At 49.4% G+C, this 123,835-nt stretch overlaps 3 protein-coding genes, 3 long non-coding RNA genes and 1 other non-coding gene across 11 annotated transcripts in view; 3 read left to right on the top strand and 4 right to left on the bottom strand.

Annotated features, from left to right (window-relative positions):
• Window positions 1–10,847: 10,847 nt before the first annotated feature.
• On the bottom strand, window positions 10,848–12,017 carry LOC140688021 (uncharacterized). The gene is made up of 3 exons (XR_012062679.1): window positions 11,921–12,017; window positions 11,646–11,800; window positions 10,848–11,130 (listed from the first exon to the last, which is right to left on the bottom strand). It is a non-coding gene; the product is annotated as an uncharacterized lncRNA (long non-coding RNA).
• A 10,230-nt stretch (window positions 12,018–22,247) lies between these two features.
• On the top strand, window positions 22,248–57,976 carry KIAA1614 (KIAA1614 ortholog). Of its 3 annotated transcripts, XM_072946005.1 has the most exons (12): window positions 22,368–22,436; window positions 23,083–23,194; window positions 24,163–24,373; window positions 24,919–25,112; window positions 25,800–25,863; window positions 35,019–35,162; window positions 42,932–44,454; window positions 46,258–46,414; window positions 48,085–48,343; window positions 51,275–51,402; window positions 52,096–52,280; window positions 56,796–57,976. In XM_072946005.1, the coding sequence occupies exons 4-12, from the start codon at window positions 25,034–25,036 to the stop codon at window positions 56,987–56,989; spliced, it is 2,733 nt and encodes a 910-aa protein (XP_072802106.1). In that variant the 5' UTR covers window positions 22,368–22,436; window positions 23,083–23,194; window positions 24,163–24,373; window positions 24,919–25,033; the 3' UTR covers window positions 56,990–57,976. The 3 variants fall into 3 exon arrangements, with proteins under 3 accessions (XP_072802104.1, XP_072802105.1, XP_072802106.1); XM_072946004.1 differs by having other exon boundaries at window positions 22,365–22,436; window positions 24,163–25,112; XM_072946003.1 differs by lacking the exon at window positions 23,083–23,194 and having other exon boundaries at window positions 22,248–22,436; window positions 24,163–25,112.
• Window positions 57,977–60,216: 2,240 nt separating this feature from the next.
• LOC140688020 (uncharacterized) lies at window positions 60,217–79,453 on the top strand. The gene is made up of 4 exons (XR_012062678.1): window positions 60,217–60,322; window positions 76,875–76,987; window positions 78,444–78,581; window positions 79,033–79,453. It is a non-coding gene; the product is annotated as an uncharacterized lncRNA (long non-coding RNA).
• Window positions 70,492–109,213, bottom strand: STX6 (syntaxin 6). Of its 2 annotated transcripts, none has more exons than XM_015245673.3 (8): window positions 108,902–109,213; window positions 94,174–94,343; window positions 92,362–92,456; window positions 84,316–84,378; window positions 81,340–81,465; window positions 80,027–80,133; window positions 76,079–76,173; window positions 70,492–75,633 (listed from the first exon to the last, which is right to left on the bottom strand). In XM_015245673.3, exons 1-8 carry the CDS (start codon window positions 108,934–108,936, stop codon window positions 75,596–75,598), a joined length of 729 nt encoding a protein of 242 aa, XP_015101159.2. In that variant the 5' UTR covers window positions 108,937–109,213; the 3' UTR covers window positions 70,492–75,595. The 2 variants fall into 2 exon arrangements, with proteins under 2 accessions (XP_015101159.2, XP_031544681.2); XM_031688821.2 differs by having other exon boundaries at window positions 70,492–72,043; window positions 108,902–109,211.
• TRNAA-GGC (transfer RNA alanine (anticodon GGC)) lies at window positions 77,868–77,940 on the bottom strand. Its single transcript has one exon. It is a non-coding gene; the product is annotated as a tRNA-Ala (tRNA).
• Window positions 97,469–99,835, bottom strand: LOC140687936 (uncharacterized). Its single transcript, XR_012062561.1, has 2 exons — window positions 99,099–99,835; window positions 97,469–98,398 (listed from the first exon to the last, which is right to left on the bottom strand). It is a non-coding gene; the product is annotated as an uncharacterized lncRNA (long non-coding RNA).
• A 9,071-nt stretch (window positions 109,214–118,284) lies between the features above and the next one.
• Window positions 118,285–123,835, top strand: part of LOC102541650 (major histocompatibility complex class I-related gene protein) — a 21,756-nt gene continuing 16,205 nt past the window's right edge. The window contains exon 1 of one of the 2 annotated variants that reach the window (XM_015245700.3): window positions 118,285–118,465. In XM_015245700.3, coding sequence (XP_015101186.2) covers window positions 118,381–118,465 — 85 coding nt within the window. In that variant the 5' untranslated portion in view covers window positions 118,285–118,380. The remainder of the gene's footprint in view (window positions 118,466–123,835) is intronic. The other variant, XM_072946001.1, reaches the window with a different exon arrangement.

The following is a 123,835-nucleotide window of genomic DNA, read 5'->3' as shown; positions in this document are numbered from 1 at the left end:
AGCAGTTTGTCCTTTCCTAACAGGTGAACTAAGGCAAGTGGAGAGTAGACTAAAGTAGCCCTTCACTGAGACACACAGGCATCAGATGAGCAGACACTGAGTCGAAGAAAAATGAAATAATGGTGGGGACAGCAGAGAAGAGCAAGAGCACGTTGGGTCGTGGCAGCAGAAGCAGGGCAGTGGGGAAGGAATGTGAGCTCCAGGACGGAGGTGGTGATGGCTGGCTGGCTCTCCTGTCAGTGGCTGTACTGCTGCCAGAGACCTGCCTTTACCTTCCTACCATGTTTCTCCACTGCTTTGCATTATTCAGAATGCAAAGTTCTTTGAGTTCTTTTCACTCAAGTGCAGGTTTCTAAGCAATGACTAGAAAAATTGTTTAGTTGAAGGAAGATAATTTAGAAAATAACTATCCATGGTATTATTTTATTCAAAAACTTAGGATTCTCTCAAGTGATTGCACTTTATTTGGTAAACAAACTTCAGATTATTGTTTTCTGAAATCGTTTGCATGAAATTTGTCTAGCTCTCCCAAAAAAAAACAAGTACTTCTTTCTATACAACATATTGTAATTTTTAAAATTAAGATAGCTTCTCAATTGAAAAAAATTATGTTGAATCTATGGCTTTCTCAACTATAAAATCACCATACTTTTGTCAAATCTTAAATTTTTTTTTTAAAGCCAATAACAGATGAGATCTATAGTCACTAGATTTGGACAGTGAAAGTTCTAATAGAACACCAGGAGAAGGTAACGAAAAATAAATTTATCAGCTTAATTCATTTTCATTTATGATGCATCTACATTTTATTTCTTGCTTTTGATGATTAGCCGAAGCAAGGAAAGGTAAAGATTTTGTAAGTTAAACACACATACGTTTCTTCATTTCAGGTATCAATCTTGAGAGTAAATCTTAAAAGCTAACTTTCTGCATTGTGTTTTCAGTCTGTACAATGTCAGAGCACAGTGGTAATGTGGGAAAGAACTGATTATATTAGAGCATAAGAAATTTGTGCTAGTCAGCACTACAAACTAGTAATTTAACCAGCATTAAGCCGCACTCACCAAATATGAAAAAGTAAAAGCAGATTTTGTTAGATTTGGAAGAGCTTAATTTAAGCAGCATGGGAAGTTTGCCTGGGAATGGAGAGGAGCCTGCTAATCGGTATGGCTCGGGATGCCTTTCTTGTATGAACTGGTGAAACTCTGATAATCACTGAGCTGCCCCTTACAAACAACCTTCCGGAATGTGTTTGGATACTTGCTGTGGAAGAGGGAGTCAGAGGGACAAGATGAGAGCTTCCCCTGAAGTGAAGCATATCATACTGATTTTCATCTAAAGTATGTTTCCTTATAGCAGACCTTTGGTTTATTTTATTATTAAATCGAAGCCACCTTCAGTTTTTTTTTTTTTTTATGGTGCCATCAACCTAAGGACAATCAAATAACCAATTGTTTGCCTTGGATTCTGTGTGTCTGCTAATGACAGTCTCATCTTGTGTACCTTCAGACCCGTTACTTGACTGAACTTCCACCATATTACCTTAGTTCTTCCTGTGCCCTTTCCTCTGTACCACCGCAAATCAGAGGAAGGACTTACTACCAGAAAGATGCGGACTTCTAAGAAGGAGCAAGGATTCCATCTCACTATCGCTTTATCATTCTCTGAAGCCCCTACCCACACTTCCCCCGTTGTCCTAGCAACACCAGCATGGTGGGGATAGTGAGAAAGAGCGTGGGGAATCCCGAAAGAGTCACTGATCATCACATTGATATTCTTTTGAACTGTGAAGTGAAACTGTGAGCCAGTCACATTTGCAAAGACAGCAGAACTCTTCAGCTCTGCCACGTTGTGAAGATTCATTTCTTGCTGTTTTTCCGGATTAGCACAGATGCTTGTATCCGTGAAGAGTATTTAGAAGGGCAATAGGGTGTAAAATGTACGTGTCTTTTTGAACCCTCTCCCTCTACTCATGTTTCCTTCACCCCCCACCACACTGTGTTGGTCAAATGATAAGATTCTCTGAAACCCTGAGCTATAGTTGTCAAAAGTAACTATGGAATGTGATAGTCCCTGTGGGTGCTTCTTTCCCTCCTCCTCACTTGCTTTCTTTCTTACTCTCTCCACTCTGGTAAATGGAAAAGGTGACGTCAGAGAATTGACGCTTGCTTGGACTCATGTTGTATCTGTGACTATTATGCTATTAGCTGTCTCCTCTTTCCTTCTTATATGGGTAGAATTCTTACGAAGTGTGGATTTCCCTTCTTGATAAGTAGGTTAAATGCACAATGTGGTACTGTTTTATAGTTTCTAGATGGTTGTATAAAGCAAAAAGTTAATGTGGTTATGTGTTTTTAAAAGAAAATAAGTGATTGGTTACAAAACTCTGTCTTTTTTTTTCATTATTACAAGCTCTCTGTTTTCCAACGGTTTGCTGACTCCTTTGTCGCTGGCAAATGGTTTCTGTGACTGTGTGTTTTTTTCTCTGGGTTTCTTGGATCCTGAACATGATTCCTCTTAGGACTAGCTTGTATAAGGGTTTAGAGCAAACAGACCTCAAGGGTGAGCATTTTTTAAACTCTTATTAAATTAAAAAATAATCTTAAATGGCCTCTTTTCTTTAGGTAATGCATGAAGTGTGTCTCTAAAGCAATGAGGTTGATGCAACAGGTTTTTTGTGTTTTTTTTTTAAACTTACACAAAGAATCTCAAATAGTAGGTGAAATGATCTGTTCAGCTGAGACAAAGCAGGACACCTGTTACGACTGCATACCCACACCCTGTGTGGGAACAGAGAAATTTCTGTGCAGTTCCTGGAGTGGTTACTACTCCTTCTATCCGTCCAGGAAAAATTATAAAATTAAGTGACCCTGGGATGCAGAGACTCAAATAGAAAGAGAAAAGATATTTTATTGATTAAAGCTTAAAAGCCTTTTCATTTTATTTTAACATCACAAGTGCTGTTCTTACCGTATTTCTGTCTGGGCTAAACCAGAACATGACAACGTGCAGTTCCCAGGTTAAAGTCAAGATACGCTATGAATATACATGAATCTTGGATACTCAACACCCCTTTCTATAATCTCGTGATAATATACATGCTCAACATTTGCATGCCTATATGCATATAAATATACTATAGTTTTACATTTTCCAAACGTCTAGCATCTCAGGTACGTGGGTTAGCAAGTCATCTCAGTCTGCAGATGAAGAGACACAGAGCTGGAGCGGCTGGGTGTGCGATCCCAGGTGACTGGAGGCCAGTCTCATCCGTCTTAGGCTCAGCCAGAATCCTTGGACTCTGCTTAGTGACCTTCATATGGACAATTTTGATTAGATTTTTTCTTAGTTTATGAGAATAACTATGATTAATTGTGTACTTTATGATTCACTTCTTTTTCTACTTTCTCACCTTTTCTGTAAAGGAATTGAGGAATTTTTCAATTTTTAAAAAACCAATTTAGTGAGTTTCCTGAGTTCCTATCATGTGCTAGGTGTTACTTTAATACGTAGTTTCAGTTGAAGTTGGTTTCACTATCAGAGTTTTATAGAGACAAGCAGGGAAAGATGATCAAATTATTTCCAAACTACTTTCTGAAACCACTGCCAAAAAAGCTAGACTGTGTCAGCACCCAGGATAAGCTAAATTTTCCATCTCAAGTTATTCTTCTTCACCCCTTCCCAGACAGACATCAAAGTCTATTCTGTGTTTTCAGTTCATCCTTTTTAAGTCATCCTTCTGACTAGATGAGCCAATAAAATTCAAAATTTTAGTTAATCAGGGCTCCTGTAGCCCAGTTCAAAGACTGTTCTGTCAACTGTTGAATGTAGACATTTTTCCTACAATTCCATAGATTGTTTAGAAAACTTTAACCCCCTCCCTGGCAGCCTTCGTCAAAGGACTCGCTGGATGGGGTGTACGCCCGGCTGCCAGCTGTTGTCAGCGTCTCAGGATAGACGCAGGTTCCTCTGTGGCAGCGCCCCAGTCTTGAGCAACTGGAACTCAGGCAATAATACAGTTCAGGGGAGAGGAGTTTAACAAGTTTAACTTTGAGAGCCGGTCAGTAGATGAGCTCCTGAGGAGGTGACTGGCTTTTTCATCAGTGCCACAGGGGCTGAGCCTCTCTCGAGAGCTTGCTTACTGGCAGGCTGGTCAGTGTCCTCACTGTGATCCTGTGTTGAATCAAGCTGGGTGAAAACTTGATTCCGATGCTCCGTTGCCGACAATTAGCAGATGCTTCTTCATCCTGTGGGGTTTCTGTTCTGCCCCACAGAGAGCAGACCGGGTCCCTCAGGGGCAGAGTGGGCCCTGCTGACCCACGCTGCCCCCCGCAGGCAAGGCCCGTCTCACGTCAGCGTACGTCATCTGGTGTTAGCACCACTTACAGAGGAGAAATCCGCAGTGTTCAGCGACTGGGTGTGGACACCAGTAATTACTGAACCTGGGATTACAACTCAGATCTGACTGGCTCGATAGCCCACGTTCTCTCTCTTCCTTAAAGGAAAAGGAAAGAAATGCGGGAGGTGGGTGGCATGGAGAGAATGTGCAGCTTGGCGGCCAAAAGCAAGTGGCTTGTACATTACTGCTTCTTTCAAAGGCTGTGTCTGGTCAGATCAGAATAGAACCATTTTAAAGAAAATCAAAGAACACTCCCTCCCTCCCCCCCTCCACACACACACGCACACACACACGTGTTCCACTGAGAATTTGTCCTCTGCCCCTCCAGGGAAGAGAGCTCTTGGGAATTTTTTAAAACTAAATACTAAAGACAAATTAACTCCCTCATCGATTGCTTTGCACAGGAGTCCTCTCCCTTGAGCCAGCCGTCTTCCTTCCCTCCCTTCCCTTCCCACCAACTGTTTCCTCGGGGGTGAACTGGGATGGAATACTGGAGAAGACGCATTTGCGATGTATCGGGCATTGGAGATGTGGAGAAGAGACCAGAGCTACAGAGCAGTGAGATTGGGTGGCTGTTGCTAAGTGCCATTGATGTCTGCAGAAGGGTCATGAACAGCTGAGGACAAGTGCTGGACAATTGAAAGTCAGATGTAGAGCCAGAGGGCCTCTTTGTTTGTATACAAAGACGCTCTCATCTCCTACTGTGGGAGGGAAGAGAAAGTGAGGACCAGGCCCAGGACTTAATAGAGTAGCAGACCTTCAAAGGCAGTTAAACACTCAGCCGAGGCAAGTCTGTTAGGCTCGGTCAGGGCCCCTGCTGGGAAAACCTGGCATAGCAGGTGCATCTGGCTAGACCCGTCCCAGAGTTTGACTCCTCAGACCCCTTAGAACAATCTGAGTCTACAGACATACCTCCTGGTAATCCTCACTAAGCAGTTCCACGGTGGGAGATGTTGAAGAGGCCTCTCCTGTGCAAGACAACACGTATACCCCTCAGGGTCCTCCATGACTCAGCCTGGGGTGCGCTGGGCCTTTCGAGGGGAGACAGGAACTACACGCTAAAGGAGCCATAAGATAGAGTCAGTGTGTTCTGACAGGAGCTGGAGGAGATCCTGAGGGTGCTTGAAGAAAGGAGCCAGAATAGAAGACTGAATAGAGAAGAACTTTTGACTGGGAGGTGTTCTCCAAGATACAGAATTTAACTCCCTAGCAAGAAGCTCAGGAACCAGTGCAAACTTGCTACTGGCATGGCTGGTAGGATCATGGGAGAATAGCTCATGCTGAGCAAAGTTAAAATCCTAGAATTGCCAGGGCAGACAGTGAAGGCAGGGGCTAAAAAGCTCAGGGAAGTGGGGGTACTGCATGCACTACGGCTGGAAGGCCAAGAGGACATACTGTGGACAAGGTCATAAGGAAGGCACTGGTCAGAGGTACACCAGCATCACTGAAAGTTCAGAGGTGATGCTCTTCTGTGAAGACACCATTACAGAGCTGCGTGGGCTGACAGCAGTGGGGACGACAAGACCCCACAACAGGAGAGGCCAGGTGACAGCACAAACCCGTGCAAAGCCAGAAGGTCGTGTGCACTGTAACGGCTGGCAGGGTCAGGCGGAGTGGCAGCCAAGAGGGGCAGAGCCACAGAGAGTCACGAGAATGGTACTAGGACACTGTCCCTAGGGACAAAATAGACAGGCAGTCACGCAGCTTCTACTGCTCAGCTCATACCAGCAGGGAAACAAAGGCGGACGCCCGGGAGGCGAAGGGCAATTTCCCGGGGAGAAGTCACACTCTCCTGCCCAATTTTTGAACCTGAGCCAGTTTTTAAACCTCAAACTACTGACAGAAGAGGCTGGGTCCGTTGGAGGAAAAACACTGCGATCTCGTGGCAAGGGTCACAGTAATGATTCCCCTGGATCTCTGCCCCAAGCACCTGGGGCCGTTTACTCAGGAACCTGTGCAGTAGGGAAAAGGGAACCCCCAGACATTGTGAAGACTGAGGGACGTAGGACCTGAGTTGTCACTGAGGCCCAAAGACCTGATTCATCATGGCCCCTATGACAGAGTGGGTCCTATGGGGGTCACATAATAGACGTCTTCCTGACCAATGTCCAGTTTACAGAGATCCACAGCATCTCTCAAATTAACCCTCCCCCACGGCATAAATAAATAAATGTAAATGCGTGTAGTGGGGAGAGAGGAACAAAGATTACCACCGCATTCTAGCCCTCTCCACCCCCTCTCCAACCTTTTCATCCTTGTTCTTCTTACCAGGCTGGTCCCTGGAGAAGCTGGATGGATTAGGAAGGGTCACTGTGGACCATCATCAGCTCAGTCAAGTACAATTACAGCTGCGGGCACAGTGCCAAATATGGCATCTTCATTAGACCAACTCAGTACCACCTCAGACACATGGTACACAGCCACGGATTTGGTGAAGGCATCCTGTTCTCTTCCACCCAAAACAGAGGATCAGAAACAAGTCACGTTTCTAAGGAAATGACAACATACATGAGCAGTTTTGCTCTAAGGCTATATTAAGTCCAAAGAGATCTGGGCCAACTGGACATCCACAGAACGTCACCTTGATCCATTACCTCAATGACATTATATTGACTGGGTCAGATGAGAAAGAGGAGGCTAGCACAATGGAGACATTCGCATTCCAGAGGGTTGACGCTAAACCCTGAGCAGGTTCAGGAGTCTGCCACATGTGTAACGCTTTCAGAAGTCCAGTAATCGGGTCCAGTAACGAGGACATCTTCTCCAAAGTAAAAGACAAATTATCGCATCTTGTACTTCCCACCAGGAAGAAGGAAGCAAGCCTGGTAAGCCCCTTCAGGTCCTTCACTCAGCATGTTCTACACCCAGCGATGCCGCTCAGACTCAGGTACCAGGTGCTGTGAGAGAAAGGGCCCTGCGGCCAGTGCGGGATGCCACGCAAGCAGTCCTGCTCCTTGGGCCAGATGATGGGGCAGACCCGAGGGGCTTGGAGAGATCTGTGATGGGGAAAGAGACGACACACCATCTGTGGCAAGGTCCAGTGAGAGAGTCAGAAGGCAAACCCCCAAGCTCTGGGTCAAGACCATGCCACCTGCAGTGAAGAATTATATGCCTTTGAAAAACAAGTTCTAACCTGCTAGTGGGCCCTGGTAGAGAAAGAATGTCTAACCAGGAGTCCCCAAACCCGTCAGATTCTGGCTCCTATCAGACCTAGTGAGTAGATTGGCCCAGCAACAATCCACTGTCAGGTGGAAGTGCTGCCTCCAGGATTGAGCACAGGGGGGACCGAGGACACAAGCAGGCTGGTGGGCAGGTCATCAGGAACCCCCTGTCATCCACCATGATTGCCCGAGCGCTCCTCCCTTAGGGCACCCCTATGGCTGGCTATCCTAGAAGACCGACTGACAGAGGAGGGAAGAGGCTGAGCTTGTTTCACGGGCGGGTTGGCTCCATCTGTGGGTGCAGGCTGCAACTGGACAGCCGCTGCACTGCCGCCCCACACAGGAGTGGCCTTGAAAGATAGCAAGAAGGGAGCATCCTCCCCATGGTCAGAGCTTGAGTAGTGTGCTGGCCAGCCACTTGGCATAGAAGAGAGAAGTCACCCACGGTTAGAGTACATAGTGGCGAGTGGCCTGACTGGCTAATCAGGGAAGACAGGAAGCTTAGGGATAAGGAGTCTAGGGCAGAGGTATGTGGATGGGCTCATCGAAGAGGGCGTGAAGTGGTGAAGTCTCAATACCACATGTTAATATTCCCCTAGAGAGCGTCCACCACTGATGAAGAACTGGACAGCCAAGCAGACGGATGACTCAGCCTACTGGCCCCGCCAGACTCTGTCCTCAGCCGCTCCAGTGTTGGCATGATGTAGACATGAACAAAGCGGCTATTATTTAACTACTAGCATGGACTCTCTCTTACCAAAGATGATTTGATTTCTGCTGCCACCAAGGTCCTCCTGCCTGCAACTGAGACCAACACTGAGTCCCCAGTATGGCACCATGTTGGCTGGTCATTTTCAAGAGGCAAGTTGGTAGCAAGTTGGCTAGATTATGTCCTTTCCATACTAGAAGGTCCAGAAGTTTGTTCTGTGCTCTCAGAGGAACAGATACATATTCAGGTTATGGACTTGCCTTTCCACCACAGGGTCTCAACCAGCACCATCATCTGAAGTCTTATCAAGTATCTGATCACTGGCATGGGATTCCTTATCACATCACCTCGGGCCAGAGGACTAACTTGACAGCGTGGGAGGCATGCGAGTGAGCTCATAGCCAGGGAATTCACCACGTAGAAGCTGCCAGCCTGAAAGAGCACTGGACTGGCTACTGAAGACGTGGCTAAGGGAACCCATCAGAGGCAGAACTCTGTGAGCAGGGCTGTCATCCTCCAGAATTCCACACGTGCACTGAGCCAAAGACCTGTGTACGGATGGTACCATGCCCCACGGGAAGCATGCGGGGTCTGAGTGCTGAGGTGTGGGAACAGGAATAGCCCCTCTTAGCCTCACCCTTATTAACCCAATCTCTATCTTCTGTCCCCTAACTCAGCTCTGCAGGCCTGGAAGTCCTGGTCCCACTGAATTATGAGTGAGGGCACCTCAGGCTCCCTCTGCCCAGGCACCAGCAGGCAAGAAGAGGAGTCACTGTTTGGCGGAGGAACTGGCCCTGATCCGCAGGACGAGGAAGGGCTTTGGCTACACAATAGGGGCAGGGAGGAACATGTTTGGTGCCCGGTGTAGAAAAAATGTTTGGGTTTCAGTGAACACGATGTGTCATTTATAGCCAACCCTTCAGGATTATCAGTCTAGTCCTGTTTCATCTTCAAGCTATTTTGCAACTCTTTGTAAGTTGTAGGTAATGATAGCTAAGTTCTGTCTTGTCTGGTAGTGATTTTAATTGACTTTCTTCCAACTGTGGAAAAATATTTTGCCTCTACCTGCAATTAATCCCAACATCTCTTTATGTCATATGTGTTTGTGTTTTTTGACTTCCCTGAACTTTTGTATACATACACATATCTCATTCATCTTTATGTCTGTTTGAATCATGATTTTTTTGGTCTTTTTTCTGAAAAGAAAGTTATTTTTTTAACAGAGGTGACCCGAGCACCCTTGACACTCCCTTGCCCAATTCTGAGTGTAAGTGGAGAGATACAGGAACCTCAGCCCCAGGACATGGTGACCAGGGCTCAGGGCCCATGGGGGTAGGGTCTGGGTCATGTCATCAGACTGGCCTCTGAAGCCAGGAGAGCTGATAACTGACAATGAGAGGCATCTAGAATGAACGAGTATCAGTTGTGACCCGGAGACCAACCACATCAGTGGGGACTGGCTCGTCCTGCTAACCTCCCTCTTCTGAGTTTCCCCTGGGAAGAAAGGCTACAATCCTGGAGGAAGTGCTGTCTTAACGTGCATGGGAAAGGGAGCCACAGGGCACACAGGGTGGACTCTGGTGCACACAGAGTGCGCCGCCCAGATCTCTGTCCAAGGAAGGACTTGCTTCACAGGTTTGGGGGCACAGGTGTGGGGCACAGGTGCCCCCTCCTGGGACAATCCACAACCAGTGACTAGACAAATCCACATGGGGTGACTGTACTTTATACTGGGCGTATAAAGGTGCAGCCACCTGGTCCCAACACATGAGCGCTCAGAGGGGCAATATTCACTGCAGGGTCCTGTGCCGCGTTGGCCAGTGGTTTACCAGCCCTTCTCTGCAGCCCGGCATCTCCCCGTAACTTCACAGGTGTAGGTCTCTGACAAACATGTGTCCCCCAAACTCCCTCTCAGTGCCTTCTGGAGAACCCACCCTGTGGTGCTAGTCCCATCGCTTCTAATCCATCGTCCCTCTGCAATCAGAACTTTGTTTTGTTTTGTTTTTTAACACACATCCAACCATGTCATTTCATCAGTGATTGCTCAGACCATGACATCTGTTCCCCTAGGTATTGCCTGGAGATATGAGAAGCCAAAAATGTTACTCTCTTCTGTAATTTGAAATGTTACCTACAATCGTCCTACAATATGTATGTTCAACATATATCTGACTCCGTCTGCTAGTCCACCCTCACCTCTAACATCCTTGGAATGGAAGCTCCAGGAAGGCATGGCTCTCTGCCCCCGTGCGTGAGGTTGATCCTCCAGAGACTGTCCCTGCCCGCCCTTCACCTGCCCAGAAGGACCAGCGAGCCCTGGACTTCACTCACTCCTTCAGGAAAACTCACGCGACCTCATTCTCCTACCCCGCCAGTGACCCCTTTAGAGCACCCCTTGTCTCTGCTGAGTCTTCTCATCTGCTCATCTCTACCCACCGCCCCAATTTTCCCCCCTTCTAGGCTGTTCTCAAGGGCATGGATGCTGTTTTTCTATCCTCGGTGTCTAACCATAATGCCTGGTTTACACTAAGAAATGTTAGCTGAATAAATGTGACCAAAGATAATTTTTTTGTGTATGAATGTTAATAGCAGCTTTAATTACAATTGCAAAAAACTGGAAACAATCACATGTCCATCGGAAGGTGACAGATAAACAAATTAGCTAAATTGCCTTCGCCTGCTAGGACTACCGCCACAAAACCCCACACACTGGGAAGCGTAAATAACAGAAAGGTATTTCTCATTGTTCTGGCGGCTGGGAGTACAGATCAAAGTGCCGGTAGACTTGGTTTCTCTAGAAGCTTCTGTGCTTGGCTTGCAGATGGCTGCCTGCTCACTGTGTCCACACGTGGCCCCCTTCTCTGTGGACACAACAAAAGATAATTTTTAAAACAAGGCACAGTGATGCCTTTCACAGAATTATAAAATGAACACATGTCAGAGGCTTTATTAAGGTCATTAATTAATAAGAGAACCAGTACAAAGTCACAACTTGTTCAAAAGAGAATCTAAAATGCAGACAAGGATACAGACATCTGGAATGCTGAGAAAAATTTACAAATAAATGCAAAATCAGCAAAACCGGCTGATATTCATGGCTCATTTCCAGAAATATAATTGGCATTTCTATGGACAAAAATCATTTGCGTTACTCTCAGTTTTTCTACAACTTACAGACTTGTAAAATAGCTCAGATAACCTGACAGGATGCACTAGACAGTAGACCCAATAATGTTTTGGGTCCATTTCAAAGTCCTTCACGTTTTCCCCTACACTTTAGTTAGTGGCTAACTCCACCCCAAATTACGTATTTATCTATTAGGTCATTTGACATAACTAAGCACACACACATGGACACCCACACACACACACACACCCCAAAATGTGTCGTTCTCAACACCCTAGAGAAAAATCTTTTCCAGCTTTGGCCCATTAGCTACAGCCAGCAGCCTGGTTCAGGTCCTGGGGCAGATGGAATCCACTCCATTCTCCACTTGTTTCTCCTAAATCTTCACGGAAATGGCCCAACTCCTAGTAAAAGATATTACTAGCAATATCAACATTAGCAAGAGAAGGGGTTTTTGTCTTAGGTGCTCCACCTCGAAGAACTTTGGAAAGCTAGGCAGCTTTTTGGTGATGATGGGGGCCTACCTGCTGTGGTTTCCACCGCCGCCCTCCGGGGGGCAGAGGTGAGCCCCAGGGCCCAGCGCCCAAGGCTGCAGCAAAGAGGGAACCAGATGCTGCTGGAGAGATGCTGGTGGAGAGGCCCAAGGGGGAGAGAGGGGAGCAGGAGACCAGAGGGGTGATGCTGGGTGAGTGGCTTCTGGGAGGGGAAAGTAAACAGCCACGAACCCTGCAGAGAACCTTTCCACACGTGGCTGCTTATGAAGGGGTGATGTGGGGCCCAGTGGGGCTGGACTTTGCACATATAAAAATCACAGCTTTCAAGTGCTTGCAAACCCTCAGACACTGGCACTCCCAGAATGCTTTCTAAGAAGTTATAGAGAATCTACTGTGGCCTGACCCCGGAGCCGACTGGCCACGTGGGGACTCTGAAGGTCCTGCTCTCCTCAGCTCAGTGAAGGTAGCATTTCACTCCCCACCTCAGCCCACTGAGAGCCCCCCTCAGCAAGCTCTGGAAAGGACCAGTGTCACAGCCGCTTCACACACAAAACACACCTCTGCACACAACCCCAGATGGCCCCCAGGGCTCCCTGGGGCGGCATCTTCCCTTTGAACTCCCCCAGGCCCCAGCCACCCCTTCACTCTCCACCACAGCTCTTTTAAACTGGTTTTGGATCCAACCCCTTGAGTCAGTAGCTCCTTACGCTTTGTTACCACCTGATCCTTTTATTACTTCTCTGGACCTCAAGTGCGTAAAGATTTTGTCCCACAAGCCAACCATATTATCGCATAATAATCCTTGTCTCCATGACAACCAGCATCCTCACACTGAGCTGACATAATACCAGTCAAAAGCAAAGACACTGCTCATGGTAAATGAATAATCTCCGTTAGGCTTCTGTAACTGTGGGCTGTAGCTTGTGCTCCCCACCCCATTAGGTGTCTGGGGAGCCCAGGTTGGGAAATTCTGTTCTGAGGACCAAGGTTGAGTGAGTGCAACCAAGTCTCCCTGACTCGCCCTTTTCTCAGAGAGGTAAACTGAGGTTCTTGGTCTTAAGGTGAATTGACTGAATCAGATTGGAAATTGAGAATTTTTTTTAAGTCTCCCTTTTTTGGTCTCTAACTCCTAATAGCATTAGACTTTGTGAAAAAAATAAGATAAAGCGGGGATGGGCTGCCACCTGTCTCCCGAGGGAGCCTTTCCTGCTTGCAGCCTGGCCCTTCCTATGAGATCCTGGAATTCGCTGGACAGCAGCTGCCTGCTCCTCCCCCGTGCGTGGGGAGGCCTAGACCGTCCCAGCGAGACCTGAGGTCACCTGGTCCCGGCTGCCCCAGGTGTGTTCCCTAGGATGTTAATTGCTACTGGGGTGGCATGGGGTGGGGTGGGTTCTATGGTCAGTTACTTCTGAGAAAGGCAGGGTTAAGCACAGGTAAACCGGTGTAGTTTTGTTTTCACTTAAGGACTTCCTTGAGCCTTTGAAATGCCTTTGGGCCTAAGGACCTGCCTGGGGGATGAGAGAGCAGGTATAAGCGCCCAAATTTATTGGGCTTGAAGTCTCTTTTTCATAGGGGACCTGCTAATACCTCATGGGGCCCTGTTAGTCAGGTCCGCCACCTCCAGATGAGGAAACCAAGCTCCACGCTTGGTCCCACAAGCAGACGTGGCCCAGCCAGAGCAGACCCCTGGTTGCCCGAGTCTAATCCTGGACTTTTCAAATTTGGGTCTTTCCCTCCACACCTCACCCACCAAGTACTTTCATTTAACCCAGGAAAAAAAGTTCCGATGGACTCCAGAAGCCGAGGAATTTGCTCAGAAAGAGGTTGCTTCTGAGGCTCCTTTGTGTCCTCAGAAAACCCTCCCAGGCAGGTGGAGGTGAGAGGAACCCCTACAGGACGAGGGGCTGGAAAGGGCTCCGCTCTGCGGCACAGAAGCCCCGAGGGCAGCTCCCACACGGGCAGAAGAAGGCGCACCAGGGCCGTGCAGACCGGACTCCGCTGATGTGCCCTGCAAGCCCGCGTCACGTGGCCTGGGCCAGCCGGAGGCCATCCGGCTGAGCAGCTGTGGGGCTTCCAGGGGTCTGGCTCCGCCTTGGTGGGACGATGTCTCCAGGAGGGAGAGAGGACCCGGCTGCTCTTCAGAGCTGATGAACACCATCCCCAGCCAGAAGTGGGGGGTCGGCAGGGCTGCATGCTGACCGCCCCACTCGCTCGAGGCAGTGTCCAAGGCACATGGGTACTGGGCTCCCTCCCGGGAGCAGCCGCAGGCGCCCAGTCCAGAGAAAGCATGCCAGAAAGATGGGAAAACGAAGCACTGCGGCTTTCCAGTGCAACAGTGCTGCCTTCCATGCAGCGAGGATGTGCTGTCCCCTCTGCCCAACCAGCTTCTGGGGCTCTGGGGAGTCCCCTCCCACCCAGTTTCGATGCCCACTGGCGGAAGGAGATCTTCCTCCCTCCCCACCTGCCCCAAGGGTGTGGGAGGGGACACAGTGCGTAGCTGTCCTCTGTGCCCCAGGTGACCACTCTTTTTGAATATTAGTCGGGGGCTCTGGTCTGAGGGGGAAGCATTCTTGGGGGCCCCCCTTCTGAGAGCAGTGGTCAGGTGGGGCCATGTGTGGGACTGCCTCTGGAAGGCTAGTGCCTGCTATCATGTAGCCAGAAATGTGGTTTCCAGGCCTGGAGTGGGGCTGGGGACTGGGGCACTCACCAGTTTTGTAGCTGGCCAAATTCCCAGGCCTTGGGTCTGAGCTGCTTCCTCTGTGAAATCTGACTTGGGATGGTTGTTGGGAGGCGATTTTAAAATATGAAGTGCTGCTCTAATGCACACGCTGGTACCTGCCTCGCACAACAGGAAGACAGAGGCAGATGGCAGCATTTTAACTCCTGTCCCTAAGGACATAGTGGCGGGGGGCACACTGGATGGGGAGGGATGTCCCCAACCCAAGACCCCGGCGCTTCAGTCCTGAGTGAAAACCTTCTCAGAGAGTTTCTTTAACAAGTAAAACCCGTTTCCACTGCCCTCATCACCCTCATCTCACTGGACCAAGCTCATACCCAGACCTGAGCTGGACCCTTGACCAAATTAGTCCACAGGCAACCTGTGACCTCGGGTCGTCTGTAATGCCAGGAGCCAGAGGCGTGGGGGGAGAGGGGTACCTGCGCTTAGGCTCCTGCGGTTGTTGCATGGAAGGAAGGAGACATCTGGTCCAGAAATATTTCAGGTCCCACTGACAGAGAAGGGAAGACGAGACAGGACTAGATGGGCCGCATGAACAAAATTGCCTCTCTTAATCGAGACTGGTTGGTCACTCACCACCCTTGACAAAATCCCTGTCTAGTCAGACACCCTTTGGAGGCAGGGGACCAGCTTTGAACCTGGGGACCTTGGGGATTCACCAGCCGGGGAATCTTGGGCAAGTAGTTAGTCTCTCTGAGCCTCAGTTTATTCATCTATAAAATGGGGGTGACAAAATCAACTCTTAGGGTTGGCTTGTGGATTAGACTAAGCAACATATGGAAAGTCAGCCTGATTCTAGAATTCAGGACTTAATCACTGCAAAGAGCTTACAGACTTGTGGAAGAGATGAGAATAAACCCACCCAGAAGCACTGCAGACAGTGAGTGGTGTTGGGACACAAGGCGTTGACCATGAGAGACCCCAGGTGGGGAAGGAGGGACCTTCCAGGTAAGGAGTACACGGGATGGGAATTCCATGGTGATGTGAATGGGGTGTGGGGTGCATACAGGATGTGGGAGAAGAGACCAGAGAGGATGGAGAAGGTGGGTAAGGAGGTTTTAGAGCTGGGAGCCCAAGGCCTGGACCACATTTCACTGGTCACGAGGCGATCAGCTGAGAAAACACGATCAGATTTGAGTTTTAGAAAGATCAGCAGGCAGCTTTAAGGAGGAGGGACTGGAGCAGGGAGGCCAGGCAGAAGGCAGGTTCAGTTCTGTGGGGGATCCTGGCGTTCCTGACCGAGGTAGAGTTAGTGGAGAGGGGAGACAGGCCTGGCTCCAAGAGATGGGAAGCGTGTATCTGTCAGATTGCTGGCTTGGGTAACTGATGATACCATTTGCCAGGAAAGGGCTCAAAAATGGGGAAGACGATCTGTTCGGTAGTCCTAACATCTCAAATTTGAAGTGTCTGAGCAGGTGGAGATGTCCTCCACCCAGTACACGGCACACAGGAGGAACTTTGTAAATACCCGTGAGTAAATACAGCTCGAGCTCAGCAGAGAGGGCAGCCTGGAGGTGTCGAGTGGGCGTCGTCGGCATATAGGGTGGATGGCATGTCCCTCGGGGAGTCTGCGCATGTGAGAGTGGAGGACAGAGCCCCTGGCAGAGGGGCAGGCAGAGGAGCTGAGAAGGAGCAGTTAGAGACCAGCGGGTAGAACCAGGAAAGACAGAGGTCGCGGCAACTGAAGGAAGAGGCAGATCCAAGAGGGGCTGAGAGACAAAGAGCAAGAGGCCTGCAGTGCCCCAAATCCTGCAGCCCCCAGCCCGGCCCCTGGGGGCAGGGAGCAACCACTGCACAGCTGCAAAGGCCATGGCTTTTTTTAAAATAATTTTTTAAATAGAAGTATAGTTGATCCAAGGGTTATAGCTCTTTATATAAAAGACTCATTCAGAACCAGAATGAGCAACATTGCCCCTTTTAAACATTGTTTCTTATTAATAAACCTCCACAGAATTAGCATTAATTTTTAACGACATGGCTGCACGTGTAGGCCCTGGAGTTTCCAGGCACAGTGTGGAATTTTGTCGAATATCTTTTTAACTTTCATTGAAATAATGATAGTTTTTACTGAACTATTGGTGTGAGGATGATACTAATTTTTTTATAGTCTCTCATATGTCTGAATTGAACTATTAACACAGTACGAAGCACTTTCTGTCTCTTCTCAAGATCAACAGCTGTCACAAACATGACTTCAGCTGTCAGCCGTCCTCCGGGATCTCTCTCCCTGAATCTGCTCTCTTTCTGTTAATGAGAAAACTGACTTGGCCAAGATGACAGCGGTTACTGACGGACAGAGTGAAGCTGGGTGCCCTCTCCCCACGTTGGTGAGGGCCTCCCGCAGAGCAGGCGTGGTGGAGTCGGAGGGACAGTATTAAAATTTTTTCCTAATCCCAGTCGTTTCCCTGTGATTAGGATTATGAAATGAAAAGCCACAGTTGGACTCAGGCAGAGTCGGGGTGGGTCCAGGGTGTGTGCGCATCAAAGGCAGTGAAGTCTGAAGTCCGAACCTCCAGGGCAGGTCCCGTGCCCTCCCAGCAGGCTCCCTGGCCGCCCGCCTGGGGGAGCGGGACAAGCAGACCCTGACCAGGTGGGAACCACGCCTTTGCTCTTCCAGGTCTTACTCGATCCAGGCATGCGTGGCGAAGGAGAGCGTGGCATCGTGTGTTCACATGTGCGCCCGGGTGGTGGAGTGGCAGAGAGGCAGGCCTAGAGGACCGGGTAACTGCTCTCTGGAGGTGCCCAGTTGTCATGTTGCCTGATTCTGTGTATCTGGTGTCTTCTCTCTCATTTTCTCGTCTCCCCTTCCTGCTCTGTTTCTTCTTCTGAGAGCTATTTTATCTCCAAGTTTCCAGGTTCACTCAGAATTGAAGTGTAAGGCCCGTACCTCTGTGATCAATGGCTGTTTGTAGGGAAAAAAGAGGCAGGGCAGGTGTGAGGAGGCCCGAGCATCAGGTGTAAATGGGAGCCAGCCAGGAAGCCTGGGTGCTGGTCCTGGCCCTGCCGGTGACCGGCTTTCTCACAGGCCCTGGGGCAAGATGGGCCAGGCTGAGTGAATGGACCAAATCCTCTGGAAATGACCTTTGCAAGCAGGGGGCTCCCTCTTCTCCTCTTCTGCATCCTTAACAGGTAGGGATTTTTTTTTTCTTTCATTTAACCTCGTGGCATTTAATTTAGTCAATACCTCTGATGTGGCGGGCACGTGTTAGGGCCAGGAACACGGATATGGATCTGGAAGCACTCTGCAAAGTGTCAGATGTGGACAGCTGAGTGTGATAAGTGCTCTGGCGGAAGTGAGGCAGGCGCAGAGAGCTCTAACCCAGGTTAGCAGGGCTGGAGAGCAGACTGGGGAAGGCGTCCCTGCAGAGGCAACATTTGATCTGAGCATGGAAGGTCGAGGAGGAGACAGTCAAATTGGGCTGGGCTGGGTACATGTGTGGAGCAAAGCAGCGGTTTCAGGCTGAAGGGAAGACTGGCGAAGGCTGGGAGACATGAACCAGTGTGGCCATTCTCGGGAGCTAGACGTAATTCAATCTGGCGGGCACGCAGGATGGCTGTAGGGTGGTGAGAGCTGAGGCCCAAGGAGGAGTTTGAGTTTTAACATGAGGACGTGTGCTTCTTGAAACTGACTGGGCCTCAAAATCACCAGGGAAGTTTATTAGGAGACAGACTCTTGGGCCTACCTCCAACTAAGGAATCAGAGTCCCCACAGCCGAGACTTCAGAACCAGCCTTTTCAGCAGAGTCCCAGGGGAGTCGACACAGGCCCTGGTCAGCCCGGCCCCTGGGAAGTCGTGGGGGACCAGTCCCGACACTCTCAGGCCTCTGCTAGGAGGCAATGATGAGGACCTGAGGGAAGGCCCCAGGGCAGTGAACGGCGCCCCCAGGAGTGGTGCCAGGGTCAGTTACCGAGTGCTTCTTGGACCATGTGCCCCGTGACCAGGACAGGAGCGACCGGGAAATTCTGGCTTCCAGCTGGACAGGCCCCTTCAGGCAGCACAGTGGAGGGATGGCAGAGGCGTCCCTCCCACCCATCCCCACCCCCTCACCTGCTCTAACAGAGTGACCTCAAAGGACTATCTTGCCCCTTCCCTCCATCCTAAGTGAAACCCTATTCCACATCCCACAAGGCTGTTTCTTCAAGCTGAACGCTCAGAGCACGCTGGGGGGAGGCGAGAGGAGGGGGGAGGCTTCCTGGGATGCGGGGCTTCCCGGGGGTTCAGATGAGTAAGGGGACGACAAGATTGCTGTCTACTACATCTGTGTTCCTTCTAGATTTCTTTCGGAAAGACAGTAATAAAAGAGTCCAATACTTAAGCAAATAAGGCAGTTCCCAGCCCAGAAACATGCCAGACTCACGGGCTGAGGCCCAGGGCAGACCACCCCCTAGGGACCCCCACCTCACAGGTCGGAGTCCAGGCTCCTCGCCCCGGGTCTGAGGTCCTCAACCAGCCTTTCCCAGATTAATTTTTACACTTAACATTTAAACCAGGCAGTTTAACAACCCAATGCCTGTGTTTATGGTAATCTCTCCTTCTGAAATGCCTTCCCCCACCCCGTGCCCTCTGTCTGGCTAGTTTCTGCTCATTCTGCAAGAGGCAGCTCTCTGTGACACCCCCTCCCACACAACACACATCTCAATGGAGCTGTTCCTGTGAACCACCACACCTCCACGCTATGCTCACCTCGATGGGACCCTATACAGCAAGTTTATGCACCCGCCCCTCCCCCAAGCCACAACTTGACCCGAAATTCCTTAAGGGCAGGGTCTGTGGTCCTACATTTTGTTTCCCCATTGCCTGTCTCATCACAGGAGCTCAAGAGCTATTTGCTGAACCAAACAGGACCCAGGTGAATGAGACGTGCCCTCAGACATGCGAATGCCGTGATAATGTAACAGCATTCTAAGGATTTGCTTCTTGGTGTTTTTAGGACAGGTGCCTTTGAAAGCCTCTAAGTAGACAGCACATCCCACTCCCCCCATATTAAGTGCAAAATGACAAATTTATGAGTAAATTGAAGGTGATTATTTGTATCTTAAAAGATTGGGGACAGGTTTCCTTTAAATATTAAGCCTTTGTTAGAACTTTCAGAAACTCGCCTTACAGATCATTAACTTCTGGGGGAGGGGTGAGAGCAGGAGGCATGGAGCTGGACCTTTAAGAGTCTGAGCTCCAAAGTGGTGCCTCTGAAAGAAGGAAGCAAGGGAGAAGATCTTGGACTGAGGCAGAGTTGGGTTCAGACTCTGGCTATAGGAGCTGTGTGACCTGGGGCAAGTCCCTTAACCTCTCTGTACCCCGATTTCCGTATCTCTGAAGTGGGAATACACTATGCCTACTTTGCAGGGTTGTCGTAAAAATGGAAAAGATCCTATGTGGAATGCCTTGCCTCATAGGAGGTTCCGAATAACAGTAACAGTATCGCTGCTGGTGGGGTTGACATTGCATGCGGAGCAGAGGATGGAGTCTTTTCAGGTTTAGAGGATTTTACCTGGGGGAGGGGGGAGGGCAGACTAGGAAGGCAGAAAGGATCCAGAAAGGGAAGGCCAGCGGGGAGAGAATAGCTCAAGTGATTAAGTGCATGCTTAGCATGCACAAGGTCCTGGGTTCAATCCCCAGTACCTCCTCTAGAATTAAATAAGTGATTAAATCTAATTACCCCCCCCCCCTCAAAAAAAGTAATAAATTACCAAAAAAAAAAAAAAAAGCAGTCAGAAAGGAAGGGCCAGACCACCGTGGCAGATTTAGACTACCACAGCACTTCACAATTTGATTTCTTAAATGAAATCTTCCCATGTTGAACATGCAGAGTGCTGGCAACATAGCTGTGCTGTGTGGTTAATGGGAGAGTCTTGGACTTACTGGCTCTTTGACCTTGTGGAGGTTACCTTGCTCAGTTTCCTCATCTGGTGAAAGGAGACAGTGAACAGTACCCATCTCTCAAGGCTGCAGTATGAGATAAGGAATGGAAGGTGCTTAGCCTGATGCCTTGTGCACAGGATTCCCTCCGGAAATGGTACCCATTACCATATTATGAAGCTATCAGTACTAATAAGCTCAGAGTGGTATGTGCCCTGTTGGAGGAACCCCTTGCTCTTGGGAATATGGAGGGGGCGGGGGATGAACTGCAAGAGAATTACCCACAACTCTGGAGACCACCTGTCGCCAGAGCTGTGTGACCTTGGGCCTGTCCTGTAACACAGAAGGTTTGCCCTAGATAACCTCCCAGGTTCCTAAATTGGCCCAAGTCTAGTCCACCCACAGCTCCCCAGACAGCAGCTCTCAGGCCTGTGTGCTTTTCCCCAGATGCCGCCTTCCCTGCTCCTGCACGGTAACCCCACTCACTCAAGGGCAGGCCTCCCCACCACGGCTCAGGGCTGCGGCTCCACCCACACTCAGCACACAGTGGGTCCTTACTGTGCCTGTCGTCTAGATGGTGACTGCAGTGTATCAGTACAAACAGGAGAGCAGCCCCGCTTAAAAGTGAAGCCTGTTGGCAGAAGGAAAGATGAGCGAGCACTTTCCCTTTCTAGAGATTTCCGGAATTTCCTGAGTCTTGACTCTTATTGTTTCCCGTCTGTTGTGGAACACGGGTTTGGAAATGATTGAGGCTCCGTCCCCTCCCTCTGGGTGGAAAGAGGACGAAAGCTCCGCTGGTTGGAGCCACAGCTGCAGGTAAAGTCCGTTGCTGTTACTCCCTCCCAGGTCTGGAAAAAGTGACCAGGTGGCTTCAGGAGTCCCCAGGACCCCGAAAATCGATCCCTATCCAAGGGGACCGTCGATGCAGGCACCTGGTTCTCCCCTTAGCAGGGCAGGATGAGGGAACCCGCGTCCACTCTGCGTCCCCCTCACGTCGCCGCTGGAAAGCGGGCACAAATGACCTTGACCTCTAAGAAGCTGGCGCCCTAGGCCGCTGGGGAGGGCGACTCCTCCGGAAAAGTTGTCTAAACAATGGGCATTCCTCAGCCTCCACCCCGCCAGCCGCCAGCCGCCAGCCGAGCCTCCTCCCCACGCCCGGGTGTAGGGTTACACGCCTTCTCGGGAGCCTCGGGAAGAACGTGGTGTTTCCGCAGCTTCTGCCCGCATGGACCCGCGTCCCGCGCCCGAGCGCTCCCCGAGGCCTCGGCTGCGGGCGCTCGGCGGGCGGGCCGGGCGAGCCGGGCCGCCAGGGGTCAGGCCGGGCGGCCCGGAAGGCGCCCCCGCCCCGCCCGAGGCCCCAGACTCGCAGCCGCGCTGGCTGCTTGGACGTCTGGGGCGCCTCGCTCGCCGCCGCCGCCGCCGCGGGCGGGAAAGGCAGCTCGGCCGGGCGCGGCGGCGCGGAGGGCGGCGGGGCTGCAAGGCGGCGGGGCGGGGCGGGGGCGAGGGCCGCCCCTCCAGCCCCTTCCGCCGCCCCTCCTCTCCGCCCTCCCGCTCCCCCGTCCCGTCCCGGCCGGGAAGGCGCCGGGCTTGGCCTCGCTGCCCTTGGTGGCCGAGCCATGAGCTAGCCGCCCATGCCGCTTCCTGCCCTCCCGCGCCCGCCGCGCCGACCCCGCTTCCCCTCCCCGCACCCGGAGGGAGGCCGCGGCCCGCGGGGCGGCCGCTCGGGCCCGACCCCACCCGGACCCTGGGGCGGCCCGCAGAGCTGGGAGACGAGCCGGGCGCGCCCCGAGGGCCGAGGCCTGCGGGCCGCACTCCCCGAGCCCCGGCCGGAGCCTGTGCGCCCCGGTCCTCGAAGCGAGCCTGGGAGGGAGAAGGGGCGAGAGGAGGGCCTGGCCTCCCCCCGGGATGCAGGGGATGGAGGCGGCAGCCCGACCTGCCGGCGGCAGCCTTCAGTGAGTACGGAGGAGGCGGCGGGAGCGGGGAGGAAGGGTCGCGGGGGAGGCCCAGCCTTCACGTCCATCTGCATTTCAGCCTTTCCCACTTGGAGCAAGAACAGCACTTGGGCCATAAACTCCGGCGGCTCCAAGCCGCACCAGTCGGTACCCCGCGGTCCCCAGTGGGAAAGCTCTCATCCTTCCCCGGCTCCGGAGATGGATTGGCTCTGGAATGCTGTTCCACAGCTTACCCGAAAGAAAGTTCTTTTCCTGTAACTGAAATTGCTCCCCTTACCTTCGAATCCCCTGCTTTCTGGACCGAACCTTAGAAGAGAGGAATGGGTGGCTGGGCTGCGAAGATCAAGTGGGTAAATTATAGGTTAACTGGTAGAGTAAATGATCTCGTCTTTCCAAAGACAATTCTTAAACTTCACAGGCTGAAAACTGATGTAGCTTTTCATACTATGTGTGTGTTTCGCTTTATGAAATGTAAGCATTCCTGAAACATGTATAAATTGAATTGTAATAAATGATTAGAGGGATTTCGCATATAAGAGAATCCTGTGGTGACTGTTTAGTCAATATATGAAGTGAATAATTATCTCCTAGTTTGTAATTTATGTAAATATAGATTTTTATTTTTTTATGTTTCATTTGAATGGAGGTACTGGGGATTGAACCCAGAACTTGGTGCATGCTAAGCCGGTACTCTACCATGGAGCCATACCCTGGATGGAGTCTACGTGCAGTTTACTTCAAGTGGGACATATCTAGATGTATGTTGTTGAAGGAGCGTGCTCAGAGAGCAGGGGAAATATTAAGACATTGTGGCATGTAGGTGTGTACGGAACATCTTGGGGAATAAAATCCCGTGCTCACTTCTATTCCTTGTGAAGACACTGACATCAGCCATGCCACCAAGGAGCTGTGTGGTTTGGGCAATCACTTAACTTGTCTAGACCAATATTCTCATAAGAATAAGTGGTGAATGAGTGAACGGTCACTGAGCACTTTGGAAGAGCCCGGGCCTTGGGAGGAGAAGCTTTGCATTCCAAACTGGGCCTCCCTTAGCACCTGTGTCACCTAGTGTCTCTGTGCCTCAGTCTCTCTGTGAAAATGAGGATAATAATCCTGTTCTGGCAGGGCTGCGTGAGGATTATCTGGGAGAGGGTGTTTGAGAGCAGAGGCTGATAGGCATTGGTGACAGATCCCGGCCGCCCTGTGGGCACAGCCCCACACTGCCGTCCTGTGGCTTGTGCACAGCAGCTCCTTCCACCAGAGGGTCAGATCCTGGGTAGTACCTTCCTGAAGTCCATCTTCTGCCTTGGAAAGGGAAGAGCTTGTTGGCTATTAGCAGTTGTTGGCATCCTCCCCAGACACCACCTGACAGCAAAATGAGCCAGGGACTAGGAAACCTGGCCCCCATTTTCAGTCTGGTCCACACTGGACAGAAAATTAGTTGTTGCTGGAAGCTTCATTGTGCCCCACCTGTAAAATGGGGGTAGGAAAATGAGACCACTATTCGAATTTGGAAGAAAAACTCAGTAACACCTTATTTGTACCATCCAATGATTTGTACTCTTTGTTTGAGGTGCTTTCACAGTATCCAGGGGGCATCACCTGCTCTGACCCCAAGTTATTTACCTCAGGACAGGGCTCACTACCAAGGCACTTTGGGACCCAGGAGGTGGTTGGGGCTGGCCAGGTGCTGAATCTAAGGAGCTCTGTCTGTTTTCTCCTCCAGAGGGCCCCAAACAGGGAGCAGAACAGCCAGTTCCATGGAGGGGATGTCAGCTGTGGAGAGAAGTGGCCCTGAGCCACAGCCGGAGAATGGACACCTCCCAAGACACTGGCTCTGTCCTCAAGAAGACAGAACGCCCAGCCTAATGGCCCCCCAGCCTCCCGGGGCATGGGGTATACAGCTCCACAGCAGCCCCTCGGTGCTGGAGTCCAAGGTGAGAGCCTTGAAGGAGAAGATGACAGCAGGCAAACAGGGGGCAAGCCCCTGCCTCACTTCCCACGAGCGGCCAAACCTCAAGAAACCCAAATGCAGACGCGTCAAGGTGGGGGGAACCAGGGCTCCATCGGAGGGCCCTGGCCTGCCCAGTGCTGTGGTGGTCCTCCATGCTCAGAACCCCGGTGCCAGGCAGCTGGGCAGCAGCGTCACCGAGGAGGAGTCCTCCAGAAATGGGGGCCCTGGGCCTCCCAAGCCGCCTGCTCCTGGGCCTGAGTGCTGGAACAAGAGGAGGCCTTGGACTCCAGAAGCGGTTCTGACATGGCCTGACCACGACAGGGCTCTGCAGCCAGGGCCTGGCTCTTCGCAAGAGAGCCCCACCCATAGAGTCACTTCAGGCCGGCCTGGGGGCTCTGGGCCTTGTGGCAAAACCACCCATGTGCCCAGCCGGAGGAAAGGAAGGTCATACCCGCTGCAGGATGGTCTAGTCACGAGGGGAGACCTGGATAGCTTGTCTCTGACCTCCGAGGAGGACTGTGTCCCCAGGCCAGCCTTGCTGGGGGAGCTCTGGAGGGCTGGAGACCTGGGAGCCCCGGGCACTGAGGGCAGCACCTTGTCCCTGTCTGACCGAGTGGAGAGGAATCGCCTTCTGCTGCAGGAGATGCTGAGTGTTGGGGGGCAGGGCCCCCCCAAGGTGGGGATCCCAGCCTGGACTTCATCCTGGGACAGAGCTGTGCCAGGTAAGGCCCACGCTGTGGGTCTGGGTGGTGGGGGCAGCAGGAGGGGATCCAGGAGAAGGGAAGGGGGAAGGAGGGGGCAGGAAAGGGGAGCACAGCTGCCTGTCACCAAGTTCATCAGGATGTCCTCTTATTCTTGGCTTTTACCACCTCACGGCCAGCCCCGTCTGCTGAAGGCCCCTGTGATCCCAGGCCAGTGGGAGGCCATTCTCTGTCCTTGGGGTGGAGGCTACCACAATGTCTTTCCTGTGGCTTACAGTTCTTTCTAGAGTGGTTTTTTGCACCTCCCTCAGATGACACACTCACATCCCCTAGCGGACCTCATTGTCCTCTTGGTAGGAGCTGCTCTCCACAAAGGTCCAGCGGCTGGTAGTGGGCGGAGCTTGGGTGGTAGCATGACTGCAAGTGTCCAGGCCTCAGAGACGGCTCTTTCCCTTCCTTCCTCCCCGTCCCCAGAGCCCACTCCTCACCTGGGACCTGAGAGGACCCACGTGGGCCCCTCAGCCGTGACAATGCCCACCAGCAATCACCACACTTGTCCTGAGGCTGAGAGACACATAAGCAGGGCTCGGAATTATCTGGGAAGTAAATGTCTTCTGGAGAGCTCTTTCTCTTTGATGTTCATTAAGTGGCAGCTGAGAGCCCAGTTTCTGGCTCTCCCCTGATCTTTGCTTCTGTTCTGGGTCCCAGAGCGACCAGCAGGGGATGTTGACTGGGACTCCGGGATCTCCCTGCAGGACTCGGACCAGAGCAGGTAAGGGCTCTGCACACATTTTCTCTCCCTTCCTCCTGGCCATCATGCCTGTCCTTTCATTTATGCAGCATCAGGAGTGTAGGAGACCTGGAGGGGCAGGGCTTCAGACCACCTGCCTCATCCCGGAGACCTCCTAGAAGGCGCCAGTCACCCCTGTGGCCCAGGCCGTGCCCCTGCTACTTGAGCAAAACTAAGGGGAACGGGGCTCGGTGCAAAGAGCGTTGCAAACCACCTGCTCTGCGACTTGGGACTCACCTCCCTGCCCTGGCCTCTGTCTCTTTATCTTTAAAGCAGGCTAGATTGTGCCTGTGTGATGTACTTCCCAGGGCTGTTGTGAGGCTGAACACAAGATACTGGATGCGACAGTCCTTAGGGGAAGGATGCGAATACAAGGCTTTGACTTCACCGGTTCCATTCCCAGTCAAGGGGCTGTGCTGCGTGGTGTAAAGGACTTCACCTCCTCCAGCCTCCCAGACTTTGCTCTAGTCCCTCCACCAATGTCTTGGGGAAGCTGGGCACCTGGGGGGGTGGGGGCAGGGCAGTGTCCTGACCTGGCTGGAGAAGAGTAACCCTGCGGGCCGGGGGAGGCACCATCAGTGGGCCTAAGCTGGTGGCTGCGCAGGGCTCAGCCTCACCCTCAGTCTTTGCTGAGCTCCTGGTGCAGGAAGCTGAGAGGGTCCCAGAGCTGGGAGTGGCCCCGTTTCCCCAGCTGGGCAGTGATGTCACCCTCCTGAGGGTCTGGTGTTTCTCCTGGAGGCGGAGATCAACAAGGTCACTTCCCCATTATCAGGCCACTCCCTGCATAAACTCCACTTCAGAGCTCGGGGACAGGGCCCCCCAGTCCTGCTTTCACAAAATGAGGGCTGCCCAGGTTAGGGCAGTTCAGCCTCTGCTGGGCTCCCGGCCTTCTCAGTGGCCTTGGCCACGGGCCTGGTGGAGAGGGGGCTGCCTGGCTCCTTCGTCCCTCATTATTTATGATTTAGAATTACAACTGCCCTCTTCTGCTAGGGGTCTTTTCCCACCTCCATCACCACCATGTTCAGCCTCTCTTGACATCCTTACCTCGCCCGGCCATGGCGTGGAGGAGTGTGACTGTGGTCCTGCCCTGTCCCCTTGTCCTTCCCTGGGGAGCCGCAGAGAAGACAGCCTGGCAGATGTACCTTTGTGTCCAGCGGAGGCAGGGCCCTGTCCGCCTGCAGCCGCTCCTCGCCCCCACCCCCACCCTTGCTTCCCCGGGTGGGAGGGAGGCTCAGCTGCAGGATGTGCCGTGGGGGGTTTTGTCCAGAGGTCACTGTTGCAAGGAGAAGCCGAAGCCCCCGCCTCGCCTGTTGGATAACAAGCAATAAAAACATCCACCTTGAAGGAAAGGACCCTCAACCGTGGGGCCGGGAGAGGCTTCCCCCAGCCCTGCGGGGAGATGGCGTTTGTGGAGAATCCTCAGAGTAGGGATTTCTGGACTGTTGTTTCACCTGCGAGGCGATCTGCAGCAGTTTAGGGTCAGGTAGGGTGTGCGTGTGCGTGCACATGTGTGTCGTGTGATGATCTCACGTGTGTGCGTGTGGAATGAAGTGGAGGGGGGCGCTCAGTAAGCGTTAGGACTCTGCTCAGCATATATCCAGGCATAGAACTGGCACAGGGAAAACTGTCTTCTGGCTTGTTTGGAAGGTCATTCAGAGCGCCCCACGGTCCTTTACTGGCGATCTACACTCAGGCCCCGGCTGAGTAGACACCCAGGCTGAAGGGTCAGAGAGCATGTCTAGCTCAAGGATGGGAGGAAGAGCAGCCATATCTCAAGGCCCCTGGGACAGGGCTCCTCATTTGGTCCTGAGTCTCCCTGGCAGATTGTGGTCCCTAAGACACTGCAGGGTTCCGTCTCTCCCCTCAGCAGGATGAATTTATTGATGCCTCTTCTGTATAGGTGAACTTCCCAAGAGACCTTTGAAATATGCACACTTCCCTCGGCTCTACATCCCTGGCCACGTGGGACCAGAGTCCTGGGCTCAGGGTCTGTACTGAGGGGCTGGGGCCCTGGGCAGCAGAGTGCTCTGAGACTGAGGCCACCATCACAATGGCCGTCCTGAAGGGGGCCAGGACATCAGTCAGGACGTGCTCTGGCAGTGACCCCTTCAGATCTTCTCAGCGTTTGAGGCCTAAAAGGTCCAGTTTCCCACTCAGTCAAGTTTAGCATCAGTGGCAGTTCAGTGTTGCAGCCAAATAGCCATTTAGACCAAGTTGACCCAATATGTATTTAATTACGTCCACAATTGTTACCGCGCTGCATGGTGATAAGACAAGAAGCCATGAAATGACAGTGACCACAGAGCCCAAGACCGTCAGTGTCTGACTGGGGGGCTGACCCCACTTGTGGCAGGGTGGTCACAGGCGAGCCCCCCGAGATCCTAAGGGAACACCCAAAATGCCCCAGGACCCTCAATGCGAAGAGTCAAATGCGGAGGAGACCTCCCTCCCCCACCCCAGGGCAGCCCCTCTACTGAGGGGCAAGAGGGGGCTCAGCCTCAGAGGACCGCGACACCCCGGCGGCCAGCCCCTCCCTCCGGAAGGCGGCGCCGGCTCTGGTTCCCAGCCCTTGCGCCGTGCCACACCCTCGCTTTATCCACTTCCATTGTTCTCTCACTGAGAGACCCCTCGGGGGAGAGCCTAAGCGCCTTGCCCGGCCGGCCGGCCACACAGCTGCTAAGTGTGGGAGCCAGGGTTCGCACCCCGAGCTGTTCGGCCCCACGCGCTCTAACCAGTAGGCAGCGGGCTGCCCTCTTTGTACCCTGCAGGCCCTGCCGTGGGTCAGGCTTCCCCAGCCGGGCGCTCCCAGGTATAGACAAAGAGGGTGGATGGCTTGGGGATGAGCTTGTTTCCCTCCTAAGTCACTGTTGACATGATTCGGGAAATGGGGTTTTGATCTGGGGGGGAGAGGCTGAGGTGAGCACTTCATAAGGGACCAACCGGGGTCATTGCCGTCAGTGTCCTTGCGCACGGCCATGTCTGGGCGCTGGGCTCATCAGAGATGGGGGAGGGGAGGCCGCTTTGCTCAGGGCCAGCTCTGGCCTCGTCCGTTCTTAGCAGCCCCGTGGCGTCCCGTCCCCACTCTCTGTAAAGTGGCCAGCTGGGCCTCTTCCCTGTCTTGGGGCCCTGAGAGGGCATAGCAGGATTACAGATTGCCTTTGGATTGCAAATTAACCCCGCTCGTGCAAAAAGTATGTGAAACCAGAGGAGCAGCAGCAGTCAGTGCAGTGCTCACCCCAGGCCCTGCACCGAAAGGAAGTCGGCCTGTGAAAGGCACTCAGCACCGGGCGGCTGCACACGCCGGGGTGGCCCCGTGAGAGGCCCGCTCTGCTTCAGACCAGGGCCTTCTGTGTTCGTGCTCAGATCCTGACGCGTGTCTGCAGGGGCTTTGACCAGTGCTCTGCTGTGGGGTGAAGGAGGAGAGGGGGTCTGGGCTATAATGATGAGGGACGCTCAGAGGGTTTCCAGGCTGTTGATGTCCCCCCATCCCTGTGGTGGAATCGTGCCCGTTTCTAGATACAGAGACGGACACTCAGAGCTGGGAGCCCAGTTTCCGGTGTGCACACTTTGTCACGAGAAGAGAAGGAACGGGGTGCCAGACCGCCGCAAGTCAGACTTCGGCGGGTCCCAATGTCCAGGCCCCTGTTCGGATGGCTTGGGATCAAAACTCCCTGTAGACTACAGCTTAAAGGAGCGGCAGATGGAGCCCTCAGGAATTTCAGAGGCCTGGCCTGTGGCTCAAGTTGTCAGGACCACAGCCGTGGGAAAATCTTGGGTTTTTAAAACTTACTATATTAACGAGCATTTTTGGAGCCTTTCCTGTGCCCTCCCTCCGTGCGTAATTTCAGACGGAATTCCCATTTAGTTCTCACTGCCCGCTCTGCCTGCCCCAGCTTCGGCCGCAGCTGCTGCCGGGGCATCTCCTTCTGGAGCTCCTCAGTTGCAGGGGCCGTGCTGTTCTCGTGTCTGGGACCTGGTGCCTGCCAAGTATTGGCACAGAACAGTCACTCAGAAAGTGTTTGGCAGAGGCACGCATGCACAAGTGTGAGTGAGGGCTCTCCAAGGGCTGGACAGCCCTGTGGGCTCGGTCAGAATGGATGCAGATGGAGAGGACATTCCAGATGGGTAAGACCTGCAGGAACGCATGGGAGAGGAGTGAGGCGGATTGTGTGGAAGACACCATCAGGATACAGGGCGTGGAGGTGGGCTGCGGCTGTTTGTGGAGAGCCTTGGAATTTAGATTTTAAGTAGGGCAGGAGAAAATGGAGAGACAGTTACCGTCTCCTTCATGGCGCACCCACGCCCTTCCTGGTAGTCTGACCTCAGCTCCGGGCCGTGCTGGGACGTTGCTGTGCCCTGTGGCCTGGTGCACATGCAGCCTGGTGAGGGGTCTGGAGATCATTCTGGTTCTCTGGTCAGGTTCTGGATCTTCTGGGTCCTAGTCTCAGGGGGCCATGAGAAGCCCTGGGGGTGAGCAGGGGAGGAGAGACTCTCCTGAACCGCCCCCGGGACTCACAGGGCTGTGGGTGTACCTGCCAGCACCCCCAGCGAGGGGGTAATGGAGCTCCTGCCCGTCCTGCGCACCCCGTCCTTCCCCATCCTGCCCACAAACTCAGGTGTACAGACACAAAGGAAAACTAGAGGCATCCCCTTACCACTCCCAAACCTGCCCAGACTAGAACTAAAAAGAAAAACATTCAATGTAACCACCTGCCAGTGTTTTCAGCTACGCACCGTGCCCCCCAGGTACCTAGTGCCCTAAGTCCTGGGGACAAGGAAGGATGCCCTGCCTCACAGCTAGCGCCGCCTGCAACCTTCATGCACGCCACCGTCACACTCACATACCCCCCCACACATGAAAATCTCTATGCCGTCCCAATCTTTATGAATAAAGAGGCTCGAGAAATTTAATTTCCCCAAAACCATTCATCGGTGAGGAGCTGGGCTGGAAGTCGGGTAGAGGAAGCCCCCCTCCGTGGCCTCCAGAGTTGAACTGGCCACTGGCCCCCTGCGTGGGGGTCTCTTGGTCACCTGCCTCCTCGCACGGAGGCCACGCACTGCCGACCAGCAGGACAGCCCACAGGGAGTCGGCTAGCCTTCTTCAAGAAGGCAAGGACAGAGCCACTCCGCTCTCCTGGAAGAAGCTCTGCGTGCCTCCACCCAGATGCCTTTAAAGGTGTCCAGTGAGGCGTACCACGCACGGCCGTTCTTAAGGAGGCTCTCTTCCTTCTCTGTTGAGAGAAGTGCCTATTTATTGTCTGGGCAGCAGCTTCTCTCTGTTACCAAACAGCCTCCTCCAGCTTCCCGCTCTGTGGAAATTGCCTTCTCCGTGGAGCCCTGTCAAGGGCTGTGAAGGCCCAGAATAAAACCCACTGAGCCCTCTTCAGCATCAGGATGGTTTGTTACTTCCAAACACGCCTTCCCGGCAGATGACAAGGGGAGCTCTATCTCTTTGGCAGGTGATTTGAGTTCATGTTCAAGGATTGCATCCCTTGCTCTCAGTAAGGGGCCGAGAGTAACTTAACAAAATAATGGTGCTTATTATAAAAGCAATAATAATAAATGCTAACATCAAGTGAACCTCACCAGATGCCCGGCTCTGTGCTCAGCTCTTGTTAGGGCATCAGTCTCACCTGATGACTGAGCCCTGATTTAGGAGAGGACGAGGCTGAGCCTTTACCCCTAAGTGACCTGCCGGGGTGACAGAGCCAGTAAGTGGCAGCCCAGAATTAGAACCCGGGCAGGCTGCCCCAGAACCATGCTTCTAACCACGGCTCCAGGCTCTGCCCTGTCGGTGTCTGCCAAGTATTGGCAGCAATACTTGGCACCAGAAGACGGCACCAGTGGTAGTGAGCCCAGACAGGGCCCCCGCCTTCCTGGGGGGCACAGGGTCCAGAATCAGTTCCGAGCCCACCTTTCCTCTTGCCTTCACACAGGAAACTGCACACAGTGTGACAGCAGGAGCGCTCTATCCTTGGTCATCCGAAAGCTTTCTAATATATAAAAGTGGCATAAATACTAGGCAGAAAGGCCCCTTTATGTCCTGAACACTACATATTTCCCCTCTACCTGCTGCATCCTGTAATCTGGGAAATGTCAGGTCTCTTTACGTTCCGAATTAATTTCCCTAATTCATGTTCCTGGGATGAAAGGGTTAAAGCCAGACTTGCTGGAGCTTATTATTTTAATCCAGGATTATGATGGCTGCAGAAAGAGGCTGCTCTGTCTTCCTGACCTCCCTGGCTGTGCCTGGCTGGGAGGGGAGCCTGCCTCTCTACCCGGACACTGACTTAGATGGAGCGACTGGAGTGTGTGTGTGTGGAGGGGAGCGGGAAGCAGCGTGCTGCCCTTTGTACTGGGAAGAAGCTTAGGATGCTGAGGGTTGGAGGGCTAGCAGTGGAAGGACCCGAATTCTCACTGGAACTCCCGCTGTCGCTCTTCATAGGCACTGCTGCTTTGTTAGGGCCAAACATCTGTGGTGCAAACCCCCGAGGAGAGGAACTCAAGGGCCCCCACCCCACTTTGGGGTCCTCCAGACTACCTGGCCACAGACCCAGGCTTACAGGGCAGCAGCCTGAGTCCTCTCCCTGATGTGACTCCTGCTGTTTACAGAAGGGGAGACTGAGGCACTCAGCCACTTTATCTCTGTGCCCCAGCCGCTGAGCTCATGAGCCTCAGATGTGCAAGCTTTCAAGACAGTGGCAAAAGCTGTCTGCACTCAGATGGAATTGCCTTTACGGAGCCACACACAGGGGCTACCCCAACACTTCCAGGCAATTTCCAGAGAAACTGTAGGAGCTGGGACTGTGGGTTATGGTTTATGATGGGAAGGGGTTGGCTCCAGGGCTCTGGTCAGGTTAGACTGGAAAGTCTCCCTCAGGTGAAGTCTGCCTTAGACGGACCAGTACGATGCAGTGATCGGGAAGCAGTTGGACTGGGACAGGATCATAGCACTGCACTGCTTGCCCTCTGCCACTTGGGAGCAAGGCCCCCCTCCCGCCAAGGGCTGTCAGGGCCTGCCCTCTCCAGGGTGCGCTGGACCGAGAGCTGCCTGCCCCGCGGACCTTCCTGCCATCTGTGGAGGTGGCTGCCGCTCCCCCGCTGCTCAGTTTGTTACTGCATGGATGCCTCCAGGCGTCTGAAAACCCTGCTTTTTTAATCAGTATAGAAACCAGCCTTGTCTGCCAGGAACCAAAGCAGGGCAGCTGATGAAAAAAAAAAAAATTAACAGCTCCAAGTAGAGGGAGCAGAAAGGAAACAGCAAAGCTGGAAAATGGCTTAAAAACCTGGGGGGAAGGCCGATCCTCGCAGCATCTGGCCAGCTGCCTGGGGCCCTCCTGCCTGCCCACCAGGTCTTGTGACAAATGCCCTCCGACAGCCGGGGAACCACAGCTGTCACTGGAAGGCTCCGAGTGAGCGGGCTGGCAGCCAGAGGCCCGCGGCTGCAGGGGCGTCTCCAGGCTGGTAACCTCATTATCTCTGCTGGCAGAGCCGGAGCCCCAGGGAGCCCAGCTGCTCTCCACAGTGCCGGCAGGAGCTGCCTGCCGGAGGAGCTGTGCAGAGGGAGGCCTCTTCTCTTGCAGGGCAGCGGCCTGGAGACCCACTTCCATATCACTCCCGTAAGCCATCCTGGTTCCAGAACTGAGCCTGAGCCCTGCCAGGGTTCATAGGCACAGATGGTGCCTTTATTCTGGCAGGATTTTTTTCCCTTGGACCTCAAAGCAGGATTAGGTACAAATAATGAGAAAAAGGAAAAAAAAAAAAAAAAGGAAGGAAAGAAAAAAAAATCAGACTACCCAGAGCTTGTCCAAGGATGTCCCAAGGAGACCTCAAGTTTGTACCATTTTCCATTCACATCTGTTATCTGTCACCTAGGAAACTACTTGGTACCGTCCCCCTGGCAAGACAAGGCCCCTTTCTCGGGGTGATACAAGGGGTGTTTAAGGCGTGGGGCTGGGCTGGCTGCAGTCTGAGGATACAGGCCAGGCTAAGCCTCTTCCTGCCTGAGTTCTCCTTCTGTGGCTCCTCCCTCGTGAGGACAGCCCAGCACACGTGGCAGTGAGGACACGGGCAGCCGTGGGGGATGCGGAAGTCACATCAAAGAGTGTGTCTGACTCCAGCCACAAACTGCTCTGGGACCAGGGGCGGGGAGAGGACAGCGGACGTGGGAAGAATGCTGGAGTCAGTGGAGCTGGTTGTCATCTGCTCTCACTTGATGCTCGACCTTGAGCAATGTGCCAAATGTTTCTTTCTGCTCCAGAACACCCTCATCTGTCAAGTGGAGAGATCACCTGCCCTCGGCCAGCCTGGCTGGGGAGCAGAAGCTCCGGGAGAGAAAGTAACGCTGTAACCTGGCGCTGGCTGTGTGTCACTGTCCAGAAGACAGCTTTGAAAAAGGGCTGCTGTCATTTTCTGCAGCTCTGGACTGGCTGGGGAGGCAGCACATCTGGGAGGTGGTGAGGGCTGCTAGAGGACCCTTATTATTATGAAAATTGAGCCATTTGCTGACTTGGTGTGGGTCCAGTTTAATTTCTCCCAGCCCTGAACTGACGCCTGCCAGGTTGGGATTGGGACTGAGGCAAGAAAACACCAGGACTTAGAAAAATGTCGCTCCCCGCACAGAGCAGAACTGTGATGGGCAGAGCCCTGATTCCTCGTGTGTGCAGTGGGAGCTCAGGGTGGTGCTGTGTGAGCTTGAGTGGGTGTGTGTGGGTGCAGAGAGAGACAGAAGGAGAGAGGGAGGTGACGCGTGTAAAGACCATCTGGCTGGGCACAGGCCCAGCCCAGCCACCCCGGGCCCTTCTCTCCCCCTCCTCCCGGATAACTCCCCTGTCTGCCCAGGGAAGGAACAATAGAATAATCTGGAGACTCCCGTACCCTCTTCTAGATCCTCTGGGGTCTCTGCCTCCAGCCTCTGAGCAGATGTCCAAGGTGGGCCAGCTCCCCGGCCCCATCCAGAGTCACGCAGGATCAGGCCCCAGGCTGGGTGTCCCCTGCATGGGAGCTGGACAAGGAGCGCTGCACAGGCAGGGCCGTTTCTGGCACTGCCATGCTCGACAGTGTTAAAGCCCTCCTAATCCGTGTTATTTTCTCCTAATCCCGCCCCTGCCCACGCTGGCCTGTGTGCCGCCCTGCAGGACCTTTGGTCCCAAGCTGGAGCCCGGGCTGAGCCCCAGGCACGAGGAAGCCAAACATCTGCTGCAGCGAGCCCGCATGAAGGCCAGGACCCGGCCCCTCCGCGCCAGCCACGACGTCGTGCCCGCCCTTGCCCAGGGCAGCCGGTGAGTGGGGCTCAGGCCAGGCCGGCCTGGGAGGGCTGTGGCCCGAGAAGAGATGGGATCTGGCCCAAGTGCCGCTGCGCAGGCCTCCCTTCCATCCGTGCGTGAGTTTTTCCCACGTCAGGCACTTGCGGGCCGTCAGCACACCTTCGCTGAGGCCTGCTGCTGTTATGTGATGGAACACAGTCCCAGCTTCCTGCAGGGACAGAGGTCACAGGCTCCAGGCAGAAAGACAGGCAGACGGGTCAGCACAGTTCTGTGGGCTGTGGTGTGGGAGAGGAAAGATGTGTGTGCAGGGCAGGAACCCTGCAACTGCACCTCGAAAGGACAGGGGAGGCTTGAGAGGAGGTGGTTTCTAAGTTGGGGCTTGAAGGAGACGTAGACAGTCACTGGGCAGGTGAGGGAGGCAGGGGTGGGCATCCCAGGGTACAGCGTGAGCAGAAGCGCTGTGCTAAGGAGTTCGGCCTGGCAGGAGCCTGGGACTTGCTGCGGTGCGAGGCCTGCGGAACCGTCTGGATGCCGCCGTAATAGCTAAGAGCCACCAAAGGATTTTAAGCATGAGCACATTTGCATTTCAGTAAAGCCTTTCTGGCTGCAGAGATGTGTTGGATCTGGGGGTCTGGAGGCAGTGAGGGGGCTGCACCACGGTCCTGGTGAGCCGTGAGAGGGAGGAGGGAGTGGAGACAAGATGTGGCCAAGCGCCAGGGCCAGCAGGCTTAATGAGGCAGCAGAGAAGTGGATGAGACTCTGGAACCAGACCCCTGAGTTCTGGCTCTGCCACTTACTAGCTGTGTGCTCATGGGGAAGTCTCTGTGCCTCAGTTTCCCCACCTGCAACATGGGAATTGTACTAGTGTCTGGCTTGCAGGGTTGTTGTGAAGGTTACATGAGTCAATGTCTGTGAAGTGTTTAGAACAGCACCTGGCATGAAGTGAGTACCGTGTGGTACCTCTTACTATTAATCGTTTAATCAACCGGATGTGGGAAGCATGAGAGGGGAGGCATCCAAGATGAAGCCCAGGGTTCTGACTTGGTGTCTGGAGGCTTGGTGGGGCCTTAGCGGAGGGGTGAAGCCGAGATGTGGGGCCAGGCTTTGGAGGGGTTGCCCACGGTCATCCACTGGAGTTGCTAATCAGGAGTTGGATGCAGGATCTGTAGAGGAGAAGAAAGGTCAGAACTGCAGGTTTGGGCCTTACCCTGATGTCGCGATGCTGGAGCCAGGAGTGAGGGTGAGCTCACCAAGGGTGAAGAGATGGGACAAGAACAAGTTCAAGGATGTTCAGACCAGCACTCCACGTACGTGGCTGCTCCTTGGGTGACATCCCACCCCCCTCATTGTACCTGTTCCACATACGGTGCACCTCAAGGAATTACACGTGGAGTTTGCCAATGCACCTGGGCTTGCAATGAGGCCACCAGCCTGTGCCAGACCACCCCAGGCCCCAGCACGACCGTCTGTGGCTGACAAGGCCTGTGGCTTCTTTGGCACAGCGGGCGTGCTGGGTCTGCCAGTTTCCATCACCACGTGGCACTAGGGGAGCGAGGATTCTCAGCAGAACTGGACCACTTGCTCTTTAACGGGGAAGCTGGGCCCTCTTGTTAAAGGCTGAGGACCTTCATGGTACCTCTGAGATGGACTCCAGCATGAGCAGGGGGCTGCAGCTTGCCTCTGTGTTCAGTGTCGTTGTGGCCCTTAGGAGAGGGGCTCAGGAGGCCCCAAATCCTGGCCCTAGGTACCAATCAGGCTACCCTTTTATTTCCACATTTGTACCTAGTCTCTCTCTGGCTGGACGGCACTAGTTAGAAATAGGCATGGCTCCTTTGAAGGATGCTAACTATTCTCCTCCACGTGTATGTGGGCTGGGGCCCAAAGCCTCAGACAGCCATGGAGCCCTCCTGCTCCACTTTCTAGAGGTACTTAGGTTGAGTTGGATCGCCTCAAAACAGGCAAGACTATCTGTGAAACGACTTGATGGTGAAAATATACTTCGGATACTTCCTCTTCCCAAAATCGCATCAGCAGCTCACAACCCCAGTCACTAACCGTAAAGTAGGTTCCCTTTTGCCAGGCTGCTCCCTGGCCGGCTGTAGAAATGCAAGGTGACCCACTTTAGCAGCTGCTGTGTCCAGAAAAGAATGACTTTGACTTGGCAGCACTGGTGAATCCTCAGAGGGTATAGCTGAAAAACCAACGCCAGATGGCTTGCTGCAGATGCTTCTAAAGGTTACGCTTGTCAGATCACCCTGGAGAGCCATGCTGAGCTAACGTGGAGATGCCACACAGGCCCTGGGCCTCATTAGATGCCGGAGCCCCTCCTCCAGCCCCGCGGCCCGGAGGCATCGCTCCCTCCAAAGAGCAGCTTGGTGAGAGATGACAGGAGAGTGGGGGCAGGCAGCGCCGTCTCCAGAAGGCCTTCTTTACCTCCGCTCTAGCTAGAGCTGGCTGGGGCGACCCCGGACAGACAAGCCTCCCGGAGGGGAAGAGGTAGAAGGCAGCAGCTGCATTTCTGGAAGCAGATCAGTGTAGGAACCGAGCAGCTCTTGCCGTTTGGGGGACAGGAACACCGAAGCACACCCAATCCCAGCAAGAGGCAGGCCCTGGAGGGTGCCACTGTGAGTGCTACTGTCCTGTGTCAGACAGTGGCCGCGTGAGACCATATAGAGCTTATGTGACAGGGCGGCATTGGTGTAGAAGGGGGCCTTCCCGTGGGGGCCGCTCGACTCCAGAGTCTGAGCAGACAGCAGCCTCCCCCAGGGGCGTGGTCACCGAGGCATCTGCTGAAGTGCCTTCATCACTCAGCCCTGGTCTCCGGGATCCTCGCTGTACCTTTGTGCCCTGGTCCCGGTACCACTGGTGGAAGCCTCTGGGATTCAGTCCCTGAGTGGAAGGTACCTTATGTGATTAAGCTCTCCTGCATTTCTCCATTTCTTCTTTTAGAACAAAAATAACATTCCTACCTTTAGCATGAATTCCAGGACGGCTCAGTTCACCATCTTGAATGTAAAAGTTAAGGTCACTGATGTGGCTTATGGGACCTGGACTTGCTTATGAGATTAGGAATGTACTGCCTGTAAAACTGGGCGTTTTCTCTCCTCCCCAGAAAGGACACCCACATATGGTCAGTAGAGCGGGGCATTGCCCTCTGGGGCCTGCTCCGGGATGGCGATGGCTGTGTCTAAGCCAGGTAGGGACTCTCGGTGGGCCTTTCCTGCACCAGGTGGGCCTGGCTGGCCAGGGCATCCTGCCTGTGCAGCAGGGGCAGAGCTTCTGCTCAGGGGGCTCTTCTCGTTTCCAGGGAGTGACGTGATGCTTTCCTCTGCCTCGGGCCTCCCTTTCCTGGGCAGGACTGCTCTGGAGAGCTGAGCCAGAAACCCCACGTGGATGGGGTGGCCACCAGGGTGATGGTTCCACAGCCCCTTCCCCGATCCTGACAGGCTGAAGAGATGCGGGTCCAGATGGGGTCCTCAGGGACAGAGGCTTAGGTCACTAACAGAGAACTGTCACCAGCAGGCGGATCAGAGGGACCTCCCTAGCCATGCTGACAAGCAGAGAGACTGCACCCCCCTCACCAGGGGTGACCCTACTCAGGGAGCTTTATGTCTCAGCTACAGGCCCCTCTCCTGATGCAGGCCCACATTATGACTTTCGGGGGCCCTATGCACGCTTGTCTTTGTGGGCTCCTTCCTCCATAAACAAAGTTTAAAATTATATTTTATGATCATACTGACTTAAAGGTGAATATATTAATATTGTATCTGACAATGTTCTCTGTGGCTTAGAAGTTTGTTTGTTTGTTTGTTTGTTTGTTTGTTTATTTATTTATTTATTTTATTTTGACTTTAAAAGAAACTAAAACATTTTCATGGGCTCCTGGAGGAATCATGGCCCCTAAGCACTGTGGCTGACCTTGTCTGAATGTGGGTTCCAGAAGACAGGATGACTGGCAGCTCTCCAGTATTCCTCAAAACAGCCCTTTTGAGCACAGGATCTGCTCAGGTCTCAGAGCAGGCAGATCCACTTACTTCCAGTAGTTCTTTAAAAAAAAAAATCCTCCTGGAGCAGTGCTGATTGGAGGAAAATACTGGAGTCAGGAGTGGTGGCAGGTGTGCAGGCCCCCCCACCGCATCCCAGGGCAGTGTAAAGGCCCAGTGTCAGGCCCCAGGGAGGCCCCCAGAGCTTGCACTGTGGCACTTTTAAGCTGCCTGACTTAGGGAGCACTCACCCCTCTCCTTGGTGTGGATCGAGGACTAGGGTATGATGCAGTATGACCCAGCAGGACCGTGGCTCTAGCTTTATTCTGCCAGCTCAGCAGTCACGGTTGGGTGAACACCAGCCCCTCTCCTGGTGTGACCAGAGACCAGGGATCCAAGATCTGAGGTTGTAGTGATGAGACATGGCACAGGTGAGCGAGTGCCCTAAGCTCTCAGCCATAGCTGGTTCCCAGGGAGCTTTGCAGGGAATCAGTCTTGGACAGTTTAACTCTGACCTCTCAGCCCACCCCGTGACCCTAGAGGGCAGCCTCTAGACGTCATACTCCACATCATCCGGGATCCAGACCACTCCAACCCATCAGGGCGATGAGACTAGTCAGTGGCTTTGTCGTCCAGGCAGCCAGGCAGAGGATGACACCCTCAGGGCACAGGTGTACACATGTCCACCTGAGTCAGACAAAGGCCATATATCCATACAGAAAGACAGCCTGGAAGGACACACTGTGAGGTCCTGTCAATGCCATGTATAGTTATAGAAATCAACCAGTTCAGTGGCCACTCTCCCCACTGGTTGGCATGTTTTATTGTTTTTAAATTTTTTTAATTGAAGTACCATCAGTTACAATGTGTCAATTTCTGGTGTACAGCACAATGTCCCAGTCATTCATATACATACACATACTCGTTTTCGTATTTTTTTCATTAAAGTTTATTACAAGATATTGAACATAGTTCCCTATGCTATTCAGAAGAAACTTTTTAAAAATCTACTTATATATATAGTGGCTAACATTTGTAAATCTCAAACTCCCAAATTTATCCTTTCCCACCTCCTTTCCCTGGTAACCATAAGATTGTTTACTATGTCTGCAAGTCTATTTCTGTTTTGTAGATGAGTTCATAATGTCCCTTTTTTTTTAGATTCCACATATGAGTGATATCATGGCATGTTTTAACAATAATTGTTTTAAGTTTTTTTTTAATTGAAGTACAGTCAGTTACAATGTGTCAATTTCTGGTGTGCAGCACAATGTCCCAGTCATGCATATACATACTTATATGTATACTTTTTTCCATTACTTTTTTCCATTAAAGATATTGAACATAGTTCCCTGTGCTATACAAAAGAAACTTTTTAAATCTATTTTTATATATAGTGGCTAACATTTGTAAATCTCAAACTCCCAAATTTATCCCTTCCCAACAATAATTGTTAAGCAGTGATGGTTTCTTCCTGCTGTTATCTGAACTCCTTTTCTTTTAATTGCATACCATATCTGTCCTTCTGTTGGGTAGCTATAAATTTGGTGAAGAAGAAAATCATGTTAAGGCAGCCTTTTTGAAAGCATTGGCATCCTTCTTCCAGAATCATTGAAGCATCCAATTAGAGGAAAGATTAGTAAATCAACCAGTCACTCACATGCATTTCATTATAATAAATTGTTGGAGTGTCAAGACAAGCTTGAGCAAATTGTGCTTGGAACAGAGTATAGTCAGGGACGCCTTTGTAGGCGCTTTGAGGACTAAAAACAGTAGCATAAAACATGAAGTGTGCCGACATAGATAACTGTCTACGTGGGGACTGTCTTGGTAATTGGAAAGAAGTAGCAGGTCTCTAAAATCCAGGCCTGTCTCCAGACAGGACTTGACCATTGGCGTGGCCCGTATCTAGTTCTATTTTCATAACTCATTCTGAGAGAGAAAAAATTCCTGCAACTTGCCTTTCCCAGCCATTCAGGGGCCAGTCAACCCAGGAACTGGTCTTGCATGGCCTCTCCTTTGTTAGAAACATGATCATGGCAGTCCCTTCCAGCCTTGACATCTTCTGTGTCTGATGACAAATGAGTGGCACGGGTGTTCAGAGGGGGAGACATCATCATGATGTATTAGTCAGGGTTCTCCAGAGAAAGAGCCAACATGATATGTGTTCATATAGAGAGAGAAAAATTTATTTTAAGGAATTGGCTCACAGTATCATGGAGGCTTGTTAAGTCCAAAGTCTGCAGGGTAGCCTGGCAGGCTTGAGACCCAGGGAAGAGTTGCAGCTCAAATCCAAAGGCAGTCAGCTGGCAGAGTTCCTTCTTGCTCAGGGGAGATCAGTCTTTTTTCTATTAAGACCTACAACTGATTGGATGCGGCCCACCACACCATGGAGGGCGATCAGCTTTATATGAAGCCCACTGATTTAAATGTTAGTCTTATCCCAAAAAAATCATCACAAAAACATCAAGAATAATGTTTGATCTAGTACCTGGGCGCCATGGCTCAGCCAAGTTGGTACATAAAATTAACCATCACACATGCTATCGATACACAGGTAAGGGCTAATGACTAGGATTCAAAGGCAGGCATGTTAAGAAGAAAGATTCTGGAAATGAAGGCAGGAGGGCCACATGAGGTGGATGGGGTGGGAAGCCTGGAAGTCTTACAAGTGGATAGTGGGAGGCAGAGCTGGAGAAGAATGCAGAGAGGAATGTGGAAGGCCTGTATTTTTACCGCAAAGACTGTGAACTTCATGCTGTGCCCCCTTGAGGGATGGTGTGATGACACTATCCTCCAGGAGGACCAATTGATAAGAGGCCACCGCAGGGGAGCAGTGTGAGTGATAAAGAAGTGATAACTGAGAGAAATGACGTGAATCCCAGCCACTTAGCTGTAGATTGGTGGGGTAGCACTGCAGGGAAAGGAAGGGAGGAATATGGTCCTTACTTAGGTGGCCTTGGATAGGAAACGGCCTGTGTGCCTGGGTCGATTTGCGTAGTGGTTTGGGCTACCTTGCTCCAGGGGCCCCGGTGTGAGATTTATGCAGGTGTTTTCTTGAGCCGAGCAGGACTTGACCACCAGCCACAGTGTCTCCCAGAGCAGAGGCTGATGATGACGTGAAGACTCTTCCTGGCACAGTAATTGTCACAGTTTTCAGGACCACAGCGTGTGTGAGGGGCTGGGGCGGGGGGGAGCAGGCAGGTACAGGAACGGGTGTTGGAACAGACAAGACGGAGAGTCCAAGGAGAAACCCCCGTGTCACTCTGTCTAAATTTTGTCCAAGCAAGAAGAGAGCAGGAATGCCTAGAAACCCTGACTGCAGGTCCCCCACAATCTCCATAGAGACTTAAAACACGCTCTTCCCGTTAAACCTTTATAACAAATACAGTTTTGCACAATTGATCACAATTCAGCAGATGCCCATGATGGCCAGGCTCACTTCTCCTAAACACACACACACACAGACAAGGACTTTGGTATCATCCTCTGTGTAATCCCAAGTTTAATGATGTTTCATCCAAACTCAGGGTGAACAGAGGGAAAGCTAAAAGTAAAGAAGGTCGTATTCATCTTGTTTGGCACTGTGTTCAGGATCAGCACAGGCTTGTAAGCGACTCTGCTTTGCTGCCTGACTCCCGAGGAACCTGATTTGGGGCACCTTTGGGTTGTAGTTCCACAGAGCACCGTGGGAAACAGCACCCCAGGGTGGAGGGGTAGGGCTGGTACGTGCCCGGGAGGAGTCTGTCCCTTCCTCCTCTCCTGCTGCCCGTGACCATTCTCCTCCTGCCTCCCCATCAGAGATGGGCGGAAAAGCACAGCTCTGGACCCGAGGATGACCTTGGCCTGCAAAGACAACCTCCAGAACGGGAACACGAGTGACTCTTCCAGCGGGGAGTCCAGCAGCGGGCAGTGGCCGAAGCGGGGCGCGTCCCCATCCCACGTCCGCTTTGAGGATGAGTCCGCGCGCGACGCCGAGTCCCGCTACCTGGAGCGGCTGCAGCAGCGCCAGCGCCAGGTGCTGAGCTCCGCGCTGCAGCCGGCGGACCAGGGCCCGCTGCGCTCCAAGCCCGACCTCGCCGACTACATCCACGGGGGCTGCCGGCACCGGGGTGCGGGCGCGGGGACTCTCCACCCGCCGCTGGGCGGACTGGAGCCCGGGGGCCTCCCCGCGCCGCCGCCCGCTCGGGTCAGCGAGAGGAGGTGCCGCGCCTGCGGCCACCGCATCACCCCCGACCCGCGAGTCCGCCGGGAGTGCGAAGCTGCCTGCAGCACGGAGGGGGCGTTGGCGCAGCCCCGCAGCTCTCGGGGCCTGAGCGCCCCGATCCGGCTCCTCCTCGGCGAACCCCGGCTCCGCACCGAGTCGATCCGGGAGACACACATCGGCGAGCAGGAGCGCCCCGAGGAGGTGGACTCCGCCCTGGACAGCACGGACACCTCGGACAGCTGCAGGACGGACAGTGAGGAGGCCGGGAGCGCCCAGCCCAGCAGGGCCCGCGGCAACAGCCCGCGTCCGCGGGGCTGCAGGCCCCGAGGAGGCCACAGGTTGTTCCACAAGGCTGACACGGAGCCGCCCCGGAGCCCTCAGGCCCCACACTACCTGCCTGGTCTGGAGCCCGTGGAGGTGTCAGATGAGGTGGCAGGAGGCACGGGACACACGCTTGAGGGGACTGTGCTCCCCAGGGAAGATGAGTTCTCAAAGCCTTCTGTCCAGGACTCCAAGAGGGCTTCCCCGGGGCCCCAGGGGCAGCCTGGGCCAGGGCTGGAGGATCACTGGGCTCACCCCCTGGATTCCCTCGCTCTGCACAGGAGAGCCCGTGCCATCGCCTCTGCGAGGAAACTGGGGTCCTCGGGGTCCGGCAGACACACTTCGGCTACAGAAATTCAGGAGTCTCTGGGAACTGTCTCCCCACAACAGAGCCACGAAGAGCCCTCTGCCTCCCACCAGGCCCAGCAGCCAGCTGCGTCCCTCTCCCCTGAAGGCTGGGTGCCAACCCCTCCCGCCTCAGAGAAAACCACCTCACCTGTGTCTCACAGGAAGGCAGCCTTGGCTGGACTCCGCAGGCCGGGTGACCAGGGAGAGCCTATGGACATCCCTCTGCCTCCTTCAAGAAGTGTAGCTCCCAGGACCTGTGAGGTCACCACCCCACAGCCCCAGCCCCGCAGCCCCCACATCAGGCACCCACTGCGGGCCCTGTCCACCAACAACTGCAATAACAGTGCACCCCAGGGGCTGCCAGAGCCCTGGGGAGGAGCCAGCCCTGCGGAGGGGAAGGGCGCCTGCAGCCAGGAGCCCGCAGCACCCCTGGAGGACTGCAGAGATGGTAAGGGATTACCCCAGGGCTCGGGCGGTCCTAGAACAGAGCCCCAGGCTGGGTCTGTGGTCCGCTGGGCACTCTGTCTTCACTTACCGTTCATCTTGATAGACGACATAGCCACACACCGCTCCTCACAGCCCTGAGAGCAGCAGCAGGTGTTGAGGAAACTGGGGGCTGGGGGTCTGTGGGCTGGTACAGGATTCAACACCAGCCTGGAGGTGGATTAGCCAACTTCCCCTCCAGTGGAGGCAGAGCAGTTGGGGAGGCAGTGGTGATGCCCTCTGACTGCTGGGAACCCTGAGGTGTTCTGTGGCTGCTGTTACTCCTGACAGAGCGGGAAGAGGCAGCAGCTCCAGGATGTGCTGTTTGCTTAGAGCAGCAAATGCCAAATGATCCCATGGCTGAGGTCCTCCTCCTTCAGCATCTTCATTTCATTCATTCACTCGTCCATTCATTCATGCAGTATTGACTGAGCACCCCTCGCATGCCAGGCACCATCCCAGGCCCTGTGGGGGACGCAGAAGTGAATTAATTCAGCGGGAATCCTGCCCTTGAGACCTTCTGTGGCCAGGTAGACGTGCTCTCCAGAGGGCACAGTGACCAGTGGGCGGAGCTCCTACAGGAGTGCTGGGGTGGTTCTCTGGCATCTCCGCCCTCCCAGACCCCCGACCCTGCTGGGCAGGCTGCTGAAGGAAGGAGGGTATCACCTCTGCCCTTGGAAGGGGTCCTCATATCATGGGCAGATCCTGGGCGTCAGCAGCCTTAGGCTCTGATCCCCGTGTGGTGCTCTGAGGTGAGCAACTCAACCACTCACTCTTAGGCCCACTGCACACACACACAGCCTTGCCTTTACGTGCCCACGGCTCTGGCGGCCCTGGGGCTGGGATGGCTTGGGAGGGATCCAGGGCTTGGAAACAGTGGAGAAGGCAAGGGCAGAGAGATGACAGGCCACAGTGACCTTACTGAGGATGCGGGCGCCAAGCGCCCACCCCGCCTCCAGGCGTGCCGGCCACCCCCTCCAGTGCACACAGAGACAGACACTTTCTCTCTCCCTCCCCTGCTCACACGATCGAACCTCGGGGAGCAGGCCCCACCCTGAGCTCCTGCCTGCCTGTGCCAAGGTGTGGTTTCCTTCCCTCGGGTGGGCTCCAGGCTGGCTGCTGGCTTCCCTACCTGCTTCCTGTGGGGCTTCTGTTCTGAGAGCTGCCGACCTTTCTGGGCAGCCTGGCCGTCACCTCCTCGAGGCCTGGAGCAGAGGGCCAGGTGAAGCTCCTCCTCTCATTAGCCAGGAAGTCCTGGGCCCCTCAGGTAACCCCTCTGTGTGCCAGTCTCCTCCGCTGTAACCTGAGAGTAATAATAGAACCCATCTCCTAGGAACCCCTGAAATCTCTGTAGAGGGTTTAGCTCATTGCCTGGAATGTCATAGATGCTCAAAAAACAGTGTGAGCTGTTAGACATCACAGTTGACAAGATTCTGGTTCTTGTTCCAGGGACACAATTCCCCCGCCCCAAGTATCTCTTGGAATAGGGGGGCCATGACTTACCACAGGCACCCCCTCACTTCCCAGATAGGTATTACTCATCTGCTGTGTACCAGGCGCTGTGCTGGGGGTGACCGGCTTGCAGCACTAAACAGGACCCCACCCCTGCTTCATGTGTGTCTCTGCACTGTCCCCACTGCTCTCCTGGGGCCCCCGCCTCTCTCCATCTCCCTCTGGCCCTCTTGCCTCTGTCGCTGGGAAGGTCTGCCCGCACCGTGACCTGTGGGGATGGGTCGGTGACATGCGAGGGATGCTGTGGTTGTTGCAGGAGGACCCCAGGGCTGTCTCCACTCAGCAGCTGTTGGCACCATCAGCTCCGTGGGCATCAGCTTCTCCCTGGGCTCAGAGGAGCCGGGGTCCAGCCAGGAACCAGAGGGCGGCCTGCAGAGGACAGAGTCGAGTTCTGCAGGACAGGTGTCATCCCGGTGAGTGATGGGAGCAAGAGCCCTGACCGCAGGAGGTGGGGGACCAGGGTGCTGGGTGGGGAAGGAGACCCCCTGGAGTGGTAGCATGATAACCTCACTGCTCCCAGGTTCTCAGAGGGCTCCTAGACCATGTGCAAGCGTGACACCCTAACACGCCTTCCCCAGCCCTCTTCAGTCTAGTGCGCATGGTTATTCTCTCACCCAGCATTCACTGAACGGCCTGGAGCTCCGGGCGCTGTGCTGGGCACAGCTGTGCAGACAGTCCCCGCCCTCAGGGTGCTCCCAGGATGGGCGCTCTGTCTGGGGGGACTTGCTCCTGACTCTGGGCTGGGAAACAGCCCAGCATTTGCGTTTCCAGGCTCTCCTTCAGTCCTGAGGGTCTGTGTCCTTGCTCTGCAGCCTCAGAGCCTTGGTGAGCTGATGCTCTGGCCAGGTCTGCTCTTCTCTACAATGTGCCATTCCTGGTGACGTGTGGCCCCACGCTTCATATGCCACTGAAGCCAGATCTCCATCCCAGGCCAGGTGTGCTCCCCAAGAACTCCAGATTTGTGCATCCAGTTCCCCCGACATCTCCACTAGGCTGCCTGAGGCCTAATGGAACTGGATCATTCCCAACAAAAGCTGCTTTCCTGGGTCCCCCCGCCTCCCCAACCCCCTGCAAACATACTGCACCCCACTATCCACACAGTGCTCACACCTTAGTCTGGGCATCATCTTGGCTGTTTCCTCCCCTTCTCTCCTACCCTCATCCACTGGCAAGATGAGTCTCCTGCAGCCACCCTGATGTCATTTCTCCTGGTCTGTGAGTTCCTTCTTCCTGTGCAAATCTAAGAGCCCCTACCGCCTGTCTGCCTTCCCTCCTGCTCCTACAGTTCCTTCTCCATGTGACAGTCCAAGGTATCTTTTGAAACCTTAATTCAATAATGTCATTTCTCCTGCTGAAACCCCCCAATGGTTTCCCCCCTCACTTTGAATAGGATTCAAACTGCTTACTACCTTGGCTTACAGAGCTCAGTGTAATCTGGCCTCGGCCCACCTGTGCGACCCCATCTGGGCCCTCCTTCCCGCTTGCTCATTTTGTCCAAGTCCAAAGGGCCTGGCCCATTACGTCCTTGAACCCACCACACACCGAGCCTCTTCCTGCCCAGAGCTGTGGTTTCCGCCGTTCGCTCTCCCTGGAACTCTCACCTCCGGGCGTGGCAGGACTGGCTCCTTCCTGCCATTGAGCTCTTGGTTTAAATGTCTTCTTCCCACCCTGTCACTCTCTGCTTCACCCGCTCAGCAGTCGCTGGTGGGTTTTCTCCTCTGTTTACTGGTCTGTTGTTTATAAGCTCCTGAGAGTAAGGAAGGACCTTGTCTGTTGTGTTTACCACGTACCCCAGCTGCTTGCACCTGCCCTGAGCCCGCAGGAGGCCTAGAGCTGGCTCTGAAGAGACACTGGGTGAGTGGATGATTGGGTGACACCGAAGGTGTTATCTGAGCTTCTCCCTGAAAGCTGCCAGACAGGGCACCCTGCAGGAGTCCGCTCAGCCTTTTTGCAGCCTGGCTGTCACTTCCACCACGAGGCATTGGTGCTGGTCCGTCTGGGGCCCACAGGACCCTAAGGTGCCCTTCGCCCTGGCCTCCCCCAGCTGCCTCCCGACCACCTCATGTCCACCTTTGCATTTCAGAACACTGCCGGGGGCCGGTGCGGGGCCCGGCCCGCCCTCAGCTGCCCCTTCGGACAGGAACAAGAAAAGCAGTGTCAGCACCACCCCCGCCCTGGGGCTGAAGAAGTTCTTCTTGGCCCTGAGTCAGGGCCCTCGGCCCAAGATGGGCAAGTCCCGCAGCTACAGCGTGGAGCAGCTGCAGCCCCCTGCGCCTGGCCCGGCTTCACACAGCAGCGCCCCTGGAGTGAAGAGAGCCCCGTCGTTACAGTCCCTGCATCTGGTGAGTCCCAAGGCCCCAGCCAGGGGCATGTGAGGCCAGTGGGGGTGTGGCCATCGTCGGAACGAGAGGTGAAAGGAGCCAAGTCGGAGAAAGAGGAGCTGGCGTCCTCTCGGCCGATGCTGAGATGTGGACTCCCTGGACAGGGGGGGTGGGCAGCGCCCACACTTTTGTTCCTCCACCCTGCTGTCCCAGCCTGGGCTCACCTAGACAGCGCCCCCGCCACCTTCCCCTTGCTCTGCCACCTCTGCCAAGTCCTGGCGTCCACTGCCTGATCATTCTGGAACCTTCTCCGTGGCCACAGCAACTGTTAGTCTAGCACAAATCACTTCACTCCTGGATCACCTCAGCGGCCTGCTGACTGGCATCCCTGCCCTGTCTTTCTCCGTGTGGCTTCCAGGGCGGTCCTTCTGATGTGCAAATCTGGCCTTGCCACCCCCTTGTTAAACATCTGCCCTTGCCCCTCATCGCCCTCAAGATGAAGTTCGGGCCACTTGACATTGCCAGAGGGTTTCCGTGATCTGACTGCTCATCATTCTCCTGACACAGGGTCCCAGTTGTCCTCAACCTTCCAGCTCTGGAATCAGGCCACACAGCCTGACTTTGAACCTTCCCCTGAACTGTTCTTCCCACCTTCCCCGCCTGCTCCTGTCTGCTCATCCATCACACTTAAGGCATCGCCTCCTCCAGGAAGCCGCTTCCCACCCTTCCCTGGGCTGAGCTGGGGGCTTCTGCTCTGTGTTCCCTTCTCAGCCTATGCTCCCCTCCTTCCTGGAACGTGTCACGTGGTCTTTTATTTGATTTCTGTCTGTCTCCCCTCAGTGAAATGTCTGTTCTTTGAGGGAACATCTTTACACTCCCAGAGTGCAGTACGATGATTAGTATAGTAGACAGAAACACAGTGAATGAAGGAGAGAGTGAGTGAGTGAGTGTACACAGGGCAGCCTGCTCAAGCTCCCCCTCCCGCGTGCCGACCAGCGGCAAACCAGCGGCAAACCAGCGGCAGCGCCTGCCTCTCAGCTAGGTCTCTGAAAGGGCAGCTCTGGGCCAGGTGTTCCCAGGTGTTGTGTTTGTTCTAACCTTCCCCGCCCCCTCCCGCTGGGCAGAACACAGCGGATGATCTGTGGTTTGGGGCAGTGGAGCCTTTTTTCAGGCTGAAGTGGGGAAGAGGACGCAAGCTGAATGAAAATGCCCTTGGTTGTCTTGCACCACGTCCAGTATAAATATTTGCTGGATAAATGAATGCAGGACAAAAAACAAAAGCAGAGCGGTATCAAGCTGGGGACAAAAAACTAGTGACATTGTGCTCCAGGAATTCTCTCTTCTCATGAAGCTAGACTTGTCCCCGGAGTGTCTGAGCGGGGGCCCGGATGTATGGCCATCGGAGCTTCAATCTCTGTAAACCCAAGGGGGGTGACAGCCCATTAGTGTGGCAGAGGGGTCCTCGGCCGCGTGAGCTGAGTGGGCAGCGGGAGGAAGTGAGCTGGCCGAGACGGGGGGGGGGGGGGGAGCGCGCAGGGAGGACTGAGCAGCAGAAAGACTAGTTCAGGAACTGAGAACAGAACCTAAAAGAAGCATCCGTCTTGCCCAGAAATATTCACGACGTGTCTCAGGGTGACCCACTTCCTGTTAGACTGTTGTGCTGCCGAGTGTGTGCGTGAGAGGGTGGAGGGGCGCCTCACCGGCTTGGTTTTCCTTTGCCCTCCTGGGTGGGCAGCGACCCCAGTCTCGCGCCCACCATGCTGGCTGTGGCTCTTTGACTTTTGCGCCTGCATCTGGAAGGTGCCTCCCTTCTCCCCTCCCCCCTTTCCCTAGTGACCCCCAGCTTGTCTTTCTGGTCTGAGTTAAACGTGACTTCTCCCAGGATGCCCTCCTGAACTCTGACGCAAGGTCAGGGCACCCTCTGACGTTTCCTGATAATCTGTCTTCTGAGAGCACGGACTCCCCACATGATAAACGTGTGTGGTCTTTGTTTAAAAGTCCACCTCTCCCTGCCTCCGCCTCCACCACCCCCACCCCATCCCCACCCTCAGAACGGCCGCCTCACTGGGTCAGTTTCTAGGACACAGATCTGACCTTATAACTTGTCTGACTGATATCACTCAGTGGCTCCCCAGCAGGTCACAAAAAGTCTGGCCCTTGGCTCCATCCTGTCTCCCATCACCTCTGCAGCCCAGCCACCCAGACCATGAGTATGTTGCAGAAGGTCCGATGCTTTCTCTTGGCTCTCCCTGTCTGTGCATATACTGTTTCTTCTGCCTGGAGTACCCACCTCCGTCTTCACTTGAAGGGCTCATGCTCTAGGCTGTGCCAAGGTGGCAGCTCCTTCAGTGTCCCAGCGCCTCCTGACCTGGGTCTCTGTCTCTGCTTTCTGCACGCCAGCGGCCGTGCTTCTAGCCTAATGCTTACAACATGCATTCAGGGCTTTGGACCTACCCGTGCTCACCCCACCCCATCACTGCACGAACACCTTGAAGGACTTTCGTCTTGTCCATCTTTTTATGCACAATCTTTTAAGGAACATACTTAGATAAAAAATGTTTAACCTTGGCAATCATAAAAGGGATACTAAAGAATCAAAATATTTAAGATTTTAACTCTAAAATTGTGTTTATTATTCTGTAATTAATTTGATTTTACCTTTTTTCTTAACAGTGAGATAGATTTTATTAATCAAAGAAATAATTAGTGTTATTGTATTCAACTGTTATTTCAGCCAAAAAAATTTTTTTTCATTTGAAGTTTCAGAATGCCTGCGTAGGCCCATTTCCTTATGTAAGTTATGGTTATTCCTGGTAAGAATTTTGAAGTAATGGCAAAAGCTTACGCTGTGCCCTTCTTAGCCGGCTCTCAGGTTCACGGTTGCCGTCTGGTCTCTGTCAGCCCGTTGCTGGGTGGCTTCTCTCACCTGCAATATTGGGCCTTTCCCACCAGGTGTCACCCTCTCGCCAACATCGGAAAGCTGCCTCCTTTCAGAGCCTCCAGTCTCTGCTGAGCGGCAAAGTGGACCGGTCCAACCTCTACCTGGTGGGGGAGCCAGGGGACCACAGAGCAGCCGGCAGGTAAGAGCAGGCAAGTGGTTTGGGGGGTAAACCCAGAGCACGGACGATGGCGCTGTAAGCTGGACTCCCTGCCTTAGCAGCACGGCCCCGAGTGGGGTCCCTTTAAAGAGAAAGTGAGGCTCCCTGTACCTTAGGTTGCCTCTTAGAGCCCGAACCTTAGTGCCCTTGCCCCGTGCAGTGGAGCTCTGAAACCGGGTGGGGTTTCTGAAAGGGGTAGAGTTGGAAGGTTTGACTCTTGCGTCCCTCTGATGACATCTTGCAATCAGAATGTTTCAGAGAGCTTCCCTAGCCCAGCTAAAGATCTGACTACAGATCCGTAGGCAGGATCCCCAAAGAGGCCCTTGACCTGTGACCCTGCCTAGAGAAATCCACCCCGTCTGAGGAGACCGTCTAGGCTAGCTGCTCTTACCTGGGGCTCCATGGAGGGGCTTCAGAGTGTCCATTAACTCCTGGAAATTCTAGATAAAATCATAGCTTTCTGCAGAGTCTCAGAGAGATCTCTGCACCTAAAGAGATTAAAAACCACTGCTCTGAGGGGTGGGAGCTCCTGGGTCTGCAGCAGGCTCTGCAGAGCAGCAGGCAGCGGTGGGACCCCCAGGCTCAGCCCCAGCTAGTGGCCTCAGTCGTCTTTCAGCCAGGGAGGGGCTGGGCCCCGCGCCGGCCGCCCTGCCCTCACTCTCTGGCCCCTCGCAGGCCAGCCAAGGCGCCGCCCCGGCGTGCCCTCAGCGTGGAGGACGTGAGTGCCCCGGGCCTGGCTCGCACTGTGGGCCGCGTGCTGGAGGTGTTCCCGGATGGCACGAGCCAGCTGCAGCTTCAGCGCTCCCCGGAGGGCACTTTCGGCTTCTGTGTGGCCTCTGGGAATGGGCGCCGGGACTCAGGTAGGCCCCCTGCCCTTTCTGGCTCCACAGCCCTGGGGCCTTAGCAAACCACAGCAGTGCCTTCTGGCTGTGGTCGTTTCCTGTCTTTGGCTGAGCAACAGGGCTCGGAACTCAGGGAGCCTCGGTGAAAGGACTGGAATTCTCCCCTGGAGTAGGTAGAGATGGCAGGCTTGCCCCACTGTCCCTCTGCTGCCTGCTGACATCTTGAAATCAGAATCTCGACGCCACCTTTTCATTGCAGATCGAGAGAGATTGTGTTTATCTGGTTCCCTTCCTCTAGCTGAGGGAAGTCCGGGCTCGTGGACCATCCTGCCGGTCTATGCATCCAGGCCCCTCCCCCAGGGCTGGCTCCTGCCAGTGATGTTCACACAGATCACATGGATCCTGGCTCCCCGTGCTTGGCTGGGCAGCCCGTTGGGTCTTGATTCAGCAGTGGCAGGATCAGGGAGGGGCTCTGGACATCCTTCTGCCAGTTCTCTGGCCAGTTCTCAGCCCTGCCCCATGAATCTTTCAGGGCAAAATGACCTCCCCAGGCCTTTACCCAAGGTCTGTGGGCCAGAAGCCATTGCAGGGCGAGGGACCCTGAAACATACTTCTCAGATAAGATGAGTAGGGGTGGGAAGGAAGGGAGAGAGAGGAGGAAGAGAGAAAGGGAGAGACATACAGGAAGGCAGGCTCAGCAGCTACCCTCCCTGGGCTCTATGCGGAGGGTTTATTTAGTCTTTGCTTTGCTCTCGGGGGTCAGAATTGTTTAGCTGGCAAAACTCTGCCTGCTGCCAGAGTTGCAGACCACAGGGGGTTCTTGCATGTTCCGTCATTCATTTTTCAACAATATACATTGATGACCTACTAGGTGCTGTAGATACTGGGGATAGAGCAGTACCTGGAATAGACAAAATCCACCTTCTCAGGAGTGAGGGAGCTGGACTCTATCTACAAATATATATATATATATATATGTATGTATATAAACACATGTATTACATGTTATGTATATATATTTATATATTTTGTGTTATAAATATACTTATATGTTACATGTTATATAACACGTAATATATAAATTATGCATTCCCCACTGCGTTCTTTTGGGTTTTCTCAGGTAGTGAAATGCACTGACAAACAAGCAAACAAAGCAGGCTGAGGCCCAAGGGCAGCGCGTATGGGAGCACCGGTGGGCAAAGCACGGTCCAGGCACAGGGAACGGCCAGTGCAGGGGCCCTGAGGCGGGGAGTGAGCTCGGCCCGGGGGAGGACCTGCATGGAGGTCAAGCTGGACAGAGAGGGGCGAGGGGGAGAGACGGAGCTGAGGTCAGAAAGGCCGGAATGGGGGAGAGACTGAGCAGAGTGCTTTGGCTTTCTTGCCAGTGAGACGGGAGCCCCAGGAGCTTTGGAGCGGAGGCTGACCTGCTCTGATTTAACGCCTTTAACAGGGTCCCTGGCTGTGCTGTTGAGAGTAGACCCTAGTGGGATGAAGGCAGAACCAGGGAGACCGGTTTGAAGGCTGTTTCAGTGGTCCAGGAAAGACATGGTGGTGGCAGCTTAGACTGGGGTGGCCGTGGGGATGGTGAGAAGTGCCCGGATTCTGGTTGACTTGAAGTCAGTTTTCACTGTTTGCTGATGGACTTTATACGAGTGTGAGAGGAAGGGAGGACAGGTGTCTCCCCACTCTGGCCCTCAGGACCTGTCTGTCCTTGCAGGGAGATGGCACTTGTGAACATATGCTGACTGTCACGCAGCTGTTAGCCACTCTGCCCTTCCTTCAGCCTCCTCTCTCCTTAGGTGAGGGACGCGGGCCCTCCGGGAGAGGCAGTGTGCAGATAGAGTTAGACCGCAGAGCATGGTTTGCACTCCAGTGCCTCTGTTGGCTGTGTGACCCTGAGCAGGTTACTTACCCATTCTGAGCCTCAGTTCTCTAATCTGTAAAATGAAGCTAATGATACCCTGCCTGGAAGAGTTATAAGGGACATTCAGTGACATACATAGGAAAGTGCCTGGCACTTTTTTCCCTTTCCTCTTTAGAAAAAGAATGTGTATTTGGTGAGCAGAACCCCAGATGGGGATAGACATGATGTGTATCACCTGTCATTGTGAGATCATACCCACCCTGGCATTGAACTCTATCCCCCCATCCTTCCCCAAAGTCCCTTTAGGCCCCTTTACAGGCAGAGACAGACGCTTCCCCCATCACCTTTCATGGAGTGCTGATGGGCAGGGCTCTCTAATGACCAAGAAAGAGCTTCTTGGGCTCTGCCCTGGCCTGCTCCCTGGAGCACCCCTCACCTGGGTTGGTGCGAGCTCTCCCCTGTCCTGCCCAAGTGGTGCCCTGCTCCTGCTGCTGCAGCTGTTGGATGTCACGCAGAGATTCCCACGCACATGGAACGTGGCTGGTGCTGGTGCCTCCTTGTCAGGGGCCAGCCTCCAGCAGCCAAGGGTCCCTCCTCCTGGGCCTCCGAGGGGCAGTCAGCCGGGGCTGGTTTGCATTCCTCACTGAAAGATGCTGGTGTTAATTTGCTGGCTGTCATATCAGGTTCCATACAAGGATGTGAGAACAGCAGGCTTCGCCTTCTGCTTCTAATTGAATACAACACAGAGATCATACATCCTTAACAAAGGCCGTTTCCAGCAGACAGTAAGAGCCTGCAGTAGCGGTCTCTCTGTCATATCTGTGTCGTGACTTTCAACTGTGGAACTTACCTCAGAGTCTCCCCAAAATGGTGGTATGACAGTGGTGTCTGGTCCTCCAGCTGCATTCTTTTGGGCTTTCTAGTCGCTCCCCACAGGGGTGTCCTGCTGTATGGGAGCTCTATCTGCGGGTTTCCCCCCTCCCCTCCTTAACCTGCCTGCGGCCCACCGACATGCAGGCGGGGCAGGCAAGCTGCTAAAACACCCAGAAAGAAGAGGGAAATGTTAGGACAAGGGCTGAGATAAGAGCCTTGTGCAACCAAGATTGCAGCAGACCTTGTGCGGAGGGAGCCGGCCTTGCAGGAAAGACTCAGCTCTGTCAAGAAGCACCGAGGAGTTCCGCAGCTCAGGCCTGGGAGGAGGAATGAGCTTGCAGATTGCATCTGCTGTACTTAGAACTGCAGACCCGCAAGTGCCATGGAGGAAATTTCAATGCACTTTCAAACCTGAATTTCAGAGGTTGGACTCTGAAAAGCTTGACTTCTGCTGGGGCCAGAAGTTCCTTCAAGGCTGGGTGGACAATAGACATGACTTCCCACTAGTCCAAGACATCTTAAAAGGCTTCAAGCCAGAAGCTGGGGAACCAGATGGGATGTCCTTTCTGGTCCCTTCTAAGGAAGCTGATTTTAGGAAGAGGAAGTAGAGAGTAATGTGCGGGCAGCTGCTTAATGTTTCTAATCAGCCAGCCAAGCCCGAGCTGGGGAGTAGCGAGGGTGTTTTAGGTGGTGCTAAGCTGCAGAGTGACTCCTATGGGTGCAGAGTCCCCACCCTGCGTCCTCCAGCGGCCCGGGCCTGTGCTCTGCACACCTGTGCTCACTCAGCGCATCCGGGTCGGGGCGCCCAGCTTTCCCTGGAGGAGCCCATGCCTCCCTTACTCTCTCAGGTGGAAGCAGCTGAAGGGGAGTGGAGTTTGAAAGGTTTTAGCAGAAGTTGAGGCAAAAGGGGCTCCCTTAGCTGGACCATCCTGCACTGTGTGATCAGGGAGGCAGGGAACCCAGCCTAGCTGGCCCAAGGCCCCTAGACGTGAGTTCCTCGAATTGCACCTGGATAAAAGGGAGAAGCCACTTCCTCCCAGGCTCAGTCTCCCTTAGCGACCCAGGGAATGACCTCAGCCAGGCGGGGGGCTTCTTGGGGGCAGTGCGTGGGGAGAGCGTGTGTGTGAAGGAGGGAAAGTGGGCCACCACTTTAAACATGGGACTAGGAATTTTACATTTCCTGGATTTTTGCCCGGATGCTTCCTAATCCTAAGTGAGGAACCATATCCAAGGAAAGCTAAGGCCAGGGCTAGTCCTGGACAGCCCTGCAGGGCAAAGCAGGTTTGGACTTGACCTCAGCCACGTTCGCTGCTGCAGCGATACCCTCCACCACCCGGCCACTTGGGAGCAGCAGCTGGGTCTTATTTGTGAGTCCCGCCTCTCACAGTGCGAGGCACACAGTAGGTCTTGGTCTTAATTTTGCAGCATTATTTTCCTTCCTATTTTACAATCAAAGCTCATCTCAGAAAAAGGTAAGGTTAGCTCATTCACACTGGGGTGTCCGTGAATCACAGCAGCTTAAAGTGTTATTTGTACTAGGGGCATTTTAAAAGAGGGGACGGAGAAATGAAGTGGTACCATGGAGGCGGGCGCACTATGTATATGCAGCCAGCCGTGGTTGTGATGTGGAATAACGAGGAGGGGTGTGTGTGTGTGTGTGTGTTTGTGTGTAGACCCACCCTGCATGAGCACCTGCCTCCCCCGCCCCCAAAAGTACCCACCTGGTCAGCATTCCACAGAGCTGCGGGTCTTTGATTCGGATTCCACGTGTCACGTGCTCCTGTTTTCCTTTGCAGGGTTCTACGTGCAGGAGATGGCTGACGAGAGCACCGCCAAGCTGTACTCGGGGCTGCTGGGGGTGGGGGACGAGATCCTCGAGGTGAACGGGGCCAAGGTTGCAGGGCTGGGCTTGGCTCACATTCAGGAGCTCCTGGCCCACGCGGAGAGTTTGTCAATCCGTGTGCTGAGGCAGAGGCCGGTCCCGAGGTGACCCGAAGGTACCTTTGCCTTCGCTATCACCCCCTTGGAGACCTTGGAGACCACCCTGGGGAGGGGGGCTGGGAATGCACTACACAAAGCTGCTTTGTCTACTGAAAATGAATACGGTGGCGTGTGACCCCTGGGCTGTGACTGACCACCCTAGCAAGAGGGGAGGAGCCTGTGTGTGTATTTTGTTGAAGGGTGTTAATTTATGCCGAACTGGGTAAAAAATCCACCCTGACCACGCCTGAGGTGTTGTCAACCTCTTCCTACACCTTTGTTGGCAGCGGAGGAGAGAGATCCAGTGGGTCCTTCGGTTAGTCCCTGAGCATCGCCTCACCTCCAGGTCCCATCCACTCTGTCAGGGGCTCCTTCAGCCACCCCCTCCCCAACTCCAGAACCAAAGAAAGTGCTTGGCCATATTGGCCTCAGTCTCACTTCTCCCAGCTCCCATTTGGCACCTTTGCTATTTTTCCAGAAATAGGCAAAGTGTCCTGGGGTAACAGCCTGACAGCCATTGACCATATATATTCCTAACCAAAAATTGGCATATGTGGTCTGGTGTTGAAAACATCTGGGAGATGTTAATCTGGTAGGAAATCTTTGTGATATATACAAGTTTGAAGGAAAAAAAATGAAACCGAGACCAATTTCAGGGAAGTGCAGCTGTGACCAGTGGGTCTGGCCAGACCAGCCCCGCCCCAGCCCCGCCTCTGCCCAGAGCAAGGCTGGAGCTGCCGCAGCCTGGCCGTGAGGACCTCTGTCTTTCTTCTCCCGTGACCTCGGACATGGGCTGCAGCTGGTGCCAGGCTGTCCCCAGCCACAGGCTCTCCGCCCCAACTCCCTGACGGCAGCTGTGGGTGGGCGGATGGCAGGACATGAGCAGGGGGATGGGCTGTCCTGCCTGGGCACTTCACTGCCCTAAGGGTTGGGACTCTGGGAGATGGCCGTGTCTCAGTCTTAAATTATTAAAAAAAAAAAAAAAACAAAGCTGAAACTTCTGCCACTCTGAGTTGCTAAATTCTGGGCTGCATGCTCACTGGACCTTCACTTGCCTGGCACGGGCCGGGGCTGGGGGGAGGGGTAAGAGGACACAGGCACAGCAGTGGGCTGTGCTGGGCATGCGGGGGGTGGGGGGGGAGACTGGGCAGGGCTAGGGAGGCCCCTGGGGTTGGGGTGACAGCCAGGGTTGATGCAGAGGCCTCCAGAGATGACCCCCTGCTGGGAGAGGAGCCCTGGGCAAGGTGCATTTAGGAGCAGGAGACAGAATGGAGCTAAGTGGCCTTGGATAGGAGTGGTGGAGGTAGGGAAGGGGTGGAGTGGGCAGTCCAGAGCTGCTTTATAACTGGCTGGGTGCAGGCTGTGGTCAAAACACAGCAGAATCAAGTTAAAATGAGTGTCTTGGCAGCTCTCAGCTGGCAAGGTCACTGAAGGAGGCACGTGGTCTGAGGGAACGGTGATGGGGGAGGAGACAGGCAATCCCATGGAGGGTGTGTGTTCAGTGTTCTCTCCTTCTAGGGCCTTCTCAGCAGGAGCCAGTTAAAACCCCTCTTTACTGTCCCCAGAGGCTGGGGGGTAGGGGGCTGAGCCCCCAGCACTGCAGGATGGGGAGCCTGGGCCCACCTGGGGTCGGGGTGAAGGGGGGGTGAGGAGGCTCTGTCAGGTGAGTAGAGCGGTCAGGGGAACAAGTGCTTAGGTCTTCAGGGTGTTAAGGGGGCACTGGGACACCTCAGAGACCAACCTGGGGTCCCCAAAGCATAAAAATGTCCCCATAGCAGAAACTGCAGGAGTGGAGAAACCCTGGCAGCCCCTGTACCCTGGCTTATGGCCTTGTGGTCATAAAATTTTAGGGAAACTTCATGTTGAAAAACACTTCTAGGGACATTTCTGTTTTCTCTGTCTGGCGAGGATAAGGAGGCTCACAGGCCTTTCCGGCCCAAGCTGGGAAGAAGTGGATGTGGGGGCGGGGCGGGCTGGGACCTGGCAGGGACAGGTCTCTAAGGAACACTGAGCCGCTGGCTGCTTCCGTTACTGGCCAGGTGTGGGGCCAGGTTCCTGACACATCTTATTTCATCCTTAAAATAGTTCTGCCAGGGATGTCTTGTTTATTGTCTTCATTTACACAGATGGAGAACCAAGTTCAGAGGTAATGACGGCGTTCAGACTCAGCCCTAACTTGGGGCCCACTCTTCCTGTGGCAGCCCCATCCCTCCCTCCCCTGCCCCCCCCCATGCCAGAAAAGATTTGATGGAAAAGGGAGGGAGGGAGGCACTCAGGGCTGGTGTGAAGCAGCTCTGCCTTGCTCTGATTCCAAGGAGGCAGAAGGCACTCCTTCCTGATGCTGGACCCAGACTTGAGTGGGTGGGAAGGGACAGTTGTGGGACACAGGACGGGCTGGTCAGTGACACGGTGACATGGGTTGGTAAAAGAATTTACCAGAGATGAAGGAGGAGAATAGAAAAGGAGTTTATTAGTTTGTGCTGCCGTAGACAACAGCAGGCCACACAGATGAGCAGTGCCCACGTGCGCACCGAGGGCCGGGTGTTGGGGTCTTTTATGAGATATGGTCACAAGGTGCCTGATCAGCTTGTGCACAAGTCTCTGATTGGTTGTAGGTGATGTAAGGAGTTTAGGGGGTCCGTGAAGGGTGGTGGGGTTTATAACTGATAAGGTGGGTTGAGACAAGCCAGCCTGAGCGACTGTGAGATTAGGCATTGCCTAGGACTAATAGTTTGTTAGGGAAACACACCCAGTAAAGAGTGTACTTTATCTGTTGAGGGATCACAGGCAGACATCTGAGAGCCCAGGAATGGGGGGACGGTGGACTTTGAAGGATGTCAGTTGGCCCCAGAGAGACTGGTTTGGCCAGCCTCCTGTCTGACCTTATCCATCTGCTCTGCCTGGGGAACTGATCCGGAAAGCTAGGCCCCATCAACCACGCCTCCCACGGGATCATCAGAACCTCTTACAACCTAGTGTCCCGCTCCTGCCCGAGCCCAGGGCGATGAGAAAGACCCGCCCAACCTCTCCGGCGCAGCGGCAGGGGGAGACACTCAAACACCCACACCTGGCCTGGTGGTGCCACGAGAGGAGGCACCTGGCTGGCCAGCCTGAGTGATCACAGATCGGCTGGGGGAGGCGGGCTTATGCGGGGGGAGGAGGGGAGTGCGCCCGCGCAGGGTTTTGTAAATCCAGGAGGAACTTACAGGAAGGTAAGGGAAAGGACGTTCAGGCACAGAAAATAAACAGCTTGTGCGCAGGTACGGGTTTCTCCGGAGTCCGCCCTCTGTCCCTGCGGCGGCAGTGTATGGTACACGACTTGTCCGGGCCTCGCTTCCCACAGGTAGGCACCTGGCACTGCGACTGTACGAGACAGAAAGTGGCAGCAACTTTGGCCTCAGGCCTGTCCCTGTCCTTAGGATGCCGGGAGCGGGGTGAGGTGGGGGGGACGGCGGGTTCAGAGCCCCTGGGTCCTGCGCTCGCCGGGCAGGCTTTGGGAGGGAGGGCGCCGAGCGACCCCCGACGCCGATGTTGGCTTTTTCTCAAGAACGCCTCACGGAGGGCAGTGGGGGGCAGGTTGCAGGCGAGAGCCCGTCTCCACAGGGCCAGAGGACCGAGGTCTGTCGCGGGCCAGCCGCCTGGTGCCCACCGGGCCCTCCCTGCGACGTTACTTTGTTCCTCGGGTGTCGCCCGCGGGTCAGGTCGGCCGGGCGGGGCTCCGCGCGGGCGGCGCCCTCCCCGCCCTTCGGCGGCCCCGGGGGTCTCGCCGCGTCGGCGGGGGGCTGGGGCCTGGCCGCGCGCCGCCGGGTCGTCGCCTCTGCGGGGCCGGGGATGGGCCGGGGCGCTTAGGGCCGCAGGGGGGCTGGAGCCTGCAGTTTGACGGGGCTGGGCTTGGGGGGCGGTTACACGCTACCCCACGCGCGCGCACAGACGCTCGGCTCGGCGCCCGAGGCCGGGAAGACGACCGTCACCTCGGCCTCGAGGGACGCACGGCTGGGGCGGGGACGGGGGAGACCGCGCGCGGCTAAGAGGAGGCGGCGGTGGCCGCGCGCCGAGCGGGGCGGGGGGGCGAGCGGGGGCCGGTGGGAGGGAAACGAGGCGACGCGGGGGCCCAGGAATGGGGACCCGGGGTGTGCAGTGTCCGAAGGGCTCTCGCTTGTAGGAACCGCAGGCACCCCTCGAATTTTGAAAACCAAGGTGAAGGCAGGAATTCAGGGACGTGCAGTCGCTCTGCAGTCTCCCACCTTGCTCCGCCTGCTTCTCGCTAAGGTCACAATCCTGAACCCTTGCAAGGGAGGGGTTACAGACTAGTGTTACCTGAAAACTGGGTTCGACTCTTGGTGGGTGTGGATACAACCAAGCCAAAGAGCAGGCGGAGGAAGGATTACTTGAAGCAAGTGAAGAGAAACCTGGGGATCTTTCCCCAAACCATGCCTCCCCGGAACAGCAAAACTCGGTCAGTTTTAAGCTGAGGGTACATGCGTATTCAGAAAGGGCTTGAGCACAGGAAGATTTGACCTAGAAGTGGGGCAAAGGTTGACAGAGTCCCAGTCTTGGAGTCAAGAGTCAACATCATCGTTGTCCTCCACCTGGGTGGGAGCCTTAGTTCCTGAGGAACTCTGAAGTATTAATGTGTATCCCTTGAGGATGGACTAGGACTCTGTTTAACACTGCACTGTTGTCTGACTGTCTTTTCTCTGTTCTTGCATTCCTTTGTTCCCTTAAGATCACTGATGACTGAGACACGTTCAAGGGCAGGCATTGTGGCTTAGATCCTTAAATGGCTTACGCTAAAATGGGTTCTCCTCTGTCGAGAAAGCCATTCCTGGTTCTTTCTCCAGGGACGCCCTCCACCCCCTAACCTATTACACTAAGAGCCTGAGACTCAGGTTAAATTACTAAGGTTTTAACAAGCTTAGGTCACATAGCACGTAATTACCAGAGGCAGGATTTGAACCTGGCCCTCTGAGACTCCATCGTCCTGGGACCTTGTGGGGCCCACCTACTTGGGAGGTTCTTGACCACCGGCCCCCTCCCTGCACGGGCCCCGGGGCTGCCCTGACCTTCACCAGTGTGGGCGTCAGGGCGCTTGGCATTGGTTTTCCTTCAGGGGAAGGGAGCGGGTGCTGTCACCTCCCTGCTGCGGGGAGAGGGGAATACGGGAGGCAGATCGTTTTCCAGAACAGTATTTCTGAATTGCAGGCACAACCCACTAGTGGGTCACAATTTTAAAGAAAGACTCAGCATTAAAAAATAAAATAGCGGTGCCTCGCACAAGGTAAAGGTAGATTTTGTGTGGAAAACACTTCTTACAGATGTGTGTGTCCTGAGGTGGGTTTTTTTTTTTTTTTTCTGTTTTTTCCCGGGGAGGTGGTAATTAGTTTTATCTTTTTTTTTTAATGGAGGTACTGGGGACTGAACCTAGGACCACTGAGGGAACAAGCCCTGGGGCTACGGCTGGGAGGCTGCAGGCCCCTCCACCCTGCCGAATGGAAGCTGCTAAAACCTGGCCTGCGGGCTGGGGAGTGTTCCTGGCCTCTGGGGAAAAAGGCATCCTTGCTCCTGATACAGGAAAAATGAACATGGGGCGAGAGGATGGCCCTGTCCCAGATCTCAGGAATTCAAGAGTGAGCCACAGTTGAGTAAGGGTAGATTTATTCAGAGAGATACATACTTCATAGAGTTCAGGCTGTTTCAGAAGGCAAGAGAAAGGCCACGAGGTGTCGGGGTTAGGTGCTTAAAGTAAAAGTAGATACACACTCCGTAGACAGAGTGTGGGCCATCTTACTCAGAAGGGAGAGCAGCCACCAGGTGTGGAGGTTAATTTTTATGGGCCAAGTAACTTCATATGCTAACAAGTGGGAGGATTAGTCCAACTACTTTGGGGAAGGGGCTGGCATTCCCAGGAATTGGGCCATCACCACTCACCCTTTGACCTTTTATGGTTAACCTCAGAACTGTCACAGCACCTGTGGGAGGCCATTACCATGCTAATATGTTACAGTGAGCCAATGATGAAGCTCAAGGTCTACTAGAAGTCAAATCTCCCGCCATCTTGGGCCTCAAGTCCTACTCAGAGTTGAATTTTCCACCACCTTGGTGTCAACTGCAATTTCTTCAATGGCTGTGCCCTGCCCCCTTCCTTCCTGTCTCACTCCTACATCTGTGTCATCAAGAGGAGATCTGTCCCTTGACGTGGAGGGCAGTGACAGGACCAGAATTCCTGGTCCCTCAAGCTGGCCTCTGGCCATGGGATCCCCACGTGGGCATTTACTGGCAGGAACTTCAGTTGTTGGTTCTCCCATTCTGCCAAGTCCAAACTCTATGCATTCACTTATCCACTCATTTATTTAGCTTATTTGTATGCCTTTGTTGGAGCGACTTTCCCCTTGTTCACCCACAGACCCCTGGCAGTCTTCGGAAATATTACAGGTGCTCGCCCTGGGAAGCATTCCATGACACCTGCATGCTGACTGTGGCCCCCTTACCTCCTAATGAATCTGGTACCCAGGGCTCTGCATTGTGGTTCTTTCCCCATAGAATTACTTGTTTTATCCTCCATCAAACTTACCCGGCCCACCTGCCCAACCCATTTCCCACCCCAAATCCCCAGGCCGGTTCTGGAGCTATTGAAAAGGCCGGGCTGCCACCTGATCCCCTGCCATCCCGCCCTCCCCATCATCCTCTCTGAAGTTTTCCTTTATCCTATGGAGCCAGAGCACCTGCTCAGAAATGGCAACAGCCCTCCTTGGCAAGCAGCTCTGCCCAGCTCCCTCAAGCTGTGGGTTTGGCCAGGTCGGAGTGCTGGGCTGGAGGAAGGGGCTGCTGGGATTGGCTCTGACAATCTGCCCGCAGAGCCAGGCCTTAACAGCTGCCCTGCCAGGCCTGGAGGGTATCCGGGCTCTCCTGTGGCTGCCGGGCTGCCTGCTGGGCCTGCCTTTGTCTTGTCCTTCTGCAATCTGGACTCAGGCCCCAACTCCCAGTGTGAAGCTGCCCACAGGGGTCTGGCCAGATGCCGGCACCGGGGAGAGGCCGGCCCTGCCCTTGGGATGCCCACATCCCCAGAGTGGAGGCGCTACAGCTGTGCAGAGATAAACCAGTGTGCCAAGGGCTACAGTGGGAGCTCCCGGCAGGAGGCCCCACTGCACCTGGTAAGCAGAGAGGCTTCCCGAAAGAGCCAGCCCCAGGCTCGCCGCCTCCATCCAGATCCATGCTATCTCAGGAACAGGAATGCTGGCAGCCGCAGGGGCTCGCAGCAGCCGTCAGATGCCATAGCGTTCTCATCCAGCGCTCCTCAGACCGAGTCTCCAGGGGTTTCTGAGTTTGTAAGTTTGGCTCACTTATTTTTTGCACGTCTAGCCAAATAAACAAAAGCCCCAGAATATTTAGTCAGCAAGGCTGACCTGCCTGAGGTCCTTGACCAGATTTCTAGAACTCTACACTAGGTGTATAGGGTTTGAGCCACGGTCAGGTCCAAGGTGGCTGGTGTCCATCTTTATCTTCGGCACTTCTAGTTTGATGCTTTAAACTTGTACTGCAGCTCATATGATCCCTCTTCCTCCCCTCGCTTTACTGTTTCTCTGGTTAGAGCAAGGCCCTGTGAGAGCAACCTCTGCTTGCCACCCCCGAAGCCTGGGCGGTGACTTTTCAGGGAGGCCACATATCGGTCCAGTCAGACCTGGCTCTCATTCTGACCCTACACTCACAAGTTGTACTCTTGAGCAAATTTCTTAATTGTCTATGCCTCAGTTTTCAGATATAAAATGGGCCTCAACAGTATTTCCCTCATGGGGTTGTGAGAAGAAACAAAAAAGGTGTTTCACTCCCCAAAATGTCCCTAGGGCCTTGGTCAAAGACATGCCTGGCCCATCAGATTCTCTTCAAATACTGGCCAGAAGTATTAGCTTTATTAGCCACTAATGCAATACCAAATTTGAGAAATTTGCTCCTGGAAGAGTTGATGACCCCTCCCCAAAGGCCGGCCAAGCTCAGGGTGAACTGTGAACGGAGACCAAGTGTTTAACGGTGTATGTGAGGGAGGATGGGGGAGCGGGTTGGAGGAAGCAGCACTGCTGAGGTCAGAGGCTGGCTTCAGGAGTCCACATCCAAGTCCAAGGCAGCTTCGGGGGCTCATCACTCCCTCTGGGAGGTATCAGTGGGGAAATTTGTGCTCGGGCTCTGCTTGTGCCAGCACCAGACAGGAGCCACTGCTGCGTCTGGCTGTCAGCGCCTTGGAGGAGGGGCCCTCCAAGGATGGGGGGTGCGTACTGATTTGAATGTGTCGTCCTGGACAGTGAAGACACTGGCAGCGTGGACCAGTCTTCCCTTCCTATGAATTCCACTTTTGCCTTGGGCCTTGCCTTTTAACATCTCCAACAAGTTTAATGTCAGACTTGGAGCCAGGAGGACTTGGAACGACAGCACTCGTGCTGCTCAGCAGAGCCGCAAGTGGAGGCAAGGTGCTAGGGGGAACGCAACTGCCCTCCCTGGTCCACGCCCCAGGCCACACCGTGCTCAGCATGCAGGGCGGTGATGGGCTTCATCAGGAGACACACAGAACCATCTCCTCCTCCTGAAATAGCAACCATTACCCCCAAAATCATCATTCATTCCTCCAGCGAGGCTGTGCGGATGCTGATGCCTCTGCCCCTTCTGGCTGTTCCGTCAGGGGTATCAAGCTGAGGACCTGGGAGGCACTGCTGAGCCAATTTCTGAGTGAGGCTCGGGGGCACAGGAAGCGGCTCTGCCCCTTCAGAAATGACTTGCTTCTTAAGAAGCTGGACTTTAAGAAACCCCTTCTGTGTCCCAGTTTCCTCATGTGCAGATCTGAGACATTAGGAGAGAAACTTCACTGCTTCCCAGAGCCGTTTACAGTACCGTATGCGTTAATTCAGTTCCTAGATCAGCGCCTGGCACATAGGAGGCGCTCAGTTCCTCTGAGTGAGGACGCCCACCCTTAAGGGAAGTAGCCTGGTCAGGTGGCCCCATACAGAGCTAAAGGCAGGAGCTTTCAGCTGCCGATTCCAACGGGCAGCGTTCTTGTTTGCCAACCCTCCAGTGAGGGAAATGCGGGACTCAGTTCCTTTTGTGGTCCAGTCTTTCTAAGTTCCTCGCCCAGCTGACACTGTGCAGCACAACACTGTGAATGTCCGGTGTGGCTGTTTGGAGTTTAAGAATGCTTATCTTCCACCAGCCACAAACCTTCCCCACTGTGGGCACATGCACGTGTCCATGTTTACTGGTGGAGGAGGAAGGCGGGGAGGAAGCCGTGCTTAGGTATGAAAAGAACTAAAAACCAAAACCAACCAAACAAAAAACCAGGACAAAGTTCATGGTCCCTCCATTTCTCTTTAATACTGAACAGTATTCCTTATACAGCTGTAACATGATTTCAAGAGTAGAAGAAACATTACTGATAGACTTCAGGGTGTAAAAATACCACTTTTAACGAGGGTTAGTTGAGGCTTCATGAAATACAAGTATCTTTAAAAGTTTTCAAGTTTATAGTGTCATCAAATTTTAATGTCAGGATTACAGTCAAGGCCATGAAAATGGTTTTACAGAGGTGGTCTACTGGAGCCTAAGTCCACAATGCGGGGGCAGTGGGTTTCCAATGCGAGGGGCCCTCAGACTCCCCTGGAGGGCTTGTAAAACACAGCGCGCTGGCCTCACCCTAGTCTGATTCAGCAGGTCTGGGGGCGGGTGGGCTGAGAATGTGTGTTTCTAGCAAGTTCCCAGGGGATGCTACCACTGCTGGTCACACACCACGCTGGGAGGGAGGCCCCCTTCGTAGAGGAAGCAAGATCTCTCTGCCTCTGGGGAGGGCTGTAAACTCCTGGCCTAGGGCTCTGGCCTGTTCTCGTGGGTGGGAGGGGGGGGGAGAGCACCATCTGGAACTCACTGTGGCGTTTGCATTTCTAATCTCTGATCTCACCTCTTCAGTTTGTACCTTCTAGTTAAATAACCTTCCAGCATTTTATTTTTTAATTATCCTTGGAAGAAAAATACAATGGCTTCGTCCTGCTGAGTACTGCCACATACTACACATTGTGTTTTTTTAATTACTCTAATTTCTGATTACAAATGAGCCGGTGAAAGCATATTTCCACTTGCAAAAACTGAATTCATCATCGTTTGCAGCTTGCTTTCTTTGGCCCTTTCCTGGTTTTCAGGCCCCCCCACCCTGGGCATTCTCCCAGCCTGGGTCAGTCAGGACGACGTTGCATGGTGCTCACAAACAGTTCCAATAACCTCTTCGTGGGACACCTGCCTGGCCTCTCCTCGCCTCCATAGACAGCAGGGCAGAGACACACTATTTTCCTTTTTTGTCCTGAGGATCAGGACAGCTGCCTCTCCCAGAACAGACTAACAGCAGGGTCACAGCCGAAGTCTACTTTCTGCAGAGCAGGGAAGAACCACCCTGGAAGTGCTCCCACCCCGGGGCTGACAGAAAGCCAGACTGGAGCGGAGCTCTGGGCTGCCGCCAGGGAACAGGCCAGAGAGCTCTGGTCAGCGAATAACAAAGCTGGGTGGTCTCGCTTCTAACCCCCCCACCCCCCACCCCAAGATAAGCAAGTGGCTTCTAGGTTTGGTAACTCATAACCTTAAAAAAAAACAAAAAGGGTAAAATACACTTTTTCACAAGGGTCTAGCTGCAGCTGGCAAACCAGGTCCATTAAATGTTCATGTGAAACCAAGCAACAGGGCAGGGGACTGGGACAATCACTGTGTAAGCCAGTCCCACCTGCACGGCCCCAGGGAGGGGGTTTCTGGACAAAGGTCGTGTCCGAAGGAAAACAGCACCAACACGTTAGCTTACGTCAGAGGGAAACCAAGTTCTTTTTCTTTCTTCCTCACCTCCCCACGTGTCTACAGTAGTAGAGACTATCTCATTATATGACAGGAACTCGCAGATGCACAGAGACGGCAGCAACACAACCAGAGCGCCACTGTAACTTTCAGAGCTTCGGTGTCGGGGCTAAGGGGGGAGCACGAGACCCCGTCAGCTACCTCATGGGAGGTCACTGAGGTCAGCTGGTCCCACCGAATGTGGGCTCCCAGGGCCGAGTCCAGGATGCAGTGCATCAAGGGACTCCCCTGCCAGCTGGGGGAGCCGGGTTTCATCCCTAAAACAAGAGGGCTGAGCTGAGGGACCCCAAGTCCTTCTGAGTCTACCATTAAGGACGCGAACCCCAGAAGTCCGTCAGCTTGGAGCTTCAGTCCCAGGCCTCGCCCCCAGGCTCACAGCAGGGCTGTTCCAGTCGCTTCTGGGCTGAATGGCAGTTCTCTCTACTCAGGACTCTCTTGCAACAGCAATACAGCAGGTTCCTTGTGAGCACGACTGATCAGGGGCAGCACCCACGTTTCACATGACTGGCCGGCAGGGGCCCTGCAAGAACTGGGGCTCCTCGTTTCCAGCAGAAGCGTGTGAAGGCTGGGAGCTGGGGATGGGCATCTGGACAGGACAGAAAGGAGGCCTCCCAGCGCCTTCCCCGGGCGCTGCCTCCGTGGTCGGGACAGCGCAACGTGACCACGGGCCCTCTGGCCTCACCTCTCTGCACTTCATGGACAAAGAATATTCTTTTTTAAAAAAATTATTCTTAAAAAACCCAGGAGGGAAAGAAATGCCAGCCAGAGGAAGACAAAGAGGGAGGGCTGGCGGTAGGGCGTTCTGTATTTTGGAACTTTCACTTTTCAGACAATCCGAATTCTGTTTTGTTTACAAATTTGTCCTGCAGTATAAGGTAACGCCAAATGGTCCAAATTACAGGGTGGAAAAGCAACTCATATTTATCACTTGGTTTTAGATCTTCAAATGCTACGAATTCTCTAGAAAGGTGGTAACAGTCTCACTTGACAGTCAGGGAAATTACCAAAAGAAAAATCTTGGCTCCACCACCTTCACTTACAGAAGGTAAAACACTTAACTCCAGCAGAAATCTGTCTCTGTTAAGACTACATTTCTCTTCGCAGCCCTTAATCTCACGAGGTGAGAAGGAACGGAAGCTGCCAAGTTGTTGGCTACCAGACCCATCAGTCTGTTTAACTCTGGCTAAAAGCAGAGAATAATGGGCAAGTTACCAAGTTTCTCCCCGGCTCTGGCGGGAAGACCCTCCTGTCACACACACGCTGCAACTTCCAATTGCCACACGGCAGTGGCACACGGAGAGCATTGTGATTTTTCACTGCTCACACAAAGACAAGATCAAAAATCAGGACTAAAAACTAAAGGTATTTTGCTTTTCCAGCTGGATTCCCACTCTGGCAAATTCAACAGTTCACTCCCCCGTTCACCCCCTAAAATCAGCTGATGAGTAAACTGTTCTTCCAATAAACAGAAATCAAGCTCTGTTACCCATCGCATCCTGCCAGTCCTTTAGCGACAAGGAGCGCGGCACGAGGTGCAGAGGCTGAAGGGAAACCTGTGGCTATGGGACATGCTTCTGAGCCCAGCGGGGCTGTGCTGGCCTCCCCGCCTCCCCCCGTGCCACCCCTCAGGGTTAGGGGACCGCGTGCAAAGGACCAGTAGCAGTAGGATCACTGATGAGGAAACATTTGTCCTTAAAAATAAACCTAAGCCCTTGGCATGCTCTCTGCCACGGGCTGGAGTCTGAGAGGGGAGCCTTCAAATGAACACTGGTCTGTAGCGACTGCCCAGTCCAGGTACAATGGAGTCGGACCCATGATCAAGCCAGCCTGGACCGGAAGTGACACCTGGGACAGAGTGGCTCTGGTAACAGTTTAAGAGGCAGCTTATCAAATAACTCTTTGGAGGCTAGAAAAGCAGTGGGCCTACAGGGAGAATGGAACAGTGCCTGGATTTTAAGTAAACTTTCTCCTTCTAACTAGCTTGCTCCTTAGCTTCAGTCCAGTCTGGTCTACAATAACCACCGTTTAGCAAACACCTTGAATCAGTGAGCAGGCCAACTCCAAATATCCCCACTTAGTAATTAACCCTCATATCACATCACCCTAGCATCACAAAACTTGGTCCCTAAAGTCTGGGGAGAATCCTACTAATGACCAGGCATGTTCCCAACAGGCCCTGCCACGCGTGACGGTTTCGAGGGGCACAGTAAACCTACCACCCAGAGAACAGAACGGCGTTTAAACAGGGCGAGCCTGGACTTCATCAAGACGTCGGCTGCTCTGTGTAACGTGGAGAGCGGGGGTCACAGTACTGTGACAAGGGCCACATGTATGGTTAACAAAGACGTGTATATTTTAATGCAAATCTAAGGACCAGCCCTGTCCTCAGTTTATAAAAGGCTATTTTAATAAGTCTCAAAACTTTGTAAAACAAATAATCTAGTACCCTACATCTGAAGCCCTTTGTAATAATCACTTTTTTTCTAATTTGAAAAATAATAACATTTCTATATCAAATAGAGAATTGAGTGTAAACGTGGATGTCAATCACCCTTTTAGTTTTATGAATCTGCTTTTAGCTCTCATCAACAGGCAGATTTCCTTAACATGATCCTAAACGTGAGAAAATACCTTTCTTTAAAAAAATTGTTAAAAATATTTATTAAAAAGTGCAATTCAGAGGTTAGCTGGGCAAGCATATCATTGCAAATCATACACAAAAGAGGTGGGGGGGGGCAAGAGCCCAACACAAACCGAAAAACAAGAGCTATAAACAAAACAAGAAAAAAAAGCGTGCTGAGGAATGGACCCCAAAAGATGAGATAAAAGCCAGAGCTAGAAGTCTACCCAGACACTGCTGTGCTTTCCAAGTGCAAAAGAGGGAGGTGAGGCAGAGACAGGCAGCCTCCCCGCCAGGCACTGGCTCTGGCTTCAGCTGTTACTTCAATATCAGGTTTTCATCAGGGAGGTTATAAAAATATCCTATATACATGTGTACACGGGAGGCCTCTTACAAGCCATCAGAAGCTTGCAGTGTACAGTGTCTCATACAGCATCTGTCATTTAAATTTGGATTGGCTCAGTTATCTAAATGGATGACATAATCGGGTTATCATCTTAGGGGAGAAAAAAGAACCCAGTTCACCTACCCATCCTTGTAGTTACTCACAAGGTAAGAAAAATCCGGACCAGAACTAGCCTTCTTTTGACATTCCAGTTTCTGAGTACATATAATAAATGTACTGACCACCTGTAGCCCCCAAGGCAGGGTGCTACCGGAATAAAATTACTGCCAGTGACGCTACTTTGGGATCTCAGACACTCATGAGCCACTGAGCTGCTCACGTAAAGGTCACCCTGAAAATGCAAGTTGCACCTCTAGAGAGGAGGCTATAGGACAGTGGCGTGAATCCACCAAGGCCCCGACCCCGGCACTCAGCCCACCCTCCCACAGCTGTGTCCCGCTGCCCTGTCCTCCCCATTCAAGCCACAAGTTGCCAGCATCCCCCGAAGCCCAGTGCTTTTCATTCTTTTTTTTTTTTTTGCTTGTCATTCTTTTTCATTAGTTATTCCTCCCACCAAAAAATGGGCCTGTAAAAGCACTTTCACACCAGCACTTATCCCTGAAAAGCCAATCACGGCATCTTCTGTCACAAAGTGCTTCTGAGCCCTGGGTCCCCATTAACCACCAGCTCTCAGGAGTGAAGGGCGCTCCTGGGGCGGGACACAAAACATACCCAGGAGCCAGCGCTTCTGGACGGGACAGCGCATGCCATCTGACGGGGCGAAGGGTCTGAGCGGGAGAAAAGAGCTGCCAAAGACGGATGGAATGAGCAATAGCCAACACGAGCCAAGTCTGAATTTTTCTGGATTCCTTGGAGGCCCTCCAGGGGAACAAGGCAGAGGCACCAGGAGTGTGCAGTCATCGGCTTCCTCTCCCCACCGGCCTTCTTGGCGTGGGGACGGAGGCGCTGTCTCGATGGTGGGGTCACAGAGAGAAAAGTCAGCAAAGGCTTGGTTTCCAGGAGCGGGACACGAGGAGCCGGCCACACCATGCGCGCTGCTGCTCCCTCTCCACCAGGTCCCCATGCAGGAGGTGGCGGCCCCAGGCCCCGCCGTCACAGCACCAAGAAGAGGATCAGCACAACCAGCAGGACCACGAAGAGGACAGCGATGGCACACCACTGGCGCCGATCTGGAAGGCAGGACACGAGGGTGAGCTCTCCCAAGATTCTAGATCCCCCGGAACACACCTGGACTTGAGGCAACACCTGGACGCAGATGGGACAGGATGGGCAATGCCAGGCAGAGAGGCTGTGAACCTGCCTGGGCGCCGGGTAACTTTACTGCTGCTCTGCGCCTGGCCTGCAGGCACGCGCGTTCACAACCCTGCCCGTCCCCTGAAAGCCGGGCTTGTCATAAGTGCTTGCTTTGTGTCTTGAGTCTCTAATTAAGGAAGATCTGTGGATCGCAGCTTTCCGCTGGCAGGTGCCGCATCCCTAGGAAAGGTGTTGGTGGTATCACAGATCAAAGCTCGTCTGCTTTCATCTCCCACCAAAGTCAAATCACTTAATTCAACAATAATCATGTTCTTTTCTCAATGAGAGCAATGGGAGGATGGAAAGGAGATGAAAGCTACTGCTGGTCATGTTAGGAAACAGCTGAAAACGCCAGCCGCGGTGACCAGGCACGATGAACTTCACATCACCCTTGGGCGAGAAAGGTCACTTAACCAGCAACCGCGTTAAAGTAACGGACAGCTTATCTGCAAATGACAGGGGAATGAATGCCTTTTCTGAAACTTCCTGCCCTCCTCACAATTGAGAACAGGCGCAGGAAAAAGTGGCCAGAGTCCATCTAAACGGCCGAGATGAGGAGGCCCTGAGGGACAGGAGAAGGGCCCGCACAGGCTCCTGCCCACAGAGCTGCCGCAACCCCCAGCTCTCAGGGCGGCTGTGAGAGCTACACAACGCGGACACCCCTCTCACACGCGGGCCCACAGCCGGGGCACAGAGCGCTGTCCCGGTCAGGACGCGTCCGTCACCGGGCAGACGCAGGAACAAGCAGCCTCCACGCAGAGGAGCCCTGCCGTTTCCTGAAGACGGTCAGGCTGACAGAAGGCCTGTGACAGCGCAGCTCAACTGACAGAAGTGCGAGCTCCATGGAGCCAGAAATACAAAGGCACATATACCAGTTCATCAGAAGTTTACTTAAAAGCAGATTTTAGCACACCACAGAGTCACATAAAAAAGATCAGAATCTAGGAAAATAGCCTGCAAGACTTTACACGAAGCAATGCTAAGTCCACAAAACATGCGCTTGAATGGTTTCCACGTGATGGAGAGCCAAGCCTTAGAACTGGCCGAGAGAACTGCAATTAAACAAGAGTGAGTAAAGCCTTCTTCGTGGCTCACCCTGCTCTCCGCCAGACAGGCTAGGCGCTCACATAGTGACTGGGATTCGGGGAGAGACCTCAAGTCCACCTGCTCCTTTTCTGAAGCAGGACGAGGCCAAAGGGCGTGGGAAGGCCGAGTGGGCCGATTCCGGGTAACATTATTAATCAGTTTAAGTATCACTTCAATGGCTCAGGAAACTCAAACATCTAGCATTCCTTCATCTATTTAAAAGTGTTTACAATAATCTAAAACCCCTCATTGAAATGATTAGTCGCTATTCTTCTAGGATGGTACAGTCAAGGTAAATGCTTCCTAAGTGCCCTGCCGGAGGCACCTTCCAGTCAGGCCCGGATTTCCCATACTGAACCAGCTTTCCATCAGCCCTGCCCAACCTTCCTCCCACCTCCATCACCTTCTCGTCTGCAACTGCACTAAATAGAGGTTTTCGTCCAGGAGAACAGCCATCACACAAGCTAGCACAACCCAGGAATGCGCTTTTAAATCCACTTTACTTTGAAGTGGGAAGCTGCCTCTATGAGGCATGTACCGGGCAACCCCCGGGGAACTATTACCCTAGCAGACGTTTCCCCACACGGGGCGGGTGTTAACACGAGGGGCTTTTGTGACCTCAAGTGAAAAGTTCTAAACAGCTTTTTGCAAGCTCAGGACCTGCCTCAAAAAGTCAGGGGGAACAAAGGGGGCTCCATAGGGAGGCCCCCCCCCAATAGACTCTCCTCCCCTAGAGAGAAAAGAGGAACCACAGAATTTTAGAAACTGAGGGGAGAACACCTTGGTATCTACTCAAAAGAATACACTTTCTTTGGGTGGGAGAATGACGAGATGAGTGTCTCTCTTGGATCATTCAAAAAAGTAAGGCTGGTGTCTTGGCCGATTTCTGCCCAGGAAGCACCAGCCCCGGGGGGGACAGGGTCCCGCCGCTCCAGACACGTGCAGCGCGTGCGCTCAGTTACTGCCTAATCATATACGTCAGTCTTTATGTACACGTTTGACTGAAAAGCAGTGAACCGTCCCAAAAGTTACGGAGGAGAACAGGGACAAATACAAATTGCCTCGTCGTCAAACAGAAGCCAACACAGCCAAGCAGGAGGCCCCAAGCCATCTCTCTTCTGGGAGCAGAGATTTAAAATGAACACCACAGGCAAGCTGTCCCAACCGAAGGGCCCTTTCAGGCTAAATGCTCTCTTTCCTGGCTCTCATTCTTAGACAAATATAACTAAAATTCTTACTTTGCTCCCCAAACTTTTCTTTCAGGAGAAAGGAGAAGAAAGCATAAGGCGGCCTCAGTGCTATTTATACACACTGAGCCGCTTATCACAATGCGAGTGGCTTTTCTAAATTATTCACCCCTGGAATGCTGGGAGCAAGGACACAGGGCATCTTTGTTCAGTCGCTCTTCCCTAAACAAACTGGTGCTGAAGTAGCTACTTGACTTTGCAACTCATATACACACTAGTGAGAGGTCTGGTGTTTAAACTGGTTATATAATACTTCATTAAAGCTTTGTGTTTTTTTGCGAAGAGGGGCGGGGCGGAAGAGAACAGAGGGAAGCAGGAAGAGGACTGTGCAAACCATTCTCCAGGTGCGTGGAAGATGGACTAAGCTGCGCCTGCCGCTGGCAGTGAGAAGCCCGCTAGAAGCATGGAGATACTTGCCCCTGGAGACAAAGAAGGAAACTCACCTGGCTAGGAGCTTCCCTTTGTTTTGGATGTAACAGGTCGAGGGCCATCTTCTGCCTTACGTCCCCCCGCCCCAACAAACATTTACTGTGCACTAATACATGGGAGACACTGTTAAACACTTGTACGTTAATTATTATTACTTCATTTAATCCTCACAATGATCTTGAGAGGTAGGCATCAACCTTATCTAAATATATAAGGAAAAATATAAGCCCCACAGAAGTGTTATGTAACTTGACTATGAGTTAAATTGCTGGAAATCACATATACATGTGTATTTAAATCTTGCCTCAAAAGGCTAAACTATTAGACGCTGTAACACGTACCTGGCAGGAGGAAACCAACAGGAGAACAAAGTGTCAAGAAACAGGGGATACTCTTGCAACTTATGAAAAGAAATTAAAAAATTAAAACAGGATGTTCTGCTGGGGGAGGGGTGCCATGGCTCAAGAACACTAAAGTTACCTCAAAGACGGTCTCAGTTCCTCCCTGTACCAAATAAAGAGAAAAAAGAGATACTGGATTTTCTTTGACTTAAAATGTATTAGTTTCCATGTAACAGGGAAGACATGTTGTATTAACAACAACAAAAACCAGAGTCATTGGAACACATCTGCCTACACAGTAACCAACTTGAAAAATATTACTTCTTCATCCCCAGCCTGGTAGAAATTTGCAGCAGCAGTTCACTATGGATAAAAAAAACAAACAGGTACAATGAGATCTGCAAGGCCATCTTATTCTGAAATGGTAGGGATTTTTCTTTCAATGAAAAGTCAGTCCACGAGAAACAATAACTGGCTTCTTAATTACTGTTTTAAATAAATCCCCCATTTTGGCAAGGAAACAGGAAGAAAAGAAAAGAGGATTTTTTAAGTGCAAAGAGAGTTACTCCCCCGGAAGAAAGGCCACCCAACCCCGCCAGCCTTGCCCGGTGGGAACCACAGACTCTTTCCAGGTAAAGGCCAGAAGCAGAAGACAAGCCTGTGCGTGCTAGGCTTCCGTCTCTGACCCCAAGGCAAGACAGAAATGTGCCAGAGGAAAGGGGTCTGAATGGGCACACCCATGAGAGAGCCCTCAGACTGTGCTTCTGGAATTAAGCAAGAACCCTGGAGCCTGGAAGCACATACATACCACTGGTCATGTGAGATACTTTTGCGAGTTTCTTCATCACGTTGTCCAGTCGAGACTGAGTGCTCTCCAGCTCGTGGGAGAAATCATCCAACATGCTAGAAAGACAAGCAGACGCAGCACGTAGCTGGTCAGCACAAAGTCTTGTGATGCATTTGCCTTGGAGCTAAATCGGGACCCACGGCTGGGTTGTAGCACACATCAAACAGGCAACGTTGGGATTCAAACCCCCAATCTTTTATCCTTGGAACCAGGATACGTTTTTGATGTCAGAATTGTGGAAATTTTTAAAAGTAGTAAGTTATATATGCATTGTGTATTAAGCTAGTCCCCTCAGCAGGGTCTGGGGCAGTCCCCATCATCAAACACCTTAATATTTCTGCTCAGAAAACTATGTGGAGTCACAGTTGCAGTCGGCTCAAGTCTGGTTTTTCTGTAACATGAGCTTGCTGCGAAATTTTTAAACATTAATTTTTTGAGCTTTTTAGATTTCAGAATGGCAGACAAGGCAACGTTGACCTGACCATATAACACAAACTCAGCAGCAGTGCAGTGTAGCAGAAAGAAGGCTATGTGAAGCCAACCAGGCCTTGCCACTTGCTACCCTGGACAAGGGACCCTACAATCGCGGGAGCTGTTTCCTCATCTGTAAAACGGGGCAGTCCGATCAGTGCAGCTTCCCCGCCAGGGTTCTTGTGAGCAGCACGTAATACATAAAGCGCTTTACAGCAAAGTGAGTTAAGAAATGCACTTTAATCAAACAATCATCTCCTTTAAGGTACCCTGTGCTTTATCACAGAGCTGGGCGGCCTCAGGCTGATGTCAGACAGAGGGCTCCTCCTCTACAACCGCAGAGGACGGGCTCCCCGAGGCTAACACTTGGCACCTGACAGCCCTGCAGGATTCATTCAGGTGACAAACTCCTCATTAAGCCAATCATTAAAAACTCCACGTTGACAACTAAACAAACAAGTCTTTGTCCCTTACCTAAATTTTCAAATTAAAACATTTTTAGCTCATTTCAGATCCTGGTAGCTAAAACATTTTTAGCTCATTTCAGATCCTGGTAGCATCCTGCCTTCAGCTGGCAGACCTGTCCAGGCAGAGCCAAGTGCTGACAAGAGCTACCTCTGTGTGCTGGGCCTGACTTTTCTCGCTGAAAACAAACTGGGCAAGTCATCCAACTTCCAGCCCAAGGACACCCACTAACCAAGCTTCTAGCCCAGATCTAACTCACCCAGGGCTGCCCAAAAGAAATAGAATGTGAGTCATACATGTCACTGAGTATTTTCTAGTCATACATATCAAAGTAAAAATGGGCAAAATTAATTCTAATGTTTTATTTAACCCAGTGTATCTAAAACATCATTTCAACATATAATATTACTTTTTTTTTCCAGTCTGAATCTTCAGAATCTGGTGTGCAATTTATGCTCAGGACCCATCTCAGTCCAGACTGGCCGCATTTCATGTATTCAATGGCCACGTGTGCTAGTGGCTTTTTGGACAGCACAGGTTTAAGTCCAAGAACCCATGGTTTTTCCTTTTAATTTACTTGTAACTTTTATTAGTTATACACATACACAGTTTGTAGAGCTAAACGGTCCTACAAGTCTTTTTCTGTGTATAAAAACCACAGTTGCCCCTCCTCTGCGGCAACTGCTTTCAGCCCCTCACGTCATGCTCCTGGTTCTCTCCAGTTTTTGCTTTTCTCTCTCTCTCTTTTTTTTAATAGTTTCTTTTCTTTTGGGGGGAGGGGTAGTAACTAGGTTTATTTATTCATTTATTTCACTGGAGGTACTGGGGATTGAACCCAGGACCTTGTGCATGCCAAGCACACACTCTACCACTGAGCTATACTCTCCCCCGTCTCTCTCCAGTTTTTGAAGTAACAGGCTCACACCTTAGAGTCCTGCTCCTGCTGACTCCTGCTCCTGCTGACTCCGCAGTACGGAAGGCTAGGGCTCAGCCCTCCTCCCATTTCATTCCCCATCTCTGCATCCTTCCCACCTCTCTTCCCCCTTTCTTTCAATGTAACTGTGTCACAGTTTGATAAGGTCAACACTCAAGGTTTACACTATCATGGGTGAGTAAACACTCTTCCCAGCTCGGGGGTCTGTGGCCTAGGAGTCAGCTTTCTCTGGTCTGTTGAGTCAGTAACCATTCGGCTTTCTACTTGCCAGGATCTTAAAGTGTTGTGGTCTGGTCGGTCTTTCTGTCTGTCTGTCTGTCTGTCTTTCCTTTCTTTATTTTTCTTTCTTTCTCTCTTCCTTTTTAAAATTTGGTCACTGTTTCTTATTCCAAGCTCTATGTCCCCAGAGATTTCATGCCATTAAAAAAAAAAACAACTCTAATATTGTTCTAACAGACTCCAGAGGAGGAGCAGAGATGAAGGCTGTGCTCAATCCACCGTTTATAACTGGAAGCCTGCAGACTCTATCGTCCACCCAACCAGGGGAAGTGCTTAAGCATTCAGTCCTCTCCCAGTCCCAAAACAAACTTTAGGGTAAGAATGCATTTTAGAAAGAAATTAAACTGCATGCTTACATTCCCATTCTCCCAGCTTTCCTACCTGGTCTCCCTGCTTCCAGTCTTGTGCCACTGTGGTTCTTCCTCCCAAAATGGAAACCTGACCATGGCACTACTTCCAACACAACCTTCGCTTGGGGTGTGTTCCCCACCGCCCTTTGAATAAATAGTTGTAACTCCTGTTCATGGCTTCTAAGGCCTTCCCTGAACAGCCTGCCTCCCTGACTTGACTTCTGCAACTTCCCTCCCCATCCCCACACTCCAGTCACTCGAAACCTCCCTGTTGGATGCTCTTTCTTCTTCCCAATAGACCCTTCCCTCAGCCCCCTTCCAACCCTCCGTATCACCCCACCCGCTGCCTTCCACTCTTCTGCCAGCTCCAGTTAAACCTCTCTTCTCTTCTCTTGTCTTTTCTCTTCTCTTCTCAGGGACTTCAGACTGAGCTAGGTTTGCAGTATAGTCTGCCAGGGCCCTCAAGGCACCACGCGCTTCCTCCATACGGCAGCCCTCCCCTTCTGTCACCACTCCGGGACTTGCATCATCTATATAATGTCCACTCCACCCACTGAACGGTAAACTCTCTGCCGGCAGAGACGCTGTTCCCTTCCCTCCTCCATGGACACGCAATGGCCTCCCAGAACAAGATGCCTGGTTTGAATTTATAATAAATGAATCTATAACGCTGAACACAAAATTGAGGTAGGAGAGTTCCCGAAATATCCCAGTGGAACTGTGTCTTCCCCCCCACCCCAGAAAAAATATCTGTAAAATAGTAAAGCTATTATGTGGTAGCATTTCTCACTGTTTTTGGTGTCATACTTCAGGATTGCAAAAAGAGATCGTTCTTAACGAAGAACAAATAAACTTAACGAAGAACAAATAAACTTAACGAAGAACAAATAAATCTAATTATGCTTTCTTGTGCTTGTGCTTTTACTTTTTATTTTTGAGGGGAGAAGACTGTTTTATTAATTGGAATTAAACTTATACTTTTTTTCCCATAAAATTCAGATTTAAGATGCAGAGCAAAAAGTTCTGTTCCGTGTAGCGCGGAAGTCATGGGATGATGACTCCGTGTCCTACCCTCTTTGCAACAAGAGTCTCCACAGAGGTTACAGAGCCGTATTGGTTTTACATTCCCATTCACAGCAACACTTTGATTATCTGTTCAAGGAATTTGTAACTATTTCTGACGGTGTTTAAGCATATTAATAATAATAACTTTGCTTAAACCCTGTTGAAAATTTTATCTGATAGATTTGCTTCTTTTGGAAGGGTTAGGCTGTACAACAGAATAAAGATGCAGCTATAAACAAAACAGCTTTTGGTTTTACTAGCCACGTAACTGTCAGGCTTTCAGGGCTCCCGTAAGATGGCTTTCCCTCCATTCCTCTGCAGCAAGAGGGGCGTCTCGGTACTCACACTGCCTGCTCCTCCAGCTCCCCTCCAATGCGCTGGGACATGTTCTTCAGCACCCCGATGCTGCCAGAGACCAGCTCCAACTGCTCATCCTGCTGTTCCACAATCAGCTGGTGCCAGGGAAATGGGAAATAAGCAATTAAAATCCATCTTACCTGGTTCCAAGCCCGGCACTCTAGCAGCTGCTAGCTTCTTTGCCAACTCGGGACAATTCGCATTCAGAAGCAAAGCCCAGAAATCAAAGGACCAGACCGTCGCCTCCCAGAACACGCTGCTCAAAAGGCTGGGTTGTCAAGCTACCGATATCTCCCGCTGATCCAACTTGTGAACAGTCAGCGGGGCTTGAAACCACCCAGAGAGCTTTACTCTGGTTGGCTGAAGTCCAGCAAGGGACAGACAATGGCCGAGAGCACCTGTGCTGTGACCACGGACACATGCGGATGCCTAGGAAGAGGAAGCCTGCTGCCAGGGTCAAGGTCTCAATCCGCAACAGCTGGACACAGCTTAACTACAAGAGAAAGTTTGGCCGCTCTCTGTACATGGGAAAACAGAGTCCTTCACCGGGTCCTCAAGGACAAACGAGAAGGGGCTCTGTGGGAGCCAGTTACCTCGAGGACAACCTCTGAGCGATAGCTACTTTTTTAAATTGTGTTGCAGCTGCCTCACTTTTTATTGAAAAAAAAAAAAAGGTTCACTCGGTTAACAGTGATTTAAGTAGACAACTAGTTAAGCAGATGTGCTAATGGAAAAAGAACCAAAAAACACATAACCGACATGCATAAATAAAACACAGTACTTAAGAGCCAATAGTTTCGATGGAGAGATAATCCTCAAACCCCCAGATACTTTATTAGCTTCCTTTTATTAATACAACTATGTACCAGGAGCAACAATGCAGGTGTCATCAACCCCAGCTTCCTTCTACCCCTTAGCCTCCGCCAAAGCAATCATTTTTATGTATAATGGAACCAACACTAATTTTCAGAGAAAAAACAAGGACTCAATTTTTCTCAAAGTGCCTTTGTTGAAATGAACAAAAACCTGAGTACACCAGTGGAGGCTGGGGAAGAGGCTGCTGTGTCTTTAAGTCAACGGCCTCCTCTGTCAGTTTCAGGTGTCTGGTCTGCTTGTCCTAAGAGAGCTAGCCATGATTTGAAGGAGGTTTTAAAGACCCTGTAGAGATGCAGTCATCACACAGGTATACACAGGCAGCTACAGGCGAGCTCTGGTCCAGCCTGCCTGTCATCAGCAACAAAGCCCCGCTGGCAGAGGAGTGCGGGGAGGCGCCCGGCCTCGGTGGGTGGGCTCCCCGGTACCTGCTGCTGTGCCTGCTGCTCCTCGATGAAGTGGGAGTTGGCCAGCTGGAGCTCCCGGTCGAGGCGCCCGTATTTATCTGTCGTTCCAGTGCTCCAGTTCTGTCCGCCACTGTCTCCGAGCAGCGCCTGCAAGAGCGGGCCAGGGAGCAGGAGGAACAAACAGTTACCATCTCTGAACGAGGGCTCCATCACCATGACGTAAAGGGTTCTCCTACTGCTCATCATCTGTCTTCACCCGAGGCAGCCTTTTACCAGGGGAGCAGGTTGGTGCCTGCGTGGTACAATGTAAGGAACGCCAGGAAGGGCACTCTCCTGTCTCCAAGCTCTCCCAACAGGACTCACAAATGGGCTTTGTCCCATTAAAATGCAAATAAATGTCAACTTTAAATCAACAAACGCCCACCTGTACACTGCTTTACTGAAAGCGCTTGGTTTCTTTAGGCCAGCTCTTCCTAGCACCCTTGGAAGTTCACCAGAGACCTGCTGTAGGTTCTAGTCTAGCTGCTTCCAGACTTCCAGAGTCCTCTTTATTTAAGTATGACCCAGGGAAGGTTTTGGTTTTTTGAAGAGGGGGAGGAGAGAGTTCCCCACACTGACAGAAAGCTAAGTCAGAGCCCCTACAGAAGGCACAAGAACCACCAATGTCCACTCGATGTAGCCCACAAGTAAATCCCACTGCCCTTCAGATGAATGACAAGGCTACAGGCTTCCCAGATGGAACTAGGGGCTGCTTCCCCAGGCAGGCATGGCCACGTGGGTGCCTGACCCTGATAACCATGCCAAGTGCTGGCCCCGAAAGTCAGAGTTCTCTACCTGGGCCCCCAGACGCCAGGGTGAGGTTTCCCACTGTAAATCTGAGGACATTTCAAGCCAGAAGAGGATAAATCTGGGAACGCCTTCCTTGAAGAGGCCACCCAGAAATGTGAGTGGTCAGTCTCAGCAGCAGCCTCTGCCTGGGGTCCCCATAAGCCCTCCTGACTAGCTGGTCAAAGCACCTGCTCAAACCAGCCAGGCACAAAGAACCAGAAGACACTGGCAACTAGGATTCTTCACTGAAGAGTTGCCAAATCTTCTCACCAGGTACTTTCCAGTTCTGGAACTGTTAAGTCTACCTGATCACTTGGTTCTCTGTCTGAAAAGTCCTCCAATAGCCCCTCAATACTGACACAGATCTTGCCTGACTTTCAGCCATGAACTCAGGCAAATGGCCACCCTTCAGGGGTGAGGTCTGGAGAAGTCCAGGACATGTCGTAAGTCCTGAGGTAGTTATAAGAGGATCAGGATGCCCACAAGCTTCCAGCAGCCCAGGGCCTCCATCAGGAGTTTGGATGGTGACTGTCTCTGGTATAAAGCAGACCCAAGGCTTTTTGAGGATGGCTCTGCCGCAGCCTGGTTGTAGGGCTGTCAAGATTTAAAAGGCCCTGCTTATTCTGATGCAAAGACCTTAAGGACTCTGTGGAGGGTACCAGGGACTAGTGACAACCTTTTCAAGGTCAGAGAAAGGCTGTAGAGCATCACGAGGCCACGAACAGAGGACTGGAGCGCCTGGGGCCTCAGTCTGACCTCCAACAGTCTGTTTAGTGGGAAAGAAGATGGAGAGAGGGCCCAGAGCACCGGAAGGCCAGCTGTGTGTAGGTGCCAGAGCAGGAGGTCCCGGCTGAGCGGGCAGCCGCACAGCCCCGGGACTGGGGCACGCAGCGAGGCGGACTCTGCCCGCTATTCCTGGAAAATCTGTAACTCTACATTTCACTCACTGCCTCAAACAAAATTCCAAGTCATACTTGGAAAGGCTACATATAAATCCACATTTATGTCAGCTCAACTAGACTATCTAGAGAATAAAATTCAAATAGGAGTTACAGAGGACAGGTGTCACCTACACACTGTCCACTTTCAGTACGGTATCACTTAGCGCCTGTGAGCTGAAGTGGAAAAGAGAACTCCCAAGCTGCCAGCCCGTGGTCATTCAGCAGCTTCTTTTCCAGAGTCAGGGCCAGATGGAATGGACTAGCTAGCGGTTTTTCCTAGCTGCACTGTGCAGAGCAAGGGAGGCAGACAGGGAGGAAAAAACAACAGCGATGACTTGGAAAATGAGATGCAGGGAAGGGAAAAGGAAAACTCGGGTGATACTTGGAGAGTCCTCTCCCCTTCTTCAAGCTTTCGTATTACCTGTTTTCCAAAATTAAGTGGGTCCAGAAACACCCACAGATATAAAGTGAGGATTTACATCATAACTGCTGATTCCTAGATAGTTTAAAACGGTGAGCTGATTTCTTAAGGGTCTATTAAATTCAGGGACTGGGTCTCTTGGAGCTCCTATTTTTGATGTGTCAATATCTGGGCTTTGGTTTCTGAAATGTACTAGGTTTCTAATTTACTTGTAATAACTAATAAAAACTAGACCTCACATCAAAAACAAGATACTTAAAACGATGAAAGATTTAACACATCAAATTAACACAAATTTAAGGTTCCTCAACTGCTTTACATAAAATTTCAATCATTGAATGTCTAGTGAGTTCTATGCACAGACAATGTAATAGCAGCTAGAAACCAAAAAAAAAAAAAAAAAAAAAGGAAAAAAAAAAGACCACAACACAATCCCTCCTCCCTCACAAAGGAGCCTGGGGTCCAGCAGAGAAACAGACGAGAAACTAAGCAATTACCGCCCTGAACAGAGCGCCTGGCACAGAATGTGCTCAACAGGTGCAGAATAAATGGCTGTGGGGCAAGGGCTATAAGGTCCGCAGAGGGTTCAGTGGGAGCCCAGAGGAGAGAACCAGGAGGGGGGGGAGGCGAAGTGAGGCTGACGGGACTAGGCTGACGGGACTTTCACAAAACCTGCCAACATTGCTCTGGGCTCAGCACGCAAGGTCTTCTGCTTGAACACGTGATACACGGATGTCGGAATTTTTAAATTCCAAGTATCTGTGTATTTTCTTTGACTGATACTATATATTTCTGATGTTTACTTACCTGTCTGTTTTTCCTTTCAGCTAATGCCTGCACAGATGAGGTGGACATCTGATCCTTCATGTCCTAATGACGTAAGTAGAAGACCAGAAAACAAATGAACACCCTTAAACAAAACTGTGGTTAATATTTTGCATGTTGGCAAAATACCCATAATTTATTATTAATTTTTTTTAAACACAAAGACAGCTTCCTTTGACTTTTATTTTCAGTCTCAAAAATAAAGGAAATAAAGAGAAGGACGTACCCTTAAAAAGAAGTTAACCTGGATACTAAATTTAAATACGAGTAAAGAGGGAGCATTTCCTGGGTACCTACCATTGGCCAGAAACTATTAAACACTTACACACATGATCGCTGACTTTTCACAGTGACTGTGAAGCTGGCATTAACTTCATTTTACAGTTGAGGAGACTTAAGACCTAGAAAGACTGAGATACTTTCTCAAGGTCACACAGCCCTGGGGTACAAACATAGAAGCTCGTGCTCAAGGGCTAGTATCTTCAAGGATGAAACATGCAAAAATCCACACACTTTAAAATGAAGTATATTTACTATTAAACACCAGAGAATGCTTTCAAATAGTGATAAACAGGTCACTTATTTTGTGTCTGAGTTGGATTCATGTGAAGTATAGACCATTTCTAACACCAGAATTTCCAGAGTGGTATCAAAAACCATTCTGTAACGGGAAGAAAAATGAATGGGTCCATTACTTCATCTAAAACAAAACACTTTATTAAACATGAGCCACCTGCATCTTATTTAACTACAACCCACGTGCCTTAAAATGATTTCAGTGGAGTACATGATTATCGTAATACTATCTTTCTTTAAACAAAAGGCTGCCAAAATACTTTATAATTTTCTGTTGGCAGGTAGGCTATTTTACAGATGCAAATGCTGAGGTATTTGGCTTTTAGAAACTTCTTCCAAGACCCCTGACAAGCGAATGGTAGATAAGACAGGGACGCGCTTCTGTAATTCTCACCATGGTAAGTGTGAATAATAACCACCTGGCTTCAACCTTCGAATCACCCGCTCCTTCATTCAGCAAATACTTAACTAATGCCCAGTGTGTGCCTGCAGACAGCAGAGATGGTGGAGACCAGGGCCTTGGCCGACGGAGCTCACACCGTGGTGGAGAGGCAGAGAGCAATCACACACACACTTCAACAAGGTGGTTACTGTGCTGGGAAGGCAGGGATTCAACCAGGCTGAAATCCAGGGGGTGAATACCCCTGAGAAGGATGGCGGGGAGATCTGATCGAGACCTGAGGGCTGAGAACAGCCCACCACAGAAAGAGCGAGGGCAAGAACTCCAGGCAGAGGGAATAGCAAGCACAAAAGCCTGGAGGCAGGAAAGGCTGGATGCTTTAGCTTTTGAGAAGGAGCCACTGTGTTGGGTGCTGGCAGGAGGAGGTAGGACAAGGCTGGCCAAAGCTGCTGGGATTTTATTCCAAGGCAGTGCCTGGTTGGCAAACTTTGTCTGTAAAGGAGTGATATTAAATATTCAGCCTCTGTCACATTTTTTTTAAACTACTCTTTAAAAAATATAAAACCATCCTTACATCTCATGGGCCACAGATTGCAGGCCCCCTGTTCTAAGGCAATGGGAAGCCCTTAAAATATTTTGACTAGGGCCGTGGTGTATTCTGTTTCATGTTTTAAAAGATCGCTTTGGTTACTCTGTGAAAAATGTTGGCAATTAAGCAGAAGTAAAGAGATCATTTTACCGCCACTTGTCAGAAGGTACCAGTGCTGCCCAGGATGGGAAAGGCTGCTGTAGGAACAAGCGATCTGATGTTGGGGGCCTTCAACAAGAGGGCTATGTGAGTCCTTGGAAATGACACTGGGCAGGTAGGTGGGGCATCTGAGGGTGCTCCAGCTGACACGTAAATTCTAGGATTCTCTACCTATTTTCATCTGTTCATAAACCTCCAAAGACAAAAAAATCTAAGACTGCCACCCATGGAAACTGAGAAAAATTTACTTGGTCAAAAAGAAGTATTCACCATAAAAATAAAGATACAGTTATTGGTATATTTAAACCAAGGGAAACTCAGTGATATAAGCCATGTTTCTTAAATGTATGAGATTCACCTGAGTCAGTCACTTGAGGCGTTATCAAAAATGCAGGTCCCTGGACCCCACCCAGACCCACTAAGTCAGACTCTAAGGCATAGTTTAACAAGTCTCCCAGGTGAGTCTCACAGACGCTCAAGCTTGAGAAACTCTGATCCGCACAAATGCTGGCAGCCTTCAAATGAGACCATGATGCTGTTGCTATACACTTGGGATGCTTGCACTTTCCTGTACTGTTATAATTTAATAAAAATGTCTTTTAAAACACTGCTGCTCCTGAGCAATAGCTGGAAGGTAAACTAGACAAACCCTTTGAAAATAAATTTGACATTCTGTATTAAGAGCTTTGATATTTGATATCAAATATCCACGGCCTTGACCCAGTGATTCTAATAACAAGATTTCTTTTAAGGAAATAATATAAAATACATACCAAAACATGTATCTGGAGGGAACTCTAATTTGAAAAGACACATGCATCCCAATGTTCAAAGCAGCACTATATACAATAGCCAAGACGTGGAAACAACCCAAATGTCCACTGAGAGATAACCAGATAAAGAAGTTGTGGTATATTTACTACTCAGTCATAAACAATAAAATAATGCCATTTGCAGCAACATGGATGGACCTGGAGATCATCATCCTAAGTGAAGTAAGCCAGAAAGAGAAGAAAAATACCATATGCTATCACGCATATGTAGAATCTAAAAAAAAAGAAAAAAGGACACTATTAACTTATCTACAAAACAAAAACAGACTCACAGACATAGTAAACAATCTTATGGTTACCTGGGAAAGCGGGTGGGAAGGGATAAATTTGGGAGTTTGAGATTTACAAATGTTAGCCACTATATATAAAAATAGATTTAAAAGTTTCTTCTGTATAGCACAGGGAAATATGTTCAGTATCTTGTAATAACTTTCAATAAAAAAATATGAAAACAAATATATGTATGTATATACATGACTGGGGACATTGTGCTGTACACCAGGAACTGACACATTGTAACTGACTGTACTTCAATAAAAATAAATAAATATACCTCAAAACAAATATGCAAATATGTACACTGCACTGTTATTTATAAAATAAAAGCAGAAATAATCATCACATCCAAGCAAAAGAAGAGTAATTTACCGTAAACCCACATAACAATACTGTGTACTAGACATTAAGCTTACGAGGAGAGTTCAGTACAACAATTCACAGAAAAACACAAATGATCAAACATGAAAAGTTGCACTAACCCACTAATAATCAACAAAGTGCAAGTGAAGAGATATTTTTCCTAATTAGATTGGGAAAGATGAAAAAGACTGACACCACTTAATGTTGAAGGTATTAAGAAATATTACATAATCTGACACTCTGTTATTAGAAATATAATTTATAAGGATACTTTGAAAATATTAACCAATATTTAAAATGTATATATTTATTGAGCTTTTTAGTACTTAAATATCTAGGATATGCTCACAAAGATGGTACTGAAGTATGGTTTGCAATTGCCAAAAATTAACCACCACCTAAATAACTACCAACAGGGTCAACGATCAAACAAGTCATGATAGTCCCAGGCTAGGAGAGAGGTTAAGACATGGTCTTTCACGTCAAAGACCTGGGTTCATGCCTTAGTTATGCTTTTTACTAGCTATGCAAAGTTGGGCAAATTACTCAATTTTTCTAAGTGCCTATTTCTTCTGTGTAAGTAATATTTTATAGGGTCACTGTAGGGATTAATAAAGTATGCAGCCATTAAAAAGGATCATCTAAATCTCCTCTGTCCAATATAGTAGCTATCAGCCAACTACAATTACATATTGACCACTTGAAATGGAGTTAGTGCAACTGAGGAATGAAAATTTTAATTTTATTTAATTTTAATTAATTTAGATTTATATTCAGTTATTGGAAAACTTTTACATATGTCTGGAAAACACTCAGTTTGCAAATCAATCTTTTCAATTGTAAGTTTTCTAAACTCTAAATACAGATCAAGTATCTCCAATGGGAAGTACATGTCTGAATTGAGATGTGCTTAAGTGCAACAAATATGTCAGATTTAAGTTTTAGTAAAAAAAAGTTTAAAAAAATTTGTTCAAAATCTCAGTGTTTTTACAATGATTACACATTTAAATGATAATCTTCTGGATATGCTAGGTTAAATGAAATATAGTAAGTTCACCTGTTTTTTTTACTTTTTTACTATGACTACAGAAAAATAAAGATAGCTTGCATTTTAGTATTTCTATTGGACAGTACTGCTCTCACTGTATTTGTATTGATAAAGACTATGTCCACAATATTTTTCCACAGAAAAAAATTACAGACCAACAGGTCATTTCTTTTAAGAATGTACTTCAATATTCATAAAATGGATAGAAAAAAATATATAAAACTGTTAACAGTGATTATTTCTAAGGAGTGGAACTACAGAATGGAGGGACATTTTCATCTTTCTTACTCATCAGAATTATTTGCTTTTTAAAAAAGGTAAGTATATATAGCACAGGGAACTATATTCAGTATCTTATAGTAACCTATAACAAAAAAGAAAATGGAAAGGAGTATGTGTATGTATATGTATGACTGAAACATTGTGCTGTACACTGGAAAGTGACAAACTGTAAACTGACTATATTTTAATAATAAACAAGAAATAAAATAAATAAAAATAGAAAGTATGCATCATTTTTAGTTTTAAAAATTACAATAAAATGCTTATGACTGCATCATAGTACGATCACAACCATGTAAAAATACAACAAAGTTTTGTGTTTGTGTATTATTTTGGGTCTAGATTTTTCTTTTTTTCCTGACTGCAAAATTTTTCTAATTTTCTTTAATGAGCACACATTACTATAATGAAATACACATTTAAAAGTTCCAGTTTGTACATTTTCTGTTTAATAAAATGTGTGGGTGTGTTAGCTCTGGTGGTCAGTGAACCTCAGCTGCGTGGCGTGCACCCTGTACGTGGCCACAACAGAAGGCAAAGAGCTGTGGCTTTCACTTTCAGGATGGCATTTCTCCTACACAGGATAAAGGCTGCCAGACACTGTCCACACATTACCTTCTACTAGGATTTGGAATTTTAGGCCATGTCACTAAACGGTGTTGAGCATTTTGTAACAATCTGTGCTACCAAAAACATAATTACTCATCTTCTTTCTAAGACATGAAGTTTAGAACAAGCAGTCAGTACTGATAAAACATGGTTCACCTGCTAAAAGAACAAATGTCCAGGTTATTTATGTTTCTGTTCCCATTTTAAGCCGTCCTCCAGGCTGAGTGAATGAGACAGTAAATCCCAGTGCTTCACTCAAGAGGTCTCACATCCCAGAGTCATCTGTGCCCACACAACATCCCTCACCCTTTTTAATTAACCAAAGCCATTTCTATCTTGACTTATGATTGACTGTGAACAATTTTTGGGTTTAAAGAGGTTGGATTTTGGGGGGAGGGTGGGATAGTTCTGATTGCCTTTGAAAGTTAAAACAAAGTTGGAGAATGTTAGTGAGGGTCATTTCGTTGATAAAGAACACTGAGACCCAGAGAGGCTATATGACTTGCCACAATGGAAATGTTCTAAGGCCCCTTCACCTCTCATTCACCATTCGGCCACGCATTGCAAGACCTTTCACTACTAAATTAACCCAAAGTCACTTCTGGAATAGATTCCCATAACAAACATTTCACACGTGAAATCTCTGATGTATTTTACCACAAAGGCAAAAATGATCACCTCAAGAATACCAAGGCTATATACACAAAAATAAGAATTATTTTGCTTTCTTTAGTAAAAACTGCCAGCAAACTCAATAAAAATTGCACAAACTTAAAAGACGGTTGGAAAAACATACACGAGACACTTTAAGCAAAAACAGCTTCCTAAAAAGCAAAACCATTGGACATTAATTGAGAAGAAACACAGGAGAAAAGATTTAGTTCTTCAGAGATAACAACAACAAAAAACACATAATGCATCACTGGCTGCCCTGAGGAGGAGGAAGCACAATTGGCATAAATGCGGATCAAAATACATTCCCTTAAGCAACTAAATGAAACTCCACTGATAATGGTGACAGAGAAGCTTAGATAAGCTTGTGATGTACAAATTCCTAATCTGAGCACGATCTTCTGTTTCATGTCCCTAATCTGCTAACTCTCTGATTCCACGCTATCAATCTCTTCCATGTGGAACCCAGAGAGTTTTGGATACAAATACTGTTCAGCAGAATGCAATGATACTGAATCAACACAAAGTGCTTGAAAAAAAAAATCAAGTTAGTATCAATTATGACTTCCTTTTAGTCCACAAACCTCAGTTAGAATTTATTAAAATCAGATGAGCAAAAACTCAGTTAGGTACTATAACTCACCACTGGCAAAGAGCAACAGCTTCCACAAAGGGGTCATAAATTAAAAGAAGAGTGATTAAAAACTCTAAAACACTCAGTTGGATCACACAGTTGCATCTAGTTTAGATCTCAACTCTAAAAGGACTGCAACATTGTGAAGTATGGACTTGATTTAGAATACTTCTTTCAAAAAATATACTTTAAAAAGCTTTTCAAATATTAGAAAACAAACTCTGGATTAAACTTCCAACTATACCAACTCATTCAACCTTTACTATACTGACCTCTGAATTTCAACTTCCAAAATTTACAAGTACTACCTTGCAAAAAGAACAAATACAATGATTGAAGTCAAGAACACACACTTCACTGCAAGGCACCATTCAAATACCAACATCTACAGAAGTGTCCTTCAGAAAAATCTTTTATCACAAGAAATAAAAGAGCACACATTTATAAAATAAGTAATTGGAAAACTTTACCTCACCAAAAAAACACAGCACCTAACAACAGGGCTTCCTTATCAGAATACCCTCTGAACTGGCTGGAAATTAGAGGTGTCTAATCCAAATATTCACTGTATAGACGGGGCACCTAAGTCTAAAAAGGTTACTGCCCCATTAAAATGTGAGTTTATACATATATGTATAGGAAGGCAACTAATGAGTAAAACAAGGAACAAGAGTATTTCAAGTTCAGTGATAACCTACCATTTGAAATAATTTCAAAAGGAAGTCACATGACACGGAGTCTTTGGCAAACACATACCAAGGTTCCTGCCTAAGATGACTCTTAAAAAGCCATATGTTAGCACTGGTATGATCCCAAGTCTTTTTATTCAAGGAAGCTGCTTTCTAGTACATATGTTAAAGACAGCTGGTTCTCGTATATCTAGTTATGCTAATCAACTGCCTTAGCCATATAGTTTCAAAATACAAACATAGCTTAACGATACAAGATTTCACTTAAATGCTGTTTTCTCTTAGGTTTTTTTTTTTTAACAATAGGTTATTATCTGAATAATTTGAGACTAAAGATTTGTTCACTTGGACTGATTTTTTTACACGCCGATAGATGCCTGCTTGCTCTGGATAACTCCCGGAGGGCTGTCAGGCAGTTGTATATGGAAATGTCAGTTACTGGGTTGCAAAAGTTCCAGAAGCAATTCAGATGGTGGAAGAGGCCGCCATCCAATCCCAGTAAGAGTCACTCCACACAATGCAAAGTAACAACCAATCAATCAAGAAACCAAATGGTTTCTACAATAGCAATTCTTCCTTGTGTCCAGACACAGTATACTAAGAAATAAAGCGGGAACAAGATCACTGGTATGGAGGCATGAGATGTATGGACAAGAAGGATACCATTATAGTAACCTCTCCGAAGCCAACAGTCTACTCTTATTTTTGCTCTGAGAAATAAGCCTGATGATACTAAAAACAGATTTCTTTTCAGAGAAATTATATGTAGAAACCTGGCATTTAATTCGTATTAAAAAGTGGTTTCAGGGTTGACCTCTTAGTTTATATTAAGGGACAGAGTCCTGAGAAGTCTGGCTATTTCTTGTACAAATAACACAACTAAGACCGCATTCCTTACCCGGACGACTTGCCGAGTACTTGTGATGAAGGCTTTTCTTATACTCAATTCGGTTGCGTCCAGGTTGAATTTTCTAGGATTTGCTTCAACTATGCGTGGGTCAAAAAGTCAAGGTAAAGCAATTTCATCATCAAAAGACTAACAACCAACATGATGTTAAACCACAGGGTCTCTCACAGGTAAGCAGTAAAATCTGGTCCAGCATTTCTGAACACACAGTCAGCCTGACACTAATCATTCTCAGACTTGTTCGGCCCACAGCTAGATGGGGATCCGTGCACTCCGAGGCAGAGACGACCTGCCTGGTTCACTACAAATCCACGGTGTCTGACCACAGCTGAGCTGGGCTCTTCCAGATGCCTGTCAGCACTTTTTTGACTTCAGGTCACCTTTCCCATGGCGGCTTTTGCAAGCCATTTTCATCTGTCATTCCAAACCATTTCATCTCCGTCAAGAAGCTAACTCTGCATCTTAGAAATCAAGGCTTCTTCAGTGAAGCTTCCTGCGCTCCCGCCCTCCAGCCTGGTTCTGCCGCCCCATGTCCCTCACATAGCTCTCTCTACTTTTCTCTCATAGTCTGCAAGTACACATTTGTGCTATTATTTGATGTCTGCTCTCCCACCCCCAACCCCCATTCTACCCCCACCATAAATTCCACGGGAGTTGGTAGTTTTGCTTACCAGTCCAACCTCAGTAACCAACAAAACGTCCAGCACAAAGCACTCAGTAACTATTAGCTCGGTGAACTTTTGTCCCCTTTATCTCACAATTTCTCTTATCTCCTTCAATCTTCTTCTCTTCCCTCCTATCTCAAGGGAAGACATATCCCCCTGCAACTCTGCTTTTGATCCCACCCCCTCACATATTTTGTTTCACTGATTTTAGAGAACATATTTGTTTTTTTAATAATTTAAAAGGTACCTCGGGGTCATTATGATTAATAGAAACGCTACATTCCACACATCAACTGCATATGAACCTGTGTGCTGACTACAGAGGGATCCTGACAAAAGCTGGTTTCTGTGATGTTTTACCACACTTAGAAAAGAAAAAAAACCAAACAGAACTTAGAACATGCATCTGGCATATCTTCAATCTAAAGTTGGCTAAATGGGATTTTTCCAGTTGAAAAAAAGGCCAAATAACTCAGCTTTTACAGTTCTCGGCTTCATCAGGCAGGTCGGTGGATTTAGTCAAAACCAACAGCATGGCTTAGCACGACAGCCCCGCTGCGGGGAGCGCACCTTCACAGCACAGACGCCTCTCCAGCGGACAGGGACACTGCAACGCCACTTCCTGAACAGGAAAACACCTGGAAAAGGACTTTCTTTTGACCTCTAATCACCACTGTAGAACACTGGTGTCTATACCGCTCCGTAATAATGTCTGCTATCACTTTCAAAGAGGCTCACTGGCCCAAGACATCGTTCCTGTCAAACTTTTCAACAACCCTATGAACTAGGTACAACTGTCACCCTGATTTTCTACTGAAGAGGAAACTGGAGAGCAATGGCCCAAAGTCACTCAGTAACTGGCAGGGCCAGGACTTGAACACCCAGTCTGACTTCAGGGTCCAGGATCCAAGTTCTTAACCGTCATGCCACGCCTCCTCTATGTCGCGGGATATTGTGGAATTTGGCAACCCTATCTTAGCTTACTGGGCACCTATTTTAAGTGTGTCACGGTACAAATAGGAGCAACATCAATCGATGACAAAAAGGAAATGTCGAATCCGTGTACTTGAGAGATCGGGACAAAAAAACATGTTCATTTGTCTGCCTCGCACAGCAGAGACACCACAGAAAAGGATATTGATGGTTTCATCAAGGTCCTCTAGATCCCACTCTATGCTCCGGAGGTTGTTTCTCAGCTCGTTGGTGGTCCAGTCGATTTCCTCCCTCGTGGCTGTGGAGGGGTCCTGGAGGAGCTCCGTCCATCTCTGAAACAACCCCTGCGCGGTGTTGACTGCCTTCTGTACCTCTCTGTAGTCAGGCGAAGGGAAAGGAGAGAAACCACAGACACGTTCCATGAACAACTTAGCGCAGGACTTAAGTAAACCTTTCTGATCAGACACCACCCTCAGGAACCACCATTCCCAGAAGTGTCTGAGTCGTTATAGAAGGCTCTTCATGGACAAACACCGAAGTTCAACACTTTAAAATAATAGTCTCAGTATTATGTTCTCAGCTGATTTTAAAATAAAACAGCCATTATTAAGCAGCTATGATATAAAGTTTGAGGACAAATTTTTCTCTGAACAGACTATACTTAAAAGTAGTATAAGAAGCTATAATACAAATTAACTAAAGGGCTCTTAACATGCACATACATTGCCACTTCGGGTGAAATAATTTGTGTTCAGATGAAAAAGCCCTAATACAGCTTTCCTTTTCTTGGGGAGGCTGGTGTAGGAAGGGGGGGTAAAAAGGGTGGGGAAGGGTCACTCTTACACAGTTAGTCTTTTAGAAGATAAGTATTTTAATCTGAGACATTTTAAAATCCAAAATCTCATTAGAAGATTTCCAAACATTATTAGCTTTAAATATATCTACTTCCCTGGATTAAGTGACTATAGCAGATTAGTGAGTTTCATGGGTAGAGAGTGAGACTAGGCCATTAAGTGCTATGGTTTATTATGCTTTTAGATCAGATACAGTCAAAAGGCCTTAAAAACTTCCCCTTCCCCTCCACTGGACCAATACCCACTATTTAAATGCTATAATCTAGCATTACTACATATAACAGCCAAAAAGGTGTCATTTTATAGTCATAGCCTCTTGTGTACAAAGATTATAAGAGATCTGTTTTGATCTGTGATTTCTTAACCAATTCTTCTGGGTGTTCAATCAGGTGCTTGTTGTCTTTAAAGGAGTAACTGCATCCACCCTACTCCCTGTGACATTTCGAGTACAGAAGAGACAGCATTAGCAAAATGAAGAAAGGGGACTTACAATACCTTGGACTGTGGAGACTGATGAGAGCTGAAAAGCCGAGTGTTAGACAGAGAATATAGCCACTGGGCCAAGCGGAATAAAGCACTGAGTGTATGACCCCCAAGGACTCTCCCGAGGTATGTTCACACCCAGCTCCTGGGTTAGGCAAGCCCCCTCCTTGTTTCTCTCACATCAGCCTTGTGCTTTCAGTGCTAAAGAGAAACTCCATATGAGGCAAAAAAAGGAAGGCCTAAGTAAGTGACACGTAAATCCACTACGTTTTACTCTTTTTTCTCTTTGTTGAGGTGTCTGGCTGATTTGGTAAAGATGTGTACATTTTCCCATAAATGTGAGGTGCTTGGTTTATTCCTAAGTGTTGAATATCGTCTATGTAACAGAAGACAAAGTTACAGAGGATTCTATAATGGTATTTCGTTCTGAAGAATATAAAACTTATTAACTCTGTAAAGGAACCCCAAAGAACTTAGACAGATGTGGGTTGTTTATTGCCATTTACCATATTAGACATTCAAACAGACACTGGGGGTTCGAGATTTGCAGATACTAACTGCTATATATAAAATAAACAAGGTCCTACTGTACAGCACAGGGAACTATATTCAGTAGCTTGTAATAGCCTATAATGAAAAAGAATATGAAAAGGAATATGTATGTATAACTGAATCACTACACTGTACACCAGAAATTAACACATTATAAACCGATTATACTTCAATAAAAAAAAGTAGACTCCTTAGAGAATCAAAATGCTCAAAAAAATGCATCAACTAATCAAGCATAACAATGAAATTATTATATGTTACTGTTTTTGAAAAAATTTCTAAAACAAAAGAAGTGGTACTGTTTCAGATTTTTGCAAATCTCTTTAATATCCGGTTTAATAGTAAAGAGGTGGTTTCTCATGTCTGTGTCCACATTCAGCCTGCTGACACACAGGTTTTGGTTAAAGTATACAATGGAAATCCAGCCTCATACATACATAGTTGGGAAAGCAAGGAGTATTTTAATAGTCTTTTCAGATAATTATGGATCTTCTTTCTTGACACTCTACCAAAACTCAAAAGGGGCAATTTCTTAAAGGTTAGTTGCAGTGTGGAAGCTGAAACTGTACCAAAGACTGCAAACTCTCATACATTACAACCCATTGCTCTATCTTGTGTTCCGAACGGATCTTTTACCCACGTGTGATTTTATAACTTCATGTACTGCTCATTTATAAAGTACTGGCTTATGAGTATCAGAGGTCTTCCAAATACTGACTCATTTTATTATACAATATCCAAAATCATATGACAATACCACCACCAATCTCATTATCAGAAAAAGTTAACTACTGTGAATCTGTAAGACGACAGTAGTTGGAATAAGCTTTACAAAATTCTGCTTTTTTAAAAAAAAGATTCTAATTTCATCATCCACAAAAAAATAGTTGTTTCCCAAGAAGTGACAGGTTCACCTCATTTTTTGAGAAAATTCCAAGTATTGTTTAGATAATTCTGAGATTTGAGAACATAAGCGAGTCTCAACAGCCAGCCTGCCAGTGATTCTTTAAAGAAAAAAAATGAGATTCCGTGGAGGAAAAAATGAGCTATTTCAGCTCGCAACTCCATCACAGAAGGGCTTTCCTTGGAGTCAGACACCTTGTCTCACGATGGACACTCTCATTTCATCATGTAGAGTATTACAATCAATCACAATTACAAGTAGAGAAAACATTTGTGAATTACTTGCATGATTAATGACTTGTATCTAAAATACATATATTTTTAAAACATTCAAAACTTAAGAAAACAAACCCAATTTAAAAGTGGGTAAAAGATCTAAACAGTCACTTCACCAAAGATGACGTACAAATGACAACCAAGGACAGGAAAAAATGCCCAATACCATCAGTCATTCAGAAAAATGCAAATTAAATCCACAATGAGAAATCACTATAAACTCAGAACCTACCAGCTGACAATGCCAAGTGCTGACCACTCGGTAGAGCATGCAGAAATCTCATGCATTACTGGTGGGAATGCAAAACTATACAGGCACTTTGGAAAACAGTGTGACTATTTCTTAAAATTAAACGTAGAAAACATACACCTACCATATGGCCCAACAACCCCACTTCAGGGTGACACAGAAACACACAGGTTCACACAACGAGCTGCACATTCTTATATTAGTTTTAGTCATATCGGCCAAAAATGGGAAACAATCCAAATATTCTTCAACTAAGGAATGGACAAACTGTGGTACACCTGCACAATGGAATACCACTCAGCAATAAAAAGGAACACAGCACGGATACATGCAACAATATGGACAGCTCTCAAATGTATTATGCAAAGTGTGAGAAGCTAGAGTCAGAAGGCCACACACTGTATGATTCCATTTCTGTAACATGCTGGAGAAGGCAGAACTTTATAGGGACACAAGGCAGATCAGTAGTTGCCGGGTGCTGGGCATGGGGGAAGGGGCTAGAAGGAACACAGAGAAACTTTTAGGGGTGACTGATCTGCCCTGTAACTTATTTGTGGCAATGATGGTTACCGACTATATGCATTTGTCATATTTCACAGAAGTATACACTAAAAAGGGTCAATTTTACTGTAAGTAAATTATAACTTTAATAAAGTAAGGAAAAGTGTTCTCGAGAACCAAGATTTGATAAGTTTTTTTTTTAACTGTTTCATGAACACTCTTAAGGGAATACGACTCTCTTTTCTCTTTTTCACTGTGAGGGAGGACTACAGTGACTATCAGTACGGTTTGGTGCCACTGCCCTGAGTTAGGCTAAGGCACCAGCAGTTTGATCTGCCACAGCCTCTGCACCATCAAGGTAAATGTCAACACGATGAAAAAAATGCAAATAACATCTGAGTACTATCAGGAAAAGCATCTTAAGCTGAGGCGCTCCTCTAAGAAAGGATCTTGAAACCCCCTTGCAATCCAAAAGGCACACTTCCATAACCACAACTCTTAAGGCACTGGCACTCAGATTTGAGGGGGAAGGCGGCATGTGGGTGGATTCAATTCTAGCAGCACAGAGTGAAATCAAAGAGTTCTTCAGCATGCAAGAACTTGAGCATGTCCTAAAGAAGAAATGAAAGAAATGGCAGGAATTAGAAAAATGCTACAGAGCAACCCCAGGATAACATTCAACACCCCCACAGGCCTGGCCGGAGACCTGGTTTATTTCACTCTCAATCTCGTTTGAAAAGGGGGTTCATTTTTAGTTTTCATTTAATAGCATAGACATAAGAAAGTCAAAGTAGTCTTATTTTGCATTTCTAAGATCTGTCTGAAGGGTTCACAAAGGTGGGAACTGTCAGCAATGGTTCAGATCTTGGAAAGCCAGAATCCCCAGTGTGTCAAGGAATTTTATTGTTATAGCAACAAATGGTTTAAAAGTTTAAAGCATCCCCCAACATTTCTTCTTCACATTATCATTTTAGCTTAGCATTAGCCTAAAAAAGTAGGCATGAATGGAGAGAAAACCTGTGTCACAAACAAAAGCCTATTTTTAAGCCAATATTCATGGTAACCAGAATATCCAAAAGAACTTGGGATTCCTGAAGAGTTTCAAGAAACATAAGACACATGTCATAATGTACAAGACTCTAACCCGCTCAATTCAGAACTATCTGGAAATACCTGGGACTAAGTATTTAGAATCACCTGGCAGTCCAAATAAATCAATGAACAGGACAGAGGAGAATGTAACCAAGTCAGCTGTTTGAGATTTGTGAAGGTTTTAACAGAAAAAGAGCTGATCCAGTTTTCTTCACCTACTTTCTCAGGAAAGGGAAGGGAGGTGTTTCTGCATGAACTGGCCAGGCGCTTCCCGCACGCCCAGCATCGTCCACTCCCCCAGCCGGTGCCCAGCGCTCAGCTGGCCCAAGGGAGCCTGCTGCACCCCGCGAGGGGCCGTGGCTGCTGACTCAATCAACGGCGATCCACTTTCATCTGTGGTCCCAGAAAGGTCAAAGTCACAAGATCCCGCCTCTTTTCCCTGTAGAGTTTGGTTTAGACATTTTCAGGTTTTTCTTCCAACTACATAATGGGAATGATTAAAGTCTGACACCCAGAACTTCCCATGAGGGGCCGAGTATACCTTGACTTTATGGAGCTCTTCAGCTTGGCAAACTTCTTGGTAAATAATAATCTGCTCACAGACAGCTTTGGGTATCATGTCTGACACCATTTCACCCTAAACCTGCTAACTGTTTTCCTAGGAAGTACAGGTTTAGCTCCTGACCCAGAGAAATCTTTCAGTTCCTTGAAGGAGAGAGATGGCTATCTCCCGCAACAGTCAAGCAGATGTTCTGCTCCCACATCTGTTGCAGATGCTTCCAAAGTCAGTTTTGTTTCATACATTCCATGGGTAACAAGAGTCACAGGGTTGGAAACACCAGGGATGAGGTTCTTTCCCTTGTTGTCCAGCAAATGGACCATCAGAATCATGGGACCCATCGTATCCTCATGGATATGAACTCCCTATGAACATCAGAATGAAGGTCCTTCATCGCAATCCACGCCAATGCCCATGGGACGAGCTGTAACACAGAGCATCTTTCTCAGTAAGCAACTGTCAAAAGTGAAAACACAATCCACATCTTTGAAGAACGTATCTTTCTGGCAAAAATAAAGTCAAAATCAGATTCTTCCATTCCTTATAAATAAAAAGTTGACACTGGCAAGACTAACCAACCCAGTTAGCTTTTGAAGCCAGCCCAGCACTAACTCCTGGTCACTGCTAGCTGAACCTCTCCTTTGCAGTGTTCCAGTCTGTTCCACCACGGAGGAGGGCTCACCAACCCAGCCAACCCCGAGGGCTTCAGGCAGTACATCCAGATGCCCATAAAATCAAAGTTTTCTTATCTAGATGTCACCAAATTTGTCAGTAAAATGGGAGGAAGAAGTACTTCAGCCATCAGGAAGCTTTTGTTTCCCAGAATTCAGTTGTGCCAACAAAACTGCAGGATGATCGTAGCTACAACCTCCCTCAGCCTTGTGATTTTTCCCCTTCTTCTCTGACCACACTGATAGGCTCTGAATTGGCATGTATCTGTCCCAGTTACTGCGGCTGTGTAACAATTACCCCCAAACTTAATGGCATCAAACAACCACTTACCATGTGCGTGGATTCTGTGGGTCGGGAATTCATGCAGAACACAGAAGGGGTGGCTTGTCCCTACTCCACAATGTCTGGGGTCTCAGCTGAAACCTCAACAGGCTGGGGCTGTCGGAGCAGGTGCTCCTCGTAAGTAACTGTCCCTATGTGGCCTCTCCACGTGAGCTCTCTAGCAGAGAGGCTTCAGTATAGCTGGACTTCTGACATGTGAAGTCAGGGCTCCCAAGGCTTGCATCCCAAGTCAGAAAGATGCAGGCGGAAGCTGAATTGGTTGTCTTTTGTGATTTAGGCTTCAGGAGTCAAGCAGTGTCATTTCTGCCTCATTCTGTTAGTTGAGGCAGTTACAAAGGTCTGCCCAGGTTCAAGGGAAAGGAACGAGGATCCCAGCTTGATAGAAGAACCCCAGCTTCACAATTTAAGAAGAGCAAATGGGATAGGATGTAATTGGGGTGGCCATCTTTAGAAAAAATACACAATATGCCTCAACCCCTATACCCGGGGTAGCACCCATCCTCCACGGCTCTTTACAGAGGTCCCAGTTCCATTCATGTACTGAGAGGCTAGTGAAGGCAGATGGTTTTCATTCTACTTACGAAACCTGAAAAGCCCAGGCTGTGCAAGCCTCTGCAGCCCTATCACCAGCCCACATCCCATCAACCTGTTCCGCCACCAATCCCTCAGGCTAGGGGAGGAGGAGCTCTTTTTACTGTTTGACTTCCACACTCACATCGCTTGTACTTAAGGGGAAAAACACACACGCCTTTCACTTGACCTTACTGCCATTTCCAAATTCAACTGCACTGTGGTATCTTTCGCAATTATCCTCAGGGGGCGAGGTGGGGGGCAGTCTTTACTTAGTTACCTACAGTGACACACAATTTTGACCTCAGCCTGCTGCTGCTTCCACAACTCCCCTGGGTCAGCACTGCTGCCACCAATGACACTGCAGGTCAAGGTCAGGGGTGACTTGAACTCGTCTGCATTTCCCATGTACTTGACACTACAGCCTTATTTTCTTGAAACTCTCACTTTCTTGTTTTTGTGACACTGTGCTCTTCTAGTTTCTACCAGTTTTCTCTTTCTTCTTCCTTCACCTGGTCCCGACGCTTCTCAGCACTCTTTATAGCTTCGAGGTGCTCATCAACACTGGCAGGTTCAAAAGGCCCCTTGAAGCTGACGACTCTCCAACAGCACTTCCAACCCTAACCACTCCCCCAGGCCTAATTCCTCTATTTTTAGCTGCCTATAGGATCGTTCCATTTGTCTAAAGCCAAACCAATCATATCCTCCTTACAAAACAAAACAAAAAACAAGCATTCAGACAACAAAATAAAACAAAAAAGAAAAAAAACCCTGCTTCTTTCTCTAACTTCCCCATTTTAGTCAATAGTGACACTATTTTCCAAGATTCGAAACTTGTCTAGACAAGCATTGTCTGGCTGCTCCTCTTACTTCTCACCTTGCACAACCTCTACTTAAGCCCAATCACTGCATTTTAGATCTGGAAGGAACTTTCAGGATAGCTAGTCTGCACTCACTGAGCCAAGTAAGAGAGCAGAGGCTCAGGCCTCTGGGCTGCCAGCCTCTTCTGGCTCAGAGTATGAGGCACCTTCCAGCACCAAGATCTTTGCAAAGCCTCCAGACAAACTGATTTTCTTTGCAGAATCAGAAGACCTGAGTCTGAGCCCTTAAAAGTTGTTTAACCACAGGCAAGTGAGTAGAAACTGCGAGTTAAAAACTGCCTCCTGTTTAAGAATTTACAACAGGAAAGATTAAACTTAAACTCCTCAGCTGGGTGTCTGCTCCACACTGCCTCCTCCTCCTCTAAAACTGGCCAACTTTTATCTCCAACCCTATTTCTCCCTGAAACAAAATCTGTTTCAGTTGGCAGGTCTTCTTTCCATCCTCCCTCTTCTCATTCCTGGTTCTAGACTTTCGCTCCCTGCCCCCCCCCCACCCCACCCAGCAGGAAGACTCCTCACACCCCTGCACATGAAAAGCAGACGTTTCCTTTAAGGCCCAGACTGAGACCCTACTTGCTTCACTAAAGTGTCCCTGACCAGTATTTCCACTGGAGCTTTTCCAAGCTTTTTTGATCTCCACAGCGTCTCAGCTCTCTTCCAAAATCTTACACACAGTGCACACTGTCTTTCAGCTACACTTTCACATACCTGCATAGTGTTCTCCAAAGCAGACTTTAATTTCAGGAGCCAAACAGAGCATGAAGCATTTGATCAATTTGTAACAAATGTCTGCAAAGTTGCTTTTACAATGCAACATCTGACTGGTTTTCAAAAAGTAGAAAATGAGATCTGACCTATATTCAATTTTACTGGATAAAATTACTGTGCATAACAAGGATAACTTTTTCTCTCAGTGACTATAGCAATAAACAAAGGTTTCTTAACATTGTGAATAAAATGCACAATGCTTGCCTTCCAGGAGCTCATAATCTAGTGTTTAAAAGGCTTTACATGCAGACCAGAGATGGTCAGAAAATAATACAATGTAACAGATAATATCCTGCTCACGGCTTACTTACCCCATTATTTCAACACTGATCCACAGCCAAGAACCAGGAAATAAAACTATCCTTGCTCAGACACATAAGGCCTCCAAACCAGCAAAACATTAAAGAATCACAACATTCTTGCCTTCTACCTATAGGAGAGGCTCACGTGGTACTGAAATACTCCCATATTCCAAAGCTCAATTTCTTAATGGCTTGTTCAAATTAGAAGCTGTAAACCAGAGAGGGGGAAAAATACTATGGAACCCAATACCTGGAATGAGTTCACTCATTAAATACTGTGTAAGTGCTTTCTGAACACAATGATGAAAAGGACATGATTCAAATATGGCATTTTTTTCACCTAGCTCATTAGTCGAGATTTCTTAAAATGAGAATCTCAGTACTGGCAAGGGATCGAGGGAAGTGGATCCCTCAAACTTTTGGGGTGATGGTGTGAGGAGCAGAGTGGAGACAGGGGTGTACCCTGGAGGGCAATTTGGTAATACACACCAGAAGCTTTGAAACGTGCGTGCCCTCTGAATGAGCAATTCTGCTACAGGAATACAGGCTATGGAAATAGTCAGAAGCAGCAGCGAACACCTGTGACAAGCAGGCTTGCGACTATATTAACTGTAATAGTGAGAAAGTTAGAAACATCATAAATGTCAACCTGGATGGTAAATTATATCACATTTATATGACAAAATACAAGGAAGTCATCAAAAAGCCTCCCCACCTAAGGCATTTTAAAGATATAAAGACATACAGATGAAAAGATTATAAGATAGCATCATCTCAATTTCTTAAATGATTAATAATAATCACACCCATTTATATAAAGCCTGGCCTTTCCACTTACAGGTTATGAACTTGGAAGTCTGTGGTTTTTTTTTAAATTCTCTAAGTTTCATTTTCTTCTTTTGTAAAATGATAGTAATCATAGAACTGGTACCTACTTCATAGGATTAAAAAAACCATCCCAGTTAGGTTCTCAGCACAGTGCCTGATCTATAAGAGATCAGAAATTGATGGACAGTATTACATAAAATCACTAGTAGAAATACAGATCAAAAAGACATCAACATTTTAACTAATTATTTCTAGACGGTGGCACTGCAATCAATTTTTAATCCTCTTTTTTAAATAGTTTTATTTCCTAAGTTTTCTAAAATGAGCATATATGACTTTAAATGTTACTCTAAAACCAACCAACCAACCTCCAAAACTAGTAAGACACCGTCTTTCCTCTCAGAAAGGGCAGCCAGCTTGGATATTTTTAGGAGAAATAGAAGTAGATTTTTTTTTAAAAAAACGTTTACTGAGCACTTAATATGTGCCCCCAAACTGTGCTGTGGCCATTTACATGAATTAACTCATAACTGGTACAGCAGACATTGTTAAGCCAATTTTGTACATAAAGAAACAGGTTCAGAGAGGATAATTAACGTGGCAAAAGTTACACCAAGTAATTGACAGAGATGAGATTCCAACCTTGGGTCAGCCTGATCGTCTCAGTTCTTTCACCAAACCTCACTGCCTCTGGAAATCACATTAAAAGAAAAATTACACCCAGAACACTCGTTTCCTTTACCCAGCTTTACTCTTCTTACAGGAGTTACCACCGCCTGACACACCATATATCTGTTCACTTGTTTGCTGTCTGTCCCTAGAATGTAAGCTTAATAAGGACGGGGATGTTGTTCACTGCTGTACCCTTAGCTCCTGGCACATAGGAAACAGACACTCGGTAAGTATTTTAGAATGAAGGATTCCAGCAGAGTTACGACTTGATAGTGTCTGTGTGGTCACATGTGGCAGCGGTGACAGGAGTCCAGGTGAGAAAGGACAAGAACGAGAGTGGAGGAACCAAAACCAGAGAGGAAGAGAAGACTCCAGACATATCCAGGGGGTGCACTGATACGACCCGACGACCTAGGGGACACAGGACTGAAGGAGAGTGCAGAGTCAGAAGTGAGGAGGGCTAAGAGGGGGAAGGAAAAGAAAAAGAGAAAAAGGTAAGATATCCACCCCACAGTATGGGGGATGTCAAGTAATTAGCACAAAACACAGAGGAACACTCGGGAAAGAGCTGGATCCGAGTGACTGGGGTACGGGGTATGCACAGATACACTGGGGGGATCTGACTCAATGGGAGCATCAGGCTCCCCCGGTAAGAACACACAAGATAGCGTCAACTAGACAAACGACAACTTAAGGGCAGGCCGGAGGTGATTCAGCAGAGCTGGGAGTTGTGGGAGTGGAAGCACTGCTGCGAATGTCTGCGCCAGGCAGGGCCACATCTGCCCCAAGAACCCAGGTGCCCAACTGTGCTGGTTTTCTCCTGTGTTCTGGGATCCTGCTCTGAACACGAAGAAGGTATTGACAGGGTCAAACCTCACAAAACGAGCTTCACACACTTGGGCACGAATCACTGCGTATTTAAATCAAAACAGCTTTCTAACTGGTCTCCTTTTTAGCCTTTCTTCACACTGATGCATCCAACACTACTACCAAATCAATACTCCTGAAACCCTAATCTCATGTCATTTCCCTGCTTTAAAAATCTCCAATGGCCTTAAGATGAACCTCTTCCTGACCCTATTCTACCTGTACTGTGAAGTGTTAACAGTATGAGTAGAATTAGGCAGCTGAAATTTGAATCCTGGGTCCACCACTTATTAGCTGTGTGACCCTGGGGAAGTAACAACCCCTCTGTGCTCCCTGAGCTCCTCATCTGTAAAATGGGGCTAATATCCACTTCATAGAGTTGTTCTTAAAAAGTGAAAATTCTTATAAACTGCTTACTCAGCACACAACGCCTTGCACAAGAGGTGCGTCCTTTAAATGTTAGCTATTATTGTTATTTCTCTAAATAAACTTCCTACTCCACCTAGGATGCTCCCCTTGATGATTTCTAAACACACAATGCCCATCTCAAAGTCTTTGCTGGTGGTGTTCCCATCTACCACTCCTTAACCACCATCACAACCACCAAAGAAAACGTATTCAACACTTACACTATATATTCAGGGTGCTGAGCTGGAAATACAGGAAAAACAAACCATTCCCAACCCTCAGAGCTCCTAGTCTAATCCTGAAGGACAGCCAGAGGAAGAGGTGCAATAATGTGTTACAGGTGCCAACAGAAGAACTTCCCGGAGGCAGTGGAGACGCTGACACTGAATCTTGAAAGCTGAGTGGGTGCATGTGGAGTAACAGCACCCAGCACTGCGGTCACAGTCACTATGCTGAGTCTCCCATTGCTGGAGCTCTGAGCTAAGGGCAGACGGAGTGAGAGGAGGGGAGAGGACAGCTGCATCATGGAGTCATGAGGTGTTTAGACTTTATTCTGTAGAGGGTGGCCTCTAAATGATGTTAAGTAGGGACCGCCTACTTGGGTTCTGGAAGAGCTACACCTGTGCTGCCCAATACGTAGGCCACATGCAACTGCTGAACTGTGCTAGTGTGACTATGGAACTAAATTTTAAATTTTAATTAATTTAAATTTAAAAACTGATATGCAATTTAGTTACCGAAAATTTTTAAAGTATGTTTGGAACAATTTGGGTCTGTGAATCCACTTTTTCAACTGTAAGTTTAACGAACTCTAAATACGGATCAAGTGTTACTGATGATTTAGCGTCCAAATTGAGATGTGCTTTAAGCGTAAAAGACACCAGATTTTGAAGACTTAGTATGAAAAGGGTAAAACCTTTCATTAATAGTCTTCATATGAATCACGTGTTAAAGGACTGTGACTATACTAGGTTAAAGATGACATTAACCTCACCTGTTTTTTTTCCTTTGACCATGTCTATTAGGAAGTGTACAATGGCAGGCAGGGCTCGCACTGCATCTTGAAGAGCACCATCCAAGAAACCCAGGCAGACGAAAGAGAACAAAGACTGGAAGCAGGAAGACCAACTAAGAGACTCTTTCTGATAAGAGTCCAGAGAAGGTACAGGCCTGAATCGAAGTTCCACCCATCTTCAAAACCTAATTCAAGACCTGCTGCTGTCTCCAAAAAGCTTTGCCAATGAGAACCATTCCCAGTGAGATGCCTTTCTCCAAAATATCGGGGGACTCAATCTTCTGTAGCACTCACTGCAAAACTTCATCATTTACCACTTGTCATTTTTAATTTTGGGGTGAGCTGTTTCTTAGATTAGACTATCAGCTCCTAGGCCAAGGGCCACAATGTAGGCATCTTTAATTTTTCCATATTGTGTGGTGCATTTTTAAACCTTTTAGTAAACAGAAGTACATGGCTCCGCATATCCATCACACAGTCTGGGAGACACTCATATAGCTAATTTTACTTTTCCAACACAGAAGGTTTGGAGAGTCTCTTTTCCTGCAGACATCTTAAGGACATGAGCTAAATGATGTAAAAGTTAACTCCAGGCCAATGCTCCAATAAACCAGTGGTATCAAACCAGTGAAAAAGCACAGGTAAACTGTATTGGATACTATTAGAAAAAAATGTCAAGATGGCAGAGGAATTTAGCATTTTCACAAATCCCATTAAAAAAAAAACTCTGTCTACAGTCTCCACTGACAGAGATAACCTTTGCAACCTAAGCATTAAGGACATTCATTCAGGGAAAAAACACACGGCTTTCGCATTTAAAAATTAACGCCTAAAAATCGTTCTAATAAACAGCACATTTTCCAAGTAGAGAGCCACACATTACGAATAATCTGAACAGCATTTTCCCATCTAAATTAAGGCAAACTGAAGAAAAACCTTTTTAGGGAAATGTTAAAAATATATATATATTTTACTGTATCATAGATAATAAAGTATTTCACCTAAAGTACCATTTAAATTTTCTGAGGCGGGCCCTGGAAAGAAAAAAAAAATCACTCAAGCAACGGGTCAGCTCTTACCCCTAGAGAAATAAGAAGCTAGTAGCAACTAGTTGAAAGCAAATGGACACTTTCAAAGTTAGTAGCACTGATCTTCCGGGAATTTTGCAGTTCTCAGGTTTTTTATATTTATTTGATATTTTAAACAAAAGCTGACAAGTTATAACAACAAACCGCCTTTGTTTAAGGGCTACAAAACCTATTAAAGTTTCTATCTCCAAACAACTGAGCAATCAAAGATGGAGTCACGACAGCTCACAGGGAAAAATAAGTCAAGGCAGCTGTAGTCTGAAAGGCAGAAGAAATGGGGGAAACCTGTCAAAGAGCCTGGATGAAATCAGGGAGTTAAAAAGAAACCACTCATTTCCTTTAGCACTGTGGGAAAATCCCGGTACTAATAGAAGGCTAAGGAAAGTTTAGTTTGGCTGATTTCATTTTGTTTTCCTTCCAACATCATCACTGAGCCTGAACGGCTGCTTTCCTCCCTCCCATTACTCAGTAAAAACTCCCCCACTGAATTGAGATGTCTTCCGGAGCCTCGCGCCCCCGCCTCCTTGCCTGCAAACGTGCTCAGACGCCTCTGGGCATGTTGTGGCCTCACCAGTCTGCGGGCCGGCGCTCCAAACTCAATGGACAATGGGAACTCACCCCCGTCCACGCCAACTACAAAGCTCAGGAGAGCCATTTCCCTTTTCCTGCCCAGATGCTGTTTTTCCCCCTTCGAAGCAGGGCCCCGTGCTCCACAACAGCCCCAGTTTGGGCTGGGACGCATGTCTCCCTCCCCACCTGCAGAGCTGCTGAACCCCACCACTCCCACAAATAAGTTGTAGGGCAGGGCCCAGACCCAAGGGGACCCCCTCCCCAGGAGCCTGATTGGGGACAAGGATTTCAAAGTACAGGTAGGACAGTGAAGAGATGTCCCTGGATGGTTGATCATGGCCCTCAAGGCTAAGCCCAGTCCCCCCGGTCCCCTCACCAGCCTCTACTTGTCTCCCCTCCCCCTACAGCGAGGAGAGCGGGGAGGTGCGGGCATGCAGCACGGCCACCTCCTCCTCCAGCGGAGCCCTCGGCGACACTCACCCTTTCACCACAAAGAAGGGGTCCTCCATGGACATGGCGTCCCGGCCCCCGGCCGCCTCACGCCTGCTCCGCGCACAGGGCGCCCGCGCCCGGCGAACCTCCCTCTGCCCACCCCACCTGCCTCGCGCAGCTGCCGGCGCCTCGGCCTGGGGGACCCGGAGCAGCGGCGCGCGCAGGCCGGGGTGCGCCGGCCGGCCGCGGATCCAGCGCTAGGTGGGAACTGCAGCCCGAAACCCTGACTCCAGCGCCGGCCCCCGCGGCTGCCCCCTCCTGCAGCTCCTCCCGGCGCGTCCGGCCGCCTGGCCACGCCCCCTGGGTCTCTCAGCCTCGGCCAATCACGAACGCCGTCAGCGGCACCACTTCCGCACCCATGTTCACGTGACCCGGACTGGCCCCGCCCTGCATCGGTGGGGCCTGGGCATCACGTCACACGATCCTGGAGGCGGGGCTCTGGGGGCGGGGGAGAAGGGCGGGTCTTCTTTCTACTCGCCCCTCAAGATTCAGGGGTAGGATCTGCTTGTTCCCTTGCTGGAAAGGCCATCAGGTTTCCAAGATACGCAGTAATACCTGCTTTGCATAATCCTTTCACCTTTCCTCTACTTTTAATTCTTGATTTTGATAACATGTTGATTTAGAAATCCATTTCGTCCTCGACTTACAAAGCCTGCTGGTATACATTGTCTGACTATAATGATGTTGCACAACTCCTTTCTGCAGCTCTTACTGTATCCAGCAATGCGCCGAAGGCTGTATGTGCACTGTCTCAATATTCTTGGGTGGGAAGATGTTACTATTCCCATTTTGTAGATAAGAAAAGGTCAGAGAGGTTTCAAGATTTTGTGTGCTCACACAGCCTGAATGCGGCAGAGCCACAAATTCTGTGCACTGTCTTCTAGACTGGGGTGTGTTTTTCTTTTGCTGTGCATTCTTCAAGTGACCGGTAAGGTAATTTTTTCTTACAGCATATGGTGCTTCCCAGGAAGAGACACCTTTCGGGGACAGAGAAGGGGCCGGGTATGGCAACTTCTGCTCTATGGTTTAAGAGGTCTTCCAGAAAACGTTTTGGTTACAACAGTTATTGAACTCGTATGCTACATATGGGGGGGGGGTGTGAACTTTAATTGCTGATTACCGTTGAGCACTCACCGTGTGCCAGGCATTGTGCTAAGTGTCGTCTCGTTTGTTCTCACAATGAGGTAATTACTGTTGTTATTCCCATTTGACAAATGAGAAATCTGAGACTCTTGGAGTCTAAGTGGCTTGCTTAAAGTCACTAGTCTTCTTAGCGATGAAAGAATCCGTGGAGCCAGTCAAACTCTGTTTGAACCTGAATTCTGTTGTTCAGTTCCTCATCTATAAAACATGAATAGTCGTATTTCGTTCATGGATTGCTGTGAAGGTTGAATAAAAATGCATGGAAACTCCAAGGGCCCGACAGAGTGAGGCAGTGAAGTCAGGGAAACCAGTCTGGAAGATGCTGTGGTCATCTGGCCTGAAGGGATGAAGACCAGACCAGGATGACAGCAGTTGTCAATGGAGAGACTCTGATAGATGTTTCCAAGGAAAAACAAAACAAAACACCTAGACATGATGAGAGATCGAATGGGATTAGGAAGGAGAGACGTGAAAGTCGAAGACTCCAGGCTTCTCTGAGACCCTGCAGGGGCAGTGCGGGGCGGATGTGGGGAAAAGAGAAGCTATTGGGAGAAAACTATTTGTTTTGGTTCTGGACATATTGAAATGGGGAAGTAAAAACGAATCATCTTTTATTCATTCAACACACACATGGAAATTGAGGAGCAGATGAGATCAGTGATTAAGAGCAATAGCTGCAGCCAGGTTACCTGAGTTCAAATCCCAATTCTGCTACTTCCCTCCCTGACTATCGTGTCCTGAGCAAGCTGCTTAATCTCTACAGTCCTCAACCATGAAATGGACACAATAAAAACACCTTCCACATAGTGGCCTGAGGATTAAATGAATTGATGTGTGAGAAGTGCTTAGGACAGTGCTTGACACATACTGTACTCTTTACTATGTGCTAGGTAGTGAGGACACACATGAACAGGCGTGGTCCTTGCCTTCAGGAACTCTCAGACTGGTGGGAGAGACAGGCCATTATACACAATGAGAGAAGGGCATGAGTTGCCATAGAAACACAAAGACAAGCTACCAGTTTATTTGGAGCCAGGAGGTGTGCGGGGGAGTCATCTAAACAATGACTAGAGGCAGCTGGGAGACAGCATGGAAGCCTGTAGGGGAAGAGCCATGGCAGGGGGCATTGCTGGAACAGAAAGAAAGAGATTGTGGCAGCAGAAACTAAGGCTGGAAATGGGCAGGGCCAGTTTATCGGGGCCCTTGATTGTGAGGTTGAACTGTGGACTCTCTACTGTAGATCGTGGCAGCTGAGGGAATTGCCAGGATAATCCTGGCATTTGAGACAGGTGCTGAGGTGGCTGAAAGATCAGCTGGAAGGTCACGGTTCAGAGGAGGGATAAGGGTGTCCTGAAATAGGCTCACAGCAACTAGGATGGAGAGGAGGGACACATTTGAGAAACACTTGAGAGGCAGAATCCAGGGACGTGGTGAATGAATTGTTCAGGGTGTTGGAGGGTTGAAGAACAAAGAGGGAGGGTTCTGGGGTTAGAAGTGGGTGGTTGTTAGTTTCAGTCCCTAAGAAAGAGAACACAGGAGGATTAGATTTAGGGTGGATATAAATTAGCTGCTAGTGTGTTGGTTTTCCCCACTAAACTGTAAACTCTTGGATGGAAGGAGACTAGTTATCATCTCAGTATCTGGCATCATCTCTTATTATCTATTCCATGAACATATTAATCAAACCACAAATGAGAGGTCAGAGTTTTATAAGCAGAAATAGAGGGGATGGAGGACAGAGGCTCGGAGAAGTCGCATCATTAGGGGGTTGGAAAAAGTACCAACTGTGGAGTTAGTGGAGGGTTGAGATGCAAAATGTATGTGTGTGTGTAGGGGGTGGTTCTCCCTTTCTTTAATATGTCACCCTCCATCACCGTCTCTCAAACCAACCTAGACCTTGGCCTCCGCTGCCGCAGGGAAAGGGAAGTATAGCTAAAATGCAAGGAGAAACAAAGGAAGCTGTTTCTTTTTCTTCCTTCCTTTCTTTCTTTCTTTCTTTCTTTCTTTCTTTCTTTCTTTCTTTCTTTCTTTCTTTCTTTCTTTCTTTCTTTCTTTCTTTCTCTGTTTCTCTCTTTCTTTCTCTGTTTCTCTCTTTCTCTCTTTCTTTCTTTCTCTCTTTCTCTTTCTCTCTTTCTTTCTCTCTTTTGTTTTAAAAACAGGCCACAGATCCTGGTATAAACAACACCACAATAACTCAGGAAGAATACTCAGCAAAAAAACATCTCCTCTATCCCCCCCACCTCCCCCTCCAAAAAAAAATTAAAAATTCCCGTGGAGTTAAAAAAAAAGTCAGAACAGTAGTTGCCTTGGGATGGGGAGTATTGACTAGGAAAGGAAACTTTCCTGGGTGATAGAAATATTTTATATCCTGATAGAAGCGAGGGTTATCCAGGTGTGTGAGCCTGTCAGAGCTTATTAAGCTGTAACATTTAGATTCTGCCCACTTTGCTGGAGAAGGCTAATTTTGCAACTCTTGAATTTTGTGTAGAGTCCTGAGAGGGCATCCACGAGAACCTCGGATCTCTGAGTGAGTCTCCAAAGTTAGAAGAGTGAGTGATGAGGGAGCTTACTGGGGTCCTGCACAGCCTCTTGTGCTGAAACAGGAAATGCCAGTGCAGAGAACAGGGCACAGGCCACAAGACCCCGGATCCTGTGAAGCTGAACATCGGAAAGGATCAAATCACACCCTACTGTTAAGGATGCCAGGGTAGACCCGAACCACCCCTATCTCCTTAAAGCTATTCGAGTTCCATAACCCCCCTGCAAGGGAATATCTTTTACTCTCAAGTGGGAGTAACACCCAACCTGCTCCCTCACTAGGTCATTTGAAGGATCAACTGAGATTTAGATTTAGATTTTTTTTCAGGTTATCTCTCTTTCTTTTTTAAATTGGAATACCATGTGTCAATTTATGGTATACAGCATAATGTCCCAGTCATGCATATATGTATACATTAGATTTTTTAATTGTGGTAAAATACACATGACATAAATTTACCATCTTAACCATTTTAAAACATACTATTCATTAGTGTTAAGTATGTTCACACTGTTGCTCATCCAACCTCCAAAACTTTTCATTTGCAGAACTGAAACTCTGTACCCATTAAACACCTCCCTCTTCTCCCCTCTCCCCACCCCTAGGCAACCACCATTCTACTTTCTATCTCAATGAATTCAACTTCTCTAGATACCTCATAAAAGTGGAATCATTCAGTATTTGTCTTTCTGTGATTGGCTTTTTTCACTTAGCATAATGTCCTCACAGTTCATTCAGGTTGCAGCATGTGTGAGAATTTCCTTCCTTTTCAAGGCTGACTAATATTCCATTGTATGTCTGTACCACATTTTGTTTATCCATTCATCTGCTGAGGGATGCTTAGGTTGCTTCCACCTTTTCACAATTGTGAATAATGCTGCTGTGAACGTGGCTGTACCAATTTCTCTTTGAAACCTTGTTTTCAATCCTTTGGGGTATATACTCGGAATTGCTGGAGCATATGGCAATTCTGTTTTTAATTTTTTCAGGAACTCCCAGACTGTTTTCTATAGTGGCTGCACCATTTTACATTCCCAGTAACAGTGCACAAGGATTTCAATTTATTCACGTCTTTGTCAGCACCTGTTATTTTCTGTATGTGTGGTTTTGTTTCTCGAGTAGCCATCCTAATGAGTGTGAAGCGTTGTCTCTGTGGTTTTGATTTGCTGTTCCATAATAATTAGCAATGTCAAGCATCTTTTCATGTAAACATTTTCATTGTAGAATATTGCCAAACTTTAAATACCTTTTTTTGAGAAATTTCTCTCTATAAAAACAAACGGCTTATTGGCCATTTGTATATCTTCTTTGGAGAAATGTCTCCTCAAGTCCTTTGCTCATTTTTATTTTGTTTGTTTTTGGCAGAGTGGGTAATTTTTTAATGGGAGTACTGGGAATTGAACCCAGGACTTTGTGCATGCTAAGCATGTGCTCTACCACTGAGCCATACCCTCCCCCCTTTGCTCATTTTTAAATTGTGTTGTTTGTCTTTTTGTTGTGGAGGTCCCCTAAATTCTTTTTGAAACAAGACAGAGTCAGAAAGAAAAGTGTGATGTAGAAGTTAGGTATTATAGTCTTCATCATTATCCCAGTCTTCTCAAAGTCCTGCTACGCATGTCTGTGTTCTGGAACACTCCAGGAAACGCTCGCTCTGGTTGGCTTCTACTGACCTGGCTCTGGCTGTCTACATTTCCCAGAACCCACCACAGGAAATATCCGCACACTGGTCATGTTTTCTTTCCTCTCCTTGGTTGCTACCAACACCTCCACCCATATCTACTCACTGATTAAAATAAACCAACAGGAATTTTCGTCAATTTATATATCCAGCACTAGGAAGTGATTAAAAATTTATGGACTGTCCACTTGATGGTCACTAGAAATGCTGCTTAAAAGTGTGTAATGACATGTATTGAAAATAGCAAGACACAAAATTGTATCTATGACATGATTTCTACTTAAAGTTTGGCAGTTTTTGACAATGAAATATTTACTTGGATAATCAGAAATATAAAAAGTAAAAAAAGAGAAGAAAAATTGAAGAAAGATAAGTGAGAGAGCCAAGTGACCATGTATAAAAAAATGCATCAAAGTTTAGCAGTTTTAAATCCTTTTTAGAATAAGGCAAGTTAGAAACATATGAATGAATGGGATATTAGTGAGCGCTAAAAGTTAAAATACATGATTGGAATTTAGTGAACTTCTTGGCAAAACAGTGAATTTGGACCATTATAGGAGGGCAGGTATGACCTTTACCATCCTCTATGAATTTGCCAGCTCTCAGGGAAGGAAAAACCACGATCTCCCTCCGCAAACTAGTGAGTGATAATAATAGTCATAATGATTGCTAACATTTACTTATGATGTACCAGACCCAGTGCTAAGTGATATACACGCATACTCTTCAGAAGTGGCTCCAGAATTTCTACACAGGGCTGGTTTTAGCATGTAACCTGTTTGGACAGCAGGGCTAGGATGTTTGAACTGAGGTTACATGGCAGACCCACGGTATTTTCTTAAATTACCGGTTTATTTGGGATGGCGATTGTGTGTGTGTGTGTGTGTGTGTGTGTGTGTGTGTGTGTGTGTGTGTGTGTGTGTGATGATGATGCTGTAAAGTCCCAAGAAGTGACAAGTCACCTCTTGGTTCCACCACTGCTGATTTCATTGAACCCTCTCAACAGCTCTGCAAGGCAGATATTGTATAACCCCCATTTTCCACAAGAGAAATCTGAGGCTTAGAGAGGTTAATAATTTGCCCAAAGTCTCTCATAGGTAGAGGGGGATGGTTTAGGTCAGTGGTAGAATGCATGCTTAGCAAGCATGGGGTCCTGGGTTCAATTCCCAGTATCTTCATTTAAATAAATAAATACAACCTTATTACATCTCACTCCCTCCCCCCAAAAGTACACAGTCCTATATGTCAATTATATCTCAATTAAACTGGAAGAAAAAAAATTTTTTTAAGTCTCATAGGTAGGAAGTGACAGAGCCCCGTTTGAAATGTTTGTCTGACTCCTAAACCCATGTTCTTTGTAAGAACCCATGTTCTTTGACAGAACTCTCCTGCCCGTTTGTATACGGGCTAACCTTGCCCCCAAACTGGGGAATGAATTTTACCTAAGCCCAGAAAGTGGCTCAAATCAGATTTCACAGACACGTGCACACGCCATGTGTCTTATTATTATGCACCCTATTGAATCTTTTTTTAAAACAGCCCAGAGGAAACTACTTATTGAACATGATAAAATACATTACAGTATATTGAACACAACAGAATTAATGAAAAAGACTCTCTTGCTAACTTAATAATTTGTCTTCTAATTTTTGAGGATGACTTGTCCCATTTGTAAATGGGTCAAATTCTTCAGAAGGGCCTTAAGATATATATAATAAAGCAAGTATTAAAAGCCAAAGATGTAATTAAAGGGATCCGTAATAAACAAGGTAAACACAAGCCACTTTCAAAAAGACAGCTTGAGATTCAAGGATAGACGATTGCTCAGAGGTAGACCTGGTTCGCAGAGAGAAAGCACATGACACTCCCCACCCCAATGTCTCCCGGCCTAGTGGTGCAGTCTTCACTTGTCCCTGAAGATCTTGATTGTTATCAAATCTGTTTATTTAGAAATTTAAGGACTATTAAAGCTACGCCATAAAAAATGCAGGTTGATATTAGGAAATTGCTAAGTGAAAAATAAATTACAAAAAAGATTAGAACGTGAATTCCTGTTTTGGTAAAATGAACCCCCAAAATGTGTGTGTGTGTGTGTGTGTGTGTGTGTGTGTGTAGTCATAGCAAAAGCACTGAAAAGACATATACTAAAATGTTAACAGTGGCGTTCTTGAGGAGTGATTTTTTTACCTTATTACTCTGTTTTTTGGTTTTTTTTTTTTCAAGTGTTTTGGATTGTATTTGCTAATTTGCACTTAGGATAAAATGACTTTAAGAATGAAAGACATCGTCACCATACCTACTTTTTTAATGTAAATGTAGGAGGTCAAAATACAGTTGGCAGTTTTGGAACAAGATATGAACAGCAATTCAGAGGAACAAATACACTGCCATGGACCCCCAGTGCTAGTGAGAGCTACCTGGGGCTACTGGGGGCCCTGGGAGGGGCACATGGGTGCCCCACATTTGCTAAGTGAATAAGTAAGGGAAGAGCAAAGGAGGGAAGGAGGAAAGAAATCTGAGAAGTGAAGGTGCTGGGAGATGCTGAGAGGGTGTCAAATATTAACTTCATTATTTGGCTTCTTTCTCTGTTTTGGGAAATGGAAGACATACAGTTTCCTATTGCTGCTATAACAAATCACCACAAACCAAGTGCCCTAAAACAACACAGATGTATTTCTTACAATTCTGGAGGTCAGACCTCCCTAGGTGGGTTCCATGGGCTAAAACTAAAGTGTTGGCAGGGTTTTGTTCCCTCTGGAGGCTCTGGGGAGAATCTGCTCCTTCTCTTTCCAGTTCTAGAGACTGTTTGCCTCCCTCTTACAAGACCCTTGTGATTGGACCCACCAGATAATCCTGGATAATCTCCCCATCTCAAGATTTTTAATTTACTCTTACCTGCTAAGTCCCTTTTGCCACATAAGGTAACATATTCACAGATTCTGGAGATTAGGATGTGGACATGTTTAGGGCAGGAAAGGGGACGTTATCCAGCCTCCCACAGAAGGAAACCAATACGTTCTACTACTTACTGGTACATCATAAACATACTCTCATCTAATTCTTCAACAACTGTGTGAAATAGATGCCAGGATTTGCTTTCCAGTTGAGAAAACTGAGCCCCAGTGCAATCTGGGACCCTGCCCAAGGTCAGGTAGCTGGGATGCAAGCCCATGTCCCTGAACCAGAGAGCAAGCCAGCCTGCCTGGTGGGCTTACCTCCCCCTTATCCCTCCCATTCACCTCCGCTTCCTCCTGTCTGAGCCTGTCCTCCACCTCCCTGGACAAGTTTAAGCTTCTGTTTCCCAATTCGTCATGCTCTCCTGATGACAATGTAGCCATGGCTTGGCGCTGAGGGTTGCTAACCAAGCAAGCCAAGCAGCTGCCCCTCAAAATCCTCTTTTAGGCTTTTTCTTGCTCTTTTAAATTCCACAAGCATTTTTTGAGCTATTGTGCTGGGTGCTAGAGCAGCAGGAAAGACCTGTGCTAAGAACGACAGGACAGTCGCTGTGAGACAGACTGTATCAGACTGTGGCACTGTAGGAAGCCAGAGCAGGGAGTTCCATGTCCTGGAAGCTGTGTGTGACTCTTTCTCATGGACCTTGGGGTGAAATCTAAGCTCCAGCCAACAAGCAAAGGCTTCTTTTCTCCTGAGCTCCCTGAGGGACCAGATATAATTAATCTTTGTGTTCCCTGTGTCTTTCACATAGCTGTGCTCCATCAATATTTAAAAGTTGAGTGAAAAAAAATATGAAAACGAATAAATGTATATTCATGTATGACTGAAAAATTGTGCTGTACACCAGAAATTGACACAACATTGTAAACTGGCTATAACTCAATAAAAAACAAACAAAACAAGTTGGGAACAGAATCAAGATGGACATAGCAAAAGGAGCAAGCAGAGTCTAAGACCAACAAAGGGTTAAAGAGCACTGCGGAAGGCGGTACTTTGTTTTCTCTCTATTCTACCTAGCAACTGACAACGCGATTTCCCCTGCTTTTACTGGGAGAGAGCCCTGAGTGTCACTCAGTCGCTGAATCACTCCAGAGCCGCCTGTATAGGTTCTTGAAAGATCAGCAGGGATCTGTCAGTGCTTTGGTGAAAAGAATGGGAAAGAGAAGGACTTCAGAGGGGCCGATGGTGCTCCTGTTACCTCTCATCGTTGTATTAACTGCGAAGCACAGCGACGCTCGTGAGTACCCCAAGTTCTCTTTGCTCCCAAGCCCGCAGCTGAGGCAGCCTCGGGGAACCAGCAACTTCCTAAAACTTCTGGTGAAATAAAGAAGCCAGGGGCGGAAAAGTGTGTTTATTAAACCCAGGAATTGTCGGAGTGATAGACTAGCTGCGCGATTTTCCAGCTCGTGTTGGGCAGGATTTTGATGTCACCCACCTTCTGAGGGGATGGGAGCCATTCTGGAAAGATCCTTCGGGTAACTTCCTGCTCCCCTTCTGAGCATGCTCTCTTTCTTTTCTGCTTATATCTTTCACTTTTGTTTTTTCTCTCCACTAGCTTGGCAAGTCTCATGAGGATGCAGTCAGGGTTTCAGGGCCATTGAACAGGGAGCAGATCCACTGTTCAGGGTTACTTGTTTTCCCTCCTCACCACAAGCCGTACCTGTAGCACAGGTTCCCAGAAAGACAGAACCACGGTTCTGCACTTGTTGACTGGGTGTAAGCGGTATCAACTGAGTAGAAGGAGCTCCTCACCGTTCAGGAGACCCATGTTAGAAGGGAAGCAGAGGCCCTCTGTTGCCCCAAGCACATAAGAAGGCCTCTAGGCTGGAAGCGCCGGGCTTCTCTGCCCTAAGCGACCACTTGCCCAGTTAGGGGCCGCACTCCCAGGGGGCCGGGTGGGCCTGGGCCACCTACATAGGCGGTGATCCATGAGCAGGACAGGAAGGAGCTCTTTCAAATCAGCTGTGTGTTAATTGCACAAATATTGGTTGATGGCCTACTATGTGCCAGACACTGTTGTGGATATGACACTGAACAAGACAGACGTGGGTTCTGTTTGTATAGAAATTTAATCCAGAAAAGTCCCACCATTCAGGTCAGAAATGGGAAGGACTGGGGATGAGGGTAAGAGACACAGGATGAAAACAGGAAAGGAGGAGGGAGGTAAAGGGTGATATTTCTAGAAGGTCGAAAACCCTATATATTACCTGTATTTGATCCTTAAAGGACTCTCCACTAAGGTGACCACAATGTCCCCTATACACGTTTAATGTGACGGTCTCTCTAACCCTGTGGCAGGCTAAGAAAATATTCCCATTTCACGAGGAGGAGACCCAGGCCCGGAGAGGCTGACTCAGCTCACAGGATAAGCAGACTTGGAAGTGCGCGCAGGTCTCCTAGCCCGCGGTCCAGGGCTCTCCCACAACATCACAGCCCCTCTGGATGTGAATGCTTGGCACATAGATGACTAGTGGAATGAGAAATAAAACCAGTCAAGTATAAAGGGCAGGGGAGGTCACTTTGTGTTGTTTATTCTTCCTTTGACTCCTTCAACTTCATCCTTCTCGGTCCTGTCTTGTGCCTTGGGCCACTGACTGCTACAAGCCGATTTCTGTTTGGATTCACCCAACAGGAGACACTGAAAGGAGAGCGATCAGAGAGGCTGGGGTATTGTTTCCTTCTTCCTCCTTTCCCTCCTTCTCTAGCGTCTCTGGTCGTAGCTGCGTCCTTCTGCATTGTTGTTTTCTCGGAATAGCCCCTTCTTCACGGTTCTAGCTCCCACTGGGCTTCAGTAACACTAGTTGCTGCTCTTATCTCTGCAACCCTAGGGGTAGGAGTGGCTTCCTATAGCTGCTGGCTTTGGGGTGCCCCATCATCCCTCATTTGTTCCCTTAACCTGGCCCATACCTTCATTAAAGTTTCTTCATGTGACTCATCTGGAGCAAAGGCTGTTACCTGCCAGGACACTGACTGAGCGTTCCTGAGCACTGAGGGATGCTGACAGGGAAGGAAGATGAGGTTATGAAAAAAGACTCGGTCTGCTTGATATTTCAGTCTAATGCTGGCCCTGAGTAGGAGCTTCTAGACATGGAAATGCAGGGAGGAGACACCAGAGGACTTGGGATCACAGTTCAATGTCAAGATCACGCCGACATCACCTCCAGTGCGTTGCTTTCATTGACTCCACAGCCTGCAGGAGGCCACGCTTTCCTTTGTCCCCCCACGGCTCCTGCTCACAGTGTTATAATTCTCTGTTTACAAGAATCTCTCCTTCAAGGCTCTGTTAAACGTGGGGAGAGAGCCCCTCAGTTTTCTCTTCTTTACTTCCCTGGCATTCCCTAGTGACCAGTTGGCATTTAATAGTTGACTTCTGAGTAAATTTATATTCCAAGGTGACGTCCCTAAGAAATTAAAGTGACCTGACCGTGAGGCCTGGAGAACGTGGGCAGCAACAGTGGCTGCAAACTCACAACTGTGGTTTACTCCAGTGCGGAGTTTGTATGAAAAAGAAAGATATTTCATGTTTTACAACTCATCTTGTTCTTCATTTCAGCCCGTGGGAAACTGAGCTAGTGTAGATGGGTGTAGTCAGGGTGGAGCACACAGGGGGATCTCTCTTGCAGAGCCATATGTGGCTTCTGTGTTTGATCCTGAAATAGCCAAGGCCAGTCTCTTGATACGACTCATCACTCCATGGATGTATCAGTCTGCTTCATGAATGACAGAGTCCTTCACAGACAAGGACTGATGATGGATAAGCCCCCTAAATTGTCAACCAGGCTAGTGTTAAAAGACAGACTTGAGGATGATCTGCTTAGAAATGACCTTGAGTTCAAAGAGTTAACATGCGAAAATATGGGCATTTGCTGTAGACTCTACTAGACTTCAGTCTGTTTCCATGGAGCTGTTGCCAAGGTATGTGCAGTGGAAATTTCTCCAAGATAATGTTTTACTCCCCTAAGGCCGTCTTCTTCTTGGTTGACATTGAATCCATCTAAATCTGAGCAATTCAACTAATTTGTAGATTTTCTCCTAACTAATTGGAGTATCTGTCTATTCTCACTAAAATCCATTGACCTCAATCATGCTCTTACCCCAGAGGATTTGCCAAGAGCTGGAAGGAGGGGGCCTAGGTTAAAGATCAAACACGTGGCTCTTTAAACACTTGCTTTATGAAACCCAAATTGAGACAGATGAGAAAGGACATTCTTTCTGACGTCCAAATTTATATTTATTATGGAAAACCTTTCAAGAGTATAAGTACCAGATCACTTTTGGTTGCAATTTCAACGAATCATTTAAAAAGAATAAAACTCATAAAACTGCAGTTCTTCAGGGAAATAGGAGACGTATGGTCATCCTTGTATACAGAGAGAACTGAGAAAAAAGCCCACCAGCTTCTCCAAAGCTTTGTGTGGCCCCCAGTGGTCTCCTTGGGGACCGCTCCTCATCACGCGGAGCACGCAGCAACCTTGAGGACGTGGGCTTGCTGTTGTGTCTGGAAGGTCCTTCTTTCATGGCTCACTTCCTTACTTCATTCACATCGCTGCTCAAATGCCACCTGCTCGGAGAGGCCATCCCTGGTCCTTCTACCTAAAAGATCGGTCCTCTTCATACTCTGTCTCCTTTCTCTGCTTTATTTCACTCCACAACCACTATCAGCTAATCTTATATCAGATATTTATCTATTGCCAGTATTCCTTCTAGAAAGGAGCTCAGAGGGCTGGGGCTTCGGTGTGTTCATCGCCGTATCCCTAGCAGCTAGGACTGTGCCTACTGGAAATTCAGAAAAGAATAAATCTTAAATGAAAGGAGACATTGGTAACCTCCGAAGGGTAGCCTCAAAAGAGTAACCAAGAAGTCAAACTGCCATATTCAGCACTTCCTGGCCTGTAGTGAGAGGAGGTGTTAGGAGAGGGACTGGCAGCTCTTAATGCGCATAGAACCGCCCACATCACTGCATAGTTTGAGAAGTGTCCAAAGGCCCTCTTGACTAAAAATATCACCCTCCACTTCTCCCCCTCATTCTCACGATGCCTTGAATTCCAGAGAGCGGTTCCCAGGAATCACAATCATTTTGACTGTATTAAGGCTTTGGGCTACTTGGGAGGGCCAGCAAATAATTGGGACTTTGTTGAACCAGTTATCCAATCAGGACCCACACACACTTGTAGGAAGGTCTGGGCCCTGGGGGCCCCCAGCAACTGGGAAATCCAAGACAGTGAGTCATCCTTGACACAAGGGGGCGGCAGAGAGCAATGGTGATCCGGCCCAGGAGCCTGAAACAGAGCCTGGGATGGGGCAGTGCCTCTGCTTAGGACCAGCTGGGTAGTCTAAGGCAGAGGGGCTTCCCGCCTGAGAGGTCGGAGTGTAATTCCCGGGTCCTTCACTTAAGGATTCTGAGGATGATCTTGGGCAATTTTCTTCATCTCTCTGCACCCCTTTTCTATCTGTGCAACAGGAAATTTGAGACCTACCTCAAAGGGTTGCTGTGAGGAGTAAATAAATGTAACTCAAGTTTATCAAAGGCTTAGCATGGTAGCTACTATATGGCATGTGCTCAAGAAATCAGTGCAATTCTGGGGGAGAGGGTAGAGCTCTAGTTCAAGTGGTAGAGCACATGCTTAGGATACACGAGGTCCTGGGTTCAAGCCCCAGTACCTCCTGTAAAAACAAATTAGTTACCTGCCCTCCAGCCAAAGTAAAATAATTAAATAATACAAAAAGGAAAAAAAGAAGAAATCGGTGCAGTTCTGAGGGTTTTGACTCTGATTTTGCTGCCCTTCACGGTTCACGGAAGGCCCAACTTCCCAGAAGGTTTTCCACCTCCTCCTTGTGGCATTTCTGGATTCCTCCATGTGAGAGTAGGCTCTCTCTCCTCTAGCTGCTGGAGTACTCCGGTGGTACCTCTTCTTCACCCGCTCCCCTTAACAGAGGTACTGGGAATTGAACCCAGGACCTCGTGCACGCCAAGTCCACGATCTACCATTGAGCTATACCCCCTACCCCTATGGGTACCTCTTTTGTGGCACTTACTGTCTGCTGTCACGTGTTCTCATGTTGCATTCGTTTATGTCATGTGCTTTAGCTGTCCGATAATACTTAAGTTCCTGGAGGAAGTGACTGGTGTCTGGTCTGTTCCCTTCCTCACACTGTCTCATGATTCCTTGTTCATGTTTGTAGGAACTCAGTAAATATCAGTTGCCCCAATCGACGAATACCTGAAAACACTTTATCAGTTATTTTATAATCCAGTGATTTTCACAGCCTTTTGTCAAAATGGTCCAGGTTAAAGGGCACATCACTGAGGACATACAGTCACCGCTGCGTCTGGTCTAACTGCTGTTAGGCTGTGTGGTTTGGGCGTTCCAGCAATGTCTGTCACGGGCTATTGGGACAGGGCAGCAGGTGTTCTTTGAGAAGCCGCTTGACTGGCCTGGACCAAATTCGAAATTGTAAATTTCAGTTCCATAAGTGAGTTGCTGCTGATAATCTGTTCATGGAAAGGGAGAGAGAAACCTAATTTCATAATTATTGCAGCAAGAAGAAAGAGTCAGGTTAGATGGAATCATACGAAATTGCCATTTTGATAGATTACAAATGGTCA

Source organism: Vicugna pacos, chromosome 21, assembly GCF_048564905.1.
Source record: "Vicugna pacos chromosome 21, VicPac4, whole genome shotgun sequence".
Lineage (NCBI taxonomy): Eukaryota > Metazoa > Chordata > Mammalia > Artiodactyla > Camelidae > Vicugna > Vicugna pacos.
The sequence above is the reverse complement of the archived record's forward strand: the minus strand, read 5'-3'. Positions and strand labels throughout refer to the sequence as shown.

Bases quoted from the DNA above. Each gene is read 5' to 3' on its own strand.
- KIAA1614 (XM_072946003.1), top strand. From the start codon at position 22,390: ATGCAGGGGATGGAGGCGGCAGCCCGACCTGCCGGCGGCAGCCTTCA. The intron at 25,113-25,799 runs GTAAGGCCCACG...TCTGGGTCCCAG, and splicing joins CTGGGACAGAGCTGTGCCAG to AGCGACCAGCAGGGGATGTT. The intron at 35,163-42,931 runs GTGAGTGGGGCT...CCTCCCCATCAG, and splicing joins GCCCTTGCCCAGGGCAGCCG to AGATGGGCGGAAAAGCACAG.
- STX6 (XM_031688821.2), bottom strand. From the start codon at position 108,936: ATGTCCATGGAGGACCCCTTCTTTGTGGTGAAAGG. The intron at 80,134-81,339 runs GTACCGGGGAGC...CCCTGGCACCAG, and splicing joins AGCAGCAGGCACAGCAGCAG to CTGATTGTGGAACAGCAGGA. The intron at 72,044-76,078 runs GTATGTATGTGC...CCTGCCTTCCAG, and splicing joins AGTATCTCACATGACCAGTG to ATCGGCGCCAGTGGTGTGCC.